At 42.8% G+C, this 129409-nt stretch overlaps 1 protein-coding gene, 1 non-coding gene and 1 pseudogene across 5 annotated transcripts; 1 reads left to right on the top strand and 2 right to left on the bottom strand.

The window, feature by feature from the left end:
• Positions 1–11816: 11816 nt before the first annotated feature.
• On the bottom strand, positions 11817–76636 carry LOC147627471 (NF-kappa-B inhibitor-like protein). Of its 4 annotated transcripts, none has more exons than XM_086814372.1 (7): positions 76455–76636; positions 38669–38835; positions 38400–38504; positions 38231–38287; positions 13795–13875; positions 13427–13461; positions 11817–12800 (listed from the first exon to the last, which is right to left on the bottom strand). In XM_086814372.1, exons 1-7 carry the CDS (start codon positions 76588–76590, stop codon positions 12740–12742), a joined length of 642 nt encoding a protein of 213 aa, XP_086670498.1. In that variant the 5' UTR covers positions 76591–76636; the 3' UTR covers positions 11817–12739. The 4 variants fall into 4 exon arrangements, with proteins under 4 accessions (XP_086670498.1, XP_086670497.1, XP_086670500.1 ...); XM_086814371.1 differs by lacking the exon at positions 11817–12800 and adding an exon at positions 12820–13201; XM_086814374.1 differs by lacking the exon at positions 11817–12800 and adding an exon at positions 12820–13193 and having other exon boundaries at positions 76455–76635.
• LOC147627473 (U6 spliceosomal RNA) lies at positions 42467–42569 on the top strand. Its single transcript, XR_015268408.1, has one exon. It is a non-coding gene; the product is annotated as a U6 spliceosomal RNA (small nuclear RNA).
• On the bottom strand, positions 50395–51053 carry LOC147627472 (uncharacterized; annotated as a pseudogene).
• Positions 76637–129409: the final 52773 nt, after the last annotated feature.

The following is a 129409-nucleotide window of genomic DNA, read 5'->3' as shown; positions in this document are numbered from 1 at the left end:
AATTCCGGGTATGCCTTGATTTTCATGGCTTAAACCCAACTTTGACTTTGATCATAGAAAGTTAGGGAGGAAAGCATATTGGCATAGATGCAAGCACTCATGGCAATGCAATCCCTCTTGTATGCCACATTCAAATTCAGAAGGACAAGGTCGAGTTGACAGAGATGCAAGCACTCATGGAAAAGCAATTCCCCATTGTCTTTGAGCTTTTGAGCAAGCATCGATTATATATTGATGCCAAGCCATAGTAAATTCTTCTTGATGGGGATACATTTATTTAGGACAAGTTGAAACTATGCCAGCTAGGTGTGAACGTCCTTGCGCACCGTCTCGTGAATAATACACCCGTCACACTCTGTTACGACCCTGTGTTTTTCCCTCTAGACAACAAGCAGGTGGGCACGGGCACGGGCACGGGCACGGGCACGGGATGGACACATGTGAACAAGCATCAAGTTTGAATGTGAAAAGGAAACCTATAAGTGTGGCCAGCCCAAGTGTGAAAGGGGACAAAAAGGATTTTATAAGTTATAAGGTTTTTAAACCTTTGATTGCTAAAAATATTATTACTATATTTTGAAAAGCATGCGTTTATTCCAAGCTTTGCTTTTTGGCGTTTTTTTTTTTAAAGCGCATCATTTCTTTAAGGAGGGCGAAGGATGGCGAGCCGTGAGGAAGTAGCCGTGTGGTGATCGCCGTGTGGGAAGGTGGCCGGATGGTACGCAGGCACATCCCCTGGAGCGCTGCTCCGCATGAGGTGCTGCTGCTGCCGCCGCCATCTGCTGCTGTGCATGGGCGTTGCTGCTGCTGCCGCCGCTACCATCTGCTGCTGCCGCCGCTACCATATGCTGCTATTGTCGCCTCATGTGCTGCTACTGCCAGGTGCTACTGCTGTCGCCGCCAGGTACAGCTGCCACCGCCGCTACTGCTGCTGATGCTGTTGCCGCTGCTGCTGCCACCACAGGGAGATGTTGCTACTGCTGCCACTGGTTGCTGCTGGGCACTGTCAGGCAGGCTGTGAGTAGCTCTAGGCGCCAGATGGGTTGCTGCCAGCAACTGGACACCAAACAGGCTGCCAGCAACCATCAACCAGACAAGTGGGCAGCCAGGCAAACGTCAGCCAGTCGGACAGTCAGTTGGACAGTCAGGTGGATGCCAGGTGTGGGAAAGCGGTGCAGAGGATGGGCACACAATAGTGAATTTGGCCAGGTACTCGTGGACGTGGAGCAGGTTACTTGTATGTGACAGCCAGGCGGGTTTTCTTGCATCATGGAGCAGACCGCATCGCTGAGGCATCTCCACAGCTAGACTGGACAGGTTTAGACCAGCATGATAGAAGCAGGTCTATGGGTTTATGGCATCGTGATTGGATGGTGCATATATATGGATTTATCTGTCATGGAAACAGGACATTGGTCTTTCGAGAAGAAACAGGACTTTGGTATCAAGGAAACAGGCCTATGGTTTATGGGATACAAGTCTATGGTTTATCAGATACAGGTCTTTGGTTTCATGAGGAAAGCATGTCTCTGGATTCATGTGAACAGGTTCTAGTTTTCTCGAGGTTACATGCAAGCTGTGACTATAGGAAGGACATATGGTTTGGTACAGCCCTACTGCTATTTGGGAAAGGGTTGTTGGATCCATGTTTGAGATGGAGAAGACCTTTTCAAGCAGGGAGGTGTCGTACAGGTGTGCCTTCTCTATGGAATGCTTTGCTGTAGTAACGAGAGTTCTTATTTGGAAAGTCCTAGGTGAAAAGGAATGCTTTGCTGTAGTAACGAGAGTTCTTATTTGGAAAGCATGTCTCTGGATTCATGTGAACAGGTTCTAGTTTTCTCCAGGTTACATGCAAGTTGTGACTATAGGAAGGACATATGGTTTGGTACAGCCCTACTGCTATTTGGGAAAGGGTTGTGGGATCCATGATTGAGATCGAGAAGACCTTTTAAAGCAAGGAGGTGTCGTACAGGTGTGCCTTCTCTATGGAATGCTTTGCTGTAGTAACGAGAGTTCTTATTTGGAAAGTCCTGGGTGAAAAGCTATAAGGGATCCTATTGGTAAAGGATTCGACGAGTTGTACTTTGTACTCTTATTTGATCACGTAAAGAAATACCGCAAGGGGCGTCACTGCGTTTTGGGGCCAATCGGTATCCTTGTACTATTTGCAGGAGCATTCTAGCTCCCCTGTTTGTTTTCCTTTTCCAGGTTCTCATTGGTGATGAAGTGTTTTGTGTGCGAGTGTTTGTTCCACCACCCGTCAGATTTATGAAGGCCGGTTTCACACTTAATATGTAAAAGCCACATTGCACGTAACAACAGCTGAATGATACATCATTGCACAATATAATCTGCAAAAGAGAAACATTGCATAGTACACCATCAATAGGGCCGCGTACGGGACAATCCCCCCCCCCTTCTTCAATACTGAAGTATATTTTTGGAGTATTTAAATCTGTACAAAGTTCCAAGGCCTTGCTAGCCAGATAATCCAATGCAATGCGAGTATGAAGTCGGAGTAGTTTGTTCAATGCATAGTCACAAAAAAACCCATTTCTAACTTTCGAAACCTCAAAACCTTGAAACTTCGAAACAGTTTCAACCCTCAAAACACTTTGCAGTATGGCAGTTTTGCCCAAATTTCAGGTTTCGTTTTCTTTCTTCTTCTTTTTTGCTTTTTTCCCACATCACCTTGCAACTTCTCTTCTCCTCCTTCCTCTAAAAAACCTCAAAACCTCGAGGGTTTTTTCATCATCATACTCTGTTTTTAGGTGGCTTTTGTATGTCTTCTTAATATTTATAATTAATAAAGGTATTGATTTTTCCAAACCTCGAGGCTGGGGGGACGAAAGCTTTCGAAACAAAGCAAAACCTCCAAACGTTTCTTGTGACTGTGGTTCGATGCCGGACTCGTCGAATGAGTCTACAAAACTTGGCCACTAGTCTCATACACCTGGAGGGAAGTGAACGCGAAACTGTCGTTTCGGGACCATGCACAAACAAGCACTCTCATACTAGGGCCTGGCTCACACCCTCGCATAGACTATGGTTCAATCCTCCTTGATACACGAGTACACAAACAGCTACTGGTACACGGTATCAATAGTAGGTACTCAAACAAGTATACTAGGTGCCAGTTCACAGCAAATACATCTGGTATTGTAGATGTATGATGGTATTCAGTATGTACTTGCAGGTACAGTAGGATTTTCAGCTCGTACTTTTGCAGGTCAGTTAGGGTTTCAGCATGTACTTGCAAGTACGGTTAGGATTTCAACTTGTACTTGCAAGTACAGTTAGACAATTTTTGCATTTTCTGTTTTCTGTTCATTTTTCATTTTTGCACAGGAAAAACAGTAAAGTACACAAAAGGTACAGTATGTACAGAAGGCAAGTACACAACAGGTACAGTAGGTACACAAGGCAAGTACACAACAGGTACAGTTAGTAAGTACACAACAAGTACAATAGGTACAAAAGGCAAGTAAACAACATGTACCACAAGTACACAGCAGTTGCACAATATAATCTGCAAAAGAGAAGCATTGCATAGTACACCATCAATAGGGCCGCGTACGGGACAATCCCTCCCCCCTTCTTCAATATTGAAGTATATTTTTGGAGTATTTAAATCTGTACAAAGTTCCAAGGCCTTGCTAGCCAGATAATCCAATGCAATGCGAGTATGAAGTCGGAGTAGTTTGTTCAATGCATAGTCACAAAAAAACCCATTTCTAACTTTCGAAACCTCAAAACCTTGAAACTTCGAAACAGTTTCAACCCTCAAAACACTTTGCAGTATGGCAGTTTTGCCCAAATTTCAGGTTTCGTTTTCTTTCTTCTTCTTTTTTGCTTTTTTCCCACATCACCTTGCAACTTCTCTTCTCCTCCTTCCTCTAAAAAACCTCAAAACCTCGAGGGTTTTTTCATCATCATACTCTGTTTTTAGGTGGCTTTTGTATGTCTTCTTAATATTTATAATTAATAAAGGTATTGATTTTTCCAAACCTCGAGGCTGGGGGGACGAAAGTTTTCGAAACAAAGCAAAACCTCCAAACGTTTCTTGTGACTATGGTTCGATGCCGGACTCGTCGAATGTGTCTACAAAACTTGGCCTCTAGTCTCATACACCTTGAGGGAAGTGAATGCGAAACTGTCGTTTCGGGACCACACACAAACAAGCACTCTCATACTAGGGCCTGGCTCACACCCTCGCATAGACTATGGTTCAATCCTCCTTGGTACGAGTACACAAACAGCTACTGGTACACGGTATCAATAATAGATACTCAAACAAGTACACTAGGTGCCAGTTCACAGCAAATACATCTGGTATTGTAGATGTATGATGGTATTCAGTATGTACTTGCAGGTACAGTAGGATTTTCAGATCGTACTTTTGCAGGTCAATTAGGGTTTCAGCATGTACTTGCAAGTACAGTTAGGATTTCAACTTGTACTTGCAAGTACAGTTAGGCAATTTTTGCATTTTCTGTTTTCTGTTCATTTTTCATTTTTGCACAGGAAAAACAGTAAAGTACACAACAGGTACAGTATGTACAGAAGGCAAGTACACAACAGGTACAGTAAGTAAGTACACAACAAGTACAATAGGTACAAAAGGCAAGTAAACAACATGTACCACAAGTACACAGCAGGTATAGGAGGTGCCCACAAGTACACAACAGGTACAGAAGGCAACTACAGCAAGTACACAAGAGGTATAGTAGGTGCCCACAGCAAGTACATAGCAGGTACAGTAGGCCACACTGAAGCTAATCGATTTTCAGATAGAGCAAGGGAGATATGCGCCAACCCCCAAAATGTGTGATAAACATGAGAGAAAGAAAGAAAGATTTTATTAACGTCTCCCAAAAGCCCGAACTCGGCCTATGAGACAAATTAGTGTACCTGTGTGGGGTATCCTCTGTCATCCCAACAAAATGAAAAAGTACTGAACTAAAAAGCTGAATCTGGGTGTGCAATAAGTACAATGAGTGGGGGAGGTGATGGAGCTCTACTACTAGGAGAATGCAAAGCTATATGCATGGAGTATACAATCATGATATGCAACCTAGCTAGCTCCATCCTGTACCATACTGGGGGTATAGAATGGTATACATCAATGAAGGGGGTGTCCACAGCTCCCTCAAGAACATGCCTGGGTCTGCTCTGAAGCGAGCCAGTCGCTCCGCACCCTCTCTGTGAAACTGAGCTCTGATCTCTGTCATCTCTCTCTGGTATAGGCTGTGTAGGGGCTGGGAGTGGGGTTGATCTCTCAAAAAATGTAGTAATCTGTGTCTGTCGTCCCCCCTCTGGAGCTGTCTGAGCCTGTAATGATGTCTCTTTGTGACGTTGTATGTCTACAATGAATCTCCCCAGTATGGGTTGGTCTGCTGCCTCAAAGATCTGGTGTAGGGAATGTGGCTCTCTGAATAAAATGGGATATCTCTCTCTCATGGCTATATATGCTCTGCACCTGCATACATAATGCTCCTCACTCTCCACCTCCTCTCTGCACAATCTGCATGCCCTCTCCTCTCGGGGGATCCGTGCTACTCTTCCAGTCTCGATCTCCAATCGATGTGATGAGACTCTAAGCTGACCAATAGCTACTCGGGAGCCGTGTGGTAAAAAGCCCTCCATGTATCTAGGCCTCTCTATAAATCCATCATCAGTGATACTCATGAAGTGATCTCTGTAGTATAGCATCTTCGGTGGAAGAGGCTGTGTAGGCGATATCCATGTCTCTCGTGTATAGAGCTGCCATAGGTCCTGTCTCGATACTCTGTTCCTCTCACTATGAGAGAGACGGATATGTGGTGCATCCCTGTCATACTGGAATGGTGGTAGATGATCAATGTCTAGGCCATGCTGTGAGAACCAATGTGTGACCTGTGCATACCATGATCCTCTGTCTCCTACCTCAGCCAGCTGTCTAGATGCCTCAAAAGCTCTGTATGACAATCTGTCCTGTGGCATCTCTCTGAATCTGTCTAGCAGGCTTATAGTCTGGAATATGTCTAGGCCATGCTGTGAGAACCAATGCGTGACCTGTGCATACCATGATCCTCTGTCTCCTACCTCATCCAGCTGTCTAGATGCCTCAAAAGCTCTGTATAACAATCTCTATCCTGTGGCATCTCTCTAAATCTGTCTAGCAGGCATATAGTCTGGAATATGGCCTCTACCATCATAGGAGGCGCAGCAAACTCTGCTCGGATAATGTCATGAGGTACTGACTTTTTGCTGCGTATCATGCGTGCCATCATGAGGACATGTGGTCTCTCTATCTGTGTCCACCAATGGGTAGCAAGTCCTGGCGCCCATACCGCTTGTCCATACATCAGTGTCGGTGTGACTAATGTGTCAAATAGCCACCCCTTCGTCCGAGGCTCCTGAAAATGCGCCTGGTGGCACTGTCTCTCTAGCCTAGCCAATGCTGCATATCCCCGTGTCAATCTGGCTCTGGCTGCTGAACCCATGGTGAAGCACGTGGCTGCTGCAGAGAAGGTAACCCCTAAGTAGACGTATGATGTCACCACCTCCACCTGGCGTCCTGCGAGAGTGAATGTGAGCTGACTCCTGCCCTGTCTTTGTAGAAAATATGAAAGCAAGAGCAAACTAGAAATGAAACAAGAACACAAATGAACTACAAAGAGTTACCTTGAGATGAGTGTAGACAAGACACAAGATTGATTGATTATTGATGTGACACCTACAATTTATAGGTGAGAAGTACAAGATTGAGTAGACTCACTTATGGGATAAATGTAAAGGTACCACATGGCACTAGACTCAAGACACAAAGACTCAACTGAAACTAGACTAGAGAAATAGTACACCTAGTGTGCACTTATTTCCAACACCCTCCTTAAGTGGACACTAGGAGGAAGACAAAAGGACAAGACTATGACATGACAAAAGATAAGACCAAGACAAAGAGACTAGACAAGGATTGAGAGACAAGCTAGAAGACAAGATGGACAAGACTAGAAGACAGACATAAAGACTGATAGACTGAGAGACAAGACATGAGAGACAAAAGATCCTGAGACACCCCTCCTCAAGTGATATCCTCATATGGGTCCACAAGGGTAGGGACAAGAGTGGATCTAAAACAAGACACAGTCAGATTGATAGACAAATAGACAGACATACAAGACTAGATAGATAGAAGACTGACTGTAGACCTGACTGTAGACAAACAGATGGACCTTGAAGACATCCCCTCCTCAAGGGCAATCTCTGCCTCTTGGGTAGGGACAAGAGAGAGGTCAAAAAGCATAATGAGTAAGACACTAGAACCCCTTGACCTACATCATCGGTGGTCAAAGTGGTAGACAAGAAAGGTGAAGTAATCAGAAAGCCCACTCCTCATCATGTGAGGAATGAACAAAGAATAGGGCTCTGCACTCGTCATCATACCATCTGTTCTGGGGCATAGTCCCAGATCTCGCAGGCTCTCCTGAGTGGACACGATGTGGGAAGCTCTGTAATGTAGCCGTGTGTAGGAGTGATGCCAGATGGGCTGTAATGGTATCCATAGGTGCCAGGGGATCCATGAGTAGGAGCCCATCCTCTACTCTGCCAGTGTATATGTCTGCCATGTCATGTGTGAAGTAGATGGTAGTGTGTGGCGTCGATATGTGGGGGGCTGGTGATGCTGGTGATCCGGCTAGTGAAAATGCCAAGTATGTATGATCTGCCCCAATAGGACGAGGTGGGATGGAGAATGAGGTGACAAGCTGTGATGCCTCCAAAGACCCCATAATGTAGTCCACCACCGTGCCTCCGGTCTGTATATGACCCCCATGTGGGAAGCATGTCAGCCCTCCTGATCCCGGCCACTGTAGCATCCCGTTATAAATAACGAGACGATGCCCGGCTCCCAACTCTAGTAAGTGGTCCCCATAATGTCCTCTGTCTGGTCCACTGTCCTCTGATGCCCGACTAGCCCCTATCTCCTCTGGATCCACAGGGTGGGATCTCCATGTCATCATAGTCATACACCTCACACTGTCTGCTCTATGTGTGGGCATTGAAATCACCCGTAAGAAATACTTCCCCTAGTGTAGAATAATTCATAATCTCCTCTGACAGACAAGTATATGGCGAGGCTCTTGTCTCCTCCTCCTGTGGCATGTCCTCTATAATGACATAGGAGGATCTTGATGGAGGAAAGTAACATAGGGCTATGTATATAACCCTGTCCTGTCAGAGCTGTAAGCTGATTCACATGTATCTGGCCTCTAGATCTTGTGCTACCACTCTCAGTCTCCCCCGTAGCTCCCGTCTGAATAGAACAGCTACTCCCCCCGACCCTCTCGAGGTACGCTGGCGTGTGGCCCTCCTGTATGCTGACTCCCACTGGAATCCCTCTACTCGAGGTAGCCCTCTCTCTGGGCTCTGATGTGTCTCTGTCAGAAGTATGATGTCTCTCCCCACCATAACATGCTCCAGTCGTCCAGGCTGCACCCATAGTGAACCATTACAGTTCCATACTGCCATGTGTATCTCTGTCAGTGGCCTGGTTTGTGTCCCATAGGCCCCAAACCGCTAATCCATGGGCCGGCCATCAATGATGACCCGACCATCTCGATAGAAGGCCTTCTTGCCTTCTCTCCTCGCGTGTAAGACTCGTGGCATGAAGCTCTCCTATGCTCTAGCTGCATCCTCGTGAGATCATCACATCCAAAAAAATAGAAGCTCCCTCTAAGCCTCGTAGTATGACCCTCTTCCTCATGAAGGTGACCCTCCCCGTCTCTCCTGCAAACTGTAGGATGAGGGCTCGCTTGCGTGTTGAGTCTTTCTCGGCTCTCCATGCTTTGGTGAAGGGGAGAGGGTCCTCTTCCCTATAGCCTAGCTTCATGCATCTTTCTCGGGAGTGGAGTTGGGTGTCTCGGCTATACCTGTGACTCGAATGTTGAGGCGGCGGGCATGCCTCATCTTCTCCTCCTCAATCGTGGAGTAAAGTTCGTGTATAGGAGGTGGAAGGGGTCCAATCCCCTCCTACCACATGGCAGTTCCCCCAAGTATAGGGTGGGAACTACCCAAGCCATTAAATGACCTCACGTGGATGAGAAAAGAGGTGAGGGTGCCCACCAAGCTGGCTGGACAATAGTTATGGAACTCGGCCCCAGGCACTGGCCAACAGACGGCCCGGTATTTAAAGTGAGTGTGAACTCCTAAGGTTATAAAACTTTTGCAAATATAAATAAGGTTAGAAACAATACTTACCACCTGTTCATAGCCACAAACTCAGTCAGAAGACAGATCATTTGCACGGTTCACGGGTGGGCATCCCCTACCCGTGAACTGGACATGTCATAGCAAGCAGTCATACAAAAACAAGTCACGTGAAATCAGTTTCAAGCAAGAGGAGATGCATGCACCTGCATTATGCAATGGATATATCTCCCATTCCTGGAACTTGTAGATAGCAAGTCTTCCCGAGCACGAAACTAACTCAATGGGAAGTCTAAACTAGGATCGCTGACAGTGGGTTCCACGTCTTGGCCACACTACGGGTGACATGAGGCCTGGCCTCCCCTAGGTGACGAGAGTCCTGGACTTGGTACGGGCAACACGAAGCTCCTTGGCCTCCCATACCTTAGCACAAAATAGGAGAAGACCGCTTGGGTGGCCAAATGGTGACACAAGTAGCATCAAAGGATGGCATTCAGATGGATCCCACAAACCTCCAAGTCATAAGAAATTGACTTGAGCCTTGTATGGTGCATGAAATCAAAAGATTATTGAGGCAACTCTCTTGTTTCCAAAGATATTGTTTCCAAAGATATTGTTTCCAAAGATACATTTGGTACTTTGCTCACTTGGCTTCTCCGTTGTGCATGATACGACAAAAAATGAGGCTACTTTGCAATGGACTGCCTTTAATAAGATAATAGTTGACTTGAATGAAGGATGCCTATGAGAGCCACATTTTACAAACTATTAAGTTTACCACAAGCATCTATGAGAACGAATGGATGGTTGTCTTTTACATCCTCCAGATTTGGAAGCATTATTTGCTTGGGGTTGGATTTACCATCAAGGCTAATCATCTAAGCTATGTTATTCTTTGACACAAATGAGATTATCAAATAAGCATACGCAACGGGTCAACTTTCTTTCCATGTTCCATGTCAAATTGTTGCACGTGCCTAGAAACAAGATCCCCATCAGCAATGAGCATTCAACTCTCCCTATCAGTGATCAGCCTCCAGGGCAGCTGCACAGAATCGTCCCTGCACAGTGGTACAGCTAGAGGACAGCGCTGTTGTATGGGGCATCTTCTTGTGCAACTGTACAACCTGGATCTGATGTTGTTGTATGGCCATGGATCTAGTCCATCTGTACAGACCTGCACAGGTATGTTCGACGGCTGCACCAGCAGCAATCGTTGCAGCCTGATTGTGAGGACTGAGGCACATGACAATTTCTGTGGTAATGACGACAAGAAGACATGTACCCCATAGTTGCATGCAACGGAAACGAATGATGTCTCCACAATGGAAACAGCTTGAAACTAGGAAACAGCATGTCTTTAACATTATATAGTAGATGTAAATAGAAATGATGAAAAAAGTTGCAAGAAATAGTTCTTAGGATTAATCATAATCTAATAGAGATAACAAGGAAAATTGGGGAAAATCAAAACTTACAAGAGGAAAATCGTGGGAAAATTCTCAGGTGGGATCAGGAAATGTGGAAACGGTGTAGGGAAAGGCCATGGGGAGCCCTTTCCCTAGAGGAAAATGGGGAGCTGGTGCTAGCCAGTGACCCAATTTTCTAGGGGAAGGCCAACCCGTGGCCTTTCCCAACCATCGTGATCTTGGGGAGTGGAACAAATTTTTTAAATTCTTCTTGTTGATGTGGCAAATTTTTATTAGCTCTCTAACTTTTAACATTCCATGTGCTGATGTGTCAAAGTTTTATTGGCCTTCTATTTTTTAACATTTTCACTGCTTATGTGTCATCAACTCATTTGCTGTCATTTGAGTAAAATTCCCACTGCTGATGTGTCAATATCCCGTGGTACATTCTTCAAAAAAAAAGCTTGCTGATTTGATGGCTGGGATTTATTTTCCCAAGACCCAAGACCATGATGGAAAGGGAAATGAAGCCCCCATCCCTCCCCCCTGCCCCCCGGAGAAACAGAGTTTCCATAACTTTGGCTAGGAAATGGCCATTTCCTGTTACTATGATAGTATGATGTATCCTAGGCTCATGATTGTGAAAAGTAATCCGTGTTCACTGGGAAACGACACAGAAACAGACATCGCCTATATCGAAAGCAAACCAATTCCCAATAATTGGTATTGTTTGATTGTTGCACATCAGATCTGAAGACAAGAAAATTGTGCATCTCAAAAGCATTGTATCCAAATTTTGGGTTATAAAAGAATACCCAAACCGGGAGAACCACCTGTACTTCATTGTCTGCACACAAAGCACACGTATGCATCCACCGCGCACTAACTTTGCATGTCATACTTGCATTATTTTGTTATTAATAAAGTGCATTATCAAGATTTTGTAGGCATTCCCCTCACCCGTTTTGTAAACCTTGTGGGTTCAATGGTGGCCTTAACAGTGACCCTAGCATTGAGGTTGTGACAACTTGGCATCATTAGAATATGGTATCTACTTGAAGTTTGAACAGAGATTGAAAGTATTAAAGCTTACAAGTGCAATTCAAAAAAAGAAATTCGAATAAGTAAATGACTTGCACAAACAAGCTATGCATCAACATGGGTCCCCGCCCCCCCCCCCCCCCCCTCCCTTTAGGGAAGCATAGTTATCCTGTAAATATAAGCCATTTTCTTATAGTGCATCAATCTTTCCAAGGATCTCTCTGCATTGAAATTTGATACACCGAACAAAGTCAGTCAAAAGCACTACAAGAAGAGTGGTTGCACATGTAGAGCATACAGCACTCTTGTTTAAAAAGGCATGGCTGTCTTCTATCTTTGAGCGTAATTTCTCTTCTGAATTTTCATTGCACAATTGCATCATGCCAGCCATTGGGTGAAATGTGCACATAGAGGATTAGGGCTATAATCTCATAACTAAATGGCCATACAACAATCTGTCAACCAACTTGGCCCAAAACATTTCCATTTTCCAAATAAATGAGTAAAATATCTAATAAGCTATATTAGAACGAGTGCGCATGAAGGAAGTGGCATGCTGTATGGAAGCATCCAGTCTGCACCATCAGATCCAGCACAAACTGGGTCTTGAAATCCTTTAGAAACGACTTCGCATTCAAACGTTCCTTACCATACCAAAAGTTCAATACGGATTGAGGGCTTCCATGCAGAATGCAACTCTCTCTTGTAAAAACAAAGGAAATGCTTTCGTTGTTAATGATTAAGTGCTTTTGTGCAGAAAATCACTGACTTTCATATTTCACCTTTATATCTGGTTCGTTTTTAACCAATAGATCTGGAATATACGCATATTGAACTACACTAGTCAACTCAAGAAATCCTAAGACATGGTAGTGACTCGCCAAATATCAAGCTAAGGGCCTCTATGTTTCTTGGTGACCGTCAAGTGCACACGCCAAGAACTTTCAACCACAGAGAGAACTATGAACCATTTAGTCATGTCTAGCACAAGGGACCCAATTGGTGGAGCTATGCTCATTTCAAATCTGGCCTATTCGCCTAGTCTAGAACATATCATTGACTGATGGGCTATAATACTCATGCATGCTGATCCACTGCCTCTAATCCTTGATAAGGCACAGCGATGGAACGTACAGATGGGCCACTTCTGCCATGTGTGATCTGCAAAACCAATTGAGTGATTTGGGTGTGTGTAGTATAACTGGTCACATGAACTTCAAATCATGAAATTTTTGGTGGAAAGTAGAATCTGTATCATCCACATCACTAATCTTCTTGTAAAGAGATATTTGTAGTTGAAGGCCACCCATTTGAGATAATCTTGTTGAATGTGTGACTAGCGAGCACAAAGTGTGGGCATATCTATGCACTACTGGAATGGAAAGAGAAGAGAGAAGTTGATTCCCTGAAAGAGAAGAGAGAAGTTGGTTCCCTCAGTTATTTGTTGAAAATTATTCCAACATCAAGAACCGATTCCAAGTCATTTGAAGACAGTTTATCAGTGTAAACCAGCACTAAATCGAAGGACCCTTGTTTGTCGGATAGCTTCATCACCTAGCAAACTATCATGTATAAGTGTCACCACTGTTATGAGGATGGTTATAGTAATGCTAAGTTCACTTGTTGGTTAGCACAGATGAAATGTGCATCGCCTATGGAGCTTAACTGAACACCATGACCATCCCCTATCACAGACTTAAAAAAGCATCATTACAATATAGACCAAAATATTAAACTCATATCAAAAGTGCAGGATTATGTTCCTTAAGACTCATGAATCACATTACCTTCCCAAAGCCCCAATGCCATAACTCAAAGAAGCCTGGAAAGAGAACAGCAGGTGTTAGAAAAGTTTGAAGGAAACCACAGTGTTTTCTTTTTCTACTTGTATTCATCAACATAAGAAATACCTACATCATAGGCATGCGACCGACCACTACCTCAAACAAAGGTGATTGTGTTCAATAGATTGTATAAACATGTGGCTTTATCCTACTAAAGGTCTCCAAAAAGGTGCCATTGACCTTGTGTTAACCTCTTCAGAAAATCTGAATCCTTAAAATCTTCGTCTACAATGCTTTTGACCTGAAATCTGACTGCACTTATGTCACAAAAAAATATGGCATGCCTTTAGAAGTGAAAACAAACCACTCACCTCAAAGGAAATGACAAGACCACAATAGATGCTACAAAATGCTGCAATTGCTGCTGTCAATAAGGAAAGTTCTCGCTTTAACTACAACAAAGAAGACATGCAAGCTGAGTAATCTCTCTCTCTCTCTCTCTCTCTCTCTCTCTCTCTCTCTCTCTCTCTCCACGTGACATAGCTGAGGGAGACCTCTCGGCCATACTCGTCAACCCCATGCTTGACATTTTGGAGAGTGGTATACCATCTAATCAGAGCTGATGTTGCTCCCATGTTTTTATGTTCTTAGTATTCCATGACAAGTTTCCATGGACAGTTTTGTATCACCCCAGTGAGATAGCTATATTTATGTTTTCATTCTGTTTTATTTTCCATTCCATGATGAGATATGCCATGGACATTATTGTACCACTTTGGTCTCATAGGCCCATTGGGTCTTTAGTAGACGCTTAATATATCTTTCTTTCTTTCTTTCTCATAGACCTATGTACACATCATTTTGGTCTCATAGACCCTTTGGGTCTTCTGAAGACGTTAATATAACTTTCTTTCTTTCTTTCTTTCTCTCATGATTGGTGATACAATGGCCAAGAGCTAAGCATCTGTTTTGGAGGCCGAGATTGACCAATTGGCAGAGTCACAGGGGCAGCGTGCTATCAGCCAGACAGGCTCAATTCAGAGGGGTTACACAGACATCTCGATGCATTGCAAAGATTTTCAGACGAGAGAGACCTCATGGTCAACCTCTGCAAAACCAATGTCATGGTATCTAACACGTCCGACCAAGTGCAGACTGGCTGGTCCTTTCTCTCTAGAGGAGAATAGTCTAATCTTATGTCTACCTCGGAGTGGTCTTCACAGGCCTTCCAAGCCCACTTCCAGGAGCCTCGCACCAATTGTTTGTTGTTCGTCCCGCAGCGATGTACGGTGCCCCTTTTTTTAGGGACCAGATCTTGGAGCAGATGATTGGTGAAGTACACAGAGCCTGGAGGTGATGATGCTCTCACGTATGACCCAAATAAGCCATCAATGCCATCTTAGTTAAGTTTGGAGCATCCCCTCTTGTCATAGATGCACCCTTTCAGACCATCACTTACATACAGCATGTATATACACTAGTTGAGTCCTTCATGCAGCTTACCCGAGTGGGGCAGAGCAGGCCTTGCTATTCACAGGTGGTTAGCTGGTTTGAAAGACATGGCCTTCCAATGGACCGCAGCCACCTCCTAGTTGGAGAGCCGTGGAAGTCACCCCCATCTCATCATGTGCCCCCCTTCTTGGCGGTCATTGGCTCCCAAGCCAAACATGGATCTTCACCGAGGCCCACCTCCTCTCCCCACCTTAACCTCTTCAAAAGACCCCTTGGGGTGCCTAAAGGCCTTATAGGCCTTCATTTGGAAGGAGGCAAAGCTCCATTGGAGCTAGGAGAAGTAGGAAAAATGCCACCACTCTACAAGTCAACATGCCACCACTCTACAAGTCAACCTGGCCATCTTCCATAGCCGACTCCAGGAAGCCACGTACACACAAACTGGTCGACGGTCCAATTAATCATCCCCCTTTTCAATTTTTTGATTTGGGTATTTCCGCCTAGTGCGAGTCAATTTGTGGTGGCTCAGCCCATTGCCGCCCGCCGCTGCTCAGCTCAACCAACAGCACCATTGCAGCTCTTTTTTTTTCGCCATTGTGTTCCTTGTCTCTCCCAAGCCAAAATCGTCAAAATCGGAGTTAGTTTGGACCTCCAAAACACCTTTGTTGCAAATTTTCACCTGTCCCCAAACAGTGCTCAACCGAGCATAGGGGTGCGTACGGAGTCTTCAAGCTACTCATCGGTGGTACCGGCATCAAAGTACATTATACCGAGCTTGCAAAAATTACAAAAAGTAATCTTTATCCCTACTCCTTTCAATAGGGCAGCTTTTACAACTACAGTTGAGTGTGTTTGGCTCAGACACCTTACGAGGCGGCTGATTTGGGTGTTGAACAGCCATCCTCCACTACAGCTGGGAGGATATCGTTTAGTCGGTTCCTCGTGCAAGCAATGAGAAAGACTGTTTGCAACCACTTGTTATTGCCCTCAGAGGATAGTGGAGCATGAGAGATTCCACCAAGGGGGGGCTTTCAGTGGGTATTTGGGACCCAATACTATGTCGTCTTCTACATTCTCATTCTCATTCTCTTCTCTCTCTACTCTCTAAATTGGATGCTAAATATTCTCACCACATAAGGATATAAAGAAGGTCCTATTGTGCGTTATCACGGTCAAGCTCAGTGCATGTAACATTGGTATCAGAGCATTAGGCTGGTAACCCAACTCGGCTACCTAGAGAAGTGAGAGCATCAGGTGGATTGTAAAATTGCGGTCCGTAAAAAACACCTAGGCCTCCACCATGTCGGGAGAGACATCACATCAAGAAGAAAGCCAACAAGAAGAGATGGAGGCACAAAGCTTCCAAACAGAAAAGATGCTTCTGCCAAGCACATAAGAGCTCCTGAGAAGAATGATGGAGCAAATAAATTCTCTGAAGATGCAGCTTGCCACCGAAAAAGAGAAGCCCAAAGAAGGCATCTCAGATTTGGCACAAGTCCTTCTCCATATGAAAGAACAAAGAAGAAAAGACAAAGATCGACGTGAAGAACAAAGAAGAAAAGATGAAGAAGCAAAAAGAAAAGCAGAAGAAGAGAAAGAACTAAAACGTGCAGAGGAACAAAGGGATAAGGAAGCCACAGGCAAATATGAGGAAGACCAGCGCCGCAGAGAGAAAGCCGAACGAGAGTTCCAGCAAAGACTCGACTAGGAGGCTATGCAAATCCAGCATAAGCAAACGATGGCACAGATTCTGGCAGCCCTCCCTCAGCAGGCTCCGATTCCTCGTCCTCCACCGCCCCTATCACAACCATCATACGAACCTAATTTTAGAAGTATGATGGTAAATGTAATCATGCTGCTGTTACTTAATTTATTCATCAATTTGAAGCACATTTTCCTTTAGCTAAAATTACAGATCCACAAGACAAAGTCCATGTAGCAGCACCCCAACTCACTGGGAACGTTGTTACTTGGTGGCAACATTGGTCACAACTTCACACAGACCCTATCACAGGCCAATTCCGTTTTTATTGGAATACCTTCGTGGCTGACCTAAAAGTCCGTTTTCTTACATGACCAATCTTGAGGATGAGTTTTACAAACTCACTTAGGGTGGTTCCCCTGTTTCAACCTATTCCAACAAGGTCATTACAATGGCCCAACAGTTGGGCATATCGGAAGGAAATAAGCTCAAGCAGTTCATTCGAGGTTTAGACACTACCATTAGGTACCCAGTGAAGAATTTTGAGCCGCAAACTTATGCACGGGCACTAAACCTTGCTCAGAATCAGGAACTGATGTTGAACGGAGGTAAGCCCAAGCACATACAATCTTCCCCAAAGCCCCAATAGCAGTGGAGAGCCATCTTGGAAGATTCACCTTGTGGAGAGCAAGAGTAACTTTGTGGAAGAACTTCATCATCTTCCTCCTGCACTGTTCACCCGCCGCCGCTCAGCCCGGCTACGACCGCCGCCTCTGTATGCCGTTGTTGCTTCCGACACCTGCCAGCACTAGTACCTCCTCTAGCCACCATCTTCTACACAGAGACATCAACGACATCTTTCTATGTGGACTTCTTGAGGTTTCCCTCCTCCTTCGATTTGGGCAACAAGCTCTGCTATTGAACACAAAAGCCTTTGTCCTCAGTGCATGTTACCTATGTACTTGTACACGAACTTGAACTTGAAACTCGAACTTGGAACTTGAACTTAGAACTTGGATTGGAACTTGGACTTGGATTGGAACTAGAACTTGGATATGAACTTGGATTTGGACATGAACTTGGATTTGGATTCATTGGACTTGGATTCATTGGATTTGGAGATTAGATCTGGTACTAGCCCAGAGAGAGATACTTGTGGGTCATCCCCGTGCTGTGCTCGGCATCAGAGATCTCGTGCCTAGACATCAACATCAACATCGATATCGACTTGGATATCCTACATCGGCATATCTGTTTATTTTGTATTTATTGATTGTATTGATCCTGGCCAGCGTGCTCGTGGATTGTTCCTGAATAAATTCCTAAAAGGGGGCCAGGCCTGTTCTCCACTCAGTGTGGTGTATTGTGCAAGATCCCTATTCCCTTCTCTCTCTCTCTCTCTCTCTCTCTCTCTCTCTCTCTCTCTCTCTCTCTCTCTCTCTCTCTCTCTCTCTCTCTCTCTCTCTCTCTCTCTCTATATATATATATATATATTTGGACACGTGGTTGAACCTGTCACGGCACGCCCCATTGGGCTTACAATGGTATCAGAACAAGATTTCACTTGAAGAAACTTCCGTGGGGTGACAGAACCATGGCAAGAATGGAGGGATACCAAGGCCTAATGAAGGAAAGAACTAGGAGGCTGATCCAGGACTTCAAGATGGGAATCAAGGTCATCGAAAGAGTACCATGACCTTCAACAGTTTAGGCAATTTCTCAGAGACGAAGAATTCGTTGCTAAGAGAACCAAGAGAGAACAAGACCAAAGAAGGGCTCAAATGTTTGAAGAATTCATCAGGGAAAGAGCCACCGAGCCGAAGGAGTTGAAGCTGCCAAAGCCTATCTTCGTGCCAAAGGGGCTACCATTTCGGAAGGATTTAGAGCCATCATTTTGGAAGGATTGTCAGATTGACATCATGCCAGGAATATCGTCAAGAGGTTTGCAATGGATGCTAGACCATTGCAAGTTTTGACAAAGAAAGCCATGGAATCTTTATGGACAAAAGTTGAAACAGAATCTTTTGAAGCATTGAAATTTTATGCTAGGAAAAGACCAGTGCTGGATATTCTAGACCTTTTTGTGGTTGAACATGATGAGCTTGCATAAGAGCAGCCTTGAACCAAAAAGGCCATGTTGTGGCCTATGAACGTCAAATACAACAAGGTAGCAGATGCATTATCTCAGAGACCACTAAGCCATGCATTTTCTATGGGTTACCATATGGATTTCACTTTGATGAAGGATCCTTATGCTACCAAAGAGGATTTCAAAGATGTTTTGGAACAGATTGCACAAGGAAGATTTGGTGACTTCTTATGTCATCAAAAAGGGTTTCCTTATGATGCGAACCCGTTTATGCAAGACAAAGGATTTGAGCCCAAAAGTGAACAAAGAAAAGCAGCTCCACCTTATGTAGAGCAAAGAAGCATTCTGACTACAACTTAAGCTTTGGAAAGCTACTTTTATTGGCCTTGTATGAAAAAGAACATTGAGTTATATGTTCGAGAACGTTTGGTTTGTCAAAAGGTCAAGTTTGATCGATAAACACCAACAAGATTATTGCACCCATTGAACGTTCTATGGGAGAGTATTGCTATGGATTTTATATCTGGATTGCCAAAGTCAGGGAATGATGGTATATGGACTCTTCAAGATACCAAGAAGATCAACCATGTGTATCATCGGTTGGACCTTTCAGATCATTGGAGGATATATAATGCCTTCCATGACAATTTATGGACACCATGTACAAAGCTACCCTCAAAGGAACTTGTATCGAAGGATCCACCAAGGATGGAAGAGCCAAAACAGATTGAGTTTCATTCCATGAGAAAAAGAGGAAAGACAGTGGTCAGAAAGTTCCTCTTAGAATTTGAGAATTATTCGTTATTGGATGCGAAATGGATGCCAAAGAAGTACTTCAAGGACTATCGAGATATACTACGAGCTTATGAGGAAATGGTTCGTCTAAATGTATTTGAAGTGCAGATATGGACATCTTGCGATCAAGACAGATTCAAGAGGGAGGGATTGTGCCTCTAGCCCTCTTCATTGTATATATATTGGACTGGAATTGATCATTATTATGCTTATATAATGATTATTTGGACATGATCTAGTTTGGGTGGCAACGATGCCCGATAACCAAGGAGCGAGATTTGTATATGGGAAGCAACGATGCCAAACGACCCATTGGACGGCAACGATGCCAGAACGACATTTGTATATGGGAGGCAACGATGCCAGATGACCCATTGGACAGCAACAATGCAAGATATATTGGACTTCGCAGTCGGGCGGTCATTGAGATTAGATGGCCCAGATGACTGTATTGGATTTCGCAGTCGAGCGGTCATTGTGACTAGATGGCCCAGTGCTTATCAAAGAAAGGGAAATGTTCGTAAAAGCAAAGATTCCCCACCCGAACGAAGCCCCTAAAGGGATACCGGGCCTTTCACCGACAATCTAGCTTCACCGGAGCTCTGGCTTGACTGTATTGGCCGATACAATCATTTGGGCCATCAGGTCGCAATGATTGCCCGATTGCAAAATCCAATACAATCATTTGGGCCATCTGGTTGCAATGACCGCTCGACTGCGAAGTACATCACAGTCGAACGGTCATTACGACCATATGGCCTAGATGACTGTATTGGATATCGCAGTCGGGCGGTCATTGCAACCAGATGGCCTAGATGACTGTATTGGACATCGCAGTCGGACAGTCATTTCGACCAGATGGCCCAAATAACTGTATTGGATTTCATAGTCAAGCAGTCAATGCGACCAGATGGCCCAAATGACTATGCAAGAATTCTCAGGCAACCCTAGTAACTAGATGGCCTTGAGTGAGAGTCTGAGCGGTTTCCCTCGGGAACCAGATGGCTTAGCACGGTTTTGATAAAACCAGACACGACGATCCATGAATAGGAGAATCATTACTTGTGCACTGCATACTGATGTATGTTTGAATTTCTTTGACTTTATGTGATGTTTTTGATGTGTGGACAATGCTTGGATTTATGGCATGTGATAGTCCATTGGGGCTCCAAACTACCTCGAATACCTAGTAGACGCGAATAATGCATACTTGTTTGTTAACCAGCTCTCGTGTCTAGTTTTTGCAAAAGGTAAGTATGCATTTATTATATCTAACACATGTGACAGGCCATGAGGATGTACCATCAAGAACAAGGACCTCGATCAAAGAAAAGGCATAGAGATGTTGCCAGACGAGTAGAAGGCACCACATATATGGGAAAAATCAGATGCACAAGCTCACCACATGCGGCTAGTACCTTGAAAACATATGGATGTACATGATGTACTTGAAACACATGGATATTCATTGAACATATGGATGTGCTTGGAACACTCGCAGTCCGTAATTGAGGACAACTGCGATATAAGAGGGAGTGAATGTACCTATTTGGCCCTCCTAGCTCTATTTCACATGATGAAACCCATGCCCGGACACATGGGAACATGGTTCATAAAGCTGGCACTGGAAAAACACCAATCTTGGTGAAAAAGGTGGGATGTAATGGTGGAGATAGGGAGGGATAAGTCAAGAGCTGAAATGTGGCCGGAGAGGTGGTCCTCATAGATGTGGTCAGGATCATGATGGAAATGAATCCAGGTGAAGGTGGTGGTAGGGGGTGTGGGTGTGGGCAGTAAGGTGGGGCATGAAATCGTGAAAGAAAGTAATATGTGGTCAGCTAGTATGGGGGGGGAGGGATAGTGAAGTCTGGGATGTGTGGTATACCGTATAAGAGCGGGAGACCCCATGAGGTGATACACCGTACTAGTGCCTCTCCCCCATGCGGAAAAGATGTGAGGTTGTCCGACTACAGCCATCTGGATAGCCCATTATATATAAGCAGCTCATGCATAGCCCCCATCCCCAAGAAGTGTCTACCATATGGTGTTGCATTCCCCATATCCTAGTTGGCCCTCTGGAGGCCCATCTCAACCAAGTCTATTTTTGACGACATAATGGCATCTTCATGGAAGTCATATGTCTGCACTTGTTCCCCTTTTGTCCATGCATTAAACTCTCCTAATAGGAGGACCTCTCCTTGTTGGGAGAACTCTACAATGTCTGCAAATAATGGTGCATATGGAGTCTGCCCTTTCTCTATCAACTAGCATGCATATTCTGATTTCTCTGGTGGGAAGTAGCATACTCCAATATGCATCACTCTCAAGCCAGGCCTGGCTTATCGCATCCACATAAAGCGAGCCTCCTCATCATGTCTAACCATTGTGAGCATGCCTCTCAAATGAGGGCGGAACAAGCATGCCACCACTCCCAAGCCACCCACCCCCCCCCCCGCCCCCGCGGTGGTGCGTGTTTGTCCTCTAAAAGCTGACTCCCATGTGTAACCCTCCACTTTGAGTAGCCCTCTCTCAGGGCTTTGATGCGTTTCTGTGTAGAAGATAATGTGTGTAAGTCTCTATGAAGGCTCCTGTGTCTGACCATAGAGTTCCATTGCAATTCCATACTCCCATCTTGAATGCACCTGTGGTCTCATAGACCCCGCACCGTCATGTGGAGCTATCCATGATGATGACTCGGTCATCACGATAAACAGCCCATTTTCCTGCCTTGTGGGCTTCCATAACCTGAACTATCACGGCTTTCCTATGTTCCACCTGTAGGGGGGTGAGGTCATCTCCAAGGTACATTTTGGTGGTTCGGAGGGTGGCCCTCTTCTTCAAGAATGCCAAACGGGACTCCATATCTTTCAACTTGAGGAGGAGAGGCCTCTCCCTCGTCAAGTCCTTCCCGGCTCGCCAAGCATCTACAAAAGGGTGTCAGTGAGGACCATCTGACTGCATAAAGTCTCACCGTCCTCTTTTGGTGAGTTGCCCGTTTGCAAGCCTGTTACTCGCACATGTAGAGCCCTAGATTGGCGACCCTTCTCTTCCTCAAGCATGGCCGTCATGATGAATGTGGCATTTGGGGTGTGGACTGTTTTTTGCTTTTTCACAACCTCAACCCATTTGGAGGTTTCTCCAACCTCCTCTTTAGTTGCTTCCATGTCTTTTCAGAGGCCTGCATGCTTCTCCCGAAATCCTGATTTGGCCTCTTGAATCTCTGCTATGATTGCCTTCTTAGCCTTCTCTAGTTCGCCTCAAGTTTGGCATTGGCGTCTCGCAACTGGGCAATCTCTAGAGCAAGAGCTTCTTGTGTGGCTAGCTCTCCTTCCTCTTTGCCATACTTGTGCATCTCTTCCTTGCATAATTTCATACATTTCTCCATGCATGTAGCCAAGTATGCGTCCTTCTAGGCTTCCATCTCTTGTTGCATCTCATCTTGCAGCTGTTTGTACGAGAGAGTTAGGGAGAGAAAGACAAAGCTACAAAGAGAGAGAAATTACACAACTCAATGATGTGACTTATATTACTTCAATCAAGTACAATGCTTTTATAGACTTAGAGCCTCTCTTGTATGACATCATTGCTTAGGTTATTACAAGTATAATATCTAGATATTTTAGTGAACCACTCTAAGAGTGGGTTCACACATACATAAACATGTAGCCCTTTTTAGAGGCTTTTCATACACCTTTATCCTTTTGTACTTGGATAAAGCATGTTCTCCAACACTCTCCCTCAAGCATTATCCTAGTACACACTTCATTTAGATAAATCTATATGCATGTGACATAGTTTCACTAGAAGTTGTATCTGGTTCTATCCTTGGGAGTAGAGTACAATGGTAGTCAAGCCACCTTCTGCGAAGTAGACCTTTAAAAGGCCCATGAGTCTTCATACTTTGCAAAGTTTGCATCTTATTTGCATGTTTCTTCATCTTCGTGTGTTGACATTGGCCTCTTCTTTCTTGTGAATAAAATTCTTCTCATTGTGGCTGTTTTTTCCACAATGTTTGCGAGGCTCCTTTGAATAGCAGTCTTTCTCTACATGATTGTGCCTTCCACACGAGAACACTTTATACCTTTGAAGTTCTTCTTTGTGAAGGAGTTGTCTCCCTCTGCTTTGTTCTTAATCTTCCTTTCTCCTTCCTTGGAGGAGGATATGACCCCTTCCAAGGTAAGATTTGGTAGGTTCTTCAGTGTGGTGATGAGGTTCCCGTAAAGCTCTTCCGGCATGAACTTTATGAGTATTGCAAGAGCCACATCATCTTCAACTTGTACCTTTAGACTTGCAAGCTAGTTCATTAAGGACTTCATCCTATTCACATGAGTATCAAAGCTCTCATGTGGTTGCATCGTAAGACCATAGAACTCTATCTGCAAAGAAACTTTGGAGTTCTTTGTATGAGCCCCAAAAGGCTTGTCCAGCCTCTCATAGGCTTCTTTGGAGGTTGGGAGATATGCAACATGGTGTATACAATTATCAAACAGGCCAAGGGCTATGAGGCCAAAGGCTCTTTGATATCTACGCTTCCATGCTTTCTGAGTTGCATCTTCATTTTCGGGCATCTTCTCTTCCCCTTCAATGAAAGACCAAAGGCCCTCTCTCATGCAATTAAACTTCAACTAAGTCTGCAAGCTATGGAAACTTTCCCCATTGAACTTTTCAATGAACATGTGGGTAGCCATGATATGCTATGAATCCGGGAACGTCTTAATAGAGGAGAGTTTCCAATGTGAGTGTCTAATCCCTTAGATATAATGCCTTGCAAAAAATAGGGTTTCCAAAAATTAGAATTTCCAAACAAGGGGGTTTTGATCACTCATGCTTTAGCAAGCTATAGCAACACTTCAATGCTAGATTTGCACCCTCAATTTAAAAAAATGATAAAGTAATTAGCGTTAATTACTCTGATTAAACAGGGTTTGCAGAAAATGAAAAAAGCCTCAAATTGATTTTTTTTAAACTTTCTTGACTGATTACTTCTGACGATTTGAATCGTGCAATAGAAGTTGATACTGCAGGTATAATTGGTCAGTTTAAGAGTGTATAGCTGTCGAGTGGGGCTGCTCTGGACTTCTTCGAAGAGCTGGTTGTTAACAACATCAGAGTGGTCACACAGCATCATCATCAGCATCAATCAGCAACAGTAGGTGGCATCAACAGTTGGTGTCGTTGTCCAAAGCTATAGTAGACGGGGGCGCCTCACAATCTTGAGTCTACCGTGTCAATGGGGATGCCTGGGCAGATGCGCTCACGGCATCGCCGCAATGAAGACCAGAGGCAAAGCTTCTAAGATGATGATGGCAGGTGTACTAGCCAAGGTATAGCTCTCATACCAATTATGGAAGCTATGACTCGCTATGGGGGCTTGAAGGCAAACATGGCTATGGCATTTGATTACAGAGAAGTAAGGTAGAGAGAGGGAGATAGAGTTAGAGAGAGAAAGACAATGCTTCAAAGAGAGAAATTGCACGACTCAATGATGTGACTTGTATTACTTCAATCAAGTACAATGTTTTTATAGGCTTAGAGCCTCTGCTGTATGACATCATTCCTTAGGTCATTCCAAGTTTAATTATTAATATCTAGAAAATTTAGTGAACCACTCTAAGAGTGGGTTCACAGTGCACAAACACATACACATGTAGCCCATTTTACAGGCTGTTCACACACCTTTATCCTTTTGTACTTGGATAAGGCTTGTTCTCCGACAAGTAGGCCTAAGTGTAGGGCACCAAACATAACAATTTAAGTCTATTCCGAGTTAAAAGCTGCGTAAGTTTAGGCCAAAATGGGATTATCAAGTTGGCTAGTCAATACACATCCTATTTGATGCGGACTTGCTTTCTTCAACTCTAGCAATTTTCTGCTTTCTTCGACTCTTTTAACTACTTTCCTCAACATTTTTCCTTGAGTGCAAACGTTGGGCATCTTGATCTACAACTTCAGCCCAAAAATAATGAGGCATCCCTTTCTCATTCATCAATGCACGGGCAACTTCTACAATATGTATGTTTTTCCTTTCTGCAACCCCATTTTGTTGCGGGGTGTACCTCCATGGAAACTACCTCTTTATCCCGTGCTCTCTCAAATAGTCATTGAATCATTGGAGAAATATTATCCAAGGACTTGTCCTATGTTCCACATGAGCCCGAGAGGGTGATCGATTTCAGGGAAAGAGATTTAAGGAACAAGTTCATCCCTAAAATAAGTGGAAAGATAGGGTGGAGGAGGACTCAACTTGGGAGTCATAAGCTAGTTTGAGTAAGCACTTCCATAATTTCATTTCAAAGTAAATTTTCAAAGACGGACACTTAGGGACCTAATCCAATGGAGTTAGGGCACCCCGGGATTAGGGATTAGCAAGCAGATACTTGGCTAGGGTTCTTGGATTGATAAAATAGGCTTAATGGCTGTTTATAGCACGTTAGCTATTTATGGCGTAGTTATCACTATAGAAGTGAGGGCTTGGAATATTATATGACACCATTGTGCAGATGCACACCTGAAGGTCTGGCTTGGACCAAGAGAGCAGACATTGCTCATGCCGTGCACATGGTGAGTACGCAGGTTGGCGTGTCGAAGGCCTTCGGACAGGCTTCGATGGTATGAAACGCTAGAGTTAAACATGGGCTGTGGGATTGTGCAAGAGCCCTAGCCTTGGCTCAAGGGAGATCGGTGGATGCCGATCTCCCTTGGGATGCCGATCATGATCGGTGGATGCCGATCATGATTGGGATGTAAGCTAGCCTACTACCTCATGATTTGATTTGGTACCAACCATATTTTCACTTGTATTCAGGTCATATTTTGGAAAGGACTTCACATGTATGAAGCGGATAGTGATGGCATCGCACTCTGGCTTACACACTTCATGTTCATTGCCATCACAGCATCTGCCCTTGGAGCCCTGACACCCACAATGACTAGAGGTGGAAAATCATAAACAGCATCGCGGCCTGACAAATTTGAGCACTCTACCTCTACAGAGGGTTGTACTTCTCCAGTGGAGGGTTGTGGTCCCCCTTAGGTGAATGTCACCAGCCTGGACATTTCCCAGTATGAAAGGGGTCTGGTGGACTCCAGGATGTCTAAATATTTGGAAAGTACAAGCTTTGGGAATGGGGGATTATCCTAGAATACAAAGGACCACACTCCTAAAATTTAGAAGAGTTGCTATTTTTGGCCCGACTCCGATGGAAATTCTATTCGCGTCATTACATCTGGAATTGAGCAGATAACAAGAGATGGCAAAGTGCCTATGACAGAATGTCTACCAGTTGGGATATTTTTAGAGATAAAGTTTATGGAAGGACCCATCTCTTAGATTGGGACGTGGCAAGAAAGTGGACCAAAGTGAGACAAGTGGCCTGACACTTGTTAGAAAGTGGATCAAAGTGAGACAAGTGGCCTCACACTTGTCACTTCAGCTATTGTGTGGCTCTCCACTTGTCATTGTAGCCTTCTCTTGCCATTTTAGCTCATGGGAGGCCCAAATCTATAAATTGGAGCCCTCTCTCTTCATTAATAAAGGCTCTCTTGCTGCACACTAGCCTCGTTGAAGGCTTCCCTAATGATGGCTACTCTCTTTCTCTCTCTGCTTACCTTTGTTGCTGGAGTTTTCCTCCCAGATGTTATCCATTAGGAGCTCCTAGTACCGTACTTTTCCTCATAGTTATTTCAGTTTCAATTAGTTGTTTTTAGCTTTTCTTACACAGACATTGTATCAGATCCACCAATTGTTGTAACCTTTTTGGTCTCATAGGTCATTTTGGCCTTTTGAAGACGTTAATATATCATTTCATTTCATTTCTCTCTTGAAGGCTGCCCATGAAGAATACCGGCTGTTGGGGACTGTTTTGGAGGCTTCCATCACGAAGAAATACTGAAGGCAAGGGTATTTAATCATTTATTATGATTTCTAGCCATTGTACTTGTTGTACCAACCCTTGTACTTGCTATACCAGCCACTGTAATGGCTGTACAAGCCCTTGTACCTACTGTACCAGCCACTGTATTGGTTATACCAGCCCTTGTACTATACCAGCCATTGTACCAGCTGTACCAACCACTGTACCAGCTGTACTAGCCACTCTTCTGGCTGTACCAGCCCTTGTACCAGCTGTACCAGCCACTGTACCTACTGTACCAGCCACTGTACCTATTGTGCCGGCTGAATGGAGAGCTGAACCTGTTGTACCAGCTGTATTGCATGAAGACCCGTGGTTTTTTGGGGAAGAATCAGTACCCACACGGAGGTATATGGATTATATTATTGGCTCGGCATTTCTACAGCCTATGTTCCGGCTTGGTTGCCTCGTGTTCGGCTATGTTATGGCATTTGTATATGGATAATCCGGCATCTCCCATGGGGAGAGTAAGGCCCTCAAAGCTTGTACATGATATTATTCTCCTTGGGTAATAAAATACTCCAAGGGGGAGGTCGGCCCATTCCGGCCTCTATGCGGTGTCACACGTGCAAGCTCCACTTTCAGCATTTGTGGATGTTTTGTCCAGCTTTTATGTCTTATGCAAAGTGATGATGGATATGTGTTAAGGTTGTGCCATGTTTAAATGTTTTAATATGCATTGATGGTATCAACAAGTGTGTCAAAGACCCTAGTCTCCTCGGCACCGTGAGATACATTGGTATCAGAGCATAGGCTTTCTTGGAAGCAGAGGCTTTTTTATGTTTCATGCAAAGTGATGATGGATATATGTTAAGGCTGTGGCCATGTTTAAATGTTTTAATATGCATTGATGGTATCAACAAGTGTGTCAAAGGCCCTAGTCCCCCGGGCACCGCCGCCGCGAGTTACATTGGTATCAGAGCATAGGCTTTCTTGGAAGCGGAGGCTTCCTTCTATCAATAAGGAAGAGAAAAGATCTCAAGTGGGGACCACACTTACCATTGCTGTTAAGCATGGCCAGCCGCTTCATAGCTTATGAAGCAAGAGCATGAGCAGTAGACAGCTTGTTGATCTAAGGATTTATGAATTTACAGAATTTTATCGTGGAAGTGTGGAGTTGGCTTTATGTGCACACGTTTAGCACTCTTTCCATATGGATATTGTGGATTATATTATCAAGCTTACAAGCAAGCTATATGGAGATATATCTCAAGATATCTTAAGGATATGGTGACGAGATATTTCTTTTGGCTTCATGACCAACCTGGCAAAGAAAAGCTGAGTATACTTTGAGTTTGCAAAGTTAGTGCTTTTGCTATGAAGTGTTTTTGATGTTCACTAACCCTTGTATAGCTATGCAAGGAGAAAGGTGTTATTATTTGCCTTGAGATGGTTTCAGGGAAACATTGTTTATGGCTCCCTTTATTGGGATGGATTATATCTATGGAGATTTCTTTCTTGGACGAGATTTATATAGATATTGGGCTTCACAAGCAATTTCTATGGACGAATCTGTCCAAGTTTATAGAGAAGAAATCTTTGGATATCTCATGGATATGATGCTTTTATGGATAAAGTCCACCTCTACTCCAAGGTGTGTGGTTAGCACAAAGTATGTGGTAAGAGTTATGGTTGGGAGGCCCAAATCTATAAATTGGAGCCCTCTCTCTCTTCATTAATAGAGGCTCTCTTGCTGCACACTAGCCTCTACCACCGTTACAGGCTGCCCTAATGATGGCTACTCTCTTTCTCTCTCTCTTGAAGACTGCCCATGAAGAATACCGGCTGTTGGGGACTGTTTTGGAGGCTTCCATCGCCCGAAGACATACTGAAGTTTCTGTACTTGCTGTACCACCCATTGTACCGGCTATACCAGCTTCTATACTTGCTGTACCTGCTGTACTAGCCATCGTACCGACTGTACTTACTGTACCAACCACTGTATCGGCTGTTCCAGCCATTGTACCTGCTATACCGGCTGAATGGAGAGTTGTACTTGCTGTACCATTTCTATTGCATGAAGACCCGTGGTTTTTGGGGAATAATCAGTACCCACACGGAGGTATATGGATTATATTGTTGGCTCGGCATTTCTACAGCCTATGTTCTGGCTTGGTTGCCTCGTGTTGGGCTGTGTTATGGCATTTGTATATGGATAATGCGGCATCTCCCGTGGGGAGAGTAAGGCCCTCAAAGCTTGTACATGATATTATTCTCCTTGGGTAATAAAATACTCCAAGGGGGGGGTCGGCCCATTCCGGCCTCTATGCGGTGTCACAAGTGCAAGCTCCATTTTCAACATTTGTGGATGTTTTGTCCAGTTTTATGTTTCATGCAAAGTGATGATGGATATATGTTAAGGTTGTGGCCAATTTTTAATGTTGTAATATGCATTGATGGTATCAACAAGTGTGTCAAAGGCCCTAGTCCCCCGAGCACCACTGCCGCGAGTTACAGTACCAACCCTTGTACTTGCTGTACCAGCCACTGTAATGGCTGTACAAGCCCTTGTACCTGCTGTACCAGCCACTATATTGGCTGTACCAGCCACTGTACTTGTTGTACCTACTGTACCAGCCATTGTACCAGCTATACCAGCCACTCTTCTGGCTGTACCAGCCCTTGTACCAGCTGTACCAGCCACTGTACCTACTGTACCAGCCACTGTACCTACTGTGCCGGCTGAATGGCGAGCTGAACCTGTTGTACCAGCTGTATTGCATGAAGACCCGTGGTTTTTTGGGGAAGAATCAGTACCCACACGGAGGTATATGGATTATATTATTGGCTCGGCATTTCTACAGCCTATGTTCCGGCTTGGTTGCCTCGTGTTCGGCTGTGTTATGGCATTTGTATATGGATAATCCGGCATCTCCCGTGGGGAGAGTAAGGCCCTCAAAGCTTGTACATGATATTATTCTCCTTGGGTAATAAATCACTCCAAGGGGGGGGTCGGCCCATTCCGGCCTCTATGCGGTGTCACACGTGCAAGCTCCACTTTCAACATTTGTGGATGTTTTGTCCAGCTTTTATGTCTTATGCAAAGTGATGATGGATATGTGTTAACGTTGTGGCCATGTTTAAATGTTTTAATATGCATTGATGGTATCAACAAGTGTGTCAAAGGCCCTAGTCCCCTCGGCGCCGCGAGTTACAGTGAATGTTTGATTCTTACCTAATAGCAGGATGAAAATGAAAAGTAACCCTTTGAAGTGCCTTAAATATTCATCCTTTCACATTTACAGCTTGGACAAGTGTTTACCTCAATCAATGTACCTCTAAAATGAACACACCATCCATATTAAAAACTTAGATGCGCTAATACTCTAGTCCTCGTTCGGAACCACCTTGTAAGCATCATGTTTGCTCCTTGGGTGAATACTACCAATGTAACTAGGTATTCGAGCAAGAAAGATAAGAGCTCAAGCTTGCATTGCACCATCCATTTCTGCTCTTCCAAAATATTATATTGATTTAGTATAATTCCAGTCTTTGAACATAACCATACTAGAACCCTTAAATATAGGTAGAGATCATCTACATGTTCAAGATAGAGTGTGCAGCCAGAAAATGACCAATAAGATAATCGGGTGATTTAAGAAACTCGGTTGCTAGTAAGCTGATGCAATCCACTTGTCTTGTTCTAGAGAAATTACTATGTAACATCGGACCAGGAGTCTGGAGCTCCCTCCTTGCCTTCGCCCCCCTCCCCCCCCCCTCTTTCCCCTTGCGCTGTTCGCCTGGGCCGCCCCCCGTCTCCCCCCTCTCTCTCCTCCACCTTGCCTTGCCCACCCCACCCTCTTCCCTCGGCGCACCCACCTCATCCCCTCCCCCCTTTTTTCATGTCCTCTTCTTTGTTTCTCCACCTCTCTCCTTTCTCCCCTCCCGTGCAAGTTGGTGCTTCCAAGCTTCTGGGATTTTTTGCTTTATTCGGCAAGCTTCAGCCTATTCTCGTCTTTGCCCTCATGAGGGCTCCATGGCAACCACTCTGTCATCCCCGACCAAGGCCGTTGTTGCTTGCATTTCCTTCTCCGAAGCGGATCTTCAGGTTCTCACCCCACGACTCTTGCCTCACTTGAGGCCTCCACCCTGGTCTGCAAAATTGTTGGTGGTTGTGGCCGCCCTGCGCGCGGACAACTCAGGGATCTTTTACAGGCCAGCCTCATTGGAGAACCTACAAAGATCACCGATATTAACCGTCTAGGGCACGGATGCTACAAGGTGGAGTTCGACTCGCCATCGGCGTCAGACCGAGTCATGCAGCTGAGTCCCCTTGCATTGTGTACGGCGCAACCCTTCTTTGCACGGTGCACGGTGCCAACACGGCTTCAATCCAACGTCTAACCCACTGGCTAGCGTTTCAAGCTTCCCAGTGACAGTTTGTTTCCAAGGCCTGAGGAAGGAGTACACCAGGCCCCAACTACCAATGACCCAACTGTCGATGAGTGGCGAACGGTTGGCCCGTGCCCGGGCCGCTAGACGACCACCAAAGCCGAGTGCCACCGCCGTGCGCGCCAGGCTGGCACATTTTAAGAGGATTCAAGTCTACCAAAGAACCGTTATGAGCATTTATCTCAACATTTTCCCGTTGGTGACGTGCCCTCTCCAGTCTTGGAGTGGGCCCCTCCGGCCCCACCAATATGGCGACCAATCCCTCGTCGAGATCCCCCCCCCTCCCCCTCGGACCCCCAGTGTTCTGAGCCGCTGGCCGGCCTCTTTGAGCCCCCGGCGGCCCCCTCCTCGCAGCTTTCCTCTCCGACGGATCTCCCACAGCAGCACCCCTCCCCGGCCTCTCCGCCCTCCCTCACCGCCTCCCCCCCTCCTCCCCCAGCCTCGACACCAACTTTACCCGCCGCATTTCACTCCGCCCCACCTTTATCATCCGAGAGACGACCCCCCTCCCCACACACACAAATCTGCCTCTCCACAGCACTCTCGTCGCCCCCCAACAGCCCCTGACCCGGAGCAGAGGCAGCCGGCGGGATCCCTCTGTTGCTTGATTCACCGATTTTCTGAAGCCGATAGAGATGACCATTGCCTGGCAGGCCCTCCCTCAGGCTCACTTTTGGTGCTTGGGCGGTGACTTTAAAATGATAGAGGCAGCAGAAGACAGACTTGGAGGTGGAACGGCCACAATTTCAAGAGCAATGTATTGAGCCTAGGAGGAGATGATTCTTGCACTCAGGGGACAGGACCCTTGGCATCTTCTAGAGTTTGGGCGTAGCCCTGGGAGCCTTTGCTTTCTCGAGATCAGATAGAAGGAGCACCGGCCCCAACCTCTCTAGACTAGACAGGTTTTATGTTGATGAGTGGGCTTGTAGCCGAGGGGGTATGTTTGGTATCTTGGCAAGCACTTCATTTTCTGATCACGCCCCGGTTATTCTATCCTTAGAGGACCCCTCGAGGCACAACAAGCATGTGAGCTCGAGGATTCCAAACAGCCTCATTCAGGACCCCGAGATATGCAGCAGGATAGAGCAGATATGGGCAGGATTGGACTTCTTCTCAGGCGCTGCAACGTGCACATGTGAATATGTATGTGAAAATGGATGTGAATGTGTATGTGAAGAATGGATGTGAATGAGTATGTAAAAGAATGGATGTGGATGTATGTGAAAGAATGGATGTGGATGTGTATGTGATGTGATGTAAAGAGATGTGATGTGACATGAATATATGTGGATGTGAAGTGATAGATATGAATGTATGGATAGATGTGAGTAGTCGTACATGTGAATGATTGGATGGATGTGGATGAATGAGATGAGATGTGTATGAATGAGATATGATGTGTATGGATAGATGTGAGTAGTCATACATGTGAATGATTAGATGGATGTGGATGAATGAGATGAGATGTGTATGAATGAGATATGATGTGGAACAATGTGGAAAGACGAGAGTTCGTTATAGAAACTGTATTTATGACCTGTTTTTAAATGACTGTTTTATGTCAAAAATGTTGGGGAAGCATTTTGACCGTCTTGTGACTGAGGTCGTGGAGACCTATCTGATAAAGTTGCAACAGTTGACGGAGAGTCAACGGAGGACGTCTCGTGTAGCAAGGTCGGCCGAGGTCTTGACTAGCCTCGGTTCGATTTAAATGGTAAGCTTCCGGTACGATGGATGAGGGACTAAGGGGGCTTAGTGGAGATCAACAGTTTCTTGCAGGAGGCAGCCCAGAGCCGATTGGAGGGTTTCAGGGAGCAAGAGAGGAGTCTCACGAGGAGTCTTGCCTCTTTACAGCGGCTACAAGAGAGGTCCCCCGATAGAGCCAATGGATCGAGAATCAGCTTGTTGCCACCTGCATGGAGATTAGATCCATAGAGGAGAGGAGGGTGGAGTACAGGTATCACGCCAGGGCCTCTTTCTGGACTCAGGCAGGAGACAAAGTCATACTGGATTTCTTTGAGATAGCCGGCCCCCACAGGAGGAGAGACAGTATTCGCAAGTTGCGTGGCCAGGATGGAGCTATTGTTTCAAATCCCCCCCAGGTGAGAGCCATCACCACGGACTATTTTCGGTCTCTCCTCACAGATGCCCTAGTATCTCCACAGGTAGTGGACGCACGTGAGAGAGTCTAGCGGCATCTGAGGGAGGTGGTTCCCCCTTCTCTTCGGTCATTCTTATTGACACCATTTACTGCTGAGGAGTTGGCATATGCATTGGCGGCAATTCCCAGGGGTTAAATGCCCGAGGGCGGACGGGCTTCCAATCTCTTTCTTTCTTCGCCCCCACTGGGACCTCATGGAACGTGGCCTTCGAGCTGCCTTCAATGAGATTATGATCACAGATGCCATGCCAAAGAGGCTCTCAGAGGGCTTGATTCACCTGATTCCCAAGGAGGGTGATGACAGATTGGAGATCCAGCAGTGGAGACCCATCACTCTTCTAGGGACAGCCTATAAGATCTTGGCCAAGGCCATCAGCAGGAGACTTCAGCCTTTTCTCCCAGATTCGATCCACAACAAAACTGGCTTTGTTCAGGATCGGAGCATTCTGGACAACATCTTAACCTTCTGGGAAGCGACAGCTTCGACCAGGATGCGGCAGCAAGACCTCATTCTACTACTCCTGGACTTTGAGAAAGCTTATGATAGGGTAGATTGGAGCTATCTAGAGGGCACAATGAGCCAGATGGGATTCCCCATGGAGTGGATTCGTGGAGTCTCAAGACTTTACTCAGCCTCACACAACCAGGTTCTCATTCAGTGAGCCCATGGCGCGAGATTCCCCCCCTCCCGCTAGGTTAGACAAGGCTGTCCTCTGACACCTTACCTCTTCCTATTCCTCGCCAAGGCCATGAGTAGTTTTCTCTCCGCCCAGGAGACCGAGCTTCAGGGATTGTGTCTTCCTCTCCGTATGCAGCAAGAGTTGCTAGACTCAGAGTTTGAAGACGACACAACAGCTTTCCTTGCAGGAGATGTGGGGAATCTCCAAAGATTTGCGGAGGCGATCGAGATTTTCTGCTGCGCATCAAGAGCACAGATCAACTGGCACAAGTCGTCTGGTTTTTGGGTAGCTCAGCACCCGTCCCAACTTGGCAACTAGTTGAGGCTTTCCAGTGGATCCCAAGGAGCACTCCAGTTCGTTATCTCGGTTGCGAGGTTGGCATTGATCTCTCTCCCGAGTAGCAGCTTGCCCGACTTCCTCTAAGTATTTGGAAGAAGCTTCCATATTGGAGCTCGGCGAGGCTCGTCCTAGCAGCCAGGGTGGTGGTGGCGAACCAGGTACTTCTTGTCACCATGTGGTACATCACTTCGAGCTGGGCCTTTTCTTGGGCATGTATTGACCAGGTACAGCGATTGATCCGGAACTTCTTATGGGCCGACAACGATGGAAGACCCAGCCAGGACCACGGTGGTATGGAGAGTGATCATTCAGCCACGTCGCGCGGGGGGGGGTAATTGGGCGGAGTGCTAGGCCTCATCCTACCCTACTATCCAGAGTCGTGCTCTACTAGGCAAGCTGATTGTTAGAGGCCTCTTTCCCAGTGGTGAGTCCTGGAAGGATTTCCTATTGGCCCGGATTTCAGCCCGCACTTCGAGTCTTGGGGGCCCTTGGCCGTAGAGTACCAGATGGATCTTCACAGAGATGCGAGCCCATGGATTTAGCACGGCTTTTGCGGGCAGATTTGCAACCAATTTACTTCGTGCTTGGGATCATCTTAGGCCAACCCTCAGACAGAGAGGTCCAGTTGCCTCACAAGAGCAGCTTCGGCAACCTTTGGTCTGGAACCCCTTGTCCGTTTACCTAGTGGCCACATGTTAGGGGCCCGACCGCATGTATCTTGGGACGCCTTGAGCATGGGACCAGCCAGGTCTCTTGGAGATAGGATTGCCCACAAGCAATTTCCCACGGAGGTGCAAGAGAGATGCCTAACAGGGATCCAGGGTAGAGATAGGCTCAACATCGACATCGACTCAGCTATCCCTCAGGAGTGGCTGACTCCTCCAGAGCCGACCCCCCCAGTGTGGCTAGGCGTGTTTACCAGACATAATATCCTTGTGGCAGTTCACGGAGCAGATGAGGACAGTGGTCTACTCACTTTTTCTACTGGATCCCATGGCAGACTAGAGAGATCTGAGCTTCCCTTGGAAGATTTCAGTGGCTGCACCTTCTTGCAGAGGGTGAGGGTGAATGGTTTTCGGGCACAGGAATGGCACATTGATCCAACACCGGCCAAGGTAGCCAGGGAGAGATTATGGTGGCTATGGATATGGGAGTGCCGAAAGCGCCTTCAGTGGGACCCGGGAGAGCGGACTTGGCATGATCCATTGGATCAGGAGGAGACTCTCGATGCCCCCTTCTTTGCATTTACTACGCGGCTAGGCCGCACGATCTAGATGCCTAAGATAGATGGCACACCAGCAGCAGCAACACATTGGCAGTCTCAGGGCCTCTCACAACGTTTCCTTTCAGATTTCTGGAAGAGACTGTGGGACAGCTTTCTACCTAGGAAGATCACCCTCTTTCTTTGGTTGATGGCACATAGGAGTTTGGGGGTCGGTACTTGGCTGGCAGTTGGAGGTCAACCAACAGCTTGCCCGTGGTTCGGCCACCCCCAGGAGTCTCAAAGACATTGCCTTTGGGATTGCCTGAAAGTTCAACAGATTTGGCAGAGGATTCTCTGCATCTTTGCTATGGACAGAGCACCAACCCGGATCATTACATGGGGCACGGTCGCTTGGGCCACAAAGGCTGGAGTGGTCAGGGCTTATGAGGAGGATGGGGAAGGGCTAGGCCTTCAGGTCTCTCACCATCGTATTGTAGCAGTACCAGTCACAACCCCACCTACAGGCGACTGGCGGTCAGGCTCATGCCAGAGATGGGAGATTTGCAGTAGCATAGCAACCTGGCACATTTGGCGTGCTAGATGCAGTGAGGCCATCGAGGGTACCCACACTCTGCCAGGTGAGACCATCAAGAGCATATGGCTTGATATCATTCACACCCTCCACAGTCAGTGGGGGAAGTTGCACAGGTTCTGACCACATGCAGAAGCGGCGGGAAGCTTTCTTGAGACTTTGGAGGCCCGGCCCTTTCCTCACAGATAGAGGCGGTGACCCCATTTGGCATTACGGACCACCAATGTAGTTGGATGGAGCTATTGTTTCAAATCCCCCCCCCAGGTGAGAGCCATCGCCATGGACTATTTTCGGTCTCTCCTCACAGATGCCCCAGTATCTCCACAGGTAGTGGACGCACGTGAGAGGGTCTAGCGGCATATGAGGGAGGTGGTTCCCCCTTCTCTTCGGTCATTCTTATTGACACCATTTACTGCTGGTCCTCAAAAGACCCTCTCACATGATTTGTCCATCTTCTGGATTGCCACTTTCTTTTCACAACATTTGTTGCGTATTTCAATTAATATTTGCATTGTATTCATCCAAGAATGGATTGTCATGAACCTTATCCACACTCTTACCATTGACTCAATGCATGGGCGGACAACTGGCAGGGAAGGCTTGGAACAGGCAAGTTTTTGGCAAGACGCATACTATTCACCTTAAGGTGCTCATGAGTTATGGAAAAAAGTACACTCGGAGGTCATGGGCAGGATTTCAAGATTGTGTTTGATATGATTCTAAGAAAGAGTCTGTGAAGCGGCTGAATTGGGAGTTTCACCTGAGCTAACGCTTGCACTACAAGATCATATGAGTGTGTGCATGGCAGATGAGATTTCATACTATTCACCATTGATGAGCCTTAATGTGCTCATGGTTTAGGGAAAGAGTACACACAGGTCATGGGTGGAAGAGATTTCCAGAAAGCATCTGACATGATTTTAAGAAAGAATCTGTGGAGCGGCTGAATTGGGAGCTCTACCTAAGGCGATGCTTGCACTGCAAGAACATATCAACAGTTCAAAGCCATGTATGTGAGGCCGATGAAACTCAGACACTTAAGTGACATTAGATTGCGTGGGACTGTGCCTGTGTGTGTGAAACACAATGTCTCCACTGTCTCAACAAGGTGCTTTCCAGCACATGCACACGTATAAAAGACGGGTGACCTAGTTTTCAAACTGCTCTAGGAGCTGCCAAGCTACTCAAACAATGAAGCCAAGCAATAGAAAAGCTTCAGAGGATAGAAACAGAGGTTGCACTATCACTTACCAGCAACAATATTACTGTTTGAGAACCAAAGAGTATGCAAAGAGAGTTTATTGACCCAAATATGTCTGCTCTACAGTTCGAAAAAGTGCATCTACTTAATTTACATGACCGACTGATCCTCACTTTGATTACTTCGCTTACACTCAGATAAGCATCATACATCCACTCAATGGTATTGCCTACAGTGCTCGTCTCTCAAGTAATGTGTCTCTGTTTGTAATGTGCAAAAACACGTACAGCTTCATACTCCAAAAAGCCAGCCCTCCTCCGATCATCCTGCATTGTCTCTGTGCCCTGTTCAACAACAAAATATACAAGTCACATGCCATAACTTCATGCATAGCAAAGCCTCAATTCACTAAAGTTTATAAGATTAACACTTGAGAATTTGGCATATTGGTATTACCTTAGCAGCTAATTTGAGATTACTTGGTGCTCCATCCACACCCAGTCCCCATTGCTTGGCCTGGCGTAACTTCAAAAAGCCACTGCTATCATCCTCTTCTCTAATCTGAATTGTATGTTTAGCAGTAAAAGCTGCATTAGATCAGTATTGCATGGGCGAATCAATGAAACCAATGTAACCACCAGTGTATTTGATAATGTCACCAACATAGAGATTAATACCCCAACATAGACTATTCTTTTCTTCAACTTCCTTGATAAGTGATGTACCTTCTGAAGTTCTGCGAGTCGTATTCTGACTTGATTAAGTTTCTCTTCATCTACATCAAAAACTTCTCTTTTCCAAAGGACATCAGATGCTTTGGAGACAAAATCACTTCTGGACTGGCGTTCTCTTAAAAAAGATTCAAAGAATTCCTGTGCCGAAAGCTGATTTCCTGCCGAAACACCAACAGTGGTGAAAGCATGTGTTAAAAGTCCCTTTAACAAAAATTGGTCCAGGGCAGAGTGCAACAAAATGCAGAATTAAAACAAAGCTTGATAGACTCCGAAAATTCGTGCCATGGATGCGACACCTAAGAAACTCAAGTACCCATCTTTGAGGGATGCATATGTAGCAAAAAGAAAAAGGTAAACCAACCACACCTCTTTTTTTTTCTAGGAACTGCCATAAATGAACCCAATAAATTCACTGCCAGGGTGCGAGATAAGTTTCTACACAAGTGGGTTTTAGTACAGATAGTAGGGGTCTGGTATGCTGAATGCTGAAAAGGACAAGTGAAGGGCCACTCTGCAACAAATCCCAAATCTCTCTCTCTCTCTCTCTCTCTCTCTCTCTCTCTCTCTCTCCACATCTTCTTCTATGTTGTGTGTTATCTTTGTCACGAACGATTGCTGAATTCTAAGCATTGAAGTTACCGATTCTTCCATCGAGCTTCCGCATGCAACATTGGTATCAGAGTATCAAGATCAACCAAGCTAAACACTGATTCAGTCCCAGATGAAAGTGCACAGGTCCAAGGCACAGGAAAGTACACAGTACAAGGCCCAAGGAAAGGAACACAAGACATGGAAGAATTCCCAAGAGGTTGGTTGGTGGTGTTCCACAAAACCCAAGGGAATGGCAATCCTGTGAGTCGGGGACACACCAGGAAAGGATTTCAAGCAACGGTTCCAGGGAGGATGATCCTCCAAGGGGTGGAGTGAGAGTGCCAAACTCAATACACTGGAAAGAAGACCAGGACAGTGTTCAGGGACAGTGCAGGAGTGGAAAGGGGAAAGGATGGAACAGATGCACAGATCTTCATCAAAGTTGGAGTGGATTTGGAGACCGGGCAGGGTTTTCAGTAAAAAGGTAGCCAAGAAGGAAACGATGACAGGTCTAAGGCTCCGTGAATAGACAATGGGATGATGAAAATCAAAGACTAGGATTTGGAATCCCATCATCAAGTTTAGCAGAGGGGGATGTCATGTGCAAGACATGTGCAAGCTAATCCCTGACGCGGCAACAGATAAAGAACCAGACTTGAACCTGATTTTGGAGCAGATGTTGCTGATATTGCCACGGAAGGGACTAGTGGAAGACAAGAAAGGTTGTCGGCTAGCGCATGAATGAGTAGGGCGCCTGTTGGCTGTAGCAAAATTGTGGAAATAGTCCAGCACCTGGCCGACCAGCAGTGGGCCAGTCCATCAGTAGTTCCCAAAGCTTATAAAAGGCAATGTTGCTCATTGTTTTAGATCATTCAGTCCAGACAGGAATGGGTCTTAGATTAGCAATAGATTAGGTGTTTTACCGCCTTTGAGGGCCAGCCATGGCTAGCCAAGATGGACCTTTTTGTACCATAGAATGTATGCTCTCTCTCTCTCTCTCTCCTCTCTTCTGCATGCGTTTTGCATCAGCATGTTCCAAGATGGTATTTAGGGCTGAAAGAAGACTCCTAGAGCTTCCACAGCCCCCAAGCCTTGCCCACCAGCCCATGGAAGCGCTGGACAGGTTGTCAGCCAGCCCAAGGGACTTGACCAGGCAGCCAACAGGACCTTTGGGCCAGCCCAGCCACGTGGCCAGGCCAAAAGGCTCCCCAGCAGCCAGTCGGCGAAGTATGGTGACTGTCCATACAGATTGGGCAAGGCTGCCGAGCAGCCATGTTCATGTGCAGGGTGGCCGGCCAGGGAGCAATGTGAAACGCTGAATATAATAGCATTTAATTGCTATAAGACCAAGTCGTGGAGGAAAAAGAACAGGTCAACCAGCTATGTTTAGGGGTATAAATACCCAAAGCATAAATCAGTCATTCTATCTCATTATTCACAAACGGTTGCTGCGTTCCAAGGGCCAGGAAAGCCAACAGAAGGAAGTGCTCAGCCAATGTGAAGAAGTGCAGGTCAAGACCCAGTCTTTATTGCCAATTTTACATCATTCTAATAAAGCGAATACACCATTCGTGGTGGGTGCCCTGCAGAGGGTACACGGGACCCGATTCTGTGTCCTCTTCTCCCTCCCTCCCTCCCCCCCCCCCTCTCTCTCTCTCTCTCTCTCTCTCTCTCTCTCTCCTTCTTCTTCTTCTTCTTCTTTTTCATGGAAATGTGTATGTATTATGTACAGCTATCTACAAGAGCCACATGGCTGCCATCTCAAAGTCGAAAGTCACATGCAAGAAAGGAAGGAGGCTAAGCAGCCCCTGTCACCAAGAATCTAGAATCCTAGAAAGGAGTATCCCATAATGCTCGAATCCATGGATTAACTTTAAGCTGATCAATCACATGTCCCTTGACCATGGAAGAAATCTGCCAGAGCAGAAGACCCCGAATGCGGCCAAGGTGACCACGAATGCCCATCACAGCATCAAAAAAGAAAGCATTCCTAGTTAACCATATATGCCATGCCCCCAATCCATCGGAAGAAGACAAAAATCACATCATGCTCTGGCTCGAGCAATCCACTTGGAGCCTGACCGAAGACCCACATAGGTGCCATCATCTCAGCATGCAGAACAAAATACCAGATCTGAGCCAGATAATCCCAGACACATCTAGCCACTGTGCACTGAATGATCAGGTGACTAGATGTCTCCATAAAGGTGGTGCAAAAGAAGCAATATCCCCTCGCGATTTTCCTTTTTTTGAAGTGGCTTCCCACCAGCAGCCCACTGATTACCATTCTCCATAGAAACACCTTCCCCTAGGATGGCAGCTTAGAGTGCCATCCCCTATCGAGGACTGTCCTCCACCATGTCTTGGATTTCCTCTTATGCCATTCCTTGTTAACTTTATCGGTGACCCATGTTTTACCTTCCACCATCCTATGATAGACATCATTCGCTGTGACCAGCATGAGATCACCAGGCTTCGCGAACATCCAATCGACCCAAGGGACATGTATATCCAGAGGCAAGATATCTCCCATGGGAGCCAAAGTATCCTGTATGGTGGACCACAAGCCTCTGTAATTCCTCGGCACCCCAAAGTACTGTCGTATCCGGCGGAAGGAAAACAACCTCTCCCTAGAAGGGACCAACCCATCTCGAACTCTCACAAGGCCCAAAACAGCCATACGATTCAACTGTCTGCGCTTGCAGCTTTTATTCTCCCAGTGCACCACTCTCAGAGAGAAACAATTCTCCTTGCAGAGAATTCACCCCCAATCTATTATCCGGTGGGCTCCATTTAATACGGGCCAATACCTCTTGCCAAGAGGCCACCAAATGAGTCAAGAGGAAGGAGGAAGGAGCCTTACATACATCGGAAGCATTTATCACATGCCACCATGATGCGTCAATATGTGTACGGCCATAATGCAAGCCCACCTGTTGCAACATATGCCTAGACATGAGCAGTTGGAGGCATAGATCTTGAAGCAGAGTGCACCTACGAGCTACCATATGCACCCTAATGTCTAGAATAGCTGCTCCCCCCATACGCTTGGGAGTGGTGATATGCCCCCATGAAATCCATGTCTGTCTTGGGAGATTCTCCCGTCTTTTCCACAACATAAACCCAATGGGCTGCATGCGATTTCCCGATGATTTCTTAGAGCAAGGAAACAAGGGTAGAAAGTATAAGACCATGCCAATCCCTTCAAGGACATTTGATAAAATTGGAACGATACAGAGAAGACTAGCATGGCCCCTGCGCAAGGATGACACGCACAAATCGAGAAAGGGTCTCTCTCTCTCTCTCTCTCTCTCTCTCTCTCTCTCTCTCTCTCTCTCTCTTCTACGGATGTATTGTAGGGCTAGATACTTACCTTCAGTTCTTTCTTTTCTTTTCCAGACAATGTATCAAATGTCACATGGTTGTAACTTTGGTCTCATAGGTCACTTTGGCCTTTTGAAGACGTTAATATAACATTTCATCTCTCTCTCTCTCTCTCTCTCTCTCTCTCTCTCTCTCTCTCTCACTTGTGCATCCCCTCCCACGTCTCTCTCTCCCCACTGCCCACCTCTCTCTCTCTCTCTGTCTCTCCCATCGCCTTCGCATCCCCTCCCACCTCTCTCTCTCTCTCTCTCTCTCTCTCTCTCTCCCCCACTTGCGCATCCCCTCCCACCTCTGCCCACCTCTCTTTCTCTCTCTGTCTCTCCCATCGCCTTCGCATCTCTCTCCCTGTCGCCTGCGCATCCCCTCCCCGTCGCTTCGTTTTGGTCGCCGCCTGTGTTGCTCCTGCCGCCATGTGAAGCCCCATCCCAATCCACGTAGGATTCCCAAGGTAGCCGACTCTACCCCCGAGGGGGATGGGCAGACACTATGCACACGACTTGGATACTCACATGAGGGACCCCCCCCCCCTTCCTCAAAGCTTGGAGGGCCAGGAAAGACATAACAAAGAAGAGAGCTCTCATCATACAGTTTCGGGATGTGGAGGCACGCACCTGTCAGAATACGTAGCGGAGATGATGACCAGATCTGGGAACACAAGAGCAAAAAACGCATGCAAAAAAACAGCACAAGAGAGAGATAGATGTAGGCGTGTAACTCTGCTCTGATATACACTAGAAGATCCCGAATATGATACAATGAGTGGTATGGGGGTGGGGGCCTATTTATATTCCCCCACATGTGGGGTCGGCCTCCTAAAAAAGGCTCCACGACTGCATCTACAGTCGGCCAGCAGCATGCAGCCAGTCGGCCAGCTCTGAGGGTCCACGACTGCATCAAGTACAATCGGCCAGCTCCAGTACACACATCTGATGTAGTCGGCCAGTAAATGGATCCTCCTGCCAACTCAGGGCTGCCTCCCAAGCCACAGAAAAATGGGAAAAATAGGGGAAAATGCGGGGAGTGAGGAAAAATGATAAAACACCTCATAAGGGCGGGCACACCCACAACAAAGGCCCTGGTGTATAAATCTAGACAGGAGATGACTTCTAACACCCCCTCTCAGCTCCTGGCTGTGAAACCAACCACATGGAGCTGGGGTGCCGCCTAACAAATCCTGAGAGAGCGACTTCGTGAAGAGGTCCACTATACTGTCCTCTGTCGAATAGAACTCTAGCAAGATGTCATCAGCAACGATCTGTTCACGAACAAAGTGCCTCTGGATGACCATGGGTTCCTCCAGTGGAAGCCCAAACTTGCTATGCAACCTCTGCATCCTCACCACCTCACAAACAGCATCACAAACAGCCCGGTACTCTGCCTTTGTTCTCGACAAGGCAAAAGATGACTGTCTCCAACTGCTCCGTAAAACTGCTCCTGGGCCTGAAGTAGATCTCCTCGTGTCCGGATCTCCTCCCCAAACTGAGTCACTTCAACCGTGGAGTCGGACTCCATCAATCAATCCCCCTCCTGTGTACAAGAGTCCATGATCCTTCGCATGCCACAGAAACCACAGGAAACGCAATCCTGCCTCCCAAAGAGACATCTGCAACCATGAGCTCAACTGCCTCATCAGGAAGCTCCCGTCCAATCTGGTGTCCATCAACCAGATCAATGAACCATACAGCTTCTGAGTCACAGAGACATCACACTGCTCACAAGGATCAACACCTGTTACGCTGCACAAACAAGTCCTGGAAACCTGATGAAACCTGTCAACCACCCCCTCTGAATCCGGAACCACAAAGCCTGGAGAAACCACCTCCTTCTGCAAGTAAGCACCTGCCACCTGCTTGGCTTTCCAAAAGGTCCCCGTGGAAAGAACATCCTCTTCTACTGGAGGTTCTTTGTCCCGAATACTACGAGACATCAGAGCATAAGTGACCTGTTCAGCTTCCTCTGACTGACGAACAGAAGAACTACCAACATCATACTGGAAAGTTCCTGCCAACTGCTGCCATCTACTGGCAAGCTATCCACCATCTGGTCCCGAAAGCCCGCACCTGCAGCGTATCCACACTTAAGTGGCCATTACCAGACTGCCACTCATCACAAACCTAAGGACCTGGGAGAGAGAGTGCTGAAAGCCTGTAAACTCCATTCTCCACTCCGCCTTCCCAAACCACTTGGCCTGTTGCTTTGTCCCGGAGACCAACAAAATGCTCATCAAACTCCACCCATACGCCAGTCTTGCAAACCTGATGCACTGACAACAGATGAAAACCAAGTGCCGGAACATACAACACCTGGGAGGAATGCTTCCCCCCTCTGCCATCGAGAACTATCTCCTCCTGGTCGAGGACCATGGGCACAAGCTCCTCCCACGTGATGGTGCTGAGCCTGCCACTGGTATAATCAACGACGAGTAAAATGCTGAGTACGAAGAGGGCAAGTGTGACAGCAACGTTATGGCCATGTCCTCTGACGATATCTCCTTCCCAGCCTGAAGAACTTCCTGCTGAAGAGCCTGCAGCTTGTTAATATGCTCCCGCATCGTCGACGACTTTGCAGGGCTCATAATCCACATCTGTACTTCCAAAGGAAATCCTCTTCATGGGCGATACCCTGTTGTAAAGTGAAGCCAAATGCTGCCATATACCTCTGGCCAGCGTCATATGCTTTACATGATTGATTACCTGTGGTGTGCAGCTGTGGAAAATAAACGAACGGACCCTGGCGTTGACACGATCCCACATCTGTGTCTGAGCCTCCCGGTCCTTTCGATTGACGGTAACTCCCCTTCCTCTACTTCCGGTCGTGGAACACCAACGACGACGAAATCAGCGAGGTCGTAAGACTCCAGAACAGATTCCATCATAACCTTCCATATGCCATAGTTACTCCCGTCCAACTGACGGTCCACCGAGAACGTGGGGAGTGTCGGGAGAGTGGTAGCACAAGATCCAGAGGCCAGATACATGTGGATCAGCTTACAACTCTCACAGGACAGGGTTATATACATAGCCCTATGTTACTTTCCTCCATCAGGATCCTCCTATGTCATTACAGAGGACATGCCACAAGAGGAGAAGACAGGAGCCTCGCCATACACTTGTCTATCAGAGGAGATTATGCAGTATTCTACACTAGGGGAGGTATTTCTTACGGGTGACTTCAATGCCTACACACAGAGCAGACAATGTAAGGTGTATCACTATGATGACATGGAGATCCTCCACCCTGTGGATCCAGAGGAGATAGGGGCTAGTCAACGGCAACATATAAAGAACCAGACTTGAACCTGATTTTGGAGCAGATGTTGGTGATATTGGCACGGAAGGGACTGGTGGAGGACAAGAAAGGCTGTCAGCCAACACATGAATGAGTAGGACACCTCTCGACTACAGCAAAGTTGTGGAATTTGTCCAGGACCTAGCCGACCAGCAGCCACTCCATCAATCATTCCCAAAGCTTGTAAAAGGCAATGTTGCTCATTGTTTTACATCATTCAGTCCAGCCAGGACTGGGTCTTAGATTAGCAATAGATTAGGTGTTTTACCACCTTTTGAGGGGCAGCCATGGGCTAGCCAAGATGTGCCTTTTTGTACCATAGAATATACGCTCTCTCTCTCTCTCTCTCCTCTCTCTTCTGCATGTGTTTTGTATCAGCATGTTCCAAGATGATGTTTAGGGCTGAAAGAAGACTCCCAAAGCTTCGCATGTGACATTGGTATCACTGCCAGTCCGTACTATGAGTCTCGCTCTGAAATGATGCCAGATGATCTGTGTGTTGACTTTGCACCGGACACGAGTCATCTGTAGAAGCATGTAGGATTGGTTCCTACCACCCAGAAGAGAGTCATGTGCTCTTGCAGTGGGCATGGGACAGCCTTTGTGCCACCCCAAGGGGCCAAGAAGGCCCCAAGCCTTGCCCACAAGCCCATGGAAGGACTGGGCAGGCTATCGGCCAGCCCAAGGGACCTAACCAAGCAGCTGACATGGCGTATGGGCTAGCTCAGCCCAGCAGCCAGTCGGCCAAGTCATACAGATTGCGCAAGGCTGCCCAGCAGCCAGGTTCATGCGCAGGGTGGCCAGTCAGGGCAGTAGTGTGAAATGCTGAATATACTAGCATTTAAATGCTATAAGACCAGGTCGTGGTGAAAAAAAGGAACAGTCCGACCAGCTATGTTTAGGGTATAAATACCCAAGGCATAAATAAGTCATTCTATCTCATTATGCACAAAGGGTTGATGTGTTCCAAGGGCCAGGACAGCCAAGGGGAAGTGCTCAGCCAAGGTGAAAAAGTGCAAGTCAAGAACCAGTCTTTATTTCCAGATTTACACTCATCACAATCCTGAGGACCTGGGAGAGAGAGTGCTGAAAGCCTGTAAACTCCATTCTCCACTCCACCTTCCCAAACCACTTGGCCTGTTGCTTTGTCCCGGAGAGCAACAAAATGCTCATCAAACTCCACCCGTACGCCAGTCTTGCAAACCTGATGCACTGACAACAGATGAAAACCAAGTGCCGGAACATACAACACCTGGGAGGAAAGCTTCCCCCCTCTGCCATCAGGAATTATCTCCATCCTGCCCTCACTGTGAACTAGGATAGTGGACGTATCCCCAGTAAGAATATGACCAGAAAGCCTGCAGAGATCCTGTAAACCGGAACGGGAAGGAGTCATGTGCCTGGAAGCACCACTATCGAGAATCCACTCCCGAGTATCCGTTGCGGAGAGTCCACCAATCTCCTCCCTGCCTGAAGAAAATGAAACATCGGTGTCCATCACCTCCAGGTGCACAAAAGCCGGAGTCTTCATGATTGCTGCTGAGGAATCTTCACCCTTCTCGGCCTTCCGCTTGGGACACTGCCTCCAATAGTGGCCTTTCTCGATGAACATCCAGTCGGCCAGCACTGGAGTGCTCCTGGCATCATCTGGCAGCCCTCCCAAGCCTCAGAAAAATGGAAAAAAATAGGGGAAAAATACGGAGAGTGGGGAAAAATGGAAAAACACCTCATAAGGGCGGGCACACCCACAACAAAGGCCCTAGTCTGTATAAATCTAGACAGGAGATGACTTCTAACAATATTATATATATATAATATATATATATATATCTAGATATATATATATATATAGATAGATAGATATATATATTATATATATCTATATATATATATAGATAGATATATTATATATATCTATATATATATAGATAGATATATTATATATATATATATATATATATATATATATATATATATATATATATATATATATATAGATATATATCTATATATAGATAGATATAATATATATATATAATATATCTATCTATATATAGATATATTATATATATATATATTATATCTATCTATATATATATCTATTTAATATATATATATTATATATATATAGATATATATATAGATATATATATATATATATATATATTAGAGAAAACGCGGCAAGTTCATGAGAGTGAGATCATGGAATCTTTTTCACTACCACTCATATGGGACCTTGTTGGCAGCACAAGGCACATGATTGGTTCAGAATTCCAACGTGTTTGGTTTGAAATCTGCCCTTTGTATATTTTTTTCATACTTAATAGAAGTCTCTTTTCAAAAGAGAGAAAATGGAGCTATGATTAGGCGATGAGCTAACCAACAACCCCTTTGATTAATCTTATGTGTACATTTGTGCAAGATGATTTTTTTAGATTTTTCCTTCATTGTGTAGCCGAGTGGTTAGGGGGTCGAAGTCCCAATGCACACGCCATGGGTTCAACCCCACTTGCTACAGCCAGGAGCAAAAGCATTGAATAAAGTGATGGACAAATTCATATGTGGTGAAAAGCTGTAACATGGCTGCAAAAGCGGAATAGATTAACGCTAAGCAAATTGAGAGATTAAAGCTAATCAAACTTAGCAAAGGCACAATAGAGAAGACCATGAAGACCTAAACTACTGTATATTGCCCAAACATGAATATATACAATGATGTCATAGATCCAAACTCGGATTAGTACTATGCATGTTGTGCAAATGGCTACACTGTATGACCTAACTGCTGGTTCTGCTGTCCCTTTGAGAAAAGGAGAACTTCCTTCTTGAGGTTCTTGATGCTATGTTAGCTACCAAGGGGATCAGGCTCTGCAAACAGACTCGTCTTGCTTGGGAATGACCTGAATCAGCATAAGATAGGCATCTAATGTGCTGGTTGTACGCTAGTCGGCCAGCACTTTTCAGACCCAAAAATGGTATCAGAAATAGCATTTAACATGTTCATAATTGTGCCCAACTTGTGTTCCATCCATTGGTGCATATCCTGTCCACTTCTGGGGGTCCTATCGGGCTCCAAAATCTGCCCCAAACGGTCCACACTTGCCCTCGAATCTTCCCCTTTGGGCGGTTGCAGCAGAGAATCAAGTCCACGAGCATCTCGCATAGGGCATGCACCCTCCTGCTAAACTTGGAGCACTGAGACACATTATGCCACTTTGATCCACTCCCACTGGAATGCATCACTCCCCGCTTATGGCCTTCAAGCACTTCCTGTCGGAATCTGTAGCAAACACACACGATGGCTCAAAAATCAGCATACCACATGACTTGGAGTACTCTCATTGTCACAATATGCAACTGCAACTTCCACTAAACTACCTATCATAATCGACAGATCTGAAGAAGCTATAAGCACATCTCCCTCCATGTCATCCAACTGTAGCCCCCACTCCAAACTCTCTTGCTTTGCTTCCAACAGTATCACTATTGGATGTGCTCAAGGCCTCATTAGAAAAGGGATCCTCTGTCCTAGATAAAGAAGAATGTGCACCTAGCACCCTAGGACATGGTGCACGTGACAATTAAAGCCACTCGAGCATCATCGTGTGTGCATACATCGTGTTAATATTGCTTTTTGTAGTTTGCTTTGAAGGTGGTTCTTTTGAGATGTTTGTAAACATGTATATATACCTTCATTAGGTCAGAAAAATCTGAACTTACAAATTGAAAGATTTGAGAAAGAAATAATAGTGAAGAGGACAAAGACAAAAACAAAGCATTTGAAAGATCAAAAATAAATAAACTAACAAACCTAGCTACTAAGGAGAGGAAATCAAAAGATAATATCAAATGAAGACTTTTAATTAAGACATTATCCAAAAAACAAAAAACAAACAAACAAACAAACAAAAAACAAAACAAAACAAAAAAAACAAAAACAAAAAACAAAATTGCAAAACAAAGAACTCTAAACTCTAGACCTAAAGCACTAAGAACTAGAACCAAACATTAAGCTAAACTTTAAAAAAGACTTCGACTCAAAAGTGCAACCATTAACTCCAATGTCTGTCCGAACATGAAGTGTAGGTTCATCAACTCTATCATGCATAGCGTGGACAATAAGCTATGACATCCCTACTCACGTCATCAGTGCCCAAGATTAAGTGCAGGTTTGTATAAGGTCAATCCAAAAGAACATGCTTTATAAAACCAGCGAACTGAGTTTCTATCACTCTCTGGAGGTGATGAGCATACTCAGCCATGATAGAGACTAGCACTCAAAATCTGCTCTAAGGTATAACAACAAACAATTACAAAACATAGGACAAAACCAAACTAAGTCTATATTAAGCTAGAGCAAGAAAGAAAAGACTAAACAAGGCCTACTCTTAAGTTTTTTAAAAAAACCCTAATCTAAGCTAGAACAAGCCACTTTTACAAAAAAGAGCATTGAATTATAAATTAAGTGGGCTTTTCAGCTCCCCACTTCTATAAAACTTACTCCTTATCATTTTAAACATTCCAAAAGCTGAAATACCAAAGATAAACTTACTACGATTCATGAAAGAACGAACCTTTTTCAAAATCTTATTGAAACTATAACCTTTTTTGGTAAGCAGCAAAATAAGATGGCATGATTGAGAGATAAAGGCAAATTTAGTAGAGCAAAGATGGGAGAATCTAAAAAGTTGACAGTAGATAACACCACACTTAGCTGTATCAGAAATATTGGAAGAAAAGTGTGGCATCCGAATGATCTTTATGTTAGCATATTCAGGTTGTAAGCATTTGTCATAAATATCTACTATGAAGCCTAAAGATGATTGAGTGATCTTAAGGTCTAAAAAAGCACAACTATCGCTATTCGAGGTGCAGTTAAGATCGCAAAATTCCTTGGGATAGATCCATCCACCTAAGGAATTTGCACTGATATATAAAAACTCTTGAAAGGAAGGAATGTTGGAAACGAAGAGGTCATCTACAAAACGTCTCACATTACAAAGTTTGTGAAGAAAGACAAAACAAGTATTAGCAGAAATAAGCGTTCCATAAAATCAAACTCATAAGTAAAAAGATAAAAATTAGCAAGAAAGACCGCAGAATTGGTACCCATGGGAATACTAATTGCTTGCTTAAATAAAAAGTCACCTAAGGAAATATAAAGGTTATCTAGGAGAAAATCTAACCAAGTACAAATGTCATCTTTGTCTACAATTTTGGTGAATCTTTTCTTTCTCTTATCTACATCTTGATTTTTACTTTTTAACCAAGAAAAATCAAAGTGCAAAGCTGACTTTTCTACTAATACAGCCTTGCATCTATCCTTTTCTAATCTATGGGCAAAAACTTTCATCATAAGGGATCTAATCCTTACACGTGAGTCTTCTAAGTCTAGTTTGGTGTATAAGGTCGTGAAGTCGAAGGTTTGAAGGCATAAAGGAGACGACTTTTCAGCCAGGCTCCGAGAGGAGTTTAAGAATTTCAAGACAGGAACTACTCCTACAGAATCTTTTAAGACCCAACTCGTGTCTATAGGCACGTCAGCATCTTTAAGAAGATTTTTCCAAAGGTCCCAAGAAGAGCAAATAACGGATGTTTCTAAATGGCTTAGTCATTGTAAGAAGCAATGTTAGAGAATGGTTGAAGGCAGCAAGTGGAAGCAGAGGAGAGCCTTGGAGCAACCAGCAATGATCCAACACTTCAGCAAAAATGATGAATGAATTAAATGGCAAAAATCCTATTCTTATATAGGGCACAAATAGTCAAGTCGGACAGTAGAAGAAACCCACCATTGGTGAAAATACCTACAACTGGGGAAAAGTGCCTAAAAATGTGGAAAAAAAATACCCACAACTAAGTAAAATACATCAAATAAATATGCTGCATATATGGTGCAATAAATGGAATAAATGCTGGAGATGAACACAGTCCAACACCTCCTCTCAGCTCCAGCACAGTGGACCGACTCCCATACACGGGAGTCGGTCCACTGTATAAGGTCGTGAAGTCGAAGGTTTGAAGGCATAAAGGAGACGACTTTTCAGCCAGGCTCCGAGAGGAGTTTAAGAATTTCAAGACAGGAACTACTCCTACAGAATCTTTTAAGACCCAACTCGTGTCTATAGGCACGTCAGCATCTTTAAGAAGATTTTTCCAAAGGTCCCAAGAAGAGCAAATAACGGATGTTTCTAAATGGCTTAGTCATTGTAAGAAGCAATGTTAGAGAATGGTTGAAGGCAGCAAGTGGAAGCAGAGGAGAGACTTGGAGCAACCAGCAATGATCCAACACTTCAGCAAAAATGATGAATGAATTAAATGGCAAAAATCCTATTCTTATATAGGGCACAAATAGTCAAGTCGGACAGTAGAAGAAACCCACCATTGGTGAAAATACCTACAACTGGGGAAAAGTGCCTAAAAATGTGGAAAAAAAATACCCACAACTAAGTAAAATACATCAAATAAATATGCTGCATATATGGTGCAATAAATGGAATAAATGCTGGAGATGAACACAGTCCAACACCTCCTCTCAGCTCCAGCACAGTGGACCGACTCCCATACACGGGTCACAAGCTGATCAATAGAATCTCAAGGAAGAGGTTTAGTGAAGAGGGTAGCTAGGTTGTCCTGAGAGCAACAATACTGCAAAGAAATGATGCTGTCAGCGACTAGCTCACGAACAAAGTGAAAATGGACCTCAATGTGTTTGGTCCTTCCATGAAAAGATGAAGTTCGAGCCAACGCCAAGCTGCTATGGCTATCTGTAAGAATGCAAACAGTGAGTCCGAAAGAACATCAAGATTACTCACCATCTGCGCCTGCCAATGAGAATGTCGAGTGGAAGAGAACTGACTGAGAACACTAACACTGTAAGAAATGTCGGGCCTAGTATAAATCAAGAGAATGAGAGAATCCACAAGCCTCCGATACTGCATACTGTCCTCAAAGATGGGAGTAGAATCTTCTCGGGAAAGCTTGGAGTTAGGATCCATCGGACATAAAAGAGGACGGCACTCTATCATCCCAAATGTCTCCAAGATCTGTTGTGGATATCTGTACTGGCTAAGGAAAACTCCATCAGATTCCAACAGACCTCCACACCAAGAAAGTAGTGGAGAAGTCCTAAATCAGACATCTCAAAAGTGAGAGCTAAATCTAACCGCAGTTGTTCAATCACTCGCAAGATGAGAGCTAGTGATCAACAAATCATCAAATAAGACGATCAAACAAATCAAAGCATCCTCAGCAAAGAAATAGAGATTTATGTCTGCAAAACATCTCTGGAAGCCAAGGGAAAGAAAGAATGCATTAATCTTATCATACCATGCCTTGGGTGCCTGTTTCAAACCATGTCACGTCCTCACAGGATCAAACCCTATCGAAACCATGGTCATCAACGTTTCAATAGGGTTCGATCCTGTGAGGACGTGACAGTTGGTATCAGAGCTGCCTATCGTGGATGATTTCGATCATGGTTGAAGTGATGCAAGGTATGCTGGAGTGGCGAATTCCAGGTATGTGCAAATTTCGTTTTAGCATGGATATTACTAGAAACTGCCGGATTTCGTCCTTCAGATAGATAGGGAGGATGATCTGTGTGTGGGAGGCTGAGGCCTGGATAGGAAAGGGAATTTGTGCAAGCCAAGAAGAGTGAAAGCCATGTTGCGCTGGAAAGAGAAAAACAATCCTGCTGACCCTTGTTCCCATGGATAGCACTCTAGCCCGTTATCCGCCTGCCTGTCCCTAGCATGCAAGCGTGCACATGACAAACCATAAAGGGCTTTGTGCAATATGTACACCTTACCCTCATGTCCAGGAACCTGAAAACCTACTAGAGGCTGTTCAACATAGACCTCATGATGCAAGTCACCATTGAGAAATGGCAAACTTGACATCCATCTGAAAACCGGCCAGTGACGATGAGCAAAGAGCGCAAGAACTATCCGGATAGTAGTGTATCTCGCTATAGGAGCAAAAGTTTCCTCATAGTCAACACTGTCACAAATCCCTATATTCTAGGGACATGCGGATGCGTGTCAGGCCTAGAAACATGCGGATGCATGTATGTATTATACCTGGGCATGTGTATGGATCATATGAGTGGATGCATATGAGTCCAAGGACATGGCAGGACATTTGTGGACTTTCGGGCGGTGCCCGTGTGGATTCCGGCCATGCACACATGGTGTGTTATGATGGCAGGCGGAATATTTTCAAGTACAAGAATGATGATAGGTGGTTCTCCAAGTTTACATGTGCACAATGCATAAATGATGCATGTCATAACTTTATTTTACTTTGTGTGACATTGTCTTGCTGCCTGGACAATGCTTGTTATTTTGGCTTGTGAAGCCCGAGGGACCGGGGACGCCCGGGCACCTTGTGGACACGTGTGTGCACTCCTGCTTGGGCCTAAAACTGTGGGCTTATGGGTTTTGCAGGTGGTAAGTGCGTCCACACTCAATTTACAGCTTATTTCATTTACTACTAAAGTTTATTGGTTTGCAGGTCCACACTCATTAATAAGTGGCCGGACAACTTATAATGCGTTCGCATTTGGTTGGACCAAAATTAATGAAGCCCGGACAACTTATGGCCATTTCCCATTTGGTTGGACCTAAACTTATACAAACAGGACAAATGGAGCACTATGGGCTGGACACCTACCTGGACACCTTATGGGGGACACATGTCAGCCAGTTTGTGCACCCACCAAGCCCCTTAGGTGGCACTGGAGAAAGGCGCCTCCCTCAAGAGGCCTTTTGGGCTGTTTTATTCATTATTCAACACATTGGAGAGCTGATGGAAGCTTTGGGAGTTGCTACAGGGCTGGTTGCTTGCTTCCCGGACTCACACAAGCTTGGATAATGATCCCCACACTCTTCTAAAGGGCTGGTTGGTAAATTTCAGACCTGTATTTTCTGGTTATTGCGAGTTTTGGGCTGGTTACAGGTGTCCAAAGTCAACTTGGACAATACAGGACAGCTCTAGGGACCTCCACAGGGCTGTAGGACCCTTAACAGGTGGATTTCTCGCGATGGAAAGTTGCTGTTTTGGACTGGTTATTGCATAAAACAGGCTGGACAGCAATGGAATATGTGAGCATGGATGTGTCTCAAGGATTCCTGGTGTAACAGGTGTTTAGGGCAAGCATTGGGAACACTTGCTCGCGGAGAACACAGGATTCTGGATCAGTTTCTCGCGTGGAAACAGGGCCTAAAGATCCATTTACATCCTGTGCAGGGCGGAGTACCTGTGAGGATTGTGATACTCTTGTGCAGGGCGGATGTACCTGTGAAGAGGCTTGTGCAGGGCGGATGTACCTGTGTGTAGGGCGGATGTACCTACAGATTCTCTTGTTTGAGATGTATTCATACATGATGTATTTGGGAGAATCAGGTGCAGGCTGGTGGTGAATCCCCAGGCACCCTTAATCTTGTACTTTGCAGACTCTTTTGGTAATATAACCTAAAGGGGGGGGGTCAGCCTATCATCGGCCCCTTTATGTGGTGTACTGTCATTTTCAGCTTTGTGGTTGTAATGCTCAATTGTTAAGTGCTCAGAATCTTGTTCACATTTATACGATTCCAATTCACGCTTCCGCCTCCCGTTACATTGGTATCAGAGCTCAGTTTTTCCCCTCATTGGAAAACGGTCCGAGGCTTGGAATCATAAGTGGTGACCTGATTTGAGTGTCATGGACAGCCACATTTCTGACAGTGTGGAGAACACACAGGACCGTGAACTTCATGGTACAAGGGATGCAAGAGATGCTGCAGGCAATGATGTCTATGGAGATGCAGGTACTCATGACACTATGCATTCTGATTTGGAATCTTTGAGGCGTCAAGTGCGACGCTATAGGGCTGAAACCGAAGAGCTTAGGTCATTGAAAAATGACCCGGATGTACAAAGGGTGTTGGCTGCGAAGGCAAAGGCTTCGGCCCATGAAGTCACTTTTGAAGCAATTGCAAAGGAAATGGATGTTGAGAAACCCCGAGAGCTTGCACTTGCATACCTAATGGTTAAGGGTGATGTATACACTGAAGCAGATGGTAGTTTGGCTTTCAAGAACCCACCCCTCATGGCTGCCCGTGGTGATGCATATGATGCACAACAAGCAGAAAGAGCACAGCAAGTGCCAAATGCTGAAAGGACAAGAGTCCCTGGTGCTAGGCTTGATGCAGGTCAAGAGAAGAGTAAGGATGAGGGATCCTCTACTCATTCCCGCTTTGCTCCAAGAAGACATGTCCATTCTCGTGTTGAGCTTTCCACTCATTTGGAGAGTGTGGCTCAAGAGAGAACGAAGAGGGATCGTGAATCTTCATCGCGGCATCATCATCATGCAGATGAACAGGATGTACATAGGGATGCATATAGAAGGAAGAAGCCTCGAGAGTTCAAGTCCGGTGACAAGGATGTAAAGTTTGAAAACTTTCAGGGACGGATGGACTCTACCAAAGCACTTGCTTTCATTAGACAGTTTGAGATAGCTTTTTGCAATGAAGACTTTTCGGAAAAGTCTATGCTCAGGCATGTGGGAATGCATCTCAAGGATACGGCAAGTGATTGGTGGCTTGCAAAAATACTTGATGGAAGTGCTGCCCCAACTTGGTCTTCTTTCAAAATTCAGTTTTATGATCAATTCTTACCACCAAACTTTGCAAAGGATGTACGCAAGGAGTGGGATTGGCTGTCCCAAGATGAGGGAGAGTCCGTTGCTTCATACATAGCAAAGTTTTGGAAAGTCCTTCTCAAGGTTACTCCCTTCATGAAGATTGGAGAGGACGAGAAGAAGAGAAAGTTTGAATCGGGGCTCCATCACATCATCCAACAAAGCTTGGGAGTGTACCCAAATAAGACCATACAAGAGCTTATACACTCAGCCATGATTGCGGAGAACTTGCACATAAAAGCACCCACAAATAAGCCATTTACAGGTCAAAACAAGAGCAAATTCAGGGCTGGTTATGACCAGAAAAAGGGTGGACAGCCACCTAAGAATGCTCCCAAAGATGGCCGAGATGCAAAGGATGACTCCAAGAAGCCGGGGGGTAAACGCCACAATTTTGGGCTCTCAAAACAGCAATTGGAAGAGTACAGGAAGGCTGGAAAATGCTTTAAGTATGGCAGTAAAGATCATATATATCCTAAATGCCCACAAAATCCTAAGAATGCTGAGCCTAATGTGCAAAAGCCTCTTGTGAATGTTGTACCCGATGTGCAGGGTAATACAGGGCATGAGCCCAAGAGTAGAGTCATATGCAAGGCTTGGGGCAAATTGAAGGATCAGCCCACTTTGTTTCTTTTTGATGATGCTTCCACAGACAACTTTATATCCGTACAGATGGCTGCCGCCAGCGGCCATAGGTCTCAATGTGGAAGACATGGGAATGCAAATGAATGCAGATGCCGCCTTTGAGGGCAAACAGGTTGATGTAACTCCGGTCATTGGTAAGCTCCGTGTACATATACAGGACTACCTCGACTATGAGAGCTTTCTAGTGGCTCCTCTTACAGGTTGTGATGTTTTGTTGAGGATGCCCTGGCATCACCGTTTAGAGCCTGTTAAGGCTTACAAAGAGAAGAAAATCAGCTTTGTACATAGAGGCCGTGAGCACTCTATAGATGCTGGTACTACTGGAAGTACCATACCTCTTGTAAGCCATGTACAAATTAATAAGGCAATAAAGAAATCAGCTTGTTCTTACTTGGTTTTTGTACGTGATACCATTGAACATTCTAGTGTTGATGTTAGTGCATTAGATCAAGACAAGCTTAACTTTTTGAATGAGTTCAAAGATTGTTTTGCAAATGCTTTGCCAGCAAGGTTGCCACCAGAGAGGCCGGAAGATCATTGTATAGATCTAATTCCCGGTAGCTCTCCACCTAATAGGCCACCATACAGGGTGAGTGCTAGTCAACAAGAAGAGATTATGGCACAGGTGAATGAACTTTTGGAAAAGGGTTTGATTCGACCTAGTTCCTCGCCATATTGCTCGCCGGTACTTCTTGTTCAAAAGAAGGATGGTACTTACAGGATGTGTGTTGATTACCGTGCCCTCAATAAGATAACCATCAAGAATCGGTTTCCCATTCCGCGCATTGATGACATCTTGGACAAGCTTGAAGGTTCGGCATGTTTCAGCCGAATAGACCTCAAGAGTGGGTATCATCAAGTGAGAGTGGCACCTCAAGATGTACACAAGACTGCATTCAGGACAGCCTTTGGTCTTTATGAGTTTTTGGTGGTGCCTTTTGGCCTTACAAATGCACCCGCTACCTTCAACAGGATGATGGACAGGGTGTTCAGAAAACATAGAAAGTTCACAGGTATATTCTGTGATGATATTATTGTATTCTCAAAGAATGAAGCCCAACATCGTGAGCACCTGGCTATTGTGTTTAAAGAGCTTAAGGAAAATCAGCTCTACATAAATGCAAAAAAGAGTGAATTCTTTCTCCCAGAGATTCACTATCTTGGTCACATTGTATCAAAGGATGGTGTACGCATGGATCCCGCAAAGATACAAACCATGCAAGAATGGCCAGAGCTGAAATCAGTCCATGAAGTGAGGAGCTTCCTTGGTTTATGTGCTTACTACAGGAGGTTCGTCAAGCATTTTGCTTTCATTGCCGCTCCGTTACATGATTTAACGAAGAAGAAAGCAATCTTTAAATGGACACAAGAAGAGAGAGATGCCTTTCAAAAGTTGAAGAGTGCAATCATCTCGGGACCGGTACTCATTATTCCGGATTTGCACAAACCTTTTGTGGTGGAATGTGATGCAAGTGGGGACTGCATAGGGGCTGTTTTGAACCAAGAAGGACATGCCATTGCCTATGAGAGCAAACGCTTGCAACATGCAGAGCTTCACTTACAGGTTTATGAGAAGGAGTTATTGGCCGTAATTCATGCCCTTACTATTTGGAAACACTATCTTTTAGGGGCTGATTTTATGGTCAAAACTGATCATCAAAGTTTGAGATACTTTTTGACTCAAAGTAAGCTCTCAGAGAAGCATATGAGATGGGCAAATTTCCTCTCAATGTTTCATTTTCAGATTTTACACACTCCAGGGAAAAAGAATGTCGTGGCGGATGCCTTATCTAGACGACCACAGGTTCATGCTATTACAGTTGCATACCATGAGGACTTATCGGATATGCGTAATACTTATCATTTGGATGAGGATTTTGCACATGTATGGGCTGATTTGCAAGAGGGCATTGCTGTCCCATCTTATGTCATAAGAGATGGATATCTCATGATGCAAAATCGTATGTGTGTGGTAAAGAACCTTCGCCATAAGGTTATGGATGAGTGTCATGCTCCTCCATATGCAGGTCATAGAGGCATTTTGGCCACAGCACAAGCTTTGAAGAGGTATTTCTTTTGGCCACATATTCGCAAGGATATTGAAGCATATGTACGTGAATGTATGGTGTGTCAAAAGGTCAAGTTTGACAGACATAAAGCACCTGGATTGCTTCAGCCTTTGCCTATACCAAATGAACCATGGGAAAGCATTGCTATGGATTTCATTATGGATTTGCCAAGGACGCCACAGGGAAATGATGCTATTTGGACCATTATTGACAGGTTTAGCAAGCAGGCACATTTCATTCCCGTGCGCAAGACAATAAAGCCAGATCATATGGCTAGGATGTTTTTGGCACAGATATTCAAACACCATGGCATGCCTAAATCTATTGTGGGGGATAGAGATCCTAGAACCACAAGCTTATTTTGGCGCGCATTGTTTGACAATATGGGTACAAAGCTGAACTTCTCATCAGCTTACCATCCACAGACAGATGGGCAAAGTGAAATAGCAAATTCAGCCGTCCTCGACTTGCTGAAATCTTATGTATCCGACCGCAAATCGGATTGGGAGAAGTATTTACCACTTGTGGAATTTGCCTACAACAACACGGTACATACTTCTACGGGCAAGGCGCCCTTTGAGATTATCTATGGCAAGGTGGTACTACCACCCATCCTTCGTACAAAGGATGAGATTTTTGCAGCAGATGAGTATGTCAGAGACTTGGATACTGCATTTGCACAGGTACGGACAGCCATAGAGAGGTCTCAAACCAAGAATAAAAAGGCAGCTGATAAGCATAGAAGGGATGTACAATTCAAACAAGGTGATTGGGTCTTGCTGAAATTTGAAAAGGCACGCCTTCGGAAGAGGCCAGGAAAAGAGGGAAAGTATCCTAAACTTTCCAACAGGTACTATGGACCTTTTCAGATCTTGGAGAAGATCAATGATGTTGCATTTCGGCTTGTACTCCCAGATCATTGGAACATGCATAATGCTTTTCATGTGAGCCTATTGAGGCCTTATGTGGGACCGACACCGTTTGAGCCGGTTTTGGAAGACCCACCCGAGGTGGATGAGCTGGAAGAGATTCTTCAACCTGAAGAGATTGTTTTTCACAAGGAACGAAAGCTTGCGGGAGGCAAACTTGTTCGTAGGTACCTTGTGAAGTTCAAGAATTATTCAGCTTTGGATGCGAAATGGATGGATGAGGCCTACTTCGAGGATTACCCAGATCTTTTGAAGGCCTATCTGGAGGCTTTTCAGTTGCGGTCAACTGATTAGAAGCCGGGGGGATGTCACAAATCCCTATATTCTAGGGACATGCGGATGCGTGTCAGGCCTAGAAACATGCGGATGCATGTATGTATTATACCTGGGCATGTGTATGGATCATATGAGTGGATGCATATGAGTCCAAGGACATGGCAGGACATTTGTGGACTTTCGGGCGGTGCCCGTGTGGATTCCGGCCATGCACACATGGTGTGTTATGATGGCAGGCGGAATATTTTCAAGTACAAGAATGATGATAGGTGGTTCTCCAAGTTTACATGTGCACAATGCATAAATGATGCATGTCATAACTTTATTTTACTTTGTGTGACATTGTCTTGCTGCCTGGACAATGCTTGTTATTTTGGCTTGTGAAGCCCGAGGGACCGGGGACGCCCGGGCACCTTGTGGACACGTGTGTGCACTCCTGCTTGGGCCTAAAACTGTGGGCTTATGGGTTTTGCAGGTGGTAAGTGCGTCCACACTCAATTTACAGCTTATTTCATTTACTACTAAAGTTTATTGGTTTGCAGGTCCACACTCATTAATAAGTGGCCGGACAACTTATAATGCGTTCGCATTTGGTTGGACCAAAATTAATGAAGCCCGGACAACTTATGGCCATTTCCCATTTGGTTGGACCTAAACTTATACAAACAGGACAAATGGAGCACTATGGGCTGGACACCTACCTGGACACCTTATGGGGGACACATGTCAGCCAGTTTGTGCACCCACCAAGCCCCTTAGGTGGCACTGGAGAAAGGCGCCTCCCTCAAGAGGCCTTTTGGGCTGTTTTATTCATTATTCAACACATTGGAGAGCTGATGGAAGCTTTGGGAGTTGCTACAGGGCTGGTTGCTTGCTTCCCGGACTCACACAAGCTTGGATAATGATCCCCACACTCTTCTAAAGGGCTGGTTGGTAAATTTCAGACCTGTATTTTCTGGTTATTGCGAGTTTTGGGCTGGTTACAGGTGTCCAAAGTCAACTTGGACAATACAGGACAGCTCTAGGGACCTCCACAGGGCTGTAGGACCCTTAACAGGTGGATTTCTCGCGATGGAAAGTTGCTATTTTGGACTGGTTATTGCATAAAACAGGCTGGACAGCAATGGAATATGTGAGCATGGATGTGTCTCAAGGATTCCTGGTGTAACAGGTGTTTAGGGCAAGCATTGGGAACACTTGCTCGCGGAGAACACAGGATTCTGGATCAGTTTCTCGCGTGGAAACAGGGCCTAAAGATCCATTTACATCCTGTGCAGGGCGGAGTACCTGTGAGGATTGTGATACTCTTGTGCAGGGCGGATGTACCTGTGAAGAGGCTTGTGCAGGGCGGATGTACCTGTGTGTAGGGCGGATGTACCTACAGATTCTCTTGTTTGAGATGTATTCATACATGATGTATTTGGTAGAATCAGGTGCAGGCTGGTGGTGAATCCCCAGGCACCCTTAATCTTGTACTTTGCAGACTCTTTTGGTAATATAACCTAAAGGGGGGGGGTCAGCCTATCATCGGCCCCTTTATGTGGTGTACTGTCATTTTCAGCTTTGTGGTTGTAATGCTCAATTGTTAAGTGCTCAGAATCTTGTTCACATTTATACGATTCCAATTCACGCTTCCGCCTCCCGTTACAAACACCCTCAATCTAAGAATAACGCTTTGCAACCAGTCTGGCTTTGTGTTTATCCAGAGAACCATCGACATGAAACTTGGTTTTCAAGACCCACTTGACCCCAATGACTTGCCTATGCAAAGGCCGGTCCACAAGATCCCATGTAGCATTCGTTTCAATGGAATCAATCTCGACCTCCGTGGCTGCCCACCACTCAGGAAAAGCAAGAGCCTCTTTAGCTGTAGTAGGCTCATATGACTGCACCACTTCACTCATCTTGGCAAGGTTACAGGAATGACAAAGCTGTTGTAGTCCCCGCGCCCGTGTCAAAAAGCTGATGAAGATCAACATCTAAGAGATGAGAGTCACGAACAATGGCTTCCAGCGATCGGGAAATCCTTGGGGTAGGAGTAGGAGAAGCTGAGGGCGGATAAACTTGGGGTGGAGAAGTTGAGGGGAGTAGGGGTGCTAGGGAAGAAGGGGAAGAAGCAGGAGGATGAGAAACCTCTATGGTAAGCTCGCGGTGAGACCAGGAATAATCGGACGAGAGTTCAACAAAGTGAACATCGGGGGAAATTGCTAAGGATTTCTTCTCCAGATTCCATAATCTGTAAGCTTTGGATTGATAGCTATAACCAAGGAATTTACACTTCCTGGATTTGGGATCAAATTTGGACCTGGCAGAATCAGGCCTGAGATAAGAAACTAAAGGTTTTTGTCATGTAAAAGCCTCCTCCACTGTCATATTAGCAAACGCCGTTGCGGGAGAAGGGTTGATGATGTAGACAGTAGTAGTCACAACTATTGGAATATATATCATCTCCAGAGGGCCTACATACACCTTTTCATGCTTGTACTGGTCATTTTATGAGACCGTGCATTTGCATATTTTAGCAAATATTATTTGGGATTTTTCTACCATTTTTAGGCATTTTATAGTATTTTTATGCTATAAGATAGGTGTCGGCTTGCTACAACTGGCTGACCAACTCTTAGGAGGTGCTCACCCTTCCCCTCAGTTTTCATCTCATTCTTGCATATTTGCTGGAGGTCATTGGCTGTAGAGACAGTCTCTTATGCTTGTAAGCACCTACGGGCTTCCCTCGTGCTCATTTTTAGGAATAATCAATTGTTTCCAGCTTTCTAAAGTTTGAGCTTTGAGCCTACAACCTGTGTTTGCTCTTTCTTTCATGGTATCAAAGCCAAACCCTGATCCACAGGTAAGGAATTGCTGCGTTTTTTTTATTGGAGCAGAGGCTTCATCAATTTGTTGCATTTTCTGCATCTGTACTGTTGGACTACTACGTTTTTTCTACTGGAGGCTCTTCTAGGTGCCAAGGACAAGGTTCCTGAAATAACTACTTTCTCTATTTCTCTTTTCCCACCCTCCCTCCTTTTCTTCTTTCTCTCCTCTTGTTGTGCAAAGCTTGAGAGGAGGCTACTTGCTGTTTTTTACAGCCCTCATTCTTCAGAGAAGGTTTCTTGTCAAAGGACATGGCTTCAAGAGATTTCTCTACTAGTAAAAGCCTCTAGAGACTAAAGACCAAACTTAAAGAAACTTCTAGTTCATATGAGCTAAAAAGAGATAGCTGCATTCAATATAAACTTCTAACACTTTTTTTGGGGGGGGCATGTCAGGGTATTGTCACAACTTATTTCTAGGGGAGTCCGCAATTATTCTTGAACTATAGGACATTTTAGAAATAAACTAATGCATCCATATCTCTTCATCCATTTACTTGATAGTTATTACAAAATCTTTGTTATTTAGCCTTTTGTGCTAGCTTTGAGACCTATGGATGGAAAAGGAGGGCGGCACGAAGGGGGAGCGGTTGAACATGGGAGAACACCTAAATATCATACTTTAAAAAGGAATCACCAAAGCATCTAGGAGAGCCATGCCATTCAATTAGATGCATGGACCCCTTCGAAGCTCTACCAAGAAATTTAGTAGAAGGCATGGTTCAACATACAAGGAGCATACTCATAGGAAACAACAAGAAATTTAGCAGAAGGCATGTTTCAACATACAAGGAGAAATCCTACCATTGTCCATAACATCTCACTATATAGGACTATCTAGGATTTTACTGTCTCACAATCTCGGCGAGAAACAAATTCCAAGGAAAATTCTTGTCCAACAAATTCCAAGGAAAATTCTTGTCCTTTATAATTATTGGAGCATTAAGTGCTCCCTAGGTGGTTCCTCTTCCCAATCTTTCTTGTCATGTGCAAGACATGCACTGACTAAACTCAGAGCTAATCCTGACGAGAGCAACCAGATAAAGACAGATCAGAACCAGCATGTGTTGCTGATTTGGTAGGGATTTATCTAATGGAAGTTGTGGTGTTGCTGTCGACCAGCATATGAAAGTATAGAAGAACCTGTCGGTGGCTGAAGCACAAGAAGGAAATTATTGTCCTGGATCTAGCCGACCAGCAGTCGGCCAGTCCATGAGGTCTTTTCCAACCTATAAAAGGAAAACTTTTCCAGCCTATGATTCAGCCCTTGCTTGGCTGGATCATAGGATGAGGCACTGAAGGGGCATTGCTTTGGTCATATGGGGAATCTTTTGGATGCTTACTGTATTATTGAGTGCAATCGAGGACACTTGCTATTTTTCAAGAGGGGGGTATGTTACGACCCTGTGTTTTTCCCTCTGGATAACAAGCAGGTGGGCACGGGCACGGGCACGGGCACGGGATGGACAGTGTGGTTAGGCATCAGTTTAATATGAAAAGGAAAACTCATAAGTGTGGCCAGCCCAAGTGTGAAAGGGGACAAAAAGGATTTTTAAAGTTATAAGGTTTTTAAACCTTTGATGATTTAAAGTATTATTATTTATTTTGAAAAGCATGCGTTTTTTTTTAACCTTTGCTTTTGGCGTTTTTGAGAAAAAAACACATCGCCTCTTTAAAAGGTGAAGGGTGGCGAGAAGGAGAGGGAAGGTGGCCGGATGGTTTACGCGAGCGCATCTCTTGGAGCGCTGTTGCGCATAGGCAGCTGCTGCTGCCGTTGGGCGCTGCTACCGCCGGGTGCTGCTGTTGTTGCCGTTGGGCGCTACTGCCGCTAGGTGCAACTGCTGTTGCCGCCACCGCCAGCTGTGCTGCTGCCGCCAGGTGTTACTGCTGCTGCATACGTTGGACTACAGCCGGGCAGCAATGGGCAGCATCGGGCAGCCATACAGGCAACCAGACGGGCAACCAGCAATGGGCAGCCATGCAGGCGTTAGGCAAGAGTTTCTCTGCAGCCAGACGGGTGTCAGATGGGAGGCCCTCTATGCCAGGTGGCTGCATGTGTGGAAGCAGTCAGCGCGGGTCTCTCTCTATCTCTCTTGAAGAAGGTGAGCTGAAGGAGGCACCGAGGGTCTCTCTCTCTCTCTTTGCAAGCAGGTTTTGTTAACGAGATTAGGATGCAGAGGATCAAGCTACATATGCACAGGATGATGTTCTTGGAAAAGATGTGTGTTGCTCTTCGACCTGGACCTATGTGTATTCAGGGATTGCTTGACACGTCCTCTATCTTTCTCTCTCTAGATTTTTGGCACCGTGATTGGATGGTGCATATGTGGATTTATCTGTCATAGAAACAGTTTATTGGTCTTTCGAGAAGAAACAGGACTTTGGTAACGAGGATACAGGCCTATGGTTTATGGATACAGGTCTATGGTTTATCAAATACAGGTCTTTGGTTTCGTGTGGAAAGCATGCCTCTGGATTCATGTACTTTTCTCGAGGTTACATGCAAGCTGTGACTATAGGAAGGACATATGGTTTGGTATAGCCCTACTACTATTTGGGAAAGGGTTTGAGAGATCCATGGTAGAGATGGAGAAGACCTTTTCAAGCAGGGAGGTGTCGTACAGGTGCGCCTTCTCTATGGAATGCTTCGCTGTGATAACGAGTTCTTATTTGGAAGTCCTGGGTGAAAAGCTATAAAAGATCCTATCGGTAGAGGATTCGACAAGTTGTACTTTGTATTCATATTTGATCAAGTAAAGAAATACCGCAAGGGGTGCCACTGCGTTTTGGGGCCAATCGGTGTCCTTGTACTATTTGCACGAGCATTCTAGCTCCCCTGTTTGTTTTCCTTTTTCACGTTCCCATGGGTGATGAAGTGTTTTGTGTGCAAGTGCTTGTTCCACCGCCTGTCAGATTTCTGAAGGCCGGTTTCAGGCGTCCAAGAAAAGCCCTAGATTGCCTAGATCTTTTTGTTGGTGATTCTCTCTCATTTTAAGATTTTGTATTGGCGATTATTATGTTACTTTGGATTGTCAACGATTATAGTTTATTGAAAATCTCTTCGTTTTCTGAAGTATGATATGATTTTTTTTTCCTGTAAATCTTGAGAAATTTTGTGCATAGATTATGGAACAAAATATAGCTACGTTTCATTGACCTTGCAGACCTGCCACATAAGCCACAACATACTCACTTGAGAGCATAGGATCCTCCCATGAGCATTGCTATGCTAGAAATGGCACCAATGCTCTTAGCTAAGCTTGTGAATCACATTGGTAGGATCAGATTGGTTGAGCTAAACTCCCAAAAATTGCCTGAAACTCTGAAATGACTTGCAGAAGTCTTGCAATGGGTTACCTTCTCTCCTCCACTGAGGCACTTTGGATTCATCAAATTCTGGAGCATTTGTGCTGTGCCGACACTTCCCCAATTACCATATTCTCGGATTCTCAAAGTGGTATTGCTCTAGCTCAAAATCTTGTGATACGGGGACGATCCAAGCATATTGAGGTGCATTATCATTTTGTACGTGACTGGATCGATTTGGGACTTCTTCAGCTGGCCTACTATTCTACTAAGGACAATGTGGCTTATCTCTTTACCAAACCACTTCCGAGAGCTACTTTGGAGGTGTTACTTCAGCGTGCTTGTATTGGACCGCCCGTCTGGCGCACTGAAGAGGAGGTGTTAGAATATGTATCATCTCCAGAGGGTCTACATACACCTTTTCATGCTTGTACTAGTCATTTTAGGCTACCTTGCATTTGCATATTTTAGCACATATTATTTGGGATTTTTCTACCATTTTTTTAGGCATTTTATAGCATTTTTATGTTACACAATAGTTGGCCGACTAGCTCTCAAGAGGGATATATAAGGGTGCTCACCCTTCCCCTCAGTTTTCATCTCATTCTTGCATATCTACTGGAGGTCATTGGTTGTAGAGACAATCTCTTATGCTTGTAAGCACCTACAAGCTTCCCTTGTACTTTTCCATCTCTTCCAAGCTCAAGAAGAGTATTGCTTTCTTGTCACCTTCATTGATGTTGGCCTTCAAAGCAGCTAGTTGTTGGAGGGAGCCTACGGTGCTAAGGTAAACCATAATACTTTTTCTTGAGAAACACCTTTGAATTGTTATTCTTGTTCCCAAAAAGATTCTTGAGATTGTCCCATACTTGCTTAGCGATTTTGTTAAAGTCGACATGATGAATGAGGTTGTCGGCAAGTCCTAGACCAATGTGTGCCAAGGCTCGGTCATTGTCCCATACTTGCTTAGCGATTTTTGTTAAAGTCGACATGATGAATGAGGTTGTCCCATACTTGCTTAGCGATTTTTGTTAAAGTCGACATGATGAATGAGGCTGTCGGCAAGTCCTAGACCAATGTGTGGCAAGTCCTAGACCAATGTGTGCCAAGGCTCGGTCATTGTTGTTGCTCCAGGTTTGCACATCTGGCGATGTAGCAACTCCTTTTGGCTTTTCTTCCGTGCCTTCAACAATATCACAAACTTGGTCTCGCATAAGGAGAAGCCTTATTTTTGTCAACCATGCTAGGAAATTGGCTCCATAAAAATTTTCGAATGACGAGATGCCTCTGTAAAGATCCATTGGTAAGGAATGTGTATGCTTAGTATGCTTGCCCTTGCTGCTTCTCTTGCAAGTGCCTAGGTAGCGGGGGTAGAAGAGGCGGACATGCTTGGCAGGCCGGGCACAGGCAGGCGTTGGGTTTGGGCACAAGCAGGCGTCGGGCTTGGGCACGAGCAGCAATAGTAGTACTACAAGGGTGCCTAATGCATGGTGGAGGCACTCGCGGCTAGGCAAAGCCCCGCAAGGAGGTGCGTCGGGCTTGTGGGTGTTGAGATATCGAGCTCGTCTAGTGAGGCGGTGGCCACTGATGACCCGCCTGGGGGATAGGCCCCACACTTACACCACTGGCATGGTTGGTGAGATCTTGGGTGATATGCGGCCAGTGGGATGACAGGCTGTGTGACAGCCATTCTAGAGACTGGCATAGTTATAGCGCCAGCTCATTTAGTCGGGTTCACACTATAGAGAACCCGTGTATGTATTGGTTGAGTACCTTTCATATTATTGTGTACTCTTATCTTTGTATATGGTGTGTTGAGTGTTGAGTAGAGAAGAAGAAGATTTTCAGCCTCTCACCTTGTGTGTTCTCTATTAGGGTTTGTGAGTGTGTGTGTGTGCTTGCAAGAGCTCAAGCTCTCTTCCCCCCTGCATCTTTTCATGGTATCAGAGCTTGGTTCGTGCTAAGGGCTGAGCTGCAAGCAAGAGAACCACAGGAAGCGGTACGAGGGTAAGAGCTACAACTACTCTTCCCTATTGTGTTGGTGACTACACCCTTGTCGGGAGCTCTACGGGAGGCACCGGCAAACGATCTCTGATTGAGGAGCTTTCTTCGCGGGAGTGAAGCTATAGGGCAACTATCCAGTTTTCGGGCCGAAAACGCGTTTCGGGCGCGTCTGGACCTCCGTTTTTCAGAAAGCAGGCGATTTCGAGCACTGCGGGTAAGTCATCGATTCTCTGCAGAACTCTGTTTTAAGAACTGCAGGAAGACAGATTGACTGTGCAGACACTGTGGGTGCTGCAAAGAGGTCTACAGTTGCCATTGGGTGTATGTATGCACATTGAAGTCACTGGTTGTGACATTTGAGTACTACAGTACCGCTGTGCAGAAAATACTGCAGGTTGTGCAGAAAAACCAGAGTGCAGTTTCTGGTAAAATTGTGTGTTTGGCAAGATGTCTAATGATGGGATAACTCAGATTGTGGCTGAGAAGCTGGATAAGAATAACTTCCATGCTTGGAGGTTCAGGTTAACGAATTTCCTGATGGGAAAAGGCTATTGGGACTACATAGAAGGTGAGCATGAAGAGGCACCGGAGATACCGGATATAAATCCGACTGCTGCAGATGTGAAAGAGTTTAAAGACTGGAACCAAGGAGCCAGGAAAGTAATGTATTGGCTTTCCATTAGTATACAGGACACCATGATTGGGCACATTCAGGATGCCAAGTCCCCCAAGGAGGCGTGGGACACCTTGGTAAAGTTGTATGAAACAAATACCAAGGCACGTAAGATACAGTTGAAGAATGAACTTCATACTGTGGAGAAAAAGAGCATGTCTGTGAATGACTATGCGTTGAAGATAAAGGGCATTGTGGAATCCCTTGCATCTATTGGTGTGTCAGTAGATGATGATGACAAGGTGGAAGTATGTCTACGTGGTCTCGGGCCACAGTACAAGGCGTTTAAGACGTCTATTCAGACTCGGGAAAACATTCCCAACTTTACAGATTTGGTGTCTATGCTGATTATCGAAGAGAAGAACTTGGGTGAAGACCAACAGTCTTCACAAAGTAAAAACAGTTCAGAGCAACAGGCCTTCTACACGAGTTCAGGAAGAGGACGAGGTAGAGGAGGCCGTGGACGCGGTCAAGGAGATGGCCGAACAAGTAATCAGAATTATGGCCAGCAGCAGCAGCAACAACAACAGTCCCAGAATCAACAACAACAACAACACGCAGGTGGAAGAGGCAAATTCAGAGGCAGGGGGAGTCAAAGAGGCCGTGGAAATTGGCAAAGGCAATATAATGATGCACGTGAATGCTATTATTGTGGTAAGCCTGGACATGTGCAGTCAGAATGTTATAAGAAGCAGGCTGACATGCAAAATGGGAAAGTGCAGCAAAACAACTATGCATCCTCAAGCAGAAATAATGAGGATAATGAAAGGTTGTTTGTTATGCAGCATGTTGTGAATGCCATGTCTGAAAATGTTGATGCAGCACAAAAAGATAATGTATGGTATGTGGATTCAGGCGCTTCGAACCACATGACGAGTCATGGGGAGTGGTTCAAGGAAATGAAAAACCCGGAAAGACCAGGTTTTGTGGAAACAGGGGATGACACTGCTCATCCAATTGCCCACGTTGGAGATGTGCCATTGTCTATGCAGGATGGCAAAGTGAAGTACCTTGCAGATGTACTTCATGTACCGAACATAACAAAGAATCTGGTTTCAGTTGGCGAGATGATTGAGCAGGGTTTGCAGGTTCGGTTTAACCCTGATGGATGTTATGTTGAAGATTTTAAAGACAAGTGCAGGTTGGTTGCAAAAGGCAACAGAGTGGGCAGAATGTTTACGTTGGATGTAGACATGCCTGAAATGAGTGCTGCAATGTTTGCAAATGGTTCAGGAGTTGTTGCAGACACAGACATATGGCATAAAAGAATTGGACATGTGAATGTTCAGAGATTGAAGTCTATGCAGACAAAAGGAATTGTGACAGGGCTGCCAAAATTTAAAGTGGAAGGTATGCAGAAAATATGTGAAGCATGCCAATTTGGGAAGCAAACAAAGCATGTGTTTCCACGTAACAGATATGTGAGCAGAAATGCACTAGATGTTGTGCATTCAGATGTATGGGGTCCTACGAAGACCATATCTATGGGAGGCTGCAGGTATTATGTGACTTTCATTGATGACCACACGAGGAAAGTGTGGGTATATTTCATGAAGGAGAAGAGTGAGGTGTTCACTCACTTTCAGAACTTCAGGTTTTTGGTTGAAAAGCAAACAGGAAAATATGTAAAGTACCTAAGGTCAGATGGAGGGGGAGAGTACTTCTCCAATGAGTTCTCTGAATATTTGAAGAAGAATGGTATTCGGAGACAGTATACATGCAGATACACTCCGCAGCAAAATGGAGTTGCTGAGCGGAAAAACAGGCACATTGCTGAGATTGCGCGGGCATTGATGGAAGAGAAGAATATGCCGCATTGCTATTGGGCTGAGGCTGTTTCTACAGCAGTATACATCATGAACAGGACTCCAACTGCAGCCATACATGATGTAACTCCAAAGGAGAGGTTTACTGGCAGAAAACCAGATTTGTCTCATCTGAAAGTCTTTGGATGCATTGCATATGTGCATGTGCCAGATGAGCTGAGAACCAAGCTGGATCCGAAAGCTGAAAAATGTGTGTTCATTGGATATTCCCTTGAGCAAAAGGGATACAGGTGTTATAACCCTGCTACACGTGAGTTGAGGGTAAGCAGGGATGTTGTCTTTGATGAGATGAGCAGCTGGTATGCTGCTGAAAAAGAAGCTGTTGGGGCTGATGTGAGTGGAAGTGTGGTTGCACAGAATGCAGGTCAGCAATCACACTCTTTGAGTGGACCAGGAGAGTCCTCATCTAGTGGGTCTCTTGATAGACCATGGAGTGGCAGGCTGCGTCATAATACCAGCCCTGCAAATGTGATTAGTACATCACGTAAAGGAAAAGACAAAGTGGTTGAGCCCCTTGGTATGCCTGACATTTCTGCAGGGCATTCTCATGTTGATGGAGAGTCTAGTGGCTCAGATATGAGCCTTGATGAGGAGCTTGGGATCCCAGCTATGAGAACACCTGGTGTAAAGAAGGCTATGGAAGCCATGAATGAAAAGCTGCGAAGATCAGGGAGAGTGAAGAACCCTGTGCAGAGATTTACATATGATGGTTATGTGGCACATCACTATGCATATATGGCAAAGGTTGTGCAGGTTGTTGAACCCACATGCATTGATGAGGCTGTTGGAAATGTGACTTGGGAGAAAGCTATGGATGAGGAGATGGATGCACTATATGGAAATGAAACTTGGGATTTAGTGCAATTGCCAGAAGGCAAGAAAGCCATTGGATGCAAGTGGGTGTACAAAGTTAAACATAACAGTGATGGGAGCATAAACAGGTACAAGGCTAGATTGGTAGCCAAAGGATATGCGCAGACATATGGGATTGATTATGAGGAAACTTTCAGCCCAGTTGCCAAGATGGCAACGGTGAGAGTTGTGATAGCAGTGGCTGCGTCAAAACAATGGTCTTTACATCAGATGGATGTAAAGAATGCATTCTTGCATGGGGATTTGCAAGAAGAGGTGTATATGTTGCAGCCACCTGGTTATGAGGATGTGGGTCACCCTGAGCATGTTTGCAGGTTGAAGAAAGCCTTGTATGGCTTAAAGCAAGCACCAAGAGCATGGTCTGACAAGATTTCTGAATATCTTGTCACCATTGGCTTTCATGTAGCCAATGCAGATTTCTCATTGTATGTGAGACATGGTGATAGAGGAGTTGTGCTTGTTGTCATCTATGTAGATGACTTGATCATTACGGGGGACCATGATGCAGAGATCTTTGATGTAAAGATCTTACTTAGACAGAAGTTCGAGATGAAGGATCTGGGGGAGCTCAGATATTTCTTGGGCATTGAGGTGATTAGGTCACCACATGGTATTGGATTACTGCAGAGACAGTATGGCTTGGACATGTTGTCCAAGTATGGTATGACAGGCTGTAAGCCTATTTCTGTGCCATTGGATCAGAATGGCAAGTTGAGTGCAGATTCAGGAGAGATCTTGGAGGATCCTACTATGTACAGGAGCATAGTAGGAAGTTTGATCTACATGACGATCACCAGACCAGATTTGAGCTATGCTGTTGGGTTGGTGAGTCAGTTTATGCAGGTTCCACGGAAACCGCATTTAGATGCAGTGAGACGCATACTGAGGTATGTGAGGTCTACTTTGCATTGTGGACTATTCTATGAGACTGGGACAGAGATATGTGTACATGGGTACACAGATGCTGATTGGGCTGGTAGTATCTCAGATAGGAGATCTACTAGTGGCTTCATGTTTTCTTTGGGGAGTGCTGCTGTGACTTGGAGCAGCAAGAAGCAGCCTACGGTTGCTCTATCGAGTACAGAGGCCGAGTACAGAGGAGCTGCTATGGCAGCATGTGAGGTAGCTTGGTTGAGAAAGCTACTTGCTGATTTGAGTCTATCACTGGATAGACAAGTTGTCATTTTCTGTGACAACATTAGCAGTATACAGTTGGCCAGGAACCCAGTCTTTCATGCTCGTACGAAGCACATAGAGGTCCACTACCACTTCGTCAGAGAGAAGGTCTTGGCAGGAGACCTTGACCTTGTTTATGTCAGCACAGAGGATCAGGTAGCTGACATCTTCACCAAAGCATTGGGTACAGAGAAGCTCCGTAGATTCAGGGCTTCGCTTGGTGTACATGAGATGGAGTTGAGCTCGAGGGGGAGTGTTGAGATATCGAGCTCGTCTAGTGAGGCGGTGGCCACTGATGACCCGCCTGGGGGATAGGCCCCACACTTACACCACTGGCATGGTTGGTGAGATCTTGGGTGATATGCGGCCAGTGGGATGACAGGCTGTGTGACAGCCATTCTAGAGACTGGCATAGTTATAGCGCCAGCTCATTTAGTCGGGTTCACACTATAGAGAACCCGTGTATGTATTGGTTGAGTACCTTTCATATTATTGTGTACTCTTATCTTTGTATATGGTGTGTTGAGTGTTGAGTAGAGAAGAAGAAGATTTTCAGCCTCTCACCTTGTGTGTTCTCTATTAGGGTTTGTGAGTGTGTGTGTGTGCTTGCAAGAGCTCAAGCTCTCTTCCCCCCTGCATCTTTTCAGTGGGCGGCTGCACAGGTGACGCCAGCTAGAGAAGGTGAATAGGCGACACTTCTCAGAGGCAACCGATCAGAGGTAGAAGCAAGGGATGGACCCCAGCAGCACGCCCGCAGTCACAGCACAACGCTCAGCTGTTCGAAGACGGCACAAAGCAACTGCAATACAGTGGTTAACGACGAGCAATAGTGTAGCAAGGGCACCTGTCATCAGCAGCAATATTGGCGATATTCAACTAGGCAACGAACTGCATCAACAACTAATCTTCGGGGCTACGGCGCATATACCTCCTCCTGACGGTCTCTGTTAATGAAGACTCATTTCACATCCATCTGCGGTACAAAATCAACACCTTCCACCTCTGCAAAATCTTTAGCCAGCCCAGCCTTATACTTCTGCAAGGTGCCATTGGATATGTACGTAGCCTTGTAGACCTACTTGGTGCCAATGACCTTTCATTAAGGAGGCTTATCACAAGGTCCCTAGTGCGGTTGCAAAGAATAGAGTCATACTTTGAGGCATAGTTGTTTCTCGTACCGGTACGAACCCATTCATACCGTACGGTTTCGTATGGTACGAGTTCCCCCCCCCCCCAAACTTTGAGAAAAAAATTCCAAATGCTAAAAAAAATTTATAGAAACCCTGCTTAACGAAGATCCCAAATGCCCGCAATACTTCGCAACTTACGTGTTCACTCAGTATTCCATATGGGGTTGTTGAGAGACCTAAAAAATATGGCAAGGTAGACTGGTAGTGTACACTTGATTGGTAGGATGAGAGAACCTTGCTACATCACTTGGAGATCCCTGATATAGGTAGGCTAGGCAGTCAGATTCTCAAGTTATGTATGAGGGAGAAGATTTGGACATGGCCATTTTGATCTAGAGAGGAGTCCCTAAACCTATCACCCTAGATGCACTACTCGTATTTGTGCAAGGACGGTCCCTTAGTCATAAATGCTACACTAGGAGACCTTTGGTATTGCATTACCCATCCAGGTTCTTTTTTGGAGACAATCGGGAGAGACACATATCCATGTTCTGGTTCCTCAAGCACTGTAGACTCCCCCCCCCCAAACCTTCCCTCACATTCAAGCTTGAAGCTCCATAGGTTGTTGTAAGTGTTTTCTTTTTTTTAACCGTATTTTATCGTACGGTATCTGAAAATTTCATATCGTACCAAAAATTCCCGTACGGTATCGTATTTTTGTACCATGACAACTATGCTTCGAGGTTGTCGTTGGTGCCATCCAACTTTGTGTTCTCAACCATTTCTGATGACCGGGTCTATTACCAACCATTTCTCACAATATACTGTCAACTAGACTTGCAAAGAAGTTGTATACAAAACGTAATGCTCTAATACCATGTAAGCTAACCTACAATGTGGGTGTAGGCCTAGAACACTCACAAAATGCAAGATCTTTTTCAGAAGACACAACTTAAAGCAGAGTAGAAGACAATGATATATAGAAGAAGAGTATATTGCACCACGCAAACGTACAAGAATGCTTGCATTCCACTCCCATGCACTCCCGCAAGGAAAGCTTAGATGGCAATTAGAACTTCTAAGAGTGTGGCTGCCTATAAGGTAAGGGAATAAACACAAAGTGATGCCTGATGAATGTGTTGAGACAAGCCTTATAGTGCATCTATTTAGGCTTGGGGACACAATGCAGCCATGACTAGACTACGTAGGTCTGCGGTCATAGTCGGTGCCACCATCCACAATATATACTCAACCTGTAAAGAACCTCCCAAGACAATCTGAGTGGACAATTTGGGGTTGTTGAGCCCGACAATTTCAGGACTGAATGTCCAAGAGAGTAATCTACCTATCCTAGTGCAGCCCATTTTCCAACTAACGGTTTACACCTACTTGCAATCTGTCTAATAATGTGCCATACCTATTAGTACCATCCAGTGTCTAATAATGTGCCAGACCTGGTATCATCCAGTCCTTAAGACCACCGGTATCTATATGATGCCTATGTGCCAAGTTGCCCAACCATAGCTTCTCCTCATAATGGGAGCCTTGTAAGAGCTAACCAAATCCATTAGAAAATAGAGCGAGGGTGGACATTGATATCTAATGATGTAAATAGTGTATGTATGTACATGTTGCAAAATGCACTTGCGTTTCAAGTCTCCCAATTAAAAAAAGCGCTTAGTTGTCAAATTATGTATGGAGTCTTACAGCTAGGCATTCCACAAGTGTGTTGAGTTGTCAAATTTTGTGTGGAGTGCGCATCAAATCTTACCCTCTCCCTTGGGACGACGACAAGGGCAAAGGCCGTGGGTCTGTCTTCCCCAGGAGGAGGAGGACTCGCAGCTGCTGCTGCTCACCGTTTTTCTCCAAGGAGCCTTTTCCTAGTCGTTGACTAGGTCGACCTCAGAGCTGTCTCCCCAAGAGTGTTATGATGTTTGAAGATTAACTTTTCCAATATCCCTACTACAAGACTGTAAACCTAAGGTAACCATGCCGCAGCAGTTACATAAGCCAAAACTTCGGAGGACAGGTGGGAAAGAATTATGAGCATATTGTGTACCTGTGTTGCGCTCCTGCATGGCCTTGTGCGCTTTTAACTTCGCTTTGGCGCAGCAAAGCGTCCATCGACCTCGTTGTTGCAAAGGAGGTCCTCTGAGGCTGCCTGTTGTCTGAGAAAACTGAAAGCTGGAAGCCATAGTTCCTTGATAGGAAGCAAGTATGAAATCAACAGATGATAATATATGTATTCTTTTATTCTGTTTTAATCACTTATTTATTCTGTTTTAATCATTTATTATTCTGTTTTAAATTCAATATATTTTTACGTTTTAATCACTTATTATTCTGTTTTAATTATTTTTTCCCTCTTTTTAAGTAGTTTTCTTGGGCGTTAAAAAATGGCAAGGCCATTCAAACGAGAGCCCATAGGATTACTATTTTTAAATGTAGATGTAGATGTAGTATGCACACGCCCTCAAGTGAGAACTCCCTTTCTCATGGGTAGGGTAGTGACTCTAAAGCCTGTCCTCGAACGCACAACATATGTCGCGGGGAATTGAAAGAGCAAGTCCACTTCAGAATGTGGGCGGCTTGGATGGCCACACTAGGAGGCAAGGAGTTGTTGTGTCCCAAGTCTTGGAGTAAATCAATAATAACAATCTACATATTCCAATACAGTTGATTCTACAAATTCCAAATTATCTAACTTGAAGGTCAATCCAATGTTGAAAATGCTTGATATTCTTGAACTTTTGGGTCTACATTCAACATTGTTTAAGTGAGGGGAGGTAGGTTATTCTCCCAATTTGTAAAAATGTGTATGGTAGAACCTGCAGCCCCATGCCACATGCTCTAGCCACTCCACTATGCTCTTTTCTCTACCACACTATGCTTGCACTATAACCTTGTCTTCATCCACTTTTTAGGTCAAAGCCTAAACAGTGCATGTTGGTGTGGGGAGATGTTAGAAATAGTAAATAATCATCCATCAACAATGGAGTAAGCCAGGGTTCATAAAACGCAAAATGGTGGAAGCAAATTTTGCATAAGATCTAGGACAACAATTTACCTCTAAAGCAAAAGGTTTTCATGTGGACCTCTCTACTCACATTATCAATATGGCCTTGATGGCTTAGATAATGAAAGTATATGAGCCAGCTAGCTTGGAGGAAGCATTAGGCAAATCTGAATTGGAGAGGGGCCATGGAGCTAGAGTATGACTTAATTTTGAGAAACCACGCTTGGGATCTTGTGGACATCTAACAAAAGGAAAAGTTATTGGCACCAAGTGGGTTTAGAAGGCCGAGTACAAGTCTGATGGTTTATAGGATAAATACATGGCAAGGCTTATGGCAAAGTGTTTTGCATAGGTTGAAGGGTTCGACTTTTAGAGGAGACATTTTCCTCCACAGCTATATTGACCACTATTCAACCTATACTAGCCTTGAAGTCGGCATTTTTAAATGGCTATCTCAAGGAGGAGGTTTATGTGGTGCATCCATCTAGATTTTGGATACTCAGTTCAAAAAACAAAGTGTGTAGACTTTGGAAGGCATTGTACGGGCTATAATAGGACCTTCGAGCATGGTACCACTAGGTAGATGCTTTATTTGTATATTTTCTCCGAGCAAGGCAGGTACATGGTACATGTTCTATGTGTGTTACCTCTTTCTCGTACACCCAAAATCCCTTCCTTTTACCTTGAGTAGTATTCACATTATGTATAGGCCATGGAGCATTGATGTATCAAATCTAGCCATAGCCACAAGCCTTATATATATGGATAGAAAGAGGAATTAGGCACCCACTTAAGTTGGGCGATCGAGCAAAGCCGTTTTGTATATATACAACTTTTGATAATGTGAATGGGAAAATTCTATCATTTCTTAAGTACAAAGCTTTCTTCTTACCTTCTTACTTGTTTAATTATAGGGTGCATGCTTGTGTGTGTAGATAGAGTGTCTTTAGTGCGCATACTTGCTTCCTTAAGTGAGAGTGTGATTGAGCATGATTGGTTCAATCTTTTTATCTTAACCTTTACCTTTTAGAATTAAGTAGTTGATTAGATAATAGAGGAAGGGTTAAACAAGAGGGATTGACACACCTCATGGCCTCTTTAGCCTCTCTGAGACAAGTGGTCTAACCACTGAGCAAGAAGGTGCTTGACATGAAAAAATTACGTTGCTCAACTAGTATTGGATGAGATAAGGAAGTAGAGCTATTTTTCTACGAAAAAAAACTTATAATTTTCCTAGTCTATCTTGCTCTTGATACAAATTCTTGGTAGATTATTGAGGAAATGTGTTTATGTGTGCTGATGGTGTGTATGAAGTGTGTATGCTTGAGTGAGAGAGTGATTGAGCATGATTGTAGTATGTATGTGTGTGTTGATGTTGTGTATAAAGTGCTTGCTTGCTTGAGTGAGAGAGTGATTGAGCATGATTGTAGTCCACATGTGTGTTTCTAGCTTAACTATTACCTTAAGGAAGGATTGCTTAGTTGATTAGAGAGTAGAGTAAGGGCTTAAACAAGAGCCATTGATACACCTCTTGGGTTCCTCTTCAAAAGGACTTCCATGATCCAAGACAATTGGTCTAACCTTTAGTACTATGAATCCTTGCTAGAGAGCAAGAAGTTTCTTAACTTGAATAAATGGCATTGCTCTTGGGAGATCGTGCTAATCTTAGAGGAGATAAGGGAGTATAGCTATTTCTCTTTTCAATAATCTTCTGATTTTCCCCACTCTATCTTGCCCTTGGATACAAATATTTGGTTAAATGTTGAGGAAATGTGTTCTAGTGTAGGTTTGGAGTTGCATTGTGTGATTATTGGTATGATTTGAGTGATTAGGAGTAGATTTTTGTGATTAGAAAGGTTTTTGCTTCTTCTAACTCTAATCTCTTTGGTGTTTTATGGTTCTCTTAGGTGTGATTGAGGTAAGCTATCTCTCCACTTGTGGTGGATTTCATTATAACTATGAGCATTAGCCTTAGATTAACTAGGACAATAGTGTACATTAACATTTTCTACATTTTTTACCTAGATTAGTTCAATCATGTTGTTTTTGGTTAATTTGAGTTGATAAACATGACAATAGAGTGTTGTTAAGCAATCGCATTATGTTAAAAAAATCCCAAAAACATTCACAAAAACCTTGAAAAATAAAAAATCTGCAAAAAACTGTGTATTTTGCTCTATGGAATTTTTAGATCGTCCGACTAGGATCCAGATCGTTTTGATCTAGATCATCACATAAGCATCCAGATCGCTGGTGTAGAGCTTCAAAATCATTAATTTGTAGCAATCTATGGTAAATGGCCTTTAATGCCACATGCTTGAGCATAAGTTATGGGGCTGACATAGTACTTAACAAATATTCTCTTGTAAGAGGATATAAAGGTGAGAGTAAAGACTCATATAGAGTAATTGAAAAGGACATTGAAACCGTTACTAAAAGTGTCATCTTAATGCGCTTTTCAGATCGTCGAATCTTGACTTTAGATTACCGATGGTAGGTCATTGTGTAGAGGGGCTTCCATGGAGAGGCTTGTAACTTTTTGCCTTCAACATCATAGAAATCCATTGGGGTTGGATCCTCTTTCGTGCAGTATGGTATTGTCAACTCTATGTCATTGACCGTCATGATGACCCTATTGCTAGCAAAACACAGTGGTGCTTGGGCAGTAATAGTCCATTCATGCCCCAAGATCACATCTGCTTCCAACACATACTCAACCACAAAAAACTTGCAAGTAAGGGGGTTAGTTTCAATATACATTGTATATTCAAAGTGCCCCAGACATGGCATGTTCAAGTCTTGTGTAAATGGAATTCTTTCAGGATGAGCCGTGAGTGTTGGTTGACCTAATAAATCTCATAACTTGAGGGTCATGAGATTCTACTCTCATGTTGGATAAAGTTGTGCTTGAATTATGGTGATTTTATTGGAAAGTTTCAATCCAACCATAATTCTTGGAATATTCTCAGTAAGATATGTTGGAAGTTCCAACTCTTCCAAGGTCTCTTCCTCTTGTTTTTAATAGCAATTGCACAATGCCAGCAGGAGTGTTCAAGGTGACTGCGTGCATGGATTCATCAAGTGAATACGAGTCACGTATCCAAGTTCCACCCCAAGGATGACATCATACTCAAGGGTAACGTGGAATTTAAATTCCACATCTCCCCCGATTGTTTGAGTAGCATAGCTAAAGTAACTTGGAACTTCGATGTTTTGTCCATTGGCTTCTCTTGTAAGACCATTGTCTTTAGGGATGAGTTTAGGTTGTCCCAATGACACCCCAGTGTCTATTGTCATGATGTTATGTTTGCGCTTAACATCATTGCATGTAGGGAAATCTAACCATACCATGATAGAATCTTCAAGAAGAGCCATGGAAGAGCCATGGATGTTTTAGTTTGTGTTTTAGCTTCTTCAGATCCCGTTTCGGTTTCATATTCCCATTCACTCTCATCCTCTTTTTGGCTCTCAACTTTTTCAATAGTATCCAATGTGTACAATGGTACACTCGGTCCTCTGACAATTCTAACTGAGGTATGTTTGGAAACGTGTGAATCCATACAGTCCCATTCTATGTAGCTCTTGATGTCTTTAAATAACTCATGTTTAGCCGTTAAAGGTGCAAGTGCTGATGCTATGTTGGCTTCACCATGAGAGGAGCATTCCTCCAAATGAGGTTTTGAGAGACTGCTTTAATTTCATAAGGTATTCATCGAATTCCTCACGTGCTTTTTCAACCGCATAATTTATGCAATCTACCTCTAATGACTCTTCCCTAGAGAGTACATCTTCCTCCGTTTGTGAAAGGGAAAGCGATAGTCCTCAGGTTCTTGTATTTTGGTTGCTTTTTCAAGATTGGCATTATGAGGTTCAATCACAACGAGTGATCCTGTAAGACACTCAACCATGCTAAGCTTGCTCTCCTGAGCTTGCTTTTTGCATTCCGCATATGTCATGTGATCATGATTTTCAATTTGGGGTGGTTGGGCGAGTTCTAGTTTCTTGATTGGTCTGTGAGATACACCTAGTGCCGAATCAAAACTTGTTTCATTCTCACTTATCGACGTGCTAGAACTTGTTTCATCTCTTGACTTTCGTTGGATCATCAGGTTTTCATTATGTTTACCCATGTGACGAGAACGAATTATCTTTCGGGCTTTTGTATTCTGTGTCGCGCATATGGGTGTTGTGGTTTGTGTGGTATCCTTTGAGGTGGATGTTTCTACATCATGTGTAGTTTTTAGCTCTTTAAGGGCTAGGTCCTCCACAAGCTCTTTTTCCCTGCCCCTTATTTCAGCTTTGGTTTCATCAGTTTGTTGCCCCTTGTTTTTTTTTGGGTTTAGAAGATTTTGTTTTCTCTTCTGGTTTCTGCTTTAAGGCATGTTCTTCTACCCAGCTCCTTAATGAGCAAGCACACGTTTTTTTTTTTTTTGCTTTTTATATTTTCTCATAGCCCATTATAGTCTCGCGAAGCCTCGCATACTCTTTGTTGGGTCAAATGAGTGTCCGTTTGTCCTAATTAGCTTAGGCACTACATGCACGTGAATGACCTCTTAGATATATTTTTCTAGAAAAGGTGCATGCTAGTATCATCCCAGATGTTAGAGGAGGTCACAAAACCTATTTTCCATCACTAACTGAAGATGAATTTTTTTTCGAGAATTTTTTCCCTATTTCGTAGCCCGATTTTGAAGGTGTTCCAAAAGGAATTTGGAAAAATTCTGTATGAGAGTTTTGTAGTATTTTTGGAGTACTACAACTTTGTCTCTGAGACTTTCATGATTTTGTCGTTTAGACCCTCAAAAAGTAGCCCGAATATGGGTTGTAATTATTTTTGCGTAGTTTTGGGGACGATTTTTATTGCTTTGATTGTTTTTGTTTCGATTTTCGGGTCAAATTTTGAGACTATTGGTCGGAGGCCAAAATGATGGATTTTTTCCTCGGATGCTCAAGACCAATTTCGAAGAGCTCGATGTCGGCTTTCTGATGAGCACTAGAGTGTGTTTATCGGACTCACGATTCGGGAGATACGAGCCTCCAAACAGGGCTGTTTTCCAAAGTTTTTTTTTTTGGGCCAATGAACCCCCTTTCACGACGTGAACTAGCGGGACGCAGTTCATGGTGTGAAATGGACTTCACTGATTTTTATCATTTTTTTGGGCCAACGGACCCCCTTGCACGACGTGAACTAGCGGGACGCAGTTCACAGTGTGAAATGGACTTCACTGATTTTTATCATTTTTTTTAACGAGAGGATTGTTTCACTACGTGAAACAGTAGGGGTTCATGGTGTGAAACGCTTAGGACATGAACCGATTTTTAATTTTTTTAAAACTTTTTTTTACGGGGACTGTTTCACGACGTGAAATAGTAGGGGTTCACAGTGTGAAACGCTTAGGATGTGAATCGATTTTTTTAAAATCCGATTTTTGATTTCTTTCTTGTGCGTTGATTGTTTCACGATGTGAAACAGTAGGGGTTCACGGTGTGAAACGCTTAGGATGTGATTTTTTTTTTTTGCAGGGATTGTTTCACGACGTGGAATAGTAGGGGTTCACAGCGTGAAATGCTTAGGACATGAACTTTTTTTTTTGAGTCTAGAGGGAAATTCGAATTTCCTTGTTTGGGGAGGATATTTTTTGAATTTTAAATTAGGGAGATATTAGCATCTTCCCAAAAAGGCAAGTGGGAATAAAAAAAGTTAACCTTTTTATGACACCCCCTTACACCCTTTATAAATGACTCCCAAAATGAATAATTTGACAACTCACGAGCATCTACTCATTCAATGCTTATTAGCCTTAATGAGTTATGTAAAAAAATAATTAAGAGTTAATTAAAGATTAATCTTTTCACTAATCTTTCTATCTTTTAGACTAATCAAGGGCTCTAATTAATCTCTAATTATTAATCTTTTAGATTAATCAAGGACTCTAATTAATCTCTAATCTCTAATCAAGGGCTCTAATTAATCTCTAATCATTAATTAATTCACACAATTGAGCACATCATTGGATAGAGCAAGAAATTGCTAAGCTATGTGCATTAACTAATGTGTAAATTAATGTATAATTAATTAGATATTAATCAGTCTCTTAATTGTGGTCTCTTCTTTTAAGGCAAAATTAAGCAAAAGAGAGTCAAATTTCTCCAATTGATGAAGAAATGGATATAATTAGGTGTTTTGATGCATCTAGATGCTCTCAAAACACTCAAAACCACTAATTTCGATTACTTACATGATCAATTTGGACTCCAAATAACACATTTTCTAAATTTTTTATCTCTTGAAGTAAATTAATCATCCTTAGTGATAAAAACCAGTCGATTAAGGAAGATTAGCCATTTTCAAGAGTTTTTTGATGTTTTTGAAAATTTTTTCAATGTTTAAGCTACTCCTAATGCTTGCTAACACTCTAATGCATACAATTTCAACAAAAAACACACAATTTAAGCTAAAATTAATGATTCTAGTTTTATGTTTAACTCTAAAGAGATCTAACATTCACTAAAAATTACATTCTATTGCATTGGATACAAACCAAACCTAATACACTCTATGTACAAGCCCTAGGAACATTAAAAACAACATTATCCTCAACAACAAGAAACAATAAATTAAGCTAGAAATTAAGCAAAAAGACATTCTTTATAAACAAAAAAAAGAGAGCTATTTCTCACAAAATCACACAAATCTCCATCAAATCCACATCCTTTTCATGGATAAACCATTAATAAAGACAATGAGCAATGGGTAATACGTAGATTAGAGAAAAACGATGGAAAAAGCTAAGAGACGGCTCCCCGCCGATAGCGGCGCCAAAAATGTTATGGCTCACTCTAACCTTCTTTGAAACACATCCAACAAGAGATTACCTGGTGAACTACAACTGTCGTGATGAGGATCTTTCCAATGGCCGAGCTCGTAACCCTTGAGGTCTCCAAGCTTTACAACTCCTTGAGAAGCAATTTCATCGCGCCTCCCGCGAGCGTTGTCACATCGTCGCGTTGCACTACGTAACTCGTCCCTCCTCTCACCTCACATCACTCACACACTCGCTAGCATGCATTAGAGAGAGAGATTAGCAATAGGATTACCAAGAGCAAGACTCTAAATTCGCTTATATACATAGCCATAAGTGTTCACACTCACTTAAACTGTGGCCGGCTTGGAACTTTAGGTTATAAGAGACATAATGCTATTACAATGACTACTCTCATAATATATCAATGAAGTACATCACTTGGGAATTCATCCTAACTTGCTACCACACGCTCTTGAAGCGGGAATCGCCATAAGTATTCTATCACACCATTAACAGGCGCCCGTCCAAGTTATAGATTTGGCTATCATTGCTTCATATCTTGAATGTATGACCTTTTGGTGTATCTACCTTGACTCCTTGATATAAGATAATGGTAGTAGCTCCTCTTGTTAACCTTAGGAATGGGTTAACAAAAGTCGATCTCAACTTTAGATTATCGATCGCATCTGCTTAAGAGTTTCGATCGCGACGATTTTAATGTTCGATCGTCTGAAATTAAGATCGCCAATCGGTGAAATACTCCGATGGACTCGGATCGTATAAATCTCTAATCATGAGACGATAAGAATGTTCGATCGTCTAGGTCAGATCATCTGAATCTAAGATCGTGCTGAATCTAAGATCGTGCTGATTCAAATTGCACTTCTCCATATCGCTTAAAGTTTCGATCGTCGTCCATTTTTTATTGTCGAATTCTGATCGCACGATTGTGATTGTGTGATTGTCCATTTCTGATCCATTTGATTTGTGATTGTCCATTTTATATTGTCCAATTCTGATTGTCAAGTTCCGATCATCCCAATTCAAAAAGTCGTCCTAATCATTTTGATCATCCAATTTTCGATCGCTAGATGGCCAAGTTCAGATTGCCTAGGTTCCAATCATCACGATCGGTCGCCTAATTTTCGATCGTTAGATTCACGATTGTTCATTTTTTTTTTCTCACCAAGTTTTGATTGTCCAATTCTGATCATCTAGGACCAATCGTGTACATCAAGATCCTCCGATTACGATCATTCAGATTCGATCGCTGATTCGAAGCTCTTACCATCTCACTTCTAGATCGTTCAGCCCTAATCGTATAGGGCTAATCATCCAGGATGAATCGTGCATGTCAAGATCGTTCGATTACGAGCCTTCTGATTCGATTGGCTCATTCAAAGCTCTTACCATGTGGCACAGCATGTGACTTCCAGATCGTCATCTGTTATCTCGATGGTTGATGTGACTAGATTCCAAAGAGTTAAAATTCAAAACAAAACAAAAAAGAATTCAAAAGTGCATTGTGCATAGGCATTTTGCATGTTTTTGCTTTCCTTTTTGAGTTATTATTTTCTTGTCAAAATCTTAAAAATATAAAAACATTATAAAAAGACCATTAAAAAATCCACAAAAAAACTCAAAACATCAGAAAATCATGACAAAAAAGATTTTCACAAGCAATTCTAGCATTGGATCAAGTGCTTATGCATTTGCATCAAGCCGAATCATTGCCTCGTCCTATTCAAATCCGACCTTTGAATATGGGACTTGGTCTTCATGCACTCACTTTAGGGAGTGGTACTAGACCTTGAGTAGAATTGACCTCCCTTATAGCGCCAGACCACTAGTTTGAAAACAAAACAAGAGTCCTTCATTACGAAAGAGACTAGATCAATATTGTGGGGTAGAGCTTCTGCGAGTGGGAATGGAGCCTGGTGACATCATCTATTCATGGGTGAATCATCAAGAAGAGATTAGAGAGCTCAAAAGCTCATTTGACTAATGTCGTTCACTGAGGACATCAGAGGGAACAAGTTCGCACACAAACTACAAATGAAACCTATGTGCTACAACGTTATGAGTATCATGAAACTAGAGAGGTTTCCATCATCTACATTGACCATAATGGAGTGTGCTTGTCACTTCTAGCTTTTCTAGGATGTGAACCACAAGTCTTATTGTTGTTTTGCATGATAGACATGAGCTCTATGTAGATTTTGAGGGAGATATGTATATCCTCAAGTGAGACTCCTCCAAAATCTAATCATTTAAGGTGCCAAACAACAGGGGCACAAGGACTGCATAGATTCCTCAAGAATTTGGGAGCTTGCATAGAGCTCCCATAGAGCCAATAACCACTCAATCTTTGAATGTGATTGACAAATTCTTCCTAATAAGGAGGGTTAGAGACAATCAAGGTGACACTTATATGAGAATGCCCAAGGCAACCTCTTCAATATTTCTAGCACACAACATCCAATCATTTAAGGTGCCAACAGGGGCACAAAGACCGCAGGGGCACAAGGACCACATAGAGTCCTTGAGAATTTCTGAGCTCACATAGAGCTCTCATAGACCCGATAATCACTCAATCTTTGAAAGTGATTGATGGATTCTTATTAATAAGGAGGGTTAGAGACAATCAAGGTGACACTTATATGAGGATGCCCAAGGCAACCTCTTCAATATCGCTAACAAACAAAGGGATGAGGATGGGAACCCAAAATTTCCAAATATATCCTTAGTTAGTAGGTGTTACCATCCCTAACGACCAAACGACATATGTGGATGAGGACGGTAACACATACATATTCTTGTGCACTGCTCCTTATGTTTTCCTTGCTTATCCAATTTAACTAAGTATTGCTTAAGTAAGTGTGTTATGGGATTGTTTCTCCCTATTATTCTATCTTGTGAATCCCATGGACATAATGTCTAAGCGTGGACCACTATATTCTCTTAATGTACCTTGGCAACCTGACCTACTATACTGGTACACTAAAAGTTTAATAGCCACCATGGGGGGTGTTGGAGTGTTATGGTGTTGCAGTGTTACAGTGTTGCTGTGCTACACTCCTAGTCATTGTTGAACTCTTTTAGTAAAGACTCATGCCATGTCAAGGCCAAGACCTCATCAATAAGTATCTCACCCGCTCCTTCAAAGACAAATTGGTTAACCTACATGCTCGATTGAACTCCCAAAGGTAAATATACCCACAATAACAACTAATCACTTAGAGTGATTAGTTGAGCATAATGGTAGCTTTTAGAGGCTCTCCTTCACCACATGGTGGATCCTCAAGCCTCAATCATCTAGTCTTAGTTCAATAATACATTTAGAAAAGGTATTAAGCTTCAAACTATATGGGATCACAACAATTGAGAGAATTAATCCCATAAACAATGATTAGGAAACAAAAAACCTATGTTGGGAAAAGGCAATAACATGCTCTGCTAGATATTAAATTTAAGAATATTAAGCTTCAAACTATATGGGATCACAACAATTGAGAGAATTAATCCCATAAACAATGATTAGGAAACAAAAAACTTATGTTGGGAAAAGGCAATAACATGCTTTGCTAGATATTAAATTTAAGAATATGAGCAATCTCTAAAACAAGGAAGTCATGAGCTTGAACGAGGCACAAAACACCTTAATCTTAAGCCTTCTTACTAAATACTATGCTAAACCTTCACTAATTAAAAAAATGAAGAGACTCACTCCCTCTTGTATAGAGACAAGAGAGTGAAGCTTCCAATCATATTCAATCAATAGAGTATAGGCCTAAGTAAGGCATGCAATCAATAAAAGGTATGATTAGGCAACCTATTAGAACTAATAACATGTTAATCAAAGCAGATACTTCCATTTTATGTTAAAAAACCCACTTTTGTTAAGCCCTTCACCAAGATAATTAGATTTGAACACCAAAATGGAAAAGAAACTTAGTATATGCAATGAGTGTTGGAAAAGCATTTGCTCAATCCTCCACCCTCATGTTGTTTTTCTATGGGTGATGGATGTGCTCTATTTTGTAAGGCCCCCTATGGAGGAGTGGCCATTGTGGTGAGCACCCAGGCAACTGACAGCTCCCAGCTTAGACATTGGTGGATGGTGTCTAAATGTGGTCAAATGGTTAAGAGGCGACTTATGTAGACTTGTCACTCTACCAAATAGGATACACACCTGTATAGGTTGTGTGACTACATTAGTGAGTGTTGGACACAACAAACTGACAAGGACACACCATTCTCGGGTTATGGGGCCCGTTTGAGGGTCCAAACGGTCTCACATGGTCTTGGAAGCTGCACGAAATCCTTACAGAGCTATGTTGTAGTGTAATATTATCCCAATCAAATGACATAGTCAGTTGGCCATTTTAGACCAGTGGTTGATGCTGACCTTGGGTATTACTATATGTAGGCTAGTTTGGTAGCCTTAGTTGATCATCGAGTTCATTATATTTAAGCACTTTTGTAAGAATGACATCCTCCATCTAAAGTCTAAGTGGTTGATGCCAACCTTGGGTAGTATTACTATGTAGGCTAGTTTGGTAGCCTTAGTTGATCATCGAGTTCATTATATTCAAGAACTTTTGTAAGAAGGACATCCTCCGTCTAAAGTCTATCTAGATTGCCATAAGATCTTGACCTAGAGCACACCATTAGAGTCAAAAACGTTAAAAAAGGGCCCTTTCTTAATCTATTAACTTTAAGAAACTAGCACAAATAGGGAACTGCCACATGCACACAAATATGACATTTTTGTCTCCTCTATCTTGGGGATTTTAGGCCGATTTTTATATCAAAACCGCTGGTTTTTCTCTAACTTGGCTGAAATGCACTGAAAACAAGGAGAATATGTCAGTTTGAACGGTTTATTGAACATCTTATTTCGTGTGGTCCAAAGAACAAGATGTATCTCATTTTGGCTCCAAGAAATTTGAATGCCAACACTTTCCCTCTCTTTCCTTGTCGAAGTCATCCCCGTGTTACACTCATCTCACCTCTTATTAGCATTGTTTTTGCTATTCCTTCTTCATGTTCAAGCTTCAATGGCCTTTCCAGGTACCCTCCTCATGCCATTACTTCTTGTACATGTTTTAACACCAGAGAAGATGGCCTTTGGAAGCTACTCACCTTTCAAGACTAGGTAACAATGCTACTATCATGCAAAAGGGGGCTCACAGAGTGAAGCGATCCAAAAAAATGACATCAAGAACCATTGGAAAGGTTGCATTAGAGCATTCAAAGTGACAAAAGAGGGTTGGTTTGTAAAATTTGAGCAAGGACCTGTTCTTGAACCCTACAGAGTGCAACCACCTCTGCAAAGCACATTGTAAGTACTGTGCACATATCAAGTTTTTTTAAATATATTTTTTATAATTAGCATGTAGTTTACATGTGAAGTTCTCAGATAAAGATGTGTTTCCATCAGCTGGGCTATGGAGTGCTTGAGTGACACATTTTAGGCAATTCATAAAGAGTTTTCATATATTATTTATTACCACCATGAACAACGAACAACGAACAACGAGCAACGAGCAACGAACAACGAACAACGAACAACGATCATCTTTTATTTAGCAAGAGTAAGTTGTTTGTCTACTATGCATAATAAAGTTCCTTCTAGAGCAAGTTCATATGGGGAGCTTGAAGATCTACCCCTGCTATGCCTCAATTTGCTCAATTGGGAGGTCTCGGATATAACAACAGTGTCAAGCTTCAAAGCAAAGATTTCGCAAAACATCTAGAAGGCAATGACACCAAGAAGGATATTACGACGGGTTGGGCTCACATGGTTTGTACCTCTTCACATCTTTGTGACTTGTTTTAGGTCCTTAGACTTGCAAAAGACAAAGACTGTGGTAGAAAAGAAGATTGGCTGAGCATGACATGGACACTATCTTTGGAGAATGCTGGAAATCAAGGGAAAGCTTTTACCTAGGTGACACTATAAGGTGCAAAGCTAGTCCTACCTTTCCTACCATGTTTCTCATCAATCATTGGTTTTAGGGATTGACTATAGGAGGTGGAGGAAATGGCTAGGCAACTAGGTGCCTCTAGACTCTGAAGAAAATTATCCAGAGTTTGAGCTTGAGATAAAGGTTTCACCATTCTCAGACCCGAGGAAGCTTGTTGTAAATGCCAACTGGACATTAAAAGATATAAGAGAGTCACTTGAATTTCTTGACTGTACAAACTCTGAGTATAGGTTCAAGCTTAATGTAATAGCTATTTGTAGGAGGGTTGAACAAACCATATCTTGTATGAAATGCCTGGCCCCAACCACTGTGCTTTTTGAACCACTATCATCAAGAGTAAACGAGGTGATTTGATTGTATTATTCTTATTAAAATGCTCAAATGAAATCAAAAATTTTAAATTGTCACTTAATTTTTTATCTTTGCGTATGTTGCGCCCAGCAGCTCAGTGGTGGCAGAAGGCTCAATATATGACGACAGAACGCTTAGTGACAGCAGGAGGTGCAGTCAACCCACTCCCCACATCGTGAGCACCACCTCAATATCACATGTGTGAAGGTGGCAGACTGTAACCCACCAGAGAGCCATTGCCAAGAACAAGAAGTCTAAGCTTAAAAGGGGGATTGATCACTACTACTGAGAGAGAGAGAGAGAGAGAGAGATAGACACATGGATAGAATGAATGTATGAAGGGTGCAGTCATTGTATGCTCTCAACTAGCAGTTATTATAGTCAGTGTTATATGAAGCTTGTTATAGAGATAGTCCTCAAGAAGTCATAGCTTTGTGTCGGGCAATCGCTCTGTAATAGTTTATAATATTTATGGAAAGTAATCAAGAGCGATGTTGCCATTCCATCATGTCTATGTGTTTCTCATTGCACTGTGTTGATTAAGTATGTCGTGTCTCTATTTTAATAAACATGCCATGTATGTGTGAGAGAGTGAGTGAGATATGCAGTGGTGTGTTGCAGAGTGAGAGTTGAAAGAGTGGGAGGTAAGGTCTGTACAACATTGAGGTGTTTTGAGTGTCCCCATGACCACATAAGAGTTGGTGTTGTATCTAGAAACTTTGGCGTGTGACTACACGTCTTCCACGGCATTGCATGACTGGTCTATCACACTAGACTATTGTCTTGCCATTCTGCCACCGTTGAGAGGGAAATCAACGAGAAACATCTGACGATCCTGCTAGGGATAAATTTTCTACTAGAGGGACTGTGCTGAGGAAAACCCTCACCGCTCAACTCTACTCGACTACTATTGCAACTCCACTGGGAAACTTCCTATGGAAGAAACTCTACAGCATCTTGGCTAGAAATCTCTCAAGTTGAGGAAATCACATGGCGGTGAAGTAGAAAAACCTCCGTTGAGAAGCATTCTACACCTTGAGGTGAAGGAAAAATCTGAAAAAGAATGCTGTGGGACCACCTAAAACAAGTCCACAGAGAAACCATAACATGGAAGGAATTTTTGGAGAAGTCGAACCTCAATAAAAATTGTTGGTGATTGGTTTGTCCAAGGGCTTAAGCCAGACATTCATGCAGTAGTCAGCAAAGCAAGTGAAAATTGAAGAGGAGTTTGAGGAACTGGTTAAGCTGGCCAAAATGGTAGAAAAAAGAAGTCGAGAAAGAAGACAAAAGAGTAATCCTAAGAAGAGTGTCACCCACCACCACTGAGAAGAGGATGATTCAAGAGCGACTCCTCACAAGACACTCCAGTGGTGGCAATAAAGAAAAAGAAAGACAAAAAGAAGAAAACTAGGAAGGCACAAGCAACCCCTCGAGAATTGATGCTGCAGGTAAGGTAATTGATGCAAGAACAAAGGCTTAGATTTCTACAAAAATGTGTTCTGTTCCCAATGTAAACATGAAGGTCACCTCAAGGAGAAATGCACTGTACCACCAACTTGTACCATTTGTAACATGTACAATCATAGTACATGGAACTGTAGGTACAACATGAAAAATAGAGCTCCCACGGCGGCAGTGTGAACAACATGGAAGGAGCAGAAAGAAGACCCCCATGAATGGGAAGGTATGGGAATAGAGGCCACATAGAAGAGGCCAAGGATATGCCGATGATTCTACAACCATTACATGCTACTATTGTCAACAGCCTCGACACACCAGAGCGCGGAATGTGCTATGAAGAAAAAGCATGATGAAGAAAGACAAGAAGAATTGATGCAACTGAAAGAAAATCCACCAAGTGCCAACATGATGTAGGCAGATGACATGTAGATGGAAGTTTTCATGACATCTTGGCAGTCCACAAGGGCTAAAGCTAGTGAATCTGGTGTAGTAATAACTCCATTAGATAATAAAGACTCACCCAAAGCTCGCAAGAAAGTAGTTGTGGATTGGGAATAGCAAGAAAAGGCGAGGATCCAAACCACTAAGGAAATAGAAAGAAGAAGGCAAGGTAAGCAAAAAGAGGATGGCTCATGTGAAACCATCGTAGATCTTCTAGAAATAAGTGGAAGCAAGCATGCAGAGCACCTCAATGAGGAATGCTTTGAAGAAAGCCAGAGGAATGCTGACTGGCTTTGCAAACCAATATAGTGTCAATACTAATGGAAAGATAGGTCCAACTGAGACAAGTGCTGTCCGATATTCAAGGCCAAAATCCTGATGATAAGCATTGAAGGATTGAGCAAGGAACTGAAGCACTTAGTAGAAGAAGAAACCTCGAAATGTAGTAATATGCAAGCCGAAGAACCCCCACCAGCATCCAGAGATGATGAAGTGGTCAAAGTCACAATTCAACTAAACAACGTACTCATCAATGATGCAGTGCTAGATGGAGGGTCTAGTGTGAATGTCAACACTAAGGAAACTGCATTGGGATTGGGCCTCAAGTGGGGTCCCATTCCGTTCAACATAAGAATGGTAGATAACAGAGCGGTAGTGCCTAAACGAATCATAAAAAAATGTCCCGAATGAAAATCAAACAAGTTGAATTCACCACAAAAGACCACACTGGGTCTTACCAGGTGTTATTGGGAAGATGAACTAGGCCAGAAATAGAATCACCATCAGAAAGGGAAAGCAAAAAGTTCATGTTGATCTTTTGGATGCAAAGGGATTAGTAAAACCTACTTAAAGGCTAGTTCATGCTAAAACATACATGTTAGAAGGCTTTAATTGATGATGAAGAGAACATAATACTTTGTGAACACTCGGACCTGGTACCCTTGTACATGTTACATGTGGATGAAGTAATAGGAAATTATGTGGAAGCAAAGGGTGAAAAAATGTGAGAGTCTCCAAGTCATAGGAGGCTACTGCCATTTGGAGCTTCTCCCTCAAGAGCATACATGCCATAATACAAACTAGCCTTGCATGACTATCCTCCACAATACCTAAACTTGCCTCGATCGAGAACAAGGGCAACACTTGGCATATTCCATGCCTTCACCAACCTATCCATACCCATACTACCACCCTTAGCCACAAAACCTCAACCACCACACTACAAGAGGAGACTCCTCGATTTGGCGAGCAAGATTTGTCACAATTCTTTGAGGAAATCCCAAATGGGCTCTTTGATTTTGTGCCTTAGACGCATGCCAAATATGGATAGCTTGAAAGCTCTCAAGCAATCTCCTAACATAATTTATAGCTTTTCTTACTCCACAAAGTTAAAAACAAAGTAGCTTAAAGAGAGAATGCCTTTAAAAAAAACTCAAGTTCAAAGTGATTGCATCATTGATGTATGAAATGCATGCTATCAATGAAAAGGATAGAATTGTGGTTTCTAAATATTTTTAAATATTTGGAATTTAATGAAATTATTAATTTTCTATAACCTCACCATTTTTTAGCCAAATAACGAAACATAACGAAACATTTTGAAACAAAACCCTAACAACGTTAAAATGTTTCTTGTGACTGTTGCTTTGATATAATTGTCAGGCAAAATTTTGAAAGGTGTTTTGGGCTTGTGTACATATGGGATGCATGGCATGTGAAAGACTTTGCCCTGAATACCTTGGCAGCAGGTGTACAGAGTGGATGGTTTGGTAGTGGGCTAGTACAGGCTTGTCCGGAGCGTGGTCTGCTGGTATCAGTCGTTCGGTTGCTTTGTATGTGTGTGCGTCCCAAAAATAAATGGGCACTTGTAGGTTAAAATTCGAAGAAGTGCAAGAACATGTGGGCAATTAATTATTGGGATGACAATTAAATGTGTGCATGAGCTAGATCTAGAAGGAGCATAAAAGGAAGGTGATGAGGGACGTGTGCATGGCAAAGAGAAAGGTGGTGCAAGGGATTCGAGAAGGGAAGATGCCAAATTGGGCAGGTTGTGGGTTCTTCCAGAAAAGGCTGACTATGGGGCTGGAACAAAAGGCGCCTGTCTCACCAGAGAAAAAAGGTGTGGTGAGCTAGGAACACAGAAAAAGATGGTTGTTGGGGGTGCCACCTTGTATGCTGCTGCCTGGCTGCAGTAGAGAAGACGAGGAGAGAGGAGGTGCAGTGAAGCCAGGGTCACCAGGAGAAGGTGTCGACAGTAACGAAGGTGGTGGTGCCCACTGAGAGAGAGAGAGAGTTGGGTTTTGAGTGGGTTGCTGCGGTGGTGGTGGTGACAGAGAGAGGCTGTGCAGAGCTGACGAGCAGAACAAAGTAGTTGCCTTGGTTTGCTTGGATGCGGCTGGTGGTGGCTGGTGAGGATAGAGAGAGCCTTTACGTGTGGTACTGTGTGAAGAAGGCCACCTCTGGTAGCGGTGAGACATGGAGGTGCTACTGTTGGGCGCAACAGCTAAAGCGAAGTAGAGTGATGGAGAGAACGCCAACTGTAGGGAAGCAAAGGGGGAGTACGTGAGTAGCAAAGCTAGAGAGGAAGAGGACACCGACTGCTATGGGCAGAGAAAAGGAAGGGGAAAACATCAACAGTAGAAGGAGAGAGAGAGCGTCAACGACAGCGAACCAGTGAAGGAACATATTGCAACTTTATATAAATAAATAATTGTTTTCTAGAGAAAATTTCCCTATTGTATAAGTGATTGTTTATGGACGAACTGATAAAGAAAAATCTATTATAGGACATATGTCTTAGATCTCCAATAAGATCATTGTCTTGTTTAAGAAATTGTTTTCCGAAAGTCTTAGGATCTCGTGGATGATATCAAAATAAAAATTTAATAATATATAATTTTTGGAAAAATCATGAGACGAGGAAACCGTGGCCGTCAGCTAGACCCTCTCTCTGAAGATGATGAGCTTGACCCTGATGTTCGTAAGGCTCTTCATAGGACTCAGCCCTAGGACCCTTCCAACGAGAAGGGGAGAACCTGGGCGAGGCTGTGGAGAAATGGGTGGAAGCCATGGAAGAATATTTTGATGTCACAGGCTACAATGAGCAGAGCAAAAATGGCTCTTGCTAGGCTAAAAATAGTGGAAACAGCCAGGGTGGCATGAAGGAACCACTGTGACACCAACCGTCTGGAAAAAATACTCAGTCCTGGAACAACCTTAAAACCTTTTTGAGAAAGAGATTTTGTCCCCCTGGATTTTTGGAAATTAAAATGAACGAATTCTTAGAGCTAAAGCAGGGGAGCAAAACCATCGAGGAATATCACCAGGCCTTTTCTCTTCTACTCAAATATTTACCACCTCTAGATGAAGAGCAACTCATGGCCAGGTTCATTCGAGGAATGAACGAACCCTTGGACACACTGGTCAAAAATGCCAAGCCACTGTCCATGGCAGAAGCTGTCAAAAGGGCGAAGGACTTTGCCAAAGCCTTCATTGTAAAAGTCCCGCCAAAGCCAGCTCCCTCATCATTTAAGAGATTTCAGACACCGAGAAGTTCTTCCAACTTTTCGCCTCCAAAGAGACACCAAGGTCCTAACCAGAATGTGGAGACGGGAAGCTTCAGAAATAAAGGAAGACCTTTCCACCGAAGGACATTCTCAAGAACTCCGACTCTCTCTAGAATGCAAAGGGAAGACCTTCGAAGGGAGAACAGATGCTTCGAATGTCACTGGGCACCAGCTCAAGGATTTCCCATCTCCTTCTGTGGGCCAAGGAAGCTAGGGTCCCAGAGTTTTGAGACAGACTCCTTCATGTCAGTCCAATTAGGGTGCCCAGTACCAAAATCAAGGTAACCCCAAAAGAGTGCCAGCTCAACCTACAGCCTCCATGCAAAGCAATCTCTGAACTCCCATCCAAAATTGAAATAACCAAAGATAGAGAGTTCCAGCTCACACTGCAGTAGCCAGAGCAGTCACCATAGCTGAGGAAGTGGAGGAAGAGAAAGGGAAGATCTATGCAGCAATTGAGCCAAGGGAATAACCGTCAATTCTCAGTCCTCCAGACTCCAACAGAGTACCAGGGTAAGAAATTCAAGCTTTTGATTGATTCAAGCAGTACTCATTCTTTTATTTCCCCAGGATGTCTACGTAAACTAGTCCTAAATCAAATATCAGGGAAACCTATGCAAATGGAATTAGCCAGTGGGAAGATTCTTTTCACTCACCTTGAGACTGACCTTATTCTGTTTAGCTTAGATGGGAACGTAACAGAGTGCCAGTTCAGAGTCCTACCCTTGGGAATATATGATGGAATCCTTGGAATGGATTGGCTCCAAAAGAACCAGGCTGACATTTATTGTCACAAAGGAACCATCTCTTTCCTTGACCTTCACGGGAATAAAGTTCAAGGAATTGGAATTTTCGGATCCCCGGTGCAGCAATTAGTCAAGGCTTCCAAATTATTAAAAGGGCTCAGAAAGAGGCAAGCTGTGTATGTCATTAAAATGAATGCAATAGACATAAACTGTATAGCTGAAGAACTAGAGTGGTTAAGTGAGTATGTAGATGTATTTCCTGAAGAGCTGATTGAGATGCCTCCGTCTCGTGAAGTTGATCATGAGATCGAATTAACCCTCGGAGCTCAGCCCCAGTAGCCCAGCATGCATACAAAATGCCAGTCCCTGAAGCCATAGAACTTAAGGAACAGTTAAGACAACTGTTAGAGTAGGGATTCGTCAGACCCAGTGTCTCACCTTAGGGTTCGCCCGTTCTCTTTCAAAAGAAGAAAAATGAAATGTTAAGACTCTGTATTGACTACAGAGGATTGAATCAATTAACAATTAAGAATAAGTATCCTATTCCTAGGATTGATGAACTTCTGGATTGGTTAAGTGGTACCCAAATGTTTACAAAGATAGATCTCAAATTCGGGTACTTCCAGATCAGAATCAAGGAGCAGGATATCCCAAAGACATCATTAAAGGGAAATTGTAGCCTCTAGACATTCCACAGATGAAGTGGGAATGCATCAGTATGGACTTTGTCACACTGGATTACCTTCAGTGCAATCAGGTTACAACTCCATTTTTGTCATAGTTGACAAGCTAACCAAAGTTGCCCATCTAATTCCAGTGAAAGAAACATACTCTGGAGTGGATGTTGCTAGAGTTTTCCTTAAGGAGTTCTTCAGACTGCATGGTTTACCCCAGGAGGATAGTAAGTGACCGAGATCTCAAGTTCACATCAAAATTCTGGACTGCGTTCTTTGAAGCAGTAGGAACTTTCTTGGATCTCAGCACAGCCTATCACCCCGAAACAGATGGCCACACACGGAAAGGGTGAATCAAGTAATTGAAGATATCCTTCAGTCATGCTGCAGCAGCAGGGAACCCAAGAAGTGGTTAAGTCATTTACATTTGGTCGAATTTGCTTACAATTCTTCTTATCATCGGAGCATTGGGATGAGTCCTTTCAAAGCTTTGTATGGACAAGATTGCCTTACACCGTTGACTTGGTCTGACCCATTGATCAGAGTCGAAATGTCCAGACAAATGCTTGATGACACATGGACCAGTAGATGCAATCAATCCATAAAGATTTAAAGGTAGCCCAAGACAGGCAAATGCACTATTATGCAGATAAAAAGAGATCAGAGAGAGAGTTTAAAGTATCAGATATGGTCTTCATTCAAGTACAACAAAAAAGAAGTTCCTTATCCTTAGGGAAGGTACACTTTTTCAGTGGACTGCAATGTGTCAGAGTGCCTTTGACAAGCTGAAGATAGCCTTAGTAACCAACCCTATCCTTAAATTGCCAGACTTTACCAAACCCTTTGAGGTAGTTACTGATGCTAGTGGATTTGCATTAGGTGGTGCTCTAATGCAGGAAGGTCGAGTGGCCTATGAATCCAAAAAACTTAGAACACATGAGAGGAATTATGCCATCCATGACTTGGAGTTACTCTCAGTAGTGTATGCTCTGAAGTTGTGGAGACATTATCTTTTGGGACAAAGGTTCACCTTGATGAGACAGATCATCAAAGTCTGAAGTGGATCTTCACCCAAAGGGATCTCAACATAGATGGATGCAGACCCTGTAGCAATTCGATTTTGAAATAAAGTATCGGCTAGGGAAAGAAAATGTGGTTGCAGATGCGCTTAGCAAAAGAGCCTCCTTGCTTGCAATTACAGTAGTGTCAAATCCATTGATCAATGAAGCAAAGGAGAAAATCATGCAAGACAAATTCTTTGCCCCTATTGCTACACTTTTGATGCAGGAAAGCAAGACTCCTCTCAGTAAATGAGTCGAGTTTTCGGATACAAACTGGATGAAAGATGCATGTATTTTAATAATTGGCTATGTATCCCCAATGATGCGGGAATAAAGGGAAGAATTCTGAGAGAAGCCCATGATAGCCTGATGGCTGGACATCCAGGGTTTATAAAACCCAATATGTGAAGAAAAGCTTCTTCTGGCCAGGACTCAAAAAGGATGTACTTGATCATATAAGGAAATGATTGATGTGCCAAAGAGTCAAGGCAGAGAGAGTCAAGATGCCAGGGAAACTCCGCCTCTAGACATTCCACAGATGAAGTGGGAATGCATCAGTATGGACTTTGTCACTGGATTACCTTCAGTGTAATCAGGTTACAACTCCATTTTTGTTGTAGTTGACAAGCTAACCAAAGTTGCCCATCTAATTGTAGTGAAAGAAACATACTAGGCAGTGGATGTTGCTAGAGTTTTCCTTAAGGAGATCTTCAGATTACATGGTTTACCCCAGGAGGATAGTGAGTGACCAAGATCCCAAATTCACATCAAAATTCTGGACTACATTCTTTGAAGCAGTAGGAACTTTCTTGGATCTCAGCACAGCCTAGCACCTCAAAATAGATGGCCAGATGGGAAGGGTGAATCAAGTAATTGAAGATATCCTTCGATCATGCTGCACAGCAGGGAACCCAAGAAGTGGTTAAGTCATTTACATCTAGTGGAATTTGCTTACAATGCTTCTTATCATCGGAGCATTGGGATGAGTCCTTTCAAAGCTTTGTATGGACAAGATTGCCTTACACTGTTGACTTGGTATGACCCATTGATCAGAGTCAAAATGTCCAGACAAATGCTTGATGACATGGACCAGCAGATGCAATCAATCCGTAAAGATATAAAGGCAGCCCAAGACAGGAAAAAGCAGTATGTAGATAAAAAGAGATGAGAGAGAGTTTAAAGAATCAGATATGGTCTTCATTCGAGTACGACCAAAAAGAAGTTCCTTATCCTTAAGGAAGTACAAGGAGCTCTCTCCCAGATACTCTTCTAGACCGTATGCTATCATAAAGAAAGTGGGCGATCTAGCCTACAAACTTCTTCTGCCTCCCCATCTCAAGGTACATGATGTATTCCATGATGTCAGCTTGCTTAAGCAATATGTACCTAGCCCAAGTCACGTGCTTGATGAGAGCAATTGATCTCTCCGACGCACAAGGCCAGATGGTACTCCAACCTGAGGAAATCTTTGACGTTCGGGAGAAGATTCTCAGGAGCAGAGTCCTCAGAGAATTCTTAGTAAAGTGGAAGTTCTTCCCTCTAGAAGACGCCACCTGGGAGAAAGAAGAAGAGTTGGTGAAGGATTACCCCCACTTTGCGAGATGAGGACATCTCTCGCGTTTTTCAAGTGGGAGAGGATGCAAGATTCCTCCTCAACACCTGAATATCAAATAAGCCTCTACTTCAATCCATATTTTGGATAAATAAAATCTACAAATATCAAAAAAATGTTTCCTTGAAACAGAAAATCAAAATAGATTTTCCAAGGTGCAATTGGAATTTATTAAAATTGATTTAGAAGACCTTAGCCTAAGGATCCAGATTCTTGAATTTTTTTTTAATTATGGTCCAATTAAGGTTCTTATGGACCAATAAGATTAATCCAAGTGTTGGGACAAGATAAATCCAAAGAATAAAAGAAAATACCCAAATGCCCACATAAGATGAAGAGTTGACCACGTACTAGGTTTATTAGTGAAAAAGTATGAAGTATTAATTAAAAAATGAGATATTTTAAAGTAATCATTCATTTTTGACACATGTGTAAGGAAAAGGGAGACCTTCAAGGAGGCACCTATTTCACATGCTTGGATGAGTTTAAAACTCAAAAATAATAGGATGTTTTTATCTCTTCTCTCTCCTAGATCAAATAAAATAAAAAAGGGAGCCAAACTGGTCCAAATCTTGTCCAAATTCAGCCAAACTGAAGCTGGAAAATTCTAGAACTCAGTTGGACTCAGTTAGTGGTCTCCCTCTCCTATAAATAGACCCTCATTCCTTTGTATTATTATCTGTGAACTAAACTATACCGATATTACTCTAAACTAAGCTTAATTTCTATTATCCTCTAAAAACCTCTACAAAATTGAAGAGATTGGAGCTTCTCTCTCTCTCTTCAATCTTCCTTGGTGACTCCTACAACATACCAAAGCAATTGATTGGTTGGGGGCCTCTATTGTGATTAAAGAATCAAGTAAATTAGAAGGTAAAGTGTGGATTAGTGTCTTTTTCTTATTAAAACTCCAAATGCTTCTCTTCTCAACCCTTCTCAAGCTTGAGAAGCTTTAATTTGAATGAATTTTGATTACTATTGAAGTTCTTTTATGAATTTTAATAAAGAAACACATAAATTTCCATTTATGCTTAATTTTAATGGTTTTTAAGCATTTCTCTCTCTCTCCCCCCAAAGAAAGGTCATTCCTATGACCTATTCTCAATCCAAATGAAGCTTCTCATGAAGCATTTCTCTAATCCAAAAGTAATTTCTATGCTTGTCTAATCGGAGGCCAAAATAATGGCTTTTTAATACTTTTATGATATTTATTTCATAGAGAAATTATGAATCAATCCATAATTGGATAATGATCCAATTAGTGGTCATTCTAATCATATCAATAATATTAAACTTCATTCTTTCAATTAAATTTAGAATTCTCAGTAATAGCAGCGGAGCTATGGCAAAATTTCTGTAAAATAAACACATAAAACATTTTCATTCATAATATGTAAAGAGGACTTCCTACCATATTCTAGGAATTATCATCCTAGATTAATTGAATGATTCTCATTGTAATCATGGAGAAATTGATTTTTATGTTTATGCATAATTAGTAAATTAGAAAAAAGAGAAATTCCTAGTAATTTATTTTTATGTTAAAAGAGTAATCCCCATAACATTGGAAATCCATGTATTCCAATGATTTAGAGAAAAAAATGGAATGCTAAAATAATGTATATTTTATGAAAGATTTTAGTTAAATTTATCTTTTTGTATAGATAAATTTTTATGATAAAAGAGGAATTCCCACCATATTGGAATCCAATTAATTAAATGAAGAAATTGTAATTCCTAGTGCAAAAGAATTAATGGAGATTTCTATTTAAATTTTAAGAGAAAAATTTAGTTAAATTTATCTTTTTGCATAGATAAGTTTAAATGATAAAAGAGGAATTCCCACTATATTGGAATTGAAATGTTTAGATGAGAAAAGTGGAATTTTTTAGCTTAAAGGAATTAATGGTTATTTTTATGTAATTTTAAGAAGAATTTTAATAGATTTAATTTATGGAAAAGAGGAATTCCCATGATAATTTGATTGCACTCATTGAAATGAGAAAAAGAAGGATTTCAAGTTTATTAAAAAAATAGGTATTGATATCTTAGTTAAAAGATGATTTTCCATCATAATTCTACCTAATGAATTAAGGTTGAGAATTTATGTGGGAAAAAGAATATCTTGGATATTTGAATTGGTAAAATCACTAAATGGATATTTACCCAGAAACTAGATATTTAGTTGAAAGGAATCCTGGTAGAACTAAACTGAATGAATTTAGTTAGACTACGAGAGGTCAGACAGTAAACCTAATTGTCCTTCTCTCGAACTGAATCAGACAAAAACTTCGTGACCAATTCCAGTTACTAAATCCAAAGAATAGACTACCGAAACTAATCTAGCTCTTCCCTGACCAATCTCACCAAGAATCTAGTTGGATAAGTGGATAAAATGACGGGTAGATTACCCTCATGAGAGATCAAGGATCCTGATTATGAAACTGGGAATTCTTGGAAAAAGGGTTTTTGGAACAGATCTCAAACTGGAATCTCACTTGCGTTGGAAACTCTGTTTTTCATTCAAAGGACTGTTTTATGCCAGAATGCTGGAGGAAGCATTTGGCTTATGTTTTTCTAAGAGGAGGTTCATTGGAATAGCTGGCGAGGAGTCGTCAAGGGACGTCGCCCATGGCAAAGCCTGTCGAGGTCTTGATCAGCCTCGGTACGGTTGAAATGGTGTGCTTCCGGTACAATGGGCGAGGATCGACGAAGCGGTCCTTGAGTGAAGTGCTAGGACACCTAAGGAGGATCCTAGAGGGTTTTGACCAGGCGATGCGCACGGGCTCGCAGTTGCTAGGACACCCAGGCGTACGTTGAGGAAGATATCTGATGGACAAAAAGGAAAGGTTTTGGGAACAAAAATTTGATACTGGATCTCGTTGGTTGCCCAGCTGGTCTTTAACGGAGAGTTTAGAGGATGCATTTTTGTAATACAATGGACTTGGAATTTTGGAAAATGATGATCAGAAATATTATGATTTTATTCAAGGATTATCTTAAAGCCAGTCGAATCTGTTATAAATGGCAATTTCATATTGGGTTTGTACGTGGTATGCCTATTTGATTTTTGCATGATCACTGGCTAGGGGGCCTGGGAACTCTTTTCCTCGATACTCGGGCAAAAACCCAATCAAATATTGATAAAGGAATCCCACCAATTCAGTGGTCCGGGTGGTTGGCTAACCCATGAGCCGGATGGGGTTAGACAAGATCAGAGGATTCCTGAGAAACAACTAGATACGATTAATTACGTTGATCAATTTAAATCCTGAGAAGACCTTGTTCTGTGGGAAGGGATCATCGGTTGTGTCTCGAAAATGAGGAAAAAAGCGGTGATTCCATGGACCAAGTGCAAGTCTCTTCTTGATCTGACCATGTGACTTCAGGTTTGATCAGATCAATTTAATTTAGTCAAGATTTGACTCGTTAGAGTAATCTCCTAGTTAAAAGACTTTTCCCCTTCCTGGTAGAATCGCCCGTGCCTTTCGGGCGAGGGGAGTCTTCCATGCCCGATCTCGAAGGGACCGTCCCCCCTAGGCTAGCCTCTCATCCTGGACATCCGCGGGCGAGGCCCCCGAGTGTGTAGGACCCCTGCCCCGCGCGGGAGGCCGATGCTGCTTCCGCCACCACGGCAGGAGGCTTGGAGCGGGCAAACGGGGACCTCACAGCTAGTATCATAGCGTTGTTGAAAGCTAATAAAGGATAAACAAATTCTTATCAAAAATTGATAATAATAAACTCAAAAAAAGCATTTTTCATAAAATGTACTTTCATTCTGTAAGCTTCTTTAATGAAGAATTTTTAATCAAAGAAATTGTTTTTATAGATGGAAGTTCCATACTTATCTGGTATTCTCAACCTCACCCAGTCTCAAGATATGATTGCGTTCGCCTTTGAGCATCTCATCTCTTTCGCTTCAACTTGAACGAGCCAAGCAAGACACACGTTATTTTGAGGATTTATATTTTCTTGACCCAGCGAAGAGACGATAGCATAAGTGGTTTGGAGGGCCGTATGTCCACGCCTCTTGCGACCGGCGTGCAATGCTGAGGCAGAACGTCTCATTGGCAATGATTCTATTAAAGCTGAAAATGGTACATGGTGTCATTCTATGTCATTCAACGCCTCGAAATTTTTAGACTTTCATGCCAACTCTACAGACTCCTTAGTTGCTTTATTCCTAAGGAGAAGATAATAGCTCCCTTGTCAGTAAGTGAATGTTTGTATCAGGGCATGGCTATGGCCCACCAGTATCGTCATCTTATGCATCTCCTGAGGAGATTTTAAACTCTGGAGCCGAGCTGCTCTATGTACATATTGTAACTTTTATATAAATAAAGAAATGTTTTCTGGAGAAAAATTCCCTGATGTATAAGTGATTGTTTATGGACGAACTGATAAAAAAAATTTGTTATCAGACATATATCCCTGATCTCCAATAAGATCATTGTCTTATTTAAGAAATTGTTTTTTGAACTTCTTAAGTCTTAGGATCTCGTGGATGATATTAAAATAAAAATTTAATAATAAATAAATTTTGGCAGAATCATGAGACGAGAAAACCGTGGCCGTTAGCCAGACCCTCTCTCTGAAGATGATGAGCTTGACCCTGATGTTTGCAAGGCTCTTTATAGGACTCAGCCGCCGAGGACCCTTCTAAGGAGAAGGGGAGAACCTGGGTGAGGCTGTGGAGAAATGGGTGGAAGCCATGGAAGAATATTTTGACGTCACAGGCTACAATGAGTGAAGCAAAATGGCTCTTGCCAGGCTCAAAATAGTGGAAATAGCAAGGGTGGCATGGAGGAACCACTGTGACACCAACCGTCTGGACAGAAATACTCAGTCTAGGAACGACCTTAAAACCTATTTGAGAAAGAGATTTTGTCTCCCTAGATTTTTGGAAATAAAAATGAACGAATTCTTAGAGTTAAAGCAGGGGAGCAAGACCATCGAGGAATATCACTAGGCCTTTGCTCTTCTACTCAAATATTCACCACCTCTAGATGAAGAGCAACTCATGGCCAGGTTCATTCGGGGAATGAACGAACCCTTGGACACACTGGTCAAAAATGCCAAGCCAGTGTCCATGGCAGAAGCTGTCAGAATGGTAAAAGACTTTGCTAAAGCCTTCATCGTAAAAGTCCCACCAAAGCCAGCTCCCTCATCCTTCAAGAGATTTCAGACACCGGGAAGTTCTTCCAACTTTTCACCTCCAAAGAGATACCAAGGTCCTAACCAGAATGTGGAGACGGGAAGCTTTAAAAATGAAGGAAGACCTTTCCCCCAAAGTACATTCTCAGGAACTCCGGCTCTCTCCCGAATGTAAAGGGAAGACCTTCGAAGCGAGAACAGATGCTTCGGATGTCAAGGACTTGGGCACCTGCTCAAGGATTGCCCATCTCCTTCTATGGGCCAAGGAAGCTAGGGTCCCAGAGTTTCGAGATAGAATCCTTCATATCAGTCCAATCAGGGTTCCCAGTGCCAAAATCAGGGTAACCCCAAAAGAGTGCCAGCTCAGCCTACAGCCTCCATGCAAAGCAGTCTCCGAACTCCCTCCCAGAATTGGAATAACCAAAGAGAGAGAGTTCCACCTTAGACTGCAGCAGCAGCCAGAGCAGTCACCATAGCTGAGGAAGTGGAGGAAGAGAAAGGACAGATGTATGCAGCAAATTGAGCATCAGGGAAAAAACCGTCGATTCTCAATCCTCTTGAGACTCCAGCAGAGTACCAGGGTAAGAAATTCAAGCTTTTGATTGATTCAGGCAGCAGTACTCATTCTTTTATTTTCCCAGGATGTCTGCGTAAATTAGTCCTAAATCAAAAATTAGGGAAACCTATCCTAGTGGAATTAGCCAGTGGGAAGACTCTTTTCACTCACCTTGAGACTGACCTTATTCAGTATAGCTTAGATGGGAACATAACAGAGTGCCAGTTCAGAGTCCTACCCCTAGGAATATATGATGGAATCCTAGGAATGGATTGGCTCCAAAGGAACCAGGCTGACATTCATTGTCACAAAGGAACCATCTCTTTCCTTGACCTTCACGGGAATAAAGTTCAAGGAATTGGAATTTCCGGATCCTCAGTGCTGCAATCAGTCAAGGCTTCCAAATTATTAAAAGGGCTCAGAAAGACGCAAGCTATGTATGTCATTAAAATGAATCCAGTAGACATAAAATGTAAATATAAAGAACCAGAGTGGTTAAGTGAGTATGTAGATATATTTCCTAAAGAGCTGACTGAGATGCCTCCATCTCGTGAAGTAGATCATGAGATCGAATTAACCCCCGCCGGGGCACAGCCAGTAGCCCAACATGCATACAAAATGCCACTTCCTGAAGCCATAGAACTTAAGGAACAGTTAAGACAACTATTAGAGCAGGGATTTGTCAGACCCAGTGTCTCACCTTAGGGTGCACCTGTTCTCTTTCAAAAGAAGAAAGATGGAATGTTAAGACTCTGTATTGACTACAGAGGACTGAATCAATTAACAATTAAGAATAAGTATCCTATTCCTAGGATTAATGAACTGGATCGGTTAAGTGGTACCCAAATGTTTACAAAGATAGATCTCAAATCTGGGTACTACCAGATCAGAATCAAGAAGCAGGACATTCCAAAGATAGCATTCAATACTCGCTATGGGCATTATGAGTTCACAGTCATGCTGTTTGGATTGACTAATGCCCCAGAGACATTCAATCGTCTTATGCACGATATTCTCAGAGAATACTTGGATGATTTTGTTCTTGTGTTCTTTGACGATATCTTAGTATACTCAAAGAATGCTGCAGACCATGAAGATCATGTATGCAAAGTCTTGGAAATCCTAAGGAAACACCAACTCTTTGCAAAGAAGAGTAAGTGTTCCTTCTCTGTTGACCAGGTTGAATACTTGGGACTCACAGTGTCAAAGGATGGGATTTCTCCTGACCCCACAAAGATCCAAGCAGTAGTTGAATGGCCAGAACCCAAGTCAATAAAGGAAGTCAGAGGATTCCTAGGGTTAACCGGATGGTATAGGATCTTTATACCTAGGTATGCTCAGATAGCATCCCCTTTAACTAACCTTCTCCAAAAAAGTACACTTTTTCAGTGGATTGCGATATGTCAGAGTGCCTTTGACAAGCTGAAGATAGCCTTAGTAACCAACCCTGTCCTTAAATTGCTAGATTCTACCAAACCCTTCGAGGTAGTTTATTGATGCTAGTGGATTTGCCTTAGGCGGTGCTCTAATGCAGGAAGGTCATGGAGTGGCCTATGATTCTAGAAAACTCAGAACACATGAGAGGAATTATGCCGTCCATGACTTGGAGTTACTCTCAGTATAGTGTATGCTCTAAAGTTGTGGAGACATTATCTTTTGGGACAAAGGTTCACCTTGATGACAGATCATCAAAGTCTGAAGTGGATCTTCACCCAAAGGGATCTCATATGCATCAAAGGAGATGGATGCAAACCTTGCAGGAATTTGATTTTGAAATAAAGTATCGGCCGGGAAAAAGAAAATGTGGTTGCAGATGCGCTCAGCAGAAAAGCCTCCTTGCTTGCAATTACAGTGGTGTCAAATCCATTGATCAATGAAGTAAAGGAGAAAATCATGCAGGATAAATTCTTTGCCCCTATTGCTACAGTTCTGATGCAGGAAAGCAAGAGTCCTCAAGAAATGAGTCGGGTTTTTGGATACAAACTGGATGAAGGATGCATGTATTTTAATAATCGGCTATGTATCCCCAATGATGTGGGAATAAAGGAAAGAATTCTGAGAGAAGCCCATGATAGCCTGATAGCAGGACATCCACGGTTTATAAAAACCTATATCTTTATGAAGAAAAACTTCTTCTGGGGCAAGGACTCAAAAAGGATATACTTGATCATGTGAGGAAATGCTTGATGTGCCAAAGAGTCAAGGCAGAGAGAGTCAAGATGCCAGGGAAACTGCAGCCTCTAGACATTCCACAGATGAAGTGTATGAGATCCCACTGCCCCCTCTGCGCATCAAATTCCCGGTAGCTGGCAGCGAAAGAAGCTCCCTCATGCGTAGGGTAGGGTTTCCCACTCGGGGCCTTACCCTTGAATGTCCGGGCAACACGAGACTAAGCTGGTGATCATTTCGAAAATCGAAACTGAGAAAATTTTCCATGCTTGAAAAAGGGGGATGATTCCACCATTTTTATTTTCTTAACAATTTTTTTCTTAACGAGGTCAAGGTATTGAACTAACCTTCATTTGAATAAACTAGATAGAAGGGAAACTAATATAGACTTAACTTGAATGAATCAATGCTTTTTTCCTATTTAAATCAGGCACAACCGTTGATCTATTCATTAGAGAAGTCTTCAGGCTTTTATTTAACTACTCGAGTTCTAATCATATTCCTATTAATCAATTTTATTATTAAAACTCTATAGATTCTAGCCTAACCCCATCCGGCCCATGGGTTAGCCACCACCCAACCACTGGAATTGGTAGAACCAGACAAGTACTCACCCACCCATAATTGAATGCCTTTCTTATCTTTTGCTTTAGAATACAGATACGCACACACTCCTCTTTAAACTTTAACTTATAAAACAATCCATTGACAAATAATTATTGGTTACAGATGTCATAACTCAAAATTTCCATTCAATCCTTGTTTCTCACAAAATAGTATCACTCTAGACTCTCCGTTGAGACCAGCAGGTCAGCAACGAGATCCAGTAACAGATTACAATAATTTTCTCATCATCATACAATATATATATATCTTCCACGACATACGCATGGGTATCCTAAGCACCGCGAGCCCGTGCATCACCTGGTGAGAACCCTCCAGGATCCTCCTTAGGTGTCCTGGCACTTCACTTAGGGACCGCTTCATCGGCCCTCACCCATCGTACCAGAAGCACACCATTTTATACCATACCCAGGCTGGTCAAGACCTGGGCAGGTTTTTGTCACATGAGTCATCCTTTGAACACTCCTCGCTAGGTGTTGCAAACGAACTTCCCTTGAAAAAGCACATATACCAAATGCTCCCTCTAGCATTCTGTCGTAAGATAGTCCTTTATTTAAGAAAACAGGGTTTCTATGCAAGTTTTCAGTTTTGAGTTTCTTTTGAATACAATGAGTAGATCTTAATTCCGTATCCCAAGACTTCTAGATCACAGGTCTGGATTCCCAAGCAGAATTCCTCAAATTCTGTAATCTTGATCCTCAGATCAAAATCAAAGGTCTCAACTTAGTTTCAGATTTGGTGGGTGATTGGAGTGTATATTATTGAACTGGTCACATCGTCTTTTCTTGAAACTAACGAAGGAGTTACGTCTTGGTCCTAGCCTGATTCAAGGTTTGAGTCTAGAAAGGTTCTCATTGAATTATCTTTCTCGAAGGGGGTAATATTTCAATTACTACTTTACTAAATTTCATTCATTGAGTATTTTGCTTAACTGAATTTCAAAACTAATAACAAATTAATCATTTATCTAAAATTCCGACTTCGATAGTTTTTTCTGAATTTCTCATTACCATCCTAGAGAATATGAAACGGTATAATTTTCCTTCATTGAGTATTTACGTATGCATCTATTTATGCATAAAATCCAACTTCTATGGAAATAACACTTTTATATAAAAGTAAATCCTTTTATGCATCTATTTATGTATAAGAATTCAATTTTGATGAAAGTAACACTTTTATAATTTAAAAAAAATCTTTTATGCATCATTTTATGCATAAAAATCAATATTGGTGAAAGTAACACTTTTATAATAAAAAATTCTTTTATGCATCTATTTATGTACAAAAAAAATTATTGATGAAAGTAATACTTTTATAATAAAAAATTTCTTTTATGCATCTATTTATGCATAAAAATCAATATTGATGAAAGTAACACTTTTATAATAAAAAAATTCTTTTATGCATCTATTTATGCATAAAAATCAATATTGATAAAAGTAACACTTTTATAATGAAAAATCTTTCTATGCATAGAATTTAAATCAAATGAAAATCACACTTTTATAATAAAAAAATAATCAATATGCATCTTTTTATGCATAGAATTTAAATCTAATGAAAATCACTGTTTTATAATAAAAAAATAATCAATATGCATCTTTCTATGCATAGAATTTAAATCTAATGAAAATCACTCTTTTATAATAAAAAATAACTAATATGCATCTTTCTATGCATAGAATTTAAATCTAATAGAAATAACACTTTTGTAATAAAATTATTTCTACTATGCATTTTCCTATGCATAGAATAAAAATAACACTTTTAGAATACACAAACGACGGGAATTACTCTTTTTGAATAATAAAAGGTAATACTTATTTCACAAAATTTAAGAAAGTTTTGCCATAACCTCCTTTGTATGGCTGACCATTTTTCAAATTTTCCTATTCTTATTTACTTAAAAATTATCCCCAATTTGTTTAAAGCATTCTAGCTAATCAAATTCCACTTTTAAAAGAGAAACAATATGAAAAGTTTAATTCAAACAATTTGATTACTTAACTAGGATAAAGAAGGGCTGATTTTAAGAATGAGAGAGGGGGAAAGCCTTTCCAGTAAGGCATAGCATGAGATTATCATTTTAAAGATAATAAAAAAATTAGAAAACCATTAAAAGAATAAGAAAAAGTAGGATTTCTAACTTACATGAAATTTTGGGAGCTTTCCTTTGGCTTGATGGTTTGAGGGATCTACTCTTGTTTGCAACAAGAGTGGCCACCAGTTCTTTAGAAGAGGGAAAGGTTAAAAACTAATGAATTATTAAGAAGTTCACAGTTTTTGGCTCTGGGGAGGAGTAGAGTAACAATGCATAGAGTTTTATTAAGCTTCAACAAAGGGGGAGGCTTCTATTTATAGGAAAAAGTGAGCTTCTAACCAAGCAAACTCATTCTAGAATTTTCCAGATCAGTTTGGTCAATTTTTGACCATTTTTGGGTCAGTTTAGCTTACTTTTTGGAACTAGACCTGAATTAGGAGAGAGGAGAGATGAAATATCTCAATTTTTGAGAATTTAAAACTCCACCACACATGTGAAATAGGCGCCTCCTTCATGAGGGGGAATCCCCACTCTTGAGGTGTCAAAAATTTATTTTTTTAGTATTTTCTTTGGTCCTTAGTCCACTCTTCGTCTTATGTGAGTATGTACTCATTTTTGGGGGGATTTTCTTTATTTCTTCTATTTATCTCCTCCACACATTTGGATGAATTTGATTGTCCCCTCAAAACCTTAATTTAAAATTTTCAAAAAATCTGGACCCCTAGGATAAGGCCTCTTGAACAGATTATAATTGATTTCTAATGCACCTTCTGAAAATCTTTTTGAACTTCTATTTCGGGGGAATTTATTTTAATAAGATGAGATATTTTTCCATCCAAAAATATCTAAAATCTGAATAACCTCTCTCTAGAATATTTCTCTCTCTCTCTAGGCCAAAATCTGAATAACCTCTCTAGAACATTTTCTCTCTCTCTCTAGGCCAAAATAGGTAGAAACAAGTTCTTTTATATTTGGAGAGGGATTTGATTACAGGAGGGAAGATACTGGACATCTTGAGAGGCTGGGGAGGAATCTTACATTCTCTTCCACTTGAAAAACGCGAGATGTCCTCATCTAGCAAACTGGGGGTAATCTTGTTACAGTTCGGCTTCTTTCTCCCAGGTGGCATCTTCAAAAGAATAGAACTTCCATTTGACCAATAATTCTCTCAGAATTCTGTTCCTGAGAACCTTTTCTTGAACATCAAGGATTTCTTCAGGTTGGAGTTCCATCTGCCCTTGGGTCGAAGAAGTTAAGATTTCATCAATCAAGCACATGATTCGGGCTTGGTATATACTTTTTAAGAAGGCTGACATGAAATACATTATGTACTTTGAGATGAGGAGGTAGAAGAAGCTCGTAGGCTAAGTCACCTACTTTCTTTATAATCAGATATGGTCCACAATATCTGGGGGATAACTTCTTGTACTTCCCAAGAGATAGATAACTTCTTTTGGGGCGGCGTACTCGAATGAAGACCATATCTGATTCTTTGAATTTTTTGGCTGTCCTCTTCTTATCTGCATACTGCTTCTGTCTATCCTCCGCAGTTTTTATATCTTTGCGAATTGACTATATCTGCTGCTCCATGTCATCAAGCATCTGTCTGGACATCTTGACCCTAATCAATGGGTCGGACCAAGTTAATGGAGTTTTCCATACAAAGCTTTGAAAGGGCTCATCCCAATACTTCTGTGATAAGAAGCATTGTAGGCGAACTCGACTAGGTGCCGATAGCTTAGCCACTTCTTGGGTTCTTTGCCCACAGCATGACCGAAGTATATCTTCGATTACTTGGTTCACCCTTTCAGTTTGACCATCGGTCTCGAGGTGGTAAGCTGTGCTGAGATCCAAGAAAGTTCCTATTACTTCAAAAAATGCAGTCCAGAATCTTGACGTGAATTTGGGATCTCGATCACTTACTATTCTTCTGGGTAGGCCATGCAATCTGAAGATTTCTTTGAGGAACACTCTGGCCATATCCACTGCAGTGTAGGTTTCTTTTACTGGAATCAGATGGGCAACTTTGGTTAGTCTATCAACTACTACAAAGATGGAGTTGTAACCTGATTGCACTGAGGGTAATCCAGTAATAAAATCCATACTGATGCATTCCCACTTCATCTGGGGGATGTCTAATGGATGTAACTTCCCAGGTATTTTTACTCTCTCGGTCGCCTTGACTTTTTGACAAGTCAGACATTGACATACATGATTAAGCACATCCTTTTTTAGACCAGGCCAAAAGAAGCTTTTCTTCACATACACGTAGGTTTTGATGAAACCTGGATGTCCTGCAATAAGGCTATCATGGGCTTCATTCAGAATTTGACCCTTAATTCCCTCATCATTGGGAATACATAGCCTGCGATTATAATACATAATTCCATCATCTAGGCTGTACCCTTGAACTCGGTTCAACTCCTGTGTGGAGTTTTGCTTTCCTGCAGGGTCTGCATCCACCTTCTTTGGCGCATGTTGAGATCCTTTTGAGTGAAGATCCACTTTAAGCTCTGATGATCTGTCATCGAAGTGAATCTTTGACCCAGTAGGTAATGTCTCCACAACTTCAGGGCATACTAGTGAAAGTAGTTCCAGGTCATGGACAGCATAATTCCTCTCATGTGTTCTGAGTTTTCGGGATTCATAGGCCACTGCATGGCCTTCCTCCATGAGTGCACCTCCCAGGGCAAAACCAATGGCATCAGTTACTACCTCAAAGGGTAGAGAGAAATCTGGCAACTTCAGAATGGGATTGGTTACCAAGGCCGGTCTTCAGCTTATCAAAAGCACTCTAGCACATGGCAGACCATTGAAACGGGATATTCTTCTTGAGAAGATTAGTCAGGGGGGAAGCTATGAGAGCATACTTTGGTATAAAAATTTTATACCAACCAGTCAATCCCAAGAGTCCTCTGACAACATGGTTGGCAGAGAAAGTGCATTTGCTCTTTTTTGCAAAGAGTTGGTGCTTCCTTAGGATCTCAAGATCTCTTCTGACATGAGCTTCATGGTCAGCTGCATTCTTTGAGTAAAGCAGAATATCATCAAAGAAAACAAGAACAAAATCATCCAAGCATTCTCTGAGAATGTCCTGCATTAATCGATTGAGAATGTCCTGCATTAATCAATTAAATGTAGCTGGGGCATTTGTCAATCCAAACGGCATGACAGTGAATTCATAATGCCCATACCAAGTATTGATGGGGCTGTCTTCGGGATATCTTGCTCATTAATCCTGATCTGATAATACTCTGATTTGAGATCTATCTTTCTGAAGATCTGGGCTCCACTTAGCCATCCAAAAGCTCATCAATTCTGGGGATAGGATACTTATTCTTAACTATTAGCAGCTGATTGAGACCTCTGTAGTCCACATAGAGTCTTAGCGTTCCATCTTTCTTTTTCTGAAAGAGAACTAGCGCACCCCAAGGTGAAACACTGGGTCTTACAAACCCTTGTTCTAACAACTATCTAAGCTGTTCCTTGAGCTTGATGGCTTCAGGAACTGGCATTTTGTACGTGCGCAGGGCTACTGGCTGAGCTCCGGGGGTCAATTCTATCACATGATCTACTTCCCGAATTGGAGGCATCTCTGTTAATTCTGCTAGGAATAAATCATCATAATCACTTAACCATTCAGGTTCTTTAACTTTTAACTTTGAGTCTATTGGATTCATTTTGACAGCATAAATGAGCTGCTTCTTTCTAAGTCCTTTTAGTAACTTAGAAGCCTTTACTAATAACTACAGACTTGGGGATCCTAAAATTCCAGTTCCTTGAACTTTGTTTCCGTGAAGGTCATGGAAGGAAATGGTTCCATTATGACAGTGAATGTCAGCTTGATTTTTGTGGAGCCAATCCATTCCAAGGATCCCTTCATAAACTCCCAAAAGTATAACTCTGAACTAACAATCAGTTAAATTTCCATCTAGATTGAATCGAATACGATGTGTCTCAAGGTGAGTGAAAAGAATCTTCCCACTTGCCAATTCAACTTGCATAGGTTTCCCTGATTTTTGTTCGAAGACTAGCTTATGCAAGCATCCTGGGGAAATGAAAGAATGAGTACTGCTGCCTGAATCAATCCATTAGGACCTCAATGGAAGGCTTCTTGGGCCCTTTTATTTGGCAGTTTAAGGAGTCAAACCTTTTCTCTTAAGAAGAAACGTTTTCTAATTAGAAGCTTCAAAACGGCTACTTTATTCGAATTTGAATTTTGGAGGGAAAATGAAATTTAAAATCTAGACAAAACCATATCATGTAACATATCTATGGAAAGCTCTTGATGCGTAGATCACGGATCTATAATCTCCGCTCAAATCGGAGCTTGTATGTAGAAGTTATGGAGGTCCGAAAATTGTAAAATTGCCTCCCTCCCTTTTTGGGGAAAAAAGTGCACCCTTTGACCACTCTTACACCTCTCTTACAAACCCAACATTTCAGTCCACATGGCAACCCCCCATTTGGCTATTCCTTAATCACCTTGATTAGGCTTGGGCAAATTAAAGGGCCCAAGAAGACCCCATTCACTTCCTAATGAAAATCTTAAAAGGCTTACCCTGATACTCAGCTGGAGTATGGATGACGGAGAATTGGCGATTTGGCCCTTGGTTTTCAATTTGTTGCATAAATCTATCCTCTTTCCTCTTCCACTACTTCTGCTATTGTGACTGCTCTGGCTGCTGCAGTCTGAGGCAGAACTCTTTCTCTTTGATTGCCCCAGTTCTAAGAAGGAGTTTTGAGGCTACTCTGAGACAAAGGCAGATGGCTGAGCTGGAGTTCTCTTGGGATTGCCCTGATTTTGATGAGATGGACCCTGATTTGACTGATAGGAAGGGGCTGGTCTCTGCACTCTCGGTCCTTGACTTCCCTGTTCCCTTGACATAGCAAGAGTCAGGTTGTCTTTCAGCTGGTGACCAAAACCCTAACATCCAAAACATTGGTTCTCACTTTTGAGCTCATCCCTCTGAATCCTTGAAATAGGTGGAGCGCCTGAGAAAGTGTTCTGTGGGAAGGGTCTTCCTTCACTTTTGAATCTCCCAGTATCCTGATTCTGAATTGGGCCTTGCTGCCTCTTTGGGGGAGGAAAGTTTGAAGTACTTCTCGGGATTTGGAATCTTTTAAAATTAGAGGGTGCAGGCTTTGGCGGGACCTTAACAACAAAGGATTTGGCAAAGTCCTTTGCCATTCTTACTGCTTTGGCCATTGAGACAGGTTTGGCATTCTTTACTAAGGTGTCCAATGGCTCGTTCATTCCTCGAATGTACCTGGCCACCATCAGCTGCTCTTCATCCAATTGAGGAGAATATTTGAGGAGAAGGGCAAAAGCTTGATGGTACTCTTCAATTGTCCGGCTATCCTGCTTTAGTTCCAAGAACTCATTCATTTTAGATTCAAGGAAGTCCGGAGGACAAAACCTCTTTCTGAGGTGGTAAGCTTTAAGATTGGGTATTCCGGTTGAGACGGTTAGTCTCGCAGTGATTCCTCCAAGCGACCCTAGCCATTTCCACAATCTTTAACCTAGCGAGAGCCATCTTGCTTCTCTCATTATAGCCAGTTACATCAAAGTATTCCTCCATTGCCTCAATCCACTTTTCCACTACTTCACCTAACTACTCCCCTTCACCCTTGAAGGGACCAGGTTGGGATCTATGCAGGGCTTTTCGAACATCCGGATCTAACTCTTCGATTAGAGGATCTGGTTGCCTTGCACAGGCCACGCGCCTCATGACTCTGAAAAAACGAGATTTTTGTCAACTTAACTTTGACAATAGATTTATGATTATTTAATTTTTGTGATTTATTCTTTAAACAGATAATTATTTCATCATACATCATGAAACAAGATTTACTATGATAATTTTACTAACTACAGATTCTAGCTTATCCGACCCATGGGTTAGCCACCACCCAACCAGTGGAATTGGTAGAACGAGACAAGTACTAACCTACCCATAATTGAATGCCTTTCTTAACTTTTGCTTTAGAATACAAATATGCACACACTTCTCTTCTTTAAACTTTAACTTATAAAATAATCCATTGACAATGGTTATAGATGTCATAACTCAAAATTTCCATTCAATCCTTGTTTCTCACAAAATAGTATCACTCAAGACTCTCCGTTGAGACCAGTAGGTCAACAATGAGATCCAGTAATAACAGATTACAATAATTTTCTCATCATCATACAATATATATATCTTCCACGACATACGCATGGGTGTCCTAAGCACCGCGAGCTCGTGCGTCGCCTGGTCAGAACCCTCCAGGATCCTCCTGAGGTGTCCTGGCACTTCACTCAGGGACCGCTTTGTCGGCCCTCGCCCATTGTATCGGAAGCATACCATTTTACACCATACCCTGGCTGGTCAAGACTTGGGTAAGTTTTTACCGCGTGAGCCGTCCTTCGAACACTACCTGCCAGCAATTGCAACCGAACTTCCCTTAGAAAAACACATATACCAAATGCTCCCTCCAGCATTTTGGCGTAAGATAGTTCTTTAAGAAAACAGGGTTTCTATGCAAGTTTTCAGTTTTGAGTTTCTTTTGAATACAATGAGTAGATCTTAATTCCGTATCCCAAGACTTCTAGATTACAAGTCTGGATTCCCAAGCAGAATTCCTCGAATTCTGTGATCTTGATCCTCATATCAAAATCAAAGGTCTCAACTTAGTTTCAGATTCGGTGGGTGATTTGAGTGTAGATTACTGAACTGTTCACATCGTCTTTTCTTGAAACTGACGAAGGAGTTACGTCTTGGTCCTAGCCTCATTCAGGGTTTGAGTCTAGAAAGGTTCTCCCTGAATTATCTTTCTCGAAGAGGGTAATATTTCAATTACTACTTTATTGAATTTCATTCATTGAGTATTTTTTTGCTTAACTGAATTCAAAACTAATCATTAATTCCTATGTGAGGAATAAATTAATCATTTATCTAAAATTCCGGATTCGATAGTTTTTCTGAATTTCTCATTACCATCCTAGAGAATATGAAATGGTATAATTTTCCTTCACTCAGTATTTACTTATTCATTTTCCAATATTCATGGGATTTAAACATAGGATTAAAGAGAACTCTTATTTTGATATAAAAATTCTGTATGCATCTATTTATGCATAAAATCCAACTTCTATGGAAATAACACTTTTATATAAAAGAAAATCCTTTTATGCATCTATTTATGCATAAGAATTCAATTTTGATGAAAGTAACACTTTTATAATTTTAAAAAATATTTTATGCATCGTTTTATGCATAAAAACCAATATTGGTGAAAGTAACACTTTTATAATAAAAAAATCTTTTATGCATCTATTTATGTACAAAAATAAATATTGATGAAAGTAATACTTTTATAATAAAAAAAATTCTTTTATGCATCTATTTATGCATAAAAATCAATATTGATGAAAGTAACACTTTTATAATTAAAAAAATTCTTTTATGCATCTATTTATGCATTAAAATCAATAATGATGAAAGTAACACTTTTATAATTAAAAAAATTCTTTTATGCATCTATTTATGCATAAAAATCAATAATGATGAAAGTAACACTTTTATAATAAAAAAATTCTTTTATGCATCTTTCTATGCATAGAATTTAAATCTAATGAAAATCACACTTTTAAAAAAATAATCAATATACATAGAATTTGAATCTAATGAAAATCACACTTTTTTAAAAAATAATCAATATTCATCTTTCTATGCATAGAATTTAAATCTAATGAAAATCACTCTTTTATAATAGAAAAATAATCAATATGCATCTTTCTATGCATAGAATTTAAATCTAATGAAAATCAATCTTTTATAATAAAAAATAACTAATATAGAATTTAAATCTAATAGAAATAACACTTTTGTAATAAAAATATTTCTACTATGCATTTTCCTTTGCATAGAATGAAAATAACACTTTTAGAATACACGAATACACAAACGACAGGAATTACTCTTTTTGAATAATAAAAGGTAATACTTATTTCACAAAATTTAAGAAAATTTTACCATAACCTCCTTTGTATGGCTGACCATTTTTCAAATTTTCTTATTCTTAATTTACTTAAAAATTATCCCCAATTTGTTTAAAGCATTCTAGCTTTCAAATTCCACTTTTAAAAGAGAAACAATATGAAAAGTTTAATTCAAACAATTTGATTACTTAACTAGGATAAAGAAGGGCTGATTTTAAGAATGAGAGAGGGGGATAGCCTTTCCAGCAAGGCATAGCATCATATTATCATTTTAAAGATAACAAAAAATTAGAAAACCATTAAAAGAATAACAAAAAGTAGGATTTCTAACTTACATGAAATTTTGGGAGCTTTCCTTTGGCTTGATGGTTTGAGGGATCTACTCTTGTTTGCAACAAGAGCGGCCACCAGTTCTTTAGAAGAGGAAAAGGTCAAAAACTAATGAATTATTAAGAAATTCACAGTTTTTTTGGCTCTGGGGAGGAGTAGAGTAACATTGCATAAAACACTATTAAGCTTCAACAAAGGGGGATGCTTCTATTTATAGGAAAAAGTGAGCTTCTAACCAAGCAAACTAATTCTAGAATTTTCCAGATCAGTTTGGTCAATTTTTGACCATTTTTGGGTCAGTTTAGCTTACTTTTTAGAACTAGACTAGAATTAGGAGAGAGGAGGGATGAAATATCTCAATTTTTGAGAATTTAAAACTCCACCACACATGTGAAATAGGTGCCTCCTTCATGAGGGGGAATCCCCACTCTTGAGGTGTCAAAAATTTATTTTTTTAGTATTTTCTTTGGTCCTTAGTCCACTCTTCGTCTTATGTGAGTATGTACTCATTTTTGGGAGGATTTTCTTTATTTCTTCAATTTATCTCCTCCACACATTTGGATGAATTTGATTGGCCCTTCAAAACCTTAATTTAAAATTTTCAGAAAATCTGGACCCCTAGGATAAGGCCTCTTGAACAGATTATAATTGATTTCTAATGCACCTTCTGGAAATCTTTTTGAACTTCTGTTTTGGGGGAATTTATTTTAATAAGATGAGATATTTTTCCATCCAAAAATATTTAAAATCTAAATAACCTCTCTCTAGAATATTTTCTCTCTCTCTCTAGGCCAAAATAGGTAGAAACAAGATCTTTTATATATCTGGAGAGGGATTTGATTACTGGGAAAGATATTGGACATCTTGAGAGGCTGGGGAGGAATCTTACAAAGTGGGAATGCATGAGTATGGACTTTGTCACTGGATTTCCTTCAGTGCAATCAGGTTACAACTCCATTTTTGTCATATAGTTGACAGGCTAACCAAAGTTGCCCATCTACTCTGCAGTGGATGTTGCCAGAAATTTCCTTAAGGAGATCTTCAGATTGCATGGTTTACCCAAGAGGATAGTAAGTGACTGAGATCCAAAATTCACATCGAAATTCTACACTGCGTTCTTTGAAGCAGTAGGAACTTTCTTGGATCTCAGCACAGCCTATCACCTCGAAATAGATGGCCAGATGGGAAGGGTGAATCAAGTAATTGAAGATATCCTTCGATCATGCTGCACAGCAGGGAACCCAAGAAGTGGTTAAGTCATTTACATCTGGTGGAATTTGCTTACAATGCTTCTTATCATCAGAGCATTAGTATGAGTCCTTTCAAAGCTTTGTATGGACAAGATTGCCTTACACCGTTGACTTGGTCTGACCCATTGATCAGAGTCAAAATGTCCAGACAAATTCTTGATGACATGGACCAGTAGATGCAATCAATTCGTAAAGTTATAAAGGTAGCCCAAGACATGCAAAAGCAGTATGCAGATAAAAAGAGATCAGAGAGAGACTTTGAAGAATCAGATATGGTCTTCATTCGAGTACGACCAAAAAGAAGTTCCTTATCCTAGAAACTACAAGAAGCTCTCTCCCAGATACTCTTCTAGACCGTATGCTATCATAAAGAAAGTGGGCGATCTAGCCTACAAACTTCTTCTGCCTCCCCATCTCAAGGTACATGATGAATTCCATGTCAGCTTGCTTAAGAAATATGTACTAGCCGCCCGAGTCACGTGCTTGATGAGTGATGAGCAATTGCTCTCTCCGACGCAAGGATGGTACTCCAACCTGAGGAAATCCTTAACGTTTGGGAGGAATTCTCAGGAGCAAAGTCCTCAGAGAATTCTTAGTAAAGTGGAAGTTCTTCCCTCTAGAAGATGCCACCTAGGAGAAAGAAGAAGAGTTGGCGAAGGATTACCCCCACTTTGCGAGATGACATCTCGCGTTTTTCAAGTGGGAGAGGATGTAAGATTCCTCCTCAGCCTGAATATCAAATAAGCCTCTACTTCAATCCCTTGTAATCATTCTATGTTTCTGAATACAAGAAAATATCATTTTTCCTTGTTTTGCCTCGTGAGATAAAAATTTCTAGAGAGTGGTAAATCAAAATTTGGATATTTTTTGATTAAAAAAATCTATAAATATCAAAAAATATTTCCCTAAAACAGAAAATCAAAAAAGATTTTCCAAGGTGCAATTGAAATTAATTAAAATTGATTCAGAAGACCTTAGCCTAAGGGTCCAGATTTTTAAATTTTTTTTGATTATGGTCCAATTAAGGTTCTTATGGACCAATAAGATTAATCCAAGTGTTGGGACAAGATAAATCCAAAGGATAAAAAAAAACCCAAAAATGAGTAAATGCCCACATAAGATGAAGAGTTGACCAGGTACTAGGTTTATTAGTTAAAAATTATGAAGTATTAATAAAAAAAAGAGATATTTTAGAGTAATCATTGATTTTTGACACATGTGTAATGAAAAGGGAGACCTTCAAGGAGGTGCCTATTTCACATGTTTGGATGAGTTTAAAACTCAAAAATAATAGGATATTTTTATCTCTCCTCTCTCCTAGATCAAACCAAATCAAAAAGGGAGCCAAACTGGTCCAAATCTTGTCCAAATTCAGCCAAACTGAAGCTAAAAAATTCTAGAACTCAGTTGGACTCATTTAGTGGCCTCCCTCTCCTATAAATAGACTCTCATTCCTGTGAACTAAACTATGTCGGTATTACTCTGAACTAAGCTTAATTTCTATTATCCTCTAAAAACCTCTATAAAATTGAAGAGATTGGAGCTTCTCTCTCTCTCTCTTCAATCTTCCTCGGTGACTCCTACAGCATACCAAACCAATTGATTGGTTGGGGGCCTCTACTGTGATTAAAGAATCAAGTAAATTAGAAGGTAAAGTGTGGATTATTGTCTTTTTCTTATTAAAAATCCAAATGCTTCTCTTCTCAACCCCTCTCAAGATTGAAGTTCTTTTATGAATTGTAATAAAGAAACACATAAATTTCCATTTATGCTTAATTTTAATGGTTTTTAAGCATTTCTCTCTCTCCCCCCAAAGAAAGGTCATTCATATGACCTATTCTCAATCCAAATGAACCTTCTCATGAAGCATTTCTCTAATCCAAAAGTAATTTCTATGCTTGTCTAATCGGAGGCCAAAATAATGGCTTTTTAATGCTTTTATGATAATAGAGAAATTATGAATCAATCCATAATTGGATAATGATCCAATCAGTGGTCATTCTAATCATATCAATAATATTAAGCTTCATTCTTTCAATTAAATTGAGAATTATCAGTAATAGTAGCGGAGCTATGGTAAAATTTTTATAAAATAAACACATAAAACATTTTCATTCATAATATGAAAAGAGGACTTCCTACCATATTCTAGGAGTTATCATCCTAGATTAATTGAATGATTCTCATTGTAATCATGGAGAAATTGATTTTTATGTTTATGCATAATTAGTAATTAGAAAAAAGAGAAATTTCTAGTAATTTATTTTTATTTTAAAAGAGTAATCCCCATGACATTGGAAATCCATGTATTCCAATGATTTAGAGAAAAAAATTTGGAATGCTAAAATAATGTATATTTTTTGAAAGATTTTAGTTAAATTTATCTTTTTGTATAGATAAATTTTTATGATGAAAGAGGAATTTCCACCATATTGGAATCCAATTAATTAAATGAAAAAAGTGTAATTCCTAGTGTAAAAGAATTAATGGAGATTTTTATTTAAATTTTAAGAGAAAAATTTAGTTAAATTTATCTTTTTGCATAGATAAGTTTAAATGATAAAAGAAGAATTCCCACTATATTGGAATTCAAATGTTTAGATGAGAAAAGTGGAATTTTTTAGCTTAAAGGAATTAATGGTTATTTTTATGTAATTTTAAGAAGAATTTTAATAGATTTAATTTATGGAAAAGCCCATGATAATTGGATTGCACTCATTGAAATGAGAAAAAGAAGGATTTCAAGTTTATTAAAAAAAAGGTATGATATTTTATTTAAAAGATGAATTTCCATCATAATTCTACCTAATGAATTTAGGTTGAGAATTTATGTGGGAAAAAGAATATCTTGGATATTTGTATTGGTAAAATCACTAAATGGATATTCACCCAGAAACTAGATGTTTAGCTGAAAGGAATCCTGGTAGAACTAAACTGAATGAATTTAGTTAGACTACGAGAGGTCAGTCAAATGTGTTATAAATGGAAATTTCATATTGGGTGTGTACGTGGTATGCCTATTTGATTTTTGCATGAATTGCTGGCTAGGGGGTGTTGAGATATCGAGCTCTAGTGAGGCGGTGGACACTGATGACCCGCCTGGGGGATAGGCCCCGCACTTACACCACTGGCATGGTTGGTGAGATCTTGGGTGATATGCAGCCAGTGGGATGACAGGCTGTGTGACAGCCACTCTAGAGACTGGCATAGTTATAGCGCCAGCTCATTTAGTCGGGTTCACACTATAGAGAACCCGTGTATGTATTGGTTGAGTACCTTTCATATTATTGTGTACTCTATTCTTGTATATGGTGTGTTGAGTGTTGAGTAGAGAAGAAGAAGATTTTCAGCCTCTCACCTTGTGTGTTCTCTATTAGGGTTTGTGAGTGTGTGTGTGTGCTTGCAAGAGCTCAAGCTCTCTTCCCTCCTGCATCTTTTCATGGTATCAGAGCCTGGTTCGTGCTAAGGGCTGAGCTGCAAGCAAGAGAACCACAGGAAGCGGTACGAGGGTAAGAGCTGCAACTACTCTTCCCTATTGTGTTGGTGACTACACCCTTGTCGGGAGCTCTACGGGAGGCACCGGCAAACGATCTCCGATTGAGGAGCTTTCTTCGCGGGAGTGAAGCTACAGGGCAACTATACAGTCCTTTGGACTAAACTTTTCGGGCCGAAAACGCGTTTCAGGCGCGTCTGGACCTCCGTTTTTCAGAAAGCAGGCGATTTCGAGCACTGCGGGTAAGTCATCGATTCTCTGCAGAACTCTGTTTTTAGAACTGCAGGAAGACAGATTGACTGTGCAGACACTGTGGGTGCTGCAAAGAGGTCTACAGTTGCCATTGGGTGTATGTATGCACATTGAAGTCACTGGTTGTGACATTTGAGTACTACAGTACCGCTGTGCAGAAAATACAGCATTTGTGCAGAAAAACCAGAGTGCAGTTTCTGGTAAAGTTGTGTGTTTGGCAAGATGTCAAATGATGGGATAACTCAGATTGTGGCTGAGAAGCTGGATAAGAATAACTTCCATGCTTGGAGGTTCAGGTTAACGAATTTCCTGATGGGAAAAGGCTATTGGGACTACATTGAAGGTGAGCATGAAGAGGCACCGGAGATACCGGATATAAATCCGACTGCTGCAGATGTAAAAGAGTTTAAAGACTGGAACCAAGGAGCCAGGAAGGTTATGTATTGGCTTTCCATTAGTATACAGGACACCATGATTGGGCACATTCAGGATGCCAAGTCCCCCAAGGAGGCGTGGGACACCTTGGTAAAGCTTTATGAAACAAATACCAAGGCACGTAAGATACAGTTGAAGAATGAACTTCATACTGTGGAGAAAAAGAGCATGTCTGTGAATGACTATGCGTTGAAGATAAAGGGCATTGTGGAATCCCTTGCATCTATTGGTGTGTCAGTAGATGATGATGACAAGGTGGAAGTCTGTTTACGTGGTCTCGGGCCACAATACAAGGCGTTTAAGACGTCTATTCAGACTCGGGAAAACATTCCCAACTTTACAGATTTGGTGTCTATGCTGATTATCGAAGAGAAGAGCTTGGGTGAAGACCAACAGTCTTCACAAAGCAAGAACAGTTCAGAGCAACAGGCCTTCTACACGAGTTCAGGAAGAGGACGAGGTAGAGGAGGCCGTGGACGCGGTCAAGGAGGTGGCCGAACAGGTAATCAGAATTATGGTCAGCAGCAGCAGCAGCAACAACAGTCCCAGAATCAACAACAACAACAACAACACGCAGGTGGAAGAGGCAAATTCAGAGGCAGGGGGAGTCAAAGAGGCCGTGGAAATTGGCAAAGGCAATATAATGATGCACGTGAATGCTACTATTGTGGTAAGCCAGGACATGTGCAGTCAGAATGTTATAAGAAGCAGGCTGACATGCAAAATGGGAAAGTACAGCAAAACAACTATGCATCCTCAAGCAGAAATAATGAGGACAATGAAAGGTTGTTTGTTATGCAGCATGTTGTGAATGCCATGTCTGAAAATGCTGATGCAGCACAAAAAGATAATGTATGGTATGTGGATTCAGGCGCTTCGAACCACATGACGAGTCATGGGGAGTGGTTCAAGGAGATGAAGAACCCGGAAAGACCAGGTTTTGTGGAAACAGGGGATGACACTGCTCATCCAATTGCCCACGTTGGAGATGTGCCATTATCTATGCAGGATGGCAAAGTGAAGTACCTTGCAGATGTACTTCATGTACCGAACATAACAAAGAATCTGGTTTCAGTTGGCCAGATGATTGAGCAGGGGTTGCAGGTTCGGTTTAACCCTGATGGGTGTTATGTTGAAGATTTCAAAGACAAGTGCAGGTTGGTTGCAAAAGGCAACAGAGTGGGCAGAATGTTTACGTTGGATGTAGACATGCCTGAAATGAGTGCTGCGATGTTTGCAAATGGTTCAGGAGTTGTTGCAGACACAGACATATGGCATAAAAGAATTGGACATGTAAATGTGCAGAGATTGAAGTCTATGCAGACAAAAGGAATTGTGACAGGGCTGCCAAAATTTAAAGTGGAAGGTATGCAGAAAATATGTGAAGCATGCCAATTTGGGAAGCAAACAAAGCATGTGTTTCCACGTAACAGATATGTGAGCAGAAATGCACTAGATGTTGTGCATTCAGATGTATGGGGTCCTACGAAGACCGTGTCTATGGGAGGCTGCAGGTACTATGTCACTTTCATTGATGACCACACAAGGAAAGTGTGGGTATATTTCATGAAGGAGAAGAGTGAGGTTTTCACTCACTTTCAGAATTTCAGGTTTTTGGTTGAAAAGCAAACAGGAAAATATGTCAAGTGCCTAAGGTCAGATGGAGGGGGAGAATACTTCTCCAATGAGTTCTCTGAATTTTTGAAGAAGAATGGAATTCGGAGACAGTATACATGCAGATACACTCCGCAGCAAAATGGAGTTGCTGAGCGGAAAAACAGGCACATTGCTGAGATTGCGCGGGCATTGATGGAAGAGAAAAATATGCCGCATTGCTATTGGGCTGAGGCTGTTTCTACAGCAGTATACATCATGAACAGGACTCCAACTGCAGCCATACATGATGTAACTCCAGAGGAGAGGTTTACTGGCAGAAAACCAGATTTATCTCATCTGAAAGTTTTTGGATGCATTGCATATGTGCATGTGCCAGATGAGCTGAGAACCAAGCTGGATCCGAAAGCTGAAAAATGTGTGTTTATTGGATATTCCCTTGAGCAAAAGGGATACAGGTGTTATAACCCTGCTACACGTGAGTTGAGGGTAAGCAGGGATGTTGTCTTTGATGAGATGAGCAGCTGGTATGCTGCTGAAAAAGAAGCTGTTGGGGCTGATTTGAGTGGAAGTGTGGTTGCACAGAATGCAGGTCAGCAATCACAGTCTTTGAGTGGACCAGGAGAGTCCTCATCTAGTGGGTCTGTTGATAGACCATGGAGTGGCAGGCTGCGTCATAATACCAGCCCTGCAAATGTGATTAGTACATCACGTAAAGGAAAAGAGAAAGTGGTTGAGCCCCTTGGTATGCCTGACATTTCTGCAGGGCATTCTCATGTTGATGGAGAGTCTAGTGGCTCAGATATGAGCCTTGATGAGGAGCTTGGGATCCCAGCTATGAGAACACCTGGTGTAAAGAAGGCTATGGAAGCCATGAATGAAAAGCTGCGAAGATCAGGGAGAGTGAAGAACCCTGTGCAAAGATTTACATATGATGGTTATGTGGCACATCACTATGCATATATGGCAAAGGTTGTGCAGGTTGTTGAGCCCACATGCATTGATGAGGCTATTGGAAATGTGTGTTGGGAGAAAGCTATGGATGAGGAGATGGATGCACTATATGGAAATGAAACTTGGGATTTAGTGCAATTGCCTGAAGGCAAGAAAGCCATTGGATGCAAGTGGGTGTACAAAGTTAAACATAACAGTGATGGAAGCATAAACAGGTACAAGGCTAGATTGGTAGCCAAAGGATATGCGCAGACATATGGGATTGATTATGAGGAAACTTTCAGCCCAGTTGCCAAGATGGCAACGGTGAGAGTTGTGATAGCAGTGGCTGCGTCAAAGCAATGGTCTTTACATCAGATGGATGTAAAGAATGCATTCTTGCATGGGGATTTGCAAGAAGAGGTGTATATGTTGCAGCCACCTGGTTATGAGGATGTGGGTCACCCCGAGCATGTTTGCAGGTTGAAGAAAGCCTTGTATGGCTTAAAGCAAGCACCAAGAGCATGGTCTGACAAGATTTCTGAATATCTTGTCACTATTGGCTTTCATGTAGCCAATGCAGATTTCTCATTGTATGTGAGACATGGTGATAGAGGAGTTGTGCTTGTTGTCATCTATGTAGATGACTTGATCATTACGGGGGACCATGATGCAGAGATCTTTGATGTAAAGATCTTGCTTAGACAGAAGTTCGAGATGAAGGATCTGGGGGAGCTCAGATATTTCTTGGGCATTGAGGTGATTAGGTCACCACATGGTATTGGATTACTGCAGAGACAGTATGGCTTGGACATGTTGTCCAAGTATGGTATGACAGGCTGTAAGCCTATTTCTGTGCCATTGGATCAGAATGGCAAGTTGAGTGCAGATTCAGGAGAGATCTTGGAGGATCCTACTATGTACAGACGCATAGTAGGAAGTTTGATCTACATGACGATCACCAGACCAGATTTGAGCTATGCTGTTGGGTTGGTGAGTCAGTTTATGCAGGTTCCACGGAAACCGCATTTAGATGCAGTGAGACGCATACTGAGGTATGTGAGGTCTACTCTGCATTGTGGACTATTCTATGAGACTGGGACAGAGATATGTGTACATGGGTACACAGATGCTGATTGGGCTGGTAGTATCTCAGACAGAAGATCTACCAGTGGATTCATGTTTTCTTTGGGGAGTGCTGCTGTGACTTGGAGCAGCAAGAAGCAGCCTACGGTTGCTCTATCGAGTACAGAGGCCGAGTATAGAGGAGCTGCTATGGCAGCATGTGAGGTAGCTTGGTTGAGAAAGCTACTTGCAGATTTGGGTCTATCAGTGGATAGACAAGTTGTCATTTTCTGTGACAACATTAGTAGTATACAGTTGGCCAGGAACCCAGTCTTTCATGCTCGTACGAAGCACATAGAGGTCCACTACCACTTCGTCAGAGAGAAGGTCTTGGCAGGAGACCTTGACCTTGTTTATGTCAGCACAGAGGATCAGGTAGCTGACATCTTCACCAAAGCATTGGGTACAGAGAAGCTCCGCAGATTCAGGGCTTCGCTTGGTGTACATGAGATGGAGTTGAGCTCGAGGGGGAGTGTTGAGATATCGAGCTCTAGTGAGGCGGTGGACACTGATGACCCGCCTGGGGGATAGGCCCCGCACTTACACCACTGGCATGGTTGGTGAGATCTTGGGTGATATGCAGCCAGTGGGATGACAGGCTGTGTGACAGCCACTCTAGAGACTGGCATAGTTATAGCGCCAGCTCATTTAGTCGGGTTCACACTATAGAGAACCCGTGTATGTATTGGTTGAGTACCTTTCATATTATTGTGTACTCTATTCTTGTATATGGTGTGTTGAGTGTTGAGTAGAGAAGAAGAAGATTTTCAGCCTCTCACCTTGTGTGTTCTCTATTAGGGTTTGTGAGTGTGTGTGTGTGCTTGCAAGAGCTCAAGCTCTCTTCCCTCCTGCATCTTTTCAGGGGGCCTGGGAACTCTTTTCCTCGGTACCCGGGCAAAAACCCAATCAAATTTTTATAAATGAATCCCACCAATTCAGTGGTCGGGTGGTTGGCTTGGTCCAGAGGCTGGATCGGAGGATTCCTGAGAACCAACTAGATACGATTAATTACGTTGATCAGTTTAAATCCTGAGAAGACCTTGTTCTGTGGGAAGGGATCATTGGTTGTGCCTCAAAAATGAGGAAAAAAGCGGTGATTCCATGGACCAAGTGTAAGTCTCTTCTTGATCTGACCATGTGACTTTAGGTCCGATCAGATCAGTTTAATTTAGTCAAGATTTGACTCGTTAGAGTAATCTCCTAGTTAAAAGATTTTTCCCCTTCTTGGCGGAATTGCTCGTACCTTTCGGGCGAGGGGAGCCTTCCAGGCCCCCGGTCTCATGGTAAAAGTCTCACCAAAGCCAGCTCCCTTATCCTTCAAGAG

This window comes from Cibotium barometz, chromosome 20 (genome assembly GCF_041138505.1).
Source record: "Cibotium barometz isolate CiBa-2024 chromosome 20, ASM4113850v1, whole genome shotgun sequence".
Taxonomy (NCBI): Eukaryota; Viridiplantae; Streptophyta; class Polypodiopsida; order Cyatheales; family Cibotiaceae; genus Cibotium; species Cibotium barometz.
Note: the sequence above shows the minus strand (reverse complement) of the source record. Positions and strands in the feature narration are given on the sequence as shown.

Coding starts and splice junctions, on each gene's coding strand:
- LOC147627471 (XM_086814371.1), bottom strand. CDS start 76,590: ATGGCTTCCAGCTTTCAGTTTTCTCAGACAACAGGCAGCCTCAGAGGA. Junction 38,836..76,454: donor CATGCAGGAGCGCAACACAG/GTACACAATATG, acceptor GTGTTTCGGCAG/GAAATCAGCTTTCGGCACAG. Junction 38,288..38,399: donor ATCTCAAATTAGCTGCTAAG/GTAATACCAATA, acceptor GTTGTTGAACAG/GGCACAGAGACAATGCAGGA.